Source organism: Anolis carolinensis, unplaced genomic scaffold (assembly GCF_035594765.1).
Source record: "Anolis carolinensis isolate JA03-04 unplaced genomic scaffold, rAnoCar3.1.pri scaffold_12, whole genome shotgun sequence".
NCBI lineage: Eukaryota > Metazoa > Chordata > Lepidosauria > Squamata > Dactyloidae > Anolis > Anolis carolinensis.
Window position 1 is genome coordinate 2,413,928 of NW_026943823.1, and position 137,500 is coordinate 2,551,427.

At 39.5% G+C, this 137,500-nt stretch overlaps 3 protein-coding genes across 8 annotated transcripts; 2 read left to right on the forward strand and 1 right to left on the reverse strand.

The window, feature by feature from the left end:
• Positions 1-18,387: 18,387 nt before the first annotated feature.
• Positions 18,388-58,004, reverse strand: thoc2 (THO complex subunit 2). Of its 4 annotated transcripts, none has more exons than XM_008119687.3 (39): positions 57,875-58,004; positions 53,291-53,334; positions 52,389-52,480; positions 51,380-51,431; positions 50,988-51,058; positions 50,691-50,812; positions 50,167-50,300; positions 49,830-49,996; positions 49,518-49,610; positions 48,313-48,468; positions 47,290-47,462; positions 46,250-46,445; positions 45,708-45,749; positions 43,362-43,492; positions 43,173-43,274; positions 42,635-42,719; positions 42,262-42,355; positions 41,874-41,954; positions 41,119-41,215; positions 40,374-40,491; positions 39,850-40,029; positions 38,510-38,674; positions 38,012-38,287; positions 36,457-36,598; positions 36,025-36,182; positions 34,991-35,119; positions 33,787-33,918; positions 33,512-33,696; positions 32,257-32,447; positions 30,537-30,639; positions 29,777-30,228; positions 27,308-27,366; positions 25,395-25,430; positions 23,304-23,441; positions 23,017-23,086; positions 22,761-22,918; positions 21,211-21,287; positions 20,037-20,084; positions 18,388-19,272 (listed from the first exon to the last, which is right to left on the reverse strand). In XM_008119687.3, the coding sequence occupies exons 1-38, from the start codon at positions 57,946-57,948 to the stop codon at positions 20,057-20,059; spliced, it is 4,803 nt and encodes a 1,600-aa protein (XP_008117894.2). In that variant the 5' UTR covers positions 57,949-58,004; the 3' UTR covers positions 18,388-19,272; positions 20,037-20,056. The 4 variants fall into 4 exon arrangements, with proteins under 4 accessions (XP_008117894.2, XP_008117893.2, XP_003226804.2 ...); XM_008119686.3 differs by having other exon boundaries at positions 25,395-25,511; XM_003226756.4 differs by having other exon boundaries at positions 29,777-30,231.
• Positions 58,005-59,025: 1,021 nt separating this feature from the next.
• xiap (X-linked inhibitor of apoptosis) lies at positions 59,026-68,754 on the forward strand. Of its 2 annotated transcripts, none has more exons than XM_003226752.4 (7): positions 59,026-59,164; positions 61,773-62,681; positions 63,073-63,172; positions 64,146-64,224; positions 64,706-64,739; positions 65,481-65,669; positions 66,498-68,754. In XM_003226752.4, the coding sequence occupies exons 2-7, from the start codon at positions 61,805-61,807 to the stop codon at positions 66,689-66,691; spliced, it is 1,473 nt and encodes a 490-aa protein (XP_003226800.4). In that variant the 5' UTR covers positions 59,026-59,164; positions 61,773-61,804; the 3' UTR covers positions 66,692-68,754. The 2 variants fall into 2 exon arrangements, with proteins under 2 accessions (XP_003226800.4, XP_062820110.1); XM_062964040.1 differs by lacking the exon at positions 59,026-59,164 and adding an exon at positions 59,196-60,062.
• A 2,525-nt stretch (positions 68,755-71,279) lies between these two features.
• On the forward strand, positions 71,280-112,342 carry stag2 (STAG2 cohesin complex component). Of its 2 annotated transcripts, none has more exons than XM_062963698.1 (34): positions 71,280-71,588; positions 87,999-88,151; positions 88,472-88,550; positions 89,037-89,198; positions 89,464-89,560; positions 89,676-89,752; positions 89,917-90,121; positions 90,599-90,750; positions 91,062-91,135; positions 91,236-91,359; positions 91,638-91,736; positions 91,835-91,914; positions 92,389-92,496; positions 92,874-92,985; positions 93,498-93,615; positions 93,996-94,099; positions 94,713-94,805; positions 95,143-95,232; positions 95,540-95,743; positions 95,968-96,038; positions 96,338-96,425; positions 96,551-96,631; positions 96,867-96,959; positions 97,884-98,058; positions 98,468-98,607; positions 98,912-99,013; positions 99,281-99,429; positions 100,223-100,351; positions 101,256-101,461; positions 101,915-102,104; positions 102,195-102,308; positions 103,643-103,769; positions 104,518-104,595; positions 107,268-112,342. In XM_062963698.1, the coding sequence occupies exons 2-34, from the start codon at positions 88,108-88,110 to the stop codon at positions 107,289-107,291; spliced, it is 3,789 nt and encodes a 1,262-aa protein (XP_062819768.1). In that variant the 5' UTR covers positions 71,280-71,588; positions 87,999-88,107; the 3' UTR covers positions 107,292-112,342. The 2 variants fall into 2 exon arrangements, with proteins under 2 accessions (XP_062819768.1, XP_062819769.1); XM_062963699.1 differs by lacking the exon at positions 71,280-71,588 and adding an exon at positions 86,392-86,410.
• The last annotated feature ends 25,158 nt before the right edge of the window (positions 112,343-137,500 follow it).

Below are 137,500 nucleotides of genomic sequence, written 5' to 3' on the forward strand. Positions count from 1 at the left end.
TGGTGTAATTTAAATCTAGTAATTGGTTATTTTTTGCTGATATCCAAATCCCTAAGTATTTTATTTTGGCTGGTGTTTCCATGCCTGAGATTTCTTGTAGCTCTTTTTGCTTCCTTTTGGACATATTTTTGGTAAGGATCATTGTTTTCTTTTTATTAATTTTAAGGCCTGCAACCCTTCCGAATTCTTCAATTTTTGCCGTCCACTTTTGAATATTTTGAATTGGGTTTTCTATGATACAGATAACATCATCGGCAAAGGCACGGTACTTGTAATCCTGTTTATCTAATCTAATACCTTGTAAGTTTGTGTCCTTTTGAATTGCTCTCAGCAGAATCTCTAATGCCATAATAAATATTAACGGGGATAGGGGACAGCCCTGTCTTGTTCCTTTATTGATTTTGATTTTACTCGTCTCTTGCCCGTTGATAAGTATTTTCGCCCATTGAACATCATAAATGCTATTTATGCCATTTTGAATTTGTGCGCCTAAATCTAATTCTTGAAACAGCAATTTAAAAAAAGTCCAATTCAAGTTATCAAAGGCTTTCTCTGCATCCACAGAGAGAAAACCCACTTCTCTTTGATTGTGTTGTTCATAAAATTCCAATGCGTCAATAATTGTTCTTACATTATCTTTGATAGATCTAGAGGGGAGGAAACCTGTTTGATCTTCTCCTATCCATCCCTCCAGGAATTCTTTCAGTCTATTAGCTAGGATTTTTGTAAAGATCTTGTAATCGGTATTTAAAAGCGATATGGGTCTATAATTCCTAACCTCGGATAGATCTACACCTTCTTTAGGAATCATTGTTATTGTGGCCTCCCTCCATGATTCTGGAATGACTTGAGTTTGTAGTGCCTGATTCATCAATTTTTTAAGGAATAAGATTACTTCTGATTGTTCTAATTTATAAAAGCCAGCTATAAAGCCGTCCGGACCCGGCGTTTTATTACTGTCAAGACTTCTTATTGCCATAAGAATTTCTTTTTCTGCTATCTCCCTGTTGAGGTCCAATCTTTGCTCGTCTGTTATTTTATCCAATTTCTGTTTCCCTAGGTATTCTGTTATATTCTCCGGGTTGATATTATCTTTGGAGTATAGGTACTCGTAATATTTTTGAAAAGCCTCACTTATTTCTTTATCTGAATTTACTATTTTTCCCTCCGTTTTAATTTTCATAATCTGTTGATTTTGTTTTTTCTTTCTTATTAACCTGGCTAGCCACTTCCCTGGTTTGTTTGCGTTTTCAAACGCTTGTTGCTTTACCCATTTTATTTTTTTGGCGACTTCTTCTAGGTCCCATCTTTCCTTCATTTTTACCAGGAGCGCTAAATTTCTTTTTATTTCTTGATTTTTGGGGTTAGCTTTTAATTCTTTTTCTTTTCCTTCAATTTCTTTATTTAACCTCACCCGCTCTAAATCTTTTTGCCTTCTTTTGCTCGAATTTAATTGTATAAGAAATCCTCTAGCTACTGCTTTATACGCATCCCACACAATTTGGGAGCTTGTTTCACCGTTATCATTTATACTAAAGTATTCCTTAGTCATCGCTTTAATTTTAATAATATCCTGCTCCTTTTTAAGTAAGTTTTCGTTTAGCCTCCATTTTTTTTGAATATACTTCTTATTTATTATCATTATTAATGGGCAGTGGTCTGATAAATCCCTAGCCAGTATATCTATCTTAGATATTGTTGTCGATAGTGATTTGGAGGTCCAGATCATGTCGATTCTGGACCATGCTTGGTGCCTGTTAGAGAAGTGTGTATAATCTTTTCTCTTGGGGTTTAATTCTCTCCATGGGTCTATTAAGTCATATTCTTCTTTTAGTGCTATAAGGTTTTTCGGCAGGGATGGTGTAACCTTCACTCTCTTGGTTCTATTTGTTTTGTCTAGTTCTACGTCTAATACTCCATTGAAATCACCAAGGAGTATTAAGTGATCAAATTCTGAATTCTTAATATTTTCTGTCAGAGTTTTAGTAAATTTTGATTTAGGACCATTAGGTGCATAAATGTTACATATTAAAAATTTTTCCTTTTCAAAGTCTATAGTTACTGCAACTACCCTACCCTCATTATCCTTAAATGTTTCTTTGGCTGGAAATTTATCATCTATATATAAGACAACTCCTCTTTTCTTTACATTATCTGCCGAAATGAAAGATTGGCCTAGATAGCCTTTATTCAATAACTTAACATGCTTAAGATCTATATGCGTTTCTTGAATTGCTATTATGTTATATTTTTCTTTTCTTAATTTATTAAATAATCTATTCCGTTTATTGGGTGCATTCAGCCCATTAACATTGTTGGAAAAGCATTTCAATTGACAACTAACTTTACTCATCTCTATGGGTCTCTTCATCTTCTTTTGGTCCTTCCACCTCTGAATCCTCTTGGTCAGTGTTCAAATCCAGTTCAGCCACTGTTGCATCCTTATGTTTCGGTGATTCAAACCTTCTTTTTTTGGTTTCTTTAGGGTTTTTGCCACTGCCTGATGATAATGATAACCTATTGATATTTACATCTTTCTTAAGCATTCTGAAAAAGTCTTTAGCCTCTTCTTCCGTGGTTACCCAGATTTTGTCTTCTTTATAAGTTGCCATTAGGCCTTCATATCTCTCCCATCTGTATTTAATTTGTCTCTTCTTAAGTTCATCTGTGAGGAAATAGTACTTCCTTCTTCTGTTTAATGTTGACTTTGGGTATTCTTTTAAGATAATCACTTTCCTCTCCTTGTACCAGATTGGGTTCCGCGCATTTCTTCTAAGGACTTCATCACGTGTAGTTTTTTTTTAGGAAATGTACAATAACATCCTTGACTACTTTGTTTTTCTTGGTATAGTTGGACTGCACTCTGTAGACTCTGTCGATCTGCCCACATGCTTCCTGCTCAGTACACTGCAAAAGCTGGGCTGTTAGTTGGGTTATCACCCACCCTATATCTTCCTTTTCTTCTTCTTGCACATTTCTGTATCTCAGTTGAAATTCCAGGGCCTGGTACTCTAATCTTTCTTGCATTTTTTCCAGTTTTGATCCCTTTTCTTCCATAATCTCAATCTTTTCTTGCAGTTTACTTTGCGTTTTATCATTCGTCCTGTTTGCTATTTTTAGGTCACTAATGTCATTAGAGTTTTTTATAATTTCTTTCTTCATTGCACCGATCTCCTCTCTCCATTCTTTCTTTAGACCTGCCATTTCTTCTTGAAATGATTTATATTGCAGGTCCTGTTTTTTGGCCATCGTTTGAACCTCATTTTGCAGAAGGTCCTGTTTCTCTGAGATTTTCCTAATCTCCATCAAGATATCTTTTAGACTTCCCTCCTCTGGGAGTGAGGACCTCCTTACGTTTAATCTGGAGTCCATTCTATCTTTCTCCACTTTCCATTTAGGGATTGCCATTGCTTCGAGTTATATAGCTCAATGAGTGCTATTTGCTAATTTTGGGGGATAGTCCGTGATGGTCACTTAGTATTTTAGCCTGTCACGTTTATACCAACCAGCATTTATAGCTATTAGTCATAGAGTCATACAAATATAGCAAGGATTTCTCCGTTCTCTTCCCCTTGTATATAGCTGGTGGTAAGTGGTAGTAAATGGTCCTCACCGTTGATTATAAGTGGTCTCCGCCGCTATTTTAGCCCTCAACATGCACTGCTGGTTCAGGACTGAGTTGAGGTCTCTTTGGTTCCTTTTCCCTTATCGCTCTCCCTTCTGATCAGACCTATCCGTTCAGCCTTTTATCAGCTCCCCTCTCTATTTCAAGCCACGATACCTTGCTCTGGGAGCGGCGCCTGAGTTAGTTTATTTTTGTTTCCCCTTTTTGGTCAGGACTGTATTGGTAACTGCACTGCGTTTCGTTAAGAAATGTCCTCCCGGAACACTTGCCCGTTCCTTAGGTTCCCTTCTGTCCCTTCTGTCCCTTCCGGTTCTTTAGCTATTGCATCAGGCACCACTTCCTGTAGTTTGTTTAAAGAAGGGAATCCCCTAGACACAACAACATGGCGCCAAGGACACCCACCTTCCCAAGGTAATACCCTTCCCTTGTGAGAGCTCTTCCTCTCGACCACCGTGACTTCTGCCTATGGGTTTCCTTCCCTTGGTTCTTTCCTCTCGTCTGGCGGGGGCAGCTGCTAGAAGTTATTTATTTGCTTATCTCTCTATTGTTAGTTTGTTAATCGGATAATTAGATAGCTGCTAGTCCGTTGCTCCGTTGCACGATAGATGTTTATAGCCGCCAACCCACCAAGTAGCCGTGGCCACTGACTATTAAATACCAATCGGTTTTCGAGTTGTTCAGCATAAGGTAGCCCTCGGCTTACCTTTTATTCTCGCTTCTACAAGTATGCCGCGGTTAGGCAGACAGATAATACGGGTTGATTTCCCCGCTTCCCGCTTGTCGACCCGCCGGTCTTGGACCTCCGGACCCACTAGACCCTTACCCTTGAGGGGCAAGGTTCGTTGGGGCCGTCGGAGGTGAGCCAAAGGTACCGGCGTCTCTTCCCAATTCGATCCCTGGGAGGAGAGGGAGCTGCCGCTCTACCTGGTCAGACTTGCGGTTGGTTCCCTCAGAGCACTGAAGGGACCCTGCCTGTCGCCATCACCACGCCACCGGAAGTCCCCACCTTAAACAACTTCTAAACAGGCTCAAAGGGGCAAAACGAACCCTGGACCACCCTAATGGGGCCTTAAACAACTTCTAAACAGGCCCAAAGGGGCAAAACGAACCCTGGACCACCCTCATGGGGCCTTAAACAACTTCTAAACAGGCTCAAAGGGGCAAAACGAACCCTGGACCACCCTAAAGGGGCCTTAAACAACTTCTAAACAGGCTCAAAGGGGCAAAACGAACCCTGGACCACCCTAAAGGGGCCTTAAACAACTTCTAAACAGGCTCAAAGGGGCAAAACGAACCCGGGACCACCCTCATGGGGCCTTAAACAACTTCTAAACAGGCTCAAAGGGGCAAAACGAACGCTGGACCACCCTAAAGGGGCCTTAAACAACTTCTAAACAGGCTCAAAAGGGCAAAACGAACCCTGGACCACCCTCATGGGGCCTTAAACAACTTCTAAACAGGCTCAAAAGGGCAAAACGAACCCTGGACCACCCTCATGGGGCCTTAAACAACTTCTAAACAGGCTCAAAGGGGCAAAACGAACCCTGGACCACCCTAAAGGGGCCTTAAACAACTTCTAAACAGGCCCAAAGGGGCAAAACGAACCCTGGACCACCCTAAAGGGGCCTTAAACAACTTCTAAACAGGCTCAAAGGGGAAAAACGAACCCTGGACCACCCAAAAGGGGCATTAAACAACTTCTAAACAGGCTCAAAGGGGCAAAACGAACCCTGGACCACCCTCATGGGGCCTTAAACAACTTCTAAACAGGCTCAAAGGGGCAAAACGAACCCTGGACCACCCTCATGGGGCCTTAAACAACTTCTAAACAGGCTCAAAGGGGCAAAACGAACGCTGGACCACCCTAAAGGGGCCTTAAACAACTTCTAAACAGGCTCAAAAGGGCAAAACGAACCCTGGACCACCCTCATGGGGCCTTAAACAACTTCTAAACAGGCTCAAAGGGGCAAAACGAACCCTGGACCACCCTAAAGGGGCCTTAAACAACTTCTAAACAGGCCCAAAGGGGCAAAACGAACCCTGGACCACCCTAAAGGGGCCTTAAACAACTTCTAAACAGGCTCAAAGGGGAAAAACGAACCCTGGACAACCCAAAAGGGGCATTAAACAACTTCTAAACAGGCTCAAAGGGGCAAAACGAACCCTGGACCACCCTAAAGGGGCCTTAAACAAATTCTAAACAGGCCCAAAGGGGCAAAACGAACCCTGGACCACCCTAAAGGGACCTTAAACAACTTCTAAACAGGCCCAAAGGGGCAAAACGAACCCTGGACCACCCTAAAGGGGCCTTAAACAACTTCTAAACAGGCTCAAAGGGGCAAAACGAACCCTGGACCACCCTAAAGGGGCCTTAAACAACTTCTAAACAGGCTCAAAGGGGCAAAACGAACCCTGGACCACCCTAAAGGGGCCTTAAACAACTTCTAAACAGGCCCAAAGGGGCAAAACGAACCCTGGACCACCCTCATGGGGCCTTAAACAACTTCTAAACAGGCTCAAAGGGGCAAAACGAACCCTGGACCACCCTCATGGGGCCTTAAACAACTTCTAAACAGGCTCAAAGGGGCAAAACGAACCCTGGACCACCCTAAAGGGGCCTTAAACAACTTCTAAACAGGCTCAAAGGGGCAAAACGAACCCTGGACCCCCCTAATGGGGCCTTAAACAACTTCTAAACAGGCCCAAAGGGGCAAAACGAACCCTGGACCACCCTCATGGGGCCTTAAACAACTTCTAAACAGGCTCAAAGGGGCAAAACGTACCCTGGACCACCCTCATGGGGTCTTAAACAACTTCTAAACAGGCTCAAAGGGGCAAAACGAACCCTGGACCACCCTCATGGGGCCTTAAACAACTTCTAAACAGGCTCAAAGGGGCAAAACGAACCCTGGACCACCCTAAAGGGGCCTTAAACAACTTCTAAACAGGCTCAAAAGGGCAAAACGAACCCTGGACCACCCTAAAGGGGCCTTAAACAACTTCTAAACAGGCTCAAAGGGGCAAAACGAACCCTGGACCACCCTCATGGGGCCTTAAACAACTTCTAAACAGGCTCAAAGGGGCAAAACGAACGCTGGACCACCCTAAAGGGGCCTTAAACAACTTCTAAACAGGCTCAAAAGGGCAAAACGAACCCTGGACCACCCTCATGGGGCCTTAAACAACTTCTAAACAGGCTCAAAGGGGCAAAACGAACCCTGGACCACCCTAAAGGGGCCTTAAACAACTTCTAAACAGGCCCAAAGGGGCAAAACGAACCCTGGACCACCCTAAAGGGGCCTTAAACAACTTCTAAACAGGCTCAAAGGGGCAAAACGAACCCTGGACCACCCTCATGGGGCCCCAAACAACTTCTAAACAGGCTCAAAGGGGCAAAATGAACCCTGGACCACCCTCATGGGGCCTTAAACAACTTCTAAACAGGCTCAAAGGGGCAAAACGAACCCTGGACCACCCTAAAGGGGCCTTAAACAACTTCTAAACAGGCTCAAAGGGGCAAAACGAACCCTGGACCACCCTAATGGGGCCTTAAACAACTTCTAAACAGGCCCAAAGGGGCAAAACGAACCCTGGACCACCCTCATGGGGCCTTAAACAACTTCTAAACAGGCTCAAAGGGGCAAAACGTACCCTGGACCACCCTCATGGGGTCTTAAACAACTTCTAAACAGGCTCAAAGGGGCAAAACGAACCCTGGACCACCCTAATGGGGCCTTAAACAACTTCTAAACAGGCTCAAAGGGGCAAAACGAACCCTGGACCACCCTAAAGGGGCCTTAAACAACTTCTAAACAGGCTCAAAAGGGCAAAACGAACCCTGGACCACCCTAAAGGGGCCTTAAACAACTTCTAAACAGGCTCAAAGGGGCAAAACGAACCCTGGACCACCCTCATGGGGCCTTAAACAACTTCTAAACAGGCTCAAAGGGGCAAAACGAACCCTGGACCACCCTAAAGGGGCCTTAAACAACTTCTAAACAGGCTCAAAGGGGCAAAACGAACCCTGGACCACCCTAAAGGGGCCTTAAACAACTTCTAAACAGGCTCAAAGGGGCAAAACGAACCCTGGACCACCCTAAAGGGGCCTTAAACAACTTCTAAACAGGCCCAAAGGGGCAAAACGAACCCTGGACCACCCTCATGGGGCCTTAAACAACTTCTAAACAGGCTCAAAGGGGCAAAACGAACCCTGGACCACCCTCATGGGGCCTTAAACAACTTCTAAACAGGCTCAAAGGGGCAAAACGAACCCTGGACCACCCTAAAGGGGCCTTAAACAACTTCTAAACAGGCTCAAAGGGGCAAAACGAACCCTGGACCCCCCTAATGGGGCCTTAAACAACTTCTAAACAGGCCCAAAGGGGCAAAACGAACCCTGGACCACCCTCATGGGGCCTTAAACAACTTCTAAACAGGCTCAAAGGGGCAAAAGGTACCCTGGACCACCCTCATGGGGTCTTAAACAACTTCTAAACAGGCTCAAAGGGGCAAAACGAACCCTGGACCACCCTCATGGGGCCCCAAACAACTTCTAAACAGGCTCAAAGGGGCAAAATGAACCCTGGACCACCCTCATGGGGCCTTAAACAACTTCTAAACAGGCTCAAAGGGGCAAAACGAACCCTGGACCACCCTAAAGGGGCCTTAAACAACTTCTAAACAGGCTCAAAGGGGCAAAACGAACCCTGGACCACCCTCATGGGGCCTTAAACAACTTCTAAACAGGCTCAAAGGGGCAAAACGAACCCTGGACCACCCTAAAGGGGCCTTAAACAACTTCTAAACAGGCTCAAAGGGGCAAAACGAACCCTGGACCACCCTAAAGGGGCCTTAAACAACTTCTAAACAGGCTCAAAGGGGCAAAACGAACCCTGGACCACCCTAAAGGGGCCTTAAACAACTTCTAAACAGGCCCAAAGGGGCAAAACGAACCCTGGACCACCCTCATGGGGCCTTAAACAACTTCTAAACAGGCTCAAAGGGGCAAAACGAACCCTGGACCACCCTCATGGGGCCTTAAACAACTTCTAAACAGGCTCAAAGGGGCAAAACGAACCCTGGACCACCCTAAAGGGGCCTTAAACAACTTCTAAACAGGCTCAAAGGGGCAAAACGAACCCTGGACCCCCCTAATGGGGCCTTAAACAACTTCTAAACAGGCCCAAAGGGGCAAAACGAACCCTGGACCACCCTCATGGGGCCTTAAACAACTTCTAAACAGGCTCAAAGGGGCAAAAGGTACCCTGGACCACCCTCATGGGGTCTTAAACAACTTCTAAACAGGCTCAAAGGGGCAAAACGAACCCTGGACCACCCTCATGGGGCCTTAAACAACTTCTAAACAGGCTCAAAGGGGCAAAACGAACCCTGGACCACCCTAAAGGGGCCTTAAACAACTTCTAAACAGGCTCAAAAGGGCAAAACGAACCCTGGACCACCCTAAAGGGGCCTTAAACAACTTCTAAACAGGCTCAAAGGGGCAAAACGAACCCTGGACCACCCTCATGGGGCCTTAAACAACTTCTAAACAGGCTCAAAGGGGCAAAACGAACGCTGGACCACCCTAAAGGGGCCTTAAACAACTTCTAAACAGGCTCAAAAGGGCAAAACGAACCCTGGACCACCCTCATGGGGCCTTAAACAACTTCTAAACAGGCTCAAAGGGGCAAAACGAACCCTGGACCACCCTAAAGGGGCCTTAAACAACTTCTAAACAGGCCCAAAGGGGCAAAACGAACCCTGGACCACCCTAAAGGGGCCTTAAACAACTTCTAAACAGGCTCAAAGGGGCAAAACGAACCCTGGACCACCCTCATGGGGCCCCAAACAACTTCTAAACAGGCTCAAAGGGGAAAAACGAACCCTGGACAACCCAAAAGGGGCATTAAACAACTTCTAAACAGGCTCAAAGGGGCAAAACGAACCCTGGACAACCCAAAAGGGGCCTTAAACAACTTCTAAACAGGCCCAAAGGGGCAAAACGAACCCTGGACCACCCTAAAGGGGCCTTAAACAACTTCTAAACAGGCTCAAAGGGGCAAAACGAACCCTGGACCACCCTCATGGGGCCCCAAACAACTTCTAAACGGGCTCAAAGGGGCAAAACGAACCCTGGACCACCCTAATGGGGCCTTAAACAACTTCTAAACAGGCTCAAAGGGGCAAAACGAACCCTGGACCACCCTAAAGGGGCCTTAAACAACTTCTAAACAGGCTCAAAGGGGCAAAACGAACACTGGACCACCCTAATGGGGCCTTAAACAACTTCTAAACAGGCCCAAAGGGGTAAAACGAACCCTGGACCACCCTCATGGGGCCTTAAACAACTTCTAAACAGGCTCAAAGGGGCAAAACGTACCCTGGACCACCCTCATGGGGTCTTAAACAACTTCTAAACAGGCTCAAAGGGGCAAAACGAACCCTGGACCACCCTAAAGGGGCCTTAAACAACTTCTAAACAGGCTCAAAGGGGCAAAACGAACCCTGGACCACCCTAAAGGGGCCTTAAACAACTTCTAAACAGGCCCAAAGGGGCAAAACGAACCCTGGACCACCCTCATGGTGCCTTAAACAACTTCTAAACAGGCTCAAAGGGGCAAAACGAACCCTGGACCACCCTCATGGGGCCTTAAACAACTTCTAAACAGGCTCAAAGGGGCAAAACGAACCCTGGAGCACCCTAAAGGGGCCTTAAACAACTTCTAAACAGGCTCAAAGGGGCAAAACGAACCCTGGACCACCCTCATGGGGCCTTAAACAACTTCTAAACAGGCCGAAAGGGGCAAAACGAACCCTGGACCACCCTCATGGGGCCTTAAACAACTTCTAAACAGGCTCAAAGGGGCAAAACGAACCCTGGACCACCCTCATGGGGCCTTAAACAACTTCTAAACAGGCCCAAAGGGGCAAAACCAACCCTGGACCACCCTAAAGGGGCCTTAAACAACTTCTAAACAGGCTCAAAGAGGCAAAACGAACCCTGGAACACCCTAATGGGGCCTTAAACAACTTCTAAACAGGCTCAAAGGGGCAAAACGAACCCTTGACCACCATAAAGGGGCCTTAAACAACTTCTAAACAGGCTCAAAAGGGCAAAACGAACCCTGGACCACCCTAAAGGGGCCTTAAACAACTTCTAAACAGGCTCAAAGGGGCAAAACAAACCCTGGACCACCCTAAAGGGGCCTTAAACAACTTCTAAACAGGCTCAAAGGGGCAAAACGAACCCTGGACCACCCTAATGGGGCCTTAAACAACTTCTAAACAGGCTCAAAGGGGAAAAACGAACCCTGGACCACCCTCATGGGGCCTTAAACAACTTCTAAACAGGCTCAAAGGGGCAAAACGAACCATGGACCACCCTAATGGGGCCTTAAACAACTTCTAAACAGGCTCAAAGGGGCAAAACGAACCCTGGACCACCCTAAAGGGGCCTTAATCAACTTCTAAACAGGCTCAAAGGGGCAAAACGAACCCTGGACCACCCTAAAGGGGCCTTAAACAAATTCTAAACAGGCCCAAAGGGGCAAAACGAACCCTGGACCACCCTAAAGGGGCCTTAAACAACTTCTAAACAGGCCCAAAGGGGCAAAACGAACCCTGGACCACCCTAAAGGGGCCTTAAACAACTTCTAAACAGGCTCAAAGGGGCAAAACGAACCCTGGACCACCCTAAAGGGGCCTTAAACAACTTCTAAACAGGCTCAAAGGGGCAAAACGAACCCTGGACCAACCTAAAGGGGCCTTAAACAACTTCTAAACAGGCCCAAAGGGGCAAAACGAACCCTGGACCACCCTCATGGGGCCTTAAACAACTTCTAAACAGGCTCAAAGGGGCAAAACGAACCCTGGACCACCCTCATGGGGCCTTAAACAACTTCTAAACAGGCCCAAAGGGGCAAAACGAACCCTGGACCACCCTCATGGGGCCTTAAACAACTTCTAAACAGGCTCAAAGGGGCAAAACGAACCCTGGACCACCCTCATGGGGTCTTAAACAACTTCTAAACAGGCTCAAAGGGGCAAAACGAACCCTGGACCACCCTCATGGGGCCTTAAACAACTTCTAAACAGGCCGAAAGGGGCAAAACGAACCCTGGACCACCATCATGGGGCCTTAAACAACTTCTAAACAGGCTAAAAGGGGCAAAACGAACCCTGGACCACCCTCATGGGGCCTTAAACAACTTCTAAACAGGCTCAAAGGGGCAAAACGAACCCTGGACCACCCTCATGGGGCCTTAAACAACTTCTAAACAGGCCCAAAGGGGCAAAACCAACCCTGGACCACCCTAAAGGGGCCTTAAACAACTTCTAAACAGGCTCAAAGAGGCAAAACGAACCCTGGAGCACCCTAACGGGGCCTTAAACAACTTCTAAACAGGCTCAAAGGGGCAAAACGAACCCTGGACCACCCTCATGGGGCCTTAAACAACTTCTAAACAGGCTCAAAGGGGCAAAACGAACCCTTGACCACCATAAAGGGGCCTTAAACAACTTCTAAACAGGCTCAAAAGGGCAAAACGAACCCTGGACCACCCTAAAGGGGCCTTAAACAACTTCTAAACAGGCTCAAAGGGGCAAAACAAACCCTGGACCACCCTAAAGGGGCCTTAAACAACTTCTAAACAGGCTCAAAGGGGCAAAACGAACCCTGGACCACCCTAATGGGGCCTTAAACAACTTCTAAACAGGCTCAAAGGGGAAAAACGAACCCTGGACCACCCTCATGGGGCCTTAAACAACTTCTAAACAGGCTCAAAGGGGCAAAACGAACCATGGACCACCCTAATGGGGCCTTAAACAACTTCTAAACAGGCTCAAAGGGGCAAAACGAACCCTGGACCACCCTAAAGGGGCCTTAATCAACTTCTAAACAGGCTCAAAGGGGCAAAACGAACCCTGGACCACCCTAAAGGGGCCTTAAACAAATTCTAAACAGGCCCAAAGGGGCAAAACGAACCCTGGACCACCCTAAAGGGTCCTTAAACAACTTCTAAACAGGCCCAAAGGGGCAAAACGAACCCTGGACCACCCTAAAGGGGCCTTAATCAACTTCTAAACAGGCTCAAAGGGGCAAAACGAACCCTGGACCACCCTAAAGGGTCCTTAAACAACTTCTAAACAGGCTCAAAGGGGCAAAACGAACCCTGGACCACCCTAAAGGGGCCTTAATCAACTTCTAAACAGGCTCAAAGGGGCAAAACGAACCCTGGACCACCCTAAAGGGGCCTTAAACAACTTCTAAACAGGCCCAAAGGGGCAAAACGAACCCTGGACCACCCTAAAGGGGCCTTAAACAACTTCTAAACAGGCTCAAAGGGGCAAAACGAACCCTGGACCACCCTAAAGGGGCCTTAAACAACTTCTAAACAGGCTCAAAGGGGCAAAACGAACCCTGGACCACCCTAAAGGGGCCTTAAACAACTTCTAAACAGGCCCAAAGGGGCAAAACGAACCCTGGACCACCCTAAAGGGGCCTTAAACAACTTCTAAACAGGCTCAAAGGGGCAAAACGAACCCTGGACCACCCTCATGGGGCCTTAAACAACTTCTAAACAGGCTCAAAGGGGCAAAACGAACCCTGGAGCACCCTAAAGGGGCCTTAAACAACTTCTAAACAGGCTCAAAGGGGCAAAACGAACCCTGGACCACCCTCATGGGGCCTTAAACAACTTCTAAACAGGCCGAAAGGGGCAAAACGAACCCTGGACCACCCTCATGGGGCCTTAAACAACTTCTAAACAGGCCCAAAGGGGCAAAACGAACCCTGGACCACCCTCATGGGGCCTTAAACAACTTCTAAACAGGCTCAAAGGGGCAAAACGAACCCTGGACCACCCTCATGGGGCCTTAAACAACTTCTAAACAGGCCCAAAGGGGCAAAACCAACCCTGGACCACCCTAAAGGGGCCTTAAACAACTTCTAAACAGGCTCAAAGAGGCAAAACGAACCCTGGAGCACCCTAATGGGGCCTTAAACAACTTCTAAACAGGCTCAAAGGGGCAAAACGAACCCTGGACCACCCTCATGGTGCCTTAAACAACTTCTAAACAGGCTCAAAGGGGCAAAACGAACCCTTGACCACCATAAAGGGGCCTTAAACAACTTCTAAACAGGCTCAAAAGGGCAAAACGAACCCTGGACCACCCTAAAGGGGCCTTAAACAACTTCTAAACAGGCTCAAAGGGGCAAAACAAACCCTGGACCACCCTCATGGGGCCCCAAACAACTTCTAAACAGGCCCAAAGGGGCAAAACGAACCCTGGACCACCCTAAAGGGGCCTTAAACAACTTCTAAACAGGCTCAAAGGGGCAAAACAAACCCTGGACCACCCTCATGGGGCCCCAAACAACTTCTAAACAGGCCCAAAGGGGCAAAACAAACCCTGGACCACCCTAAAGGGGCCTTAAACAACTTCTAAACAGGCTCAAAGGGGCAAAACGAACCCTGGACCACCCTAATGGGGCCTTAAACAACTTCTAAACAGGCTCAAAGGGGAAAAACGAACCCTGGACCACCCTCATGGGGCCTTAAACAACTTCTAAACAGGCTCAAAGGGGCAAAACGAACCATGGACCACCCTAATGGGGCCTTAAACAACTTCTAAACAGGCTCAAAGGGGCAAAATGAACCATGGACCACCCTAAAGGGGCCTTAAACAACTTCTAAACAGGCTCAAAGGCGCAAAACGAACCCTGGACCACCCTAATGGGGCCTTAAACAACTTCTAAACAGGCCCAAAGGGGCAAAACGAACCCTGGACCACCCTAAAGGGGCCTTAAACAACTTCTAAACAGGCTCAAAGGCGCAAAACGAACCCTGGACCACCCTAATGGGGCCTTAAACAACTTCTAAACAGGCTCAAAGGGGCAGATATACACCTCTGAGGATGCCTGCCATAGATGTGGGCGAAACGTCAGGAGAGAATGCTTCTGGAACATGGCCACACAGCCTGGAAAACACACAACCACCCTGTGATCCCGGCCATGAAAGCCTTCGACAACACATTGTTCTAGTCTTAGTTAATCGGTGACTTCATTTCCTGCTCAGAATGGAATCAGAGGTGGAAATGTTTCACAGACGCGCACACACAGCCTGTCACGCTAAGCCAAACATTTTTGCAGCACAACAAACACGGAGGAAGGTGACAAGCCGAACCAGCCTCATGCCGGTGATTGATATTCTAACCACCTGAAGCAAATGGCAAAATCTCTAGCATGCCACTGAGACCCGGGCTGTTAATTTGTTCGACTATTCAAACTGTGCAAGTGCGAAGGAGACTGTAATGACAGACTAATAAATAAAGCTCTCGCTGGGCACGGCGGCTCCAGATGCAAGCTGCCATGTGCCAGGAGCAAGAACGTGGTCGGCAGATTGATCTGACTCAACTCTGCCCCAAAGATCAGCAAGCCAGGCTCCACTGCGTTGGGTTGGGTTGCTGCTGAATTTGGAAAAGTTACTTTTCACGGCCAAGGGGTCCTCGGCGGTGACATTGCAAACAATTGATTTTTCCAAGCCTTAGGGTTCGATCACGTCACCATTGAGTTAAAACTATAACATGTATTTAAGTAAGCAACGTTTGGTTTCAAGGAATGCATCAAGAAATAATGTCGTTTGACACGACATTCAAGGCTTTGGTTCAAATGCTGTGGAATCGTGGAAGATGAAGTTCGGTGAGTCACACCAGCCCTTTTTGGCAAAGATCTTGCAAAACTACAGTGTTTGGTTTGTCCCCGGAGACAAATCAATAAAGAAATAGATCGATAGATGCTCGCAGATGCAACAGTCATAGTCCTCAGAGCAAAACCAACATTGTGCCACTGTGCTGATAACATGATGCACAACCAGTGTGACATACATACATACATACATATACATACACACACACACGTGCTTGGGTACCTGGCGATGACTGGGTTACGTAATTTGTAACACTATTTATGAGAAAAAGTCAGTCTTTTTTTATTAACACTCCCATTAGAAAATGCATTAGGATGTGGGTGAACTACAATTCAAGGTCCAAGGTCAAGCACCACCAAACCCCACCAGTGTTTAGAGTTGGCCATGTTGGATCTGCATGCCAAATTTGAGTCCGATCAATTGTCAATCGGGTTCAGTGATGTCTGGATGCAGGTGAACTACAACTCCCAAAATCTATCAAGCACCCCCAAACCATGCCAGTGTTCAGAGTTGGCCACATTGGGTCTCCGTGCCAAATTTGAGTCCGATCAATTGTCAATCGGGTTCAGCGATGTCTGGATGCAGGTGAACTACAACTCCCAAAATCTATCTAGCACCCCTAAACCAGTATTCAGAGTTGGCCATGTTGGATCTGAGTGACAAGTTTGGGTCCGATCCATTGTCAACTGGGTTCAGTGCTTTCTGTATGTGCGTAAACTACAACTCCCAGAATCTAAGGTTAATCCCCTCTTTAAAAACCCTTCAGCATTTCCTGTTGGCCCTAGGGATCCTGTGTGCCAAGCTTGGTCCAGGCCCATCATTGTTGGGGCTCAAACTGCGCTTTGGTTATAGGCAAACTATACATCCCAGCAACTACAACTCCCAAAAGTCAAGGTCAATTCCCCCCAAAACCTGACAGTACCCAAATTTGACTCTCGGCCAGAAATAATTCAGAATGAGAAAGATCTGCTGTTAACGTTGTCACCATTATAGCAGCAAAATCAGCCGTGCAGATTTTGGAGGAAATAAAAGGAAAAGCAAAGAAAGCTGAAGTCTAGATGCCAAACGGATTGGATTGCTTCTCATGGCACTCATTTGGAGCAACACTGACATTCAGTGGCCGTTTCGGTCTGACATAAAAACACCAACTCTTTTTCTTTCTACGGGGATTTTGCAAATGCATGAACGTGCAGCTGCTGAGATTGCAAAACAAAGGAAGTATCACGTCAATTGCAGTTAATTATCGCATTATAAAAGTGCTGCAAAGAGCGTCTGGACAGAAAAGAAGCACACAGGAGCTAAAACAGAGATATGTTTTTAGATATTTGAAAAACTGACATCTATATACAGTAGAATCTCACTTATCCAACACTCGCTCATCCAACGTTCTGGTTTATCCAAGCCATTTTTGTAGTCAATGTTTTCAATACATCGTGATATTTTGGTGCTAAATTCGTAAATACAATAATTACTACATAGCATTACTGTGTATTGAACTACTTTTTCTGTCAAGTTTGTTGTATAACATGTTTTGGTGCTTAATTTGTAAAATCATAACCTAATTTAATGTTTAATAGGCTTTTCCTTAATCTCTCCTTATTATCCAACATATTCGCTTATCCAATGTTCTGCCGGCCCGTTTACATTGGATAAGCGAGACTCTACTGTACCATATATACTCGAGTATAAGCCGACCCAAGAGAAAAAGAGGCTGAAGCAACTTTGTGAGATTGTAAACAACAGACGGACAGTATCAGTGAGATTGTAAACAACACAAATATAGTGTCCCTACTTTGCAGATTTTCACTTTTAGCGGGTGGTCCTGGAACGTAACCCCCGCAATAAGTGAGGAAACCCTGTACTCACATTTGTGTTGTGACTCAGCCGGAACCTCAGATTGACTCTGATGAGGATTTTTCAAATAAGTAGTCGTTTCAATAAAGTTTCATATTCAAAATCAGGTTCACAATGTCCCTGTTGTAGAAGATGAGGAACAGAGAGTTTTTCCTACAGCAGGGAATAATGTTGATGATACTGAAACTAACCAGGTGAAAATTGACTTAGAAAAGGAGGATAGTTCTCAGTCTGATAGCAAGCTGGCTGACACTAATGAGCAGGCTGGCCTTGATGAAACAGGCTCTTTGGATCGAGCTGACCATTTGGAATTCAGGGTTCGGAGGAGTGCAAACAAGAAGGAGGTCAGAGGCCAAAGAAATGCTTTCATGTTTTGTAAAGGTGTTTGGAGACAAACCTTTGTCAAAGCAACTTTCGTTCTACCAAGAAGCAAGCTCTCGTTTTCTTAGATTATCTAGCAGCCTATGTGTTCATGTTCTTGGTACTTTGTCATGCTCTATTGGGACTTGGTTTATTCCTTGTGATTTCTGGAATTATTCACAATGGGTTTATTTTGCAATTATCTTTTTGAACTTTACTTTTGCTTTCAAAGAACCTTTTTATCTATTTTCTAATAAACTAAAAAGACTTCAACCTGTGTGCAGTTTGGTGTATACAGCAAGGTGAAGCTAATCTGAGGTGCGACAATTTGCATGTTTTCGAACTGCTAGGTTAGCAGAAGCTGGGGCTAACAGCAGGTGCTCACTCCACTCTCCAGATTCGAACCTGCAACCTTTCACACACATCCGGGTGTCCCCTGGGCAACGTCTCTGTAGACGGCCAATTCTCTCACACCAGAAACTACTCACAGCATGTTCTGACATGATTTTAAAAAATCTATAATGGGTTGCTATGGACATCTTCACAATTTCTGCTTCTGACTCATACTAAAGAAGTGTTATTTCTTTTCATCTACAGAAAATGCTCAAAGAGAATTGGTTCAAAGAAGGGGAATAAAGTTGGGTCAATTCTGTTTGCTCTTTTGATCCAACTTTATTCCACTTCGGCAAGACTTCTTAGGCCTTTAGGACATCGATCCAAAAAGGCTTTGAGACACAAGAAATAGATGAAGTTGTAATAAAATCCTTCCAACAAGGAACGGACAATAACGCAAAACTCGAACTTCAGTACACAAACCGCCCGAATAAGCAACACACACAATGATTTACGACCCATTGAGAAAACTATTGTTTATTTAGAAAAAAGGTTACACTGGTAGAATTTATCAGATAAAAAAATTTGTTTTCCTTTTTTTAAAAATGTCATTGTGAAACTTTTTGTTTTCGACTAAACTTCGGCGATACAAAGCTCCTGCAGCTGTAATATTGAAACCTAATTTATTATTATTATTATTTTTGAAATTTTAGCTTGGAAGAAAGTTATTTTTCCCCAATTTCTCTAAAAACATTATGACAAAAAACGTAAGGTGTTAAGTGAGGAAAAGGACAAAGTGTAGGTAGGGTTGTTCGCTTCTGAAACACGGTCAATGCTGTGCACATAATATACAAATAATTCATACGCACCGCGTGACAGCAGCGCTCCCCGCTTCGCTTTTAGTTATCGATATTAAAAACAATAAATAAAAAAATGGGTTTTAAATGAGGTAAATTCCCAAGGTTCAATAACTGTTTTATTTGGAGGTTTTCAAAACACCTAAAATAACGCATTTTCCAACCGAAAAAGGATTTGACTAAACTCAGGCAGTATTTCGATCCCCGAATGTGGCCTTCTGTACACGTGGAAACCCCTCACTGATTTTGCACGATGGCAACGGTTTGCAGCACATTGTGCTCAAAATATGGAACATGTAACACTTTCAGCCAGGTACTGAAAATAAATGCTTAAGAAACTAAGAGACGAGTTAAAAATACAGTAATGTACAACTTAACAATCAAATCTTCCGTGCCGGGAGGGAAATAAAAGCAAGAGAACTGAATAATTTAAGGAGATGCAGATGGGTCCTCTTCGTAAGAATTTCTTGTGCAATCTAGAGTCCAGAAAGATCAGTTTCCCGGCCACAGCTCGATTTTTCCCCCATATCTTCTTGGCCTAAAAGGGAAAATCAAACAGATTTCCTAAACATCAGACACAATGTTTTTAAATCTACCATTGATTTCACAACACTTTAAATATATATATATATATATATATATATATATATATATATATATATATATATATTTATTTAATTCAGTCACTTTGATACTTAGCCAAGTCAGGCCACCATCAATAATAACAATAACAATAACAATAGGGTTGCAGTGGCGCTGCAGGTTAAACTGCTAAACTGCAGAACTTGCTAACTGGGACGGGATGAGCTCTCTCTGTTAGCCCCAGCTTCTGCCAACCTAGCAGTTCGAAAACTTGCAAATGTGAGTAGATCAATAGGTACCATTCCAGCGGGAAGGTTGTTGTTGTTGTTATTATTATTATTAAAGCATTGTACGCAAGTCTATAAACATACATATTAAAATGTAGTTCTATAAAAGATACATATTAAAGCATATTTCCATAAAATATGTATTAAAACACACAGGACAGAGATTAAACACAGGTTATGAGTTTAACACTCCTGCTCAAAACTGGTTGGGTAGTCCTGCCAGAAGAAGGTTTTTAAATTCCGACATTTGATCATGGTTAACTTCCACGAAAACCATTCAGGTCTTCTTAGTTTTCAGAACAAAAGCAACATGACTTGAAGTCAGACTTTGCTTTTAGTGAAAGACAACTGTTTCAAGGCAACGACAACTGACAACGTGAACCATTTTGGACAACGCTTCTCCCATAACAGAGCATCGAACTGCCCTCCTTACCTTGGTCAGAAGAGTGTTCATTATCTGTGTTTGTCTGAAGATTTATGAGTAGATTAACCATTAAGGAAAATAACTGTTTTAAAGAAGGCGGCCTTGGAAAATCATTTTTACAGTAACTACTGCATAGGTCTAGAAATGTTAGCCACAAAAACCAACCTAAAACAATTGCTCAGGTGATGTAAGTATCTTACTCTGAGCGGAAAAGGAAGAGCTTTGTTCATCCCAGGAAGAATCTGTGTCACTATAACAATATAATCATATTATGCTATACTAATAATATAATATTGCAATATAATAATGCAATATAATAATAATAATAATACACTATTATAATGGTATATTTATATTATATGTAAGATTACTAATAATATTACAATATAGTGTTATAGTATAATATTGTAATATATATTGCTTATATTGTGCTGTACGAATAATATAACATATTGTATGTATATATGGCTTGTAAGCCGCCCTGAGTCCTCTTTAAAGTAACTACTGCATAGGTCTAGAAATGTTAGCCACAAAAACCAACCTAAAACAATTGTTCAGGTGATGTAAGTATCTTACTCTGAGAGGAATAGGAAGAGCTTTGTTCATCCCAGGAGGAATCTGTGTCACTATAACAATATAATCATATTATGCTATACTAATAATATAATATTGCAATATAATAATGCAATATAATAATAATAATAATACACTATTATAATGGTATATTTATATTATATGTAAGATTACTAATAATATTACAATATAGTGTTATAGTACAATATTGTAATATATATTGCTTATATTGTGCTATACGAATAATATAATATATTGTATGTATATATGGCTTGTAAGCTGCCCTGAGTCCTCTTTAAAATAACTACTGCATAGGTCTAGAACTGTTAGCCACAAAGACCAACCTAAAACAATTGCTCAGGTGATGCAAATATCTTACTCTGAGCAGAATAGGAAAAGCTTTGTTCATCCCAGGAAGAATCTCTACTCTCTCGTATGCGCTGCTGCTTCTTGCCTTATTTTAATGCCTGGGTGGGGATATGGCAGCAGTGGCTCTTTTCCGTAACTCTCAACTTATCCACAAGTCATACAAAAATCCGTAATTTCAACCCCATAACCCGCCCTCCCCTTCTGCACAAACGTCTACGGCGGTCACACATGGAAGGGATATTGTTTCTTCTCTTCTTTGCCCCCCGTACTGTCCCGCTTCTCCTTCTTCTCGGATTTCTCCTTATCGTGTCTGGACTCCTAAAACAAAATTGGGTAAAAATAAGAGGAAACATTATTTTTATTTATATATAAATCTATATATATAAAAGAGTGATGGCATCAGGGCAGCGGACAAAACAACAAAACTACAGGCCCCCCAACCGCGAAATTTGACAACACAACCCATCATTCATGGCTCTAGGTTGATATAACAAAAAGAAAAGAAAAATAAAGTCCTAATTAGAGGGAGAGGAATAATTGTTTTTAGCCAATTGCTGCCAGTTTGAAGGCTAAGCTCCACCCACTTGGTCTCCTAGCAACCTACTCAGCCCAGGGGACAGGCACAGTTAGGCCTCACTTAGGCCTCTTTCACAGATTATCAGATTTTAACTGGATTATATGGCAGTGTAGACTGAAGGCCCTTCCAAACAGCTATATAACCCATTTAGAATCTTATATTATCTGCTTTGAACTTGGTTATCTTGACTCCACACTGCCATATAATCCACTTCAGTGTGCATACTAAACATAAAGACAACCATACAACAGACATTCAATACCACCACTACCTCAACAATTTCTCACCAACACCCCAGACAACGCCACAGCAACGCGTGGCCGGGCACAGCTAGTGTGTATGTGTGTGTGTGTGTGTGTATGTGTGTGTGTGTGTGTGTGTGTGTGTGTATGTATGTATGTATGTATGTATGTATGTATGTGTATATATATATATATATATATATATATATATATATATATATATATATATCAAAAGAACAGTGAAAGAATAAATAAGCTAAAAAGGAAAGGAAGGATTACTGGGTTGCTGTGAGTTTCTGGCCATGTTCCAGAAGCATTCTCTCCTGACGTTTTGCCTACATCTATGGCAGGCACCATAGAGGTTTCTAGTATCACATATGTTACATCCTCATATGGAGGAGATTCACATGCTTCCAAATGTGGTGTTTGCTTCCAAAAGGTACCAAATCCTTTTATTTTATTTTATCATAATAATAATAAGAATAATTTTATTTTTGTACTCCGCCACCATCTCCCCAGAGGGACTCGGGGCGGCTTACAGATACAAAACCAGCATACAGTAATATCAAATACAAAAACACACAAATAAATTTAAAAGGCATTAAAAAATCACAATAATTATAAAACACATGAAAAACACAACAATAAAAACATAAAATCATTACAATCATTTAAAAAAATAAAACTTTAATTATTTCAAGAATAGTAATAATAAAAATATGCTGAGAATATGCATTCTTTCTCTAAAAATCTCATTTTTTTCTAAGTTATTTGGACACATTTTGACAGTTTCTGATCTGTACATAATATTCTACTCCTGGCTAACAACCAGCTGCCATCTATAATTCATTTTTTTCCCAACTGGATTTGTTACCTTTTGGGAAACACTCTACAAATGTCCAATCAACATCTCGTTCAAGTATTTTGCTAGAAATACTAAAAAAAGCAATATAGATATGTATGTGGTCTTGCCTTTTTGCTACCAGATGAGCTTTTTTCCATCTTTTCGACTTTTATGGAATCTCCTTTCTCTTTGCTGGAAGATTTTGATTTGTTTTTCTCCTTTTCCTTTTCGTTGGAGCGAGGAGAATCGGAAGGGCTTACACTCTTACTATGCTTGGAAGAACCAGCTGAGAAGGAGACAAAAAACAACAACACACCAAGTTATAATTTCCTCATCTCAGGGAGACCAATGTTTACAAAGGGAAAACGGCGTAAGAAAACCTACTTGTTCCGTTCTCCTCTTTCCGACGCTTCATTGAATCCTGCGGCACTTCCCGGTCACTATTGGAATGATCCTAATTAGAGACAACATTAACAAATTGAACACAGGTGTATAAAACAAAGGAAAGTAATTTGTCAAAGTTGCTTTTCCCCTTTGAACTGCCTGTTTTGCGCTTGCCCCAGAGATCCTGGTAGCAGGCTGTTTACGTTTTTTCATCTTCACAAAAATGCAAAGGCTATTTTCATTAGACGCAATTGAAGAGATGACACGAGTGTATAAAGATCACCAACCCTTTTCCGATCTTTCCTTTCCTTTTCCTCTTTCTTTTCTCTCTCTCTGGATCTTTCCCTTGATTTGTCCAAATCTTTCTTGTCCACTTCTCTCTCCTTACTCTTGGACAGGGTTGGAACGGAGTGGTTAACATAATGCTGTTAAATCAAGGCAACAGTACCAGGGATTAATGCGTATTTTTAAGAGGCGGAACATCAGAATAATATGTCACTTTTACCAACATTCTGAAATATTATTATCATGTCAAGGTCTGGAGGTCCATCAGAGGTTCCTTAAATACTGAATACCATATATACTCGAAGATAAGCCGAGTTTTTCAGCTCATTCAAGCCGGCAGCGGAGCCTGGATGCCGTTGCTTGCAATAGATGATCTATTTATCTCTCATCTTACCCTCCCTTATCAGTGTGTTTACTTTTCCAAAGCCTCCCTCGCTCTTAACCAAAGAAATATTTTGAAATGGGAAAGAAGCCCTTGCAAGTCAGGAAGAAGAAATATATATACAGTAGAGTCTCACTTATCCAACATAAACGGGCCGGCAGAATGTTGGATAAGCGAATATGTTGGATAATAAGGAGGCATTAAGGAAAAACCTATTAAATTAGGTTATGATTTTACAAATGAAGCACCAAAACATCATGTTAGACAACAAATCCGGCAGAAAAAGTAGTTCAATGCGCAGTAATGCTATGTAGTAATTACTGTATTTATGAATTTAGCACCAAAATATCACGATATATTGAAAACATTGACTACAAAAATGCGTTGGATAATCCAGAACGTTGGATAAGCGAGTGTTGGATAAGTGAGACTCTACTGTGTATATATATATATATATATATATATACCCATTAAGCTTATAAAAGCATTTCCCCCCGAAATATTTGTTAATCTCTGCTACAGATAAATAGGCATTTCCCCCTGCAAGCCTTTGCAATCCCTATGTACCTTTCTTTATATTTGTATCTATCTATCTATATTAATTTTATATATGAATTTCCCCGTCATATTTTTGCAAATCCTATATACATATAGATAGCTAGAGATTTCCAAGTCTTTGCAAATCCTATATATATATAGATAGCTAGAGATTTCCATGTACCTGTATATCTGTATACATTATTTTATATATGAATTTTCACCACATGTTTGCAAGTCTTTGCAATTCCTATACAGATATAATTATCTATATATAGAGATGTCTAGATATATATATATATATATATATATATATATATATATATATATATATATATGAAAATAGGGCTTGCAAATATTGCAGGGGAAATGCCCATGCACACACGCACAGATTTCTAGATAGGTATAAACATAAATATATAGGGCTTGCAAATATTACTGGAGGTAAATGCACATATATAGAGATAAGATTTGCAAACGTTTCAGGGGAAATGCATATGTGATATTAGTATATATAATTATAGATCTATATCTAGCTCTGCATTGTTTATGTAGGCATTGAATGTTTGCCTGTTACTATGTTGGAAGCTGGCCTGAGTACTCATGGGGAGATAGGGCAGGGTACAAATGAAGTTGCTGTTGTTGTTGTTGTTATTATTATTATTTTATTGTTAATACCATATTGTTTTTGTTGACCCTACTTTTCCACTTACAGAGCTAGTTTACTGTTTTTCTTTGAAATACAGTAAATATTCAAAAACCTTTAACCTACTGATGTCTCAATGTAATTTCATTGGGCTCTATTTTCATTTTGAAATTGACCCGTAGCTGCTGCATCTCCCACCCTCGGCTTATACTCGAGTCAATAAGTTTCTCCAGTTTTTTGTGGTAAAATTAGGTGCCTCGGCTTATATTAGCGTCGGCTTATACTCGAGTATATATGGTATCTCAACACAGAATGATTATTTTCATTAATAAGAACGATATACAGTGATACTTAAGAGTTTAATTTGTTCCGTGACTCAAATTACTCTCACCCGAAAGTGAATTTTCCCACTGACCAATGCACCTCTTACAATGCCTCCTGTGGCCTTACTATACTCATTGTTATGACTATAAAAGCAACCCTTTGGCGGCATTTTCTGTATTCTCTGGGTGACTGAAAGAGTCAAACCTTTGCCGAAGATTCCTTGAGTTCGCTGAGGTTGTCCTGTTGGAAATGAATGGAGATGAGACGTGAGCTCGCACAGTTCTCAGAAACCACGGGGACTTGGGCAAGCAGGGCCAGACCCTTGAAACAAAGAAAACAGCTATTCCTTCCAGGAATAAGTCCAGAGTTAATAATTCTCAAAAACAGGCATGCAGGAATCTGTGCTAAGTGCAGAAAGGAAATCAGACACAAGGTAAATAATTCTTTGAAAGGCCCACCAAACCCACAAAGAAAAAAAAGCTATATTCCTAGTTAAATTACATAATTTTCCCAGCTAAATATTGACGGTAGCCATTTTAAAAAGCATAGCTACCTTAGTCTGTTAAAGTATAACAGAAAATCTTGTGCTAGCTTTTAAGAATAACATATTTAGTTTAGCATCACTTTTCATGTACTATCTGCTTCCTCTGATAAAGCATTTGAGCATCAAGTATATACACACCATTGCGGGTATGAGGTCAATATTATAATGGATGCATAACATGAAAAATATATTCATAATTGTGAGTCAATATTATGAAAAATTTATTCATAATTGTGTATAAACTTGAGGGTCAGATACGACATTTTGCACATCAGAGGACATGAAGTGCAATCCTTGCAAGCCCAAGTTTTTGGTCTTAAAACTCGCCTTGTTGTTGTAACAATAGATGTTGGGCACCACCGAATTATTTTTTTTATAGAAAGTTATACTAAAGTATAATTGAATATTTCAGTCGTTCCCACACACTTGCATAAAGCATAGGAAGGACTTCAACCCAATGACTGACTATGACTCGGGAATAACAAAGTCGTTTTATTTGTCTAGTAAATTGCTTTGTGCCTTCGTCCAACCTCTTCAAAAACAACAACAAAGGGGATTCTTTGAAAGGTTGGCAAGATGGCAACACCCCCACACAAACAATCCATTCCTCCCAGGGCTCTGAGGCGGTAGAGCGGTAACTTACAGTTTCAAAGCTTCAACGTACTGCAAACTCAAAGATTCCATATGAGCTTTGGAGATGGTTTAGAAATAATAATAATAATAAAAGATTTATAAAAAAAGAAAAAAAAAACACGGAGCAAGGAATTGCTACCCTGAGTCTTCCAAGAAGGCTACAGCCATGGTTTTGTGCTGCGCTCGGCTGCTGGGGTTTTTTCTCTTTGCTGGGCGGAAGGAAGGTTTTGGCCTCCACGTCTGGTTTAAGCGCAATGCGGAGCTCAACGGGGTGGGAGCCCACCGGAATATAAACAAACCTCGCAGGGAAGGTGCAACAGAAGCTGCCTGCTCATCACTCAACACACACAACTACAGGAGAACTGATCGCCAAGGAGGCTTTTTGGGGGGAAAAACGGGGCTCCTTGCCAAGGCTCCTCCTCCTCGGAAGGCACACATCGGTATTGACGCTCATCGAGAAGCCTGACGCATTCATTCAGAGGCATCGCGCATCCTGCCGTCCTCCGGAAACTCTCTCTTCGGCGCTACGCGTTCTTCCACGTGAATGCCCAAACGCACGCTCCGCTCTGCTTCCATCAGAGACTTGGTTTTGCTTGTAGCTACCACTGCACTCCACAAAAATATAGATCTGACTGTTTAAAAACAGCGAGGCACTTTCGGTTTTGTGTTTCAAAAAAAATCTTCCGAACTCTATTTACAACATTTCCGCTAGGTCCTTGAAGCTTTGTTTCTTTTTTCTAATAATTTTTTTTTCTCTCTCTCTCTCTTAATAAGGAAAAAAAGAGTCCATCAACCAAGAAAAGGAATGCATTTTTCTCTAATGCAAACATGAACGCTCCCAATGGCTCCAACTTGGCACAAAACTTGACGGAAGTCGGACAATGGCATTCCAAACACGACAGCCTAAAAATGGGCGCTGCCTTCCTCAGGCTATACTAACCTTTACTGTAGAGGAATGCGATGGAGAACAGTGGCTATCAACTTTGCGGCGTTTTTGTTCTGGGGAAGAGAGAGAGAAAGGAGACGCAATGTTACTCAGCCATTACATCGCACATCAATCAATCAAAATAATAATAATAATAATAAACTTTATTTATACCCCGCCACCATCTCCCCAACGGGGACTCGGGGCAGCTTACATGGGGCCATGCCCAGAACAATACAATATAACAAAATATAATAACAAAATATAATAACAATATATATATAATAAAACTTTTATTACAGTCCGAAGACCCAACTGGCTCAGCAGTAAATGGTGCACAACTACAAACATATTAATAAACTAGTTGTGTCCGGCCACGCGTTACTGTGGTGTATGGGAATCCTTTGTTGCCAGGTGACTACTTCCTTTGTAGGGGAATCCTTGTTTGGCCAGCTTGAATTGCACTGAATAGTCTTGCAGCTTAAAAGCCTAGCTACTTTCTATATAGGGGCATTTTTTTTTGGTTTTTTTAATGGTCACTCCTTGGAAAGCAATCAGTTTTGTGGCCAAATTTGGCGTGATTTGGCCCAGTGGTTTTGTTGTTAACTCGGTCCTAATTATGCACATTACATTATATATATATATATATATATATATATATATATATATATATATATATATATATAAAAAATAAATCACAAGGCCATAGGCACTTGGGAAGTGTTCGACTTGTGATTTTGTGATACGAAATCCAGCATATCTATCTTGTTTGCTGTGTCATAATAAAATAATAATAATAATAATAATAATAATAACAAAAATTTATTTTTGTATCCCGTCACCATCCCCCTGAAGGGACTCGGGGCGGCTAACACGGGGCCAAGCCCAAAATACAAAGTGTGAACAAGTTAAAATATAAAACAAGACAAAACAGGCAACAAGCAATATAAAAACACAAACTGTAGACTAATAGGATTAATTAAACACAGGTTCTTGGAGGCTCTCTTTTAGTTCTCCAGATGTGTGCCATTCTGTGTCTTGCTGCTAGAATCTGGGGAAAACCCCCTGTCAACAAGAGCTTGGTGGTGGGCTCTTAAATATTAGCTTAAGGTCAATGTTTTCAGGCTGGGCTCAGATCTGATTCACCATCTAGCCCAGGATGATTATACTAGCAACAACAACAACAACAACAATTTATTGATTAGCCAGTTGGCCTTATCAAGAACAAACAAGAATGTATGTATCACATCTTATTGTCCTGAAGTTTTACAAACACATATTACATATTATTAATCAACTCCTCAGAAACTTGCCCTGTAGATCAGGCAAATTCTATGTAATTTTTTTCCTAGGTGACCATTTCTCCCACGTGACCTTGGCTGTTGCCAAATTTCTCTCTGAGGGAGCCAGGACAAGACAACGAAACCTGTCCTGTATCTATTTGCAGTGTTTTTACTCTTGAATTCATTTTTGATTTTATACTGCTTGTTATTTTATTGTTTTGTTTGATATTTTAACTTGTCTACACTTTGTCTTTTCTGGGCTTGGCCCCATGTTAGCTGCCCCGAGTCCCTTCGGGGAGATGGTGACGGGATACAAAAATAAAGTATATTATTATTATTATTATTACTAGCTGTGCCCGGCCACGCATTGCTGTGGCGAAGTATGGTGGTATGGGAAATAAACTATTGAGGAACTGGTGGTAGTTAAGGTAAAGGGTAAAGGTTTTCCCCTGACATTAAGTCCATTATAAATGGGTTATATAGCTGTGTGGAAGGGCCTTGAGTCTACACTGCCATATAATTCAGTTAAAATCAGATAATCTGTGGAAGAGGCCTAAGTGAGGCCTAACTCTGCCTGTCCCCTGGGCTGAGTGGGTTGCCAGGAGACCAAGTGGGCGGAGCTTAGCCTACTAACTGGCAGCAATTGGATAAAAACAATTATTCCTCTCCCTCTAATTAGGACTTTATTTTTATTTTCTTTTTGTTGTATGAACGCAGAGGCATGGACGAGGGGTTGTGATGCCAAGTTTAGTGTTTCTGGGATGTGTAGTTTTGATGTTTTGTCCTAGGCCGAAATTTCATTACCCTTTTATATATATAGATGATGATGATGATGATGATGATGATTATTATTATGCATTGTATTGCACATCCCACATATAGGCAAATCATCAGTATTTAGAATCCCAGGTCCCACCTAAATGCTCAGCTGCCTTCTGAGGTATCTCACGAAAACAATAATAATAACTGTATAACTTTATTCTTATTCTTATACCCCGCCCCATCTCCCCAAAGGGACTCGGGGCGGCTTACATGGGGCCATGCCCAAACACAACAGTATAATAACAACAGTAAGACAATAAATGGCCTAAAATGAAAGCTGTACAGCTTCAACTGGGATTCCAGTATCAAAATGCCACCTGACAACCATCCGAGGCCCTTCTTAGGAAAACATGAAAGTGCAAATAGGTGTTAAACATACCCCTCTCACAATCAGAGGCATCTGAGCGGGGAACAGGGGACTTCAAGGACCCAGCAACTTGTGCCTTCTCTCCTCCTCCTCCTCCTCCTCCTCTAATGTTTTCCTTGGTCTTCATATCCTTCATTACATCTCGCTCTCGGGATGGTTCCTTCTCTCTTTCCTTTTCTATTGTTGTTTTCGACTCGGTGTTGGTCACGATAATCTTGGACTTCTCATCCTTCAACAACTTCTCGTCTCTCTTTGCTTTCTCCTTCTCTTTGTCCGACTTGGGCGTCTTCTCCTTGGTATCTCTTGCTTTATCTTCTTTGTTTGTCCGCTCTTCCTTTGGCTTTTCTTTCCCATCTTTTCCAAGCATTTTGGCCTCAGGCGTGGCAGTTGGCACCTTCTCCTTTTTCTCCTTCTCTTTTTCCTTCCCACATTTTTCTTTGTCCTCCTTTTCTTTTACAACTTTGCTGCTTCAAACAAAAAGAACCAAAATATTAGTAAAATATGGATAATTAACTCTTCCAGTCTTAAAAGTGTTTCTTGTAGATCATAAATGTCTTCTGAATCAAGAATCAGTGTAAAAAGAGGCCTTCCTTATTTGGATTTACAAACCATAAATTGTAATTACACTAAACCTATGTTTTACTTGGCACAGATTATCAAAAAGAGAGCAACCTGGGTTTTTATCCTTGAAATTTTGCTTCTTATATAAGTGACTAAATAAATATCCCAATATCATGATCACCGTAAAGAGAAAACTGTGGCAGGTACTCACCTATTTGAAGAACTGTTTCCATTGCTTGTGGTCACCTTTGGAGTTGTATTGGCAGCTTTATTAATCACTTTAACAGCACCCTGAGATTTCTCTTTTAATTTATCTGTTAAAGAAAGATGAACAATGGCTAAGTGGCAGATAAAGACTTTGTAAACAAGGACATGTCAATAAATACCCTACTTAATTAATTTTTGTTTTACTGAGAAATGGCACAGATCAAGATAATATCAGTGTTGGCACGAAGAATAATCTCAGCAAAGGTACAGCCAAAAGTAATACAATTATTTATATCACAATCCTATGTATGTCTATTCATAAGTGAGCCCTCCAGAGTTCAGCGGGACTCAAGAAGATATGGATAGGTTTGCAACTTCAATCCCATCTTGTGACTGTATAGAATATGAATTCATTTAGTAGATCTATGACCATTATAAGGTTGTCACACTCATCATACATGCAAAAAGATACCATTATCAGCTTTTCCTTTTGTGTATATGAGCATATACGTTAAAGACATACACATGTTTCTTGTTCATTGCACTAACAAAATTTGAAAAAAATCATATTCCTGATTTGAAAGTGTAATTTCCCATTTTGTTTGTGGCCCTTACTTTGAAAGTAATTGTTTTACTCCAGAATCTTCATTTTTGTGGCTGCCACAAACTAGGTTGAATTGGTTATCAAATTACGTTATCTCAAGTTATCAAACTAAGTCAGTCTTAGGTTTAAGAATTTAAGAATTATGACTAGGTTCGCATGGATGAAAGTGCTTTCCCTGAGGTCAGCTTTCATTATTTAACAACTAAGCCTATGCAGGGTTGTTGTATGTTTTCCGGGCGGTATGGCCATGTTCCAGAAGCATTCTCTCCTGACATTTCGCCCACATCTATGGTAGGCATCCTCAGAGGTTGTGAGGTATGGAGGAACTAAGCAAGGAAGGTTTATATATATTGGTGGAAAGTCCAGGGTGAGAGAAGAACTCTTTGTCAGTTGCAGGCCGGCGTGAATGTTGTAGTTAATTATATTAATTAGCATTGAATAGCTTCATCTCCTGGCTTTTTCTTGCTTTGTTCAGAGTCGTTAGCTGCCCCTGGTTGATTGATGTCTGGAACTCCTCTGTTTTCAGAGCGTTTCTCTATTATTATTATTATTATTATTATTATTATTATTATTATTATTATTATTTACTGTTCTGATTTTTGAGTTTTTTAATACTGGTAGCCAGATTTTGTTCATTTTCATAGCTTCCTCCTTTCTGTTGAAATTGTCTACCTGCTTCTTGTGGATTTCAATGGCTTCTCTGTGTAGTCTGACATGATAGTTGTTGGAGTGGTCGAGCATTTCTGTGTTCTCAAATAATATCCTGTGTCCAGATTGGTTCATCAAGTGCTCTGCTATGGCTGATTTCTCTGGTTGAGTTAGTCTGCTTAGTTTCTCCAATATACCTCACAACCTCTGAGGATGCCTGCCATAGATGTGGGTGAAACATCAAGAGAGAATACTTCTGGAACATAGCCATACAGCCCGGAAAACATACAACAACCCTGTGATCCTGGCCATGAAAGCCTTCGACAACACATTAAGCCTATTCAAATGTTTATTTACAAGCCTTAAGATTTATCAATCTGGAGAAATGCATGCATGCATCAGTGACTATGAAAAGAATAGCCTGGCCTTCCTTGATGTATACAAGGGATGCCCATACCCCCCGGTGCCATACCGGTCTCCTCAGCAGTGCTTTCTTCCAGTTTAGCTGCGTTAATCGTGAGCGAAGACGGGGGCAGCCCGGCTCCTCCTCCCGGCCCGTTTTGCACCGCTTTCGGCACTGCGTTCCCAGTGGGCGCGTCCTTGTGGTGGAAATCGTTTTCCGGGACCATGCAATGCTTTCTACTTTTCAGCTGCCCAGAATAGCTGAAAGTCGCAACAGGTGTTAAATAGGCACGGAACAAATAAAACAACAAGCAAAAGAGAGAAACTGGGGAGAGCTGCTTGGAGAGACAAGTGTGAAAACTATCGATGGATGACAACTTTCCCAACATGTGATATACAAGCACTGGATTTTGAAGAAGCAATAGTTTTATTATTATAGTATTATCCCATTCTTCAAACTGCTCATAAGACCTTTATCCTTATAAGGCAACGATCTCCCAAAATCTGACACCAAAAAGACCTTTGCCTCTATTCTGAAAAGAATTGGCAATAAGATTCAGTCGAATGAGATACATTACTGGCTTTACAAGACTTTCTGTAACATAGAAGGGAGATTAGCATGTTATGCACAAAGCAATAGAGATACGACATCAGGATGAAATGAAACAGAGACAAATGAAGACCACTATTAATTCAAATGAGAAGCCGATGAAATACCAGGCTCCTTCTTCCACTTGGCCGCAGTCTTTCTAATAGGCTAAAGTAGATAGAACTAAAAGACCAAGGTATTCCCATCAGCTCTGTTGGGACTATCTTACTCCTTTTCTTCTATCTACTTGGGCAGATCCTCTGTTGAACTGTTTGCATTCCAGTTGGCTGCTATAAAAAAATTCTCACTAAAAGCTAATGCCCAAGTTTATTTTTCATTCTTCCTTCCAATTCCTTTCCCTTTTGGGTCATGTCTGCAGACAGGGATCGTTTTAGCGATGATCGTTGCAAAATGCTTCAAATTAAATACTTCAAATATATGTAAGAACTTAATCAAAGTTAAAAAAATGGAAACTCTCTAACATTTTTGGTACTTCGATGGCTTAATACTGATCACATCAATTTAATTAAACGCACAGATGTACAATCTGAACCGATATAAGATTTTCCCCATAATCACCATGTCATCATCTACCTACAATAAAATCCCAAAGCATATACAACCTAACGTGACCACGGCCAAATACTGCCAGGAAAGGGACACATACTCTACCATGTAAGATTTTTGAATTTTCTGCGTATAATTTAGCCATGCTTGTAAAAGAAGTTGTTGTTACCCCATTGCTAAGGCATATAGATCAGGCCTCTTTTCTTTTTCTTCCTGGTAGATTTTGTGGACTCTTCTTTCCAACGCTTGGCCCAGATTCACCACTTTGGGATACCAGGGAAGGATTTTAGTCAACACGATCAGGATATTTCGGATGTGCGTATATTCACCCGTTTCCAGGCAGTGCACCGATGCCTAGCAACATCAAGGAAAACGTGTTATCAAAAGGCTTTCAACAGGACTGCAAAAAAAAGCCTCGGCCTCTTCTCAGTGTTTCTAGCTTACCTTTGTCAGTTTATAATGCCACTTGTGTACGACGTGCCGGAAATTCTCATAGTCCAATTGGTCAGCTTTGTTTCCGCCATCAAAACCAGTTGCCCGTAATATAGTGAGGAACCCTGGATAGTTGCCACATTCCTGGAGGTAGATGAAGATTTAAAAAAACCCTTAATACTTATTCAAGAAGCAGATTATTTATTTAGTTATTTATTTATTACATTTGCCATATATACTCAAGTATAAGCTGGGTTTTTCAGCCCTTTTTTAGGACTGAAAAAGCCCCCCTCGGCTTATACTCGGGTTAGGGTTCTGGTTGGCTTATATTTGGGTCGGCTTATACTCGAGTATATATGGTACATTTATTATTTTTCTCTATTATTATTGGTATTATTACATTTACTATTTTACTCTATTAATTATTGTTATTGTATTTATTATTGTACTCAATTATTATTGTAACTACTATATTTATTTTACTCTATTTATTGTTATTATTAATACAGTAGAGTCTCACTAATCCAAGCCTCGCTTATCCAAGCCTCTGGATTATCCAAGCCAATTTTGTAGTCAATGTTTTCAATATATCGTGATATTTTGGTGCTAAATTCATAAATACAGTAATTACAACATAACATTACAGTGTATTGAACTACTTTTTCTGTCAATTTTGTTGTCTAACATGATGTTTTGGTGCTTAATTTGTAAAATCATAACCTAATTTGATGTTTAATAGGCTTTTCCTTTAATCCCTCCTTATTATCCAAGATATTCGCTTATTCAAAGCTTCTGCCGGCCCGTTTAGCTTGGATAAGTGAGACTCTACTGTATTACATTTACTATTTTACTCTATTAATTATTGTTATTGTATTTATTATTGTACTCAATTATTATTGTAACTACATTTATTTTACTCTATTTATTGTTATTATTAATACAGTATATGTATTATTTCACTCTGACATTATTATTACATTTAATATTTTACCGTATTTATTAGTATTATTACCTTTATTATTTTATTCTATTATTATTAAAAGATTTCTGTATTACGACTAGAATTTCCACACTTTCTGACTCAGAGTACTCATCTTCAGTATGATCTTATCAAGTTGCTGCTATCACAATGGTTTATATAATAACCCAATATTATTTTCCTGTACCCCGCTTCTTTAACACTTTTTGTAGTTAAACTTCTGAATATCCCACCTACCTTTTCGTATATGGTCCTATCGCTATGCCATCGAGTTACCGTTTCCAGCATGCAGCATAGGAAGCGGCCGTAGCGACTGGCTTCGTTTTCCGTACAGCTCGCGACGGTATAGATTATATCAGAAAATACCTGCAAGACATTTTCAAAGGTTACATGAGCAGCAAAAATGCACTATTCTGGGATAAAGACCTGGGATAAAGTCATGCTTCTAAGGCTACATAGCAGTAGTATTCCATGAATATATTGGATAAATTAAAATATGTTATCCCATTTTTGTTCCTGGGTTATACATATAATTTACTAATTGGCTCAATCATAAAAACATGGAAAATATCTATTAAACTGCAAAAACTTTGTTATCACGGGACATCCCACAGCACATTTTTCTATTGTTTGTCAATGAATATCTCACAGAGTCTCCACCAATTGAACAGTTTGTGGCAGCCAGAAAAAACAAAGTTTCTGGAGGAGAACCATGACTTTCAAAGTAAGGACTGCACAATTAAACAGGAAATAACACTTTCAAACCAGGAACAGAAAACTTTTCAAATTTTTTACATGGTGTAATTGTCTGATCCAGAATATTTCTTGTTTTTTTTCCTTCTTAACTCAGTGGCAGCCTTTTAGTTTCTATAATAGCAATCCTCATAAGGCTTCAGATACTTAAATAAGAGTTGCAGTGGCAAATTGGGTTAAACCCTTGTGCCGGCTGAACTGCTGACCTGAAGGTTTGTGGTTTGAATCTGCAAGATAGGGTGAGCTCCTGTCTGTCAGCTCTAGCTTGCAGGGACATGAGAGAAGCCTCCCAGCAGGATGATAACATATCCTAGAATCTCCTGGGCAACGTCTCTGTAGACGGCCAATTCTTGCAGTATGTTCTCAAATCACTTCTGACACAATTTTTTTTAAAAAAATACTTAAATTATTTGTAGGTGTTTTCTCTAAGAAGTAATTATTTTTTGTAGCAGAAACATCCATCGTTGCCTCCAAAAGTGCCAGAACAAAACAACGCACCAAATCCAACAACTACTTACTCTGTCATAGCAAAGAAGGGTGGAAAAATTGGGCGTTTTCTGCTGGTGCACCAATTCCACAAAGCGGGCACAATAAACAGCATCGATGGCAGAAAAAATACACCGAGGAAATATACACAACTGCAGAAATTTGGTTATGGTCTCGTTTTTTGTAGACTCTAATAAATTTAAAACAAAAGAAAACAAGGAAAGATAAAACACTGTCTGAAACCAGATGCAAGTTTTTCAATCAATACCCTTCCCTATTGTAATGAAAGATAAGAACATTTTTCCTATGAGAGAAAAAAATTGCAGCTGTGGAAATAACTTCCACAGCTAAATGGAAGTAATTCACAGGTAACATTTTAGAAAGAACGTTGAAAGAGAGAAGACAAAGTGAGGCAAAGTTTCACTGAAGCACCAAGCAGCAGGGAAGAACTCCGCTGAACTTACTTGCAAGAAGCCAATTATCCTTTTCCAGTTTTAGCCTTTGCAGCACCCTTTGCACATGCTCTGACTGCTTCTTTTCTTCTTCAAGAAGTTTATCCTGAAGCGCCGTACAACGTTCTTTCTCCTTCTTCTTTTTATTCGGAGGCTACAATAAGAAATGTGTTTAGATTTTACATTGAGTATAGAAACCTACAGAGGAGAGATGAGGAACTATGCCAGCCCTGGGAATTTAATAGTAATGGCAAATGGGCATCATCATCATCATCATCATCATCATCATCATCATCATGATGTTGGGGTTATTTTTATTCAAATACTGCCCATTAATCCTCTTCTAAAAATAAACAATAACACCGATTTAAACTACCTTATTTTAAGTTCTATATCAAACTGTAACAATATCTTCCTCAGGAAGATACTGTTCTCAATGGACTACTGTGATGTGTTTTTATGTGATGTATTTTTTATTTTTCTGATGACTGTAATTACCCGGGCTTGGCCCCATGTAAGCCGCCCTGAGTCCCTTCGGGGAGATGGAGGCGGTGTTATTATTATTATTATTATTATTATTATTATTATTATTGACACAACGACATAGTATGACACAGCAATTATTATTATTATTATTGACACAACGACATAGTATGACACAGCAAACAAGATAGATATGCTGGATTTCATGATTGTTGTTATTTTTCTGTTGTTGATCTGTTGTTGTTATTATTACTGAGCCTGGTGAGATTTTAACAAACTTTGAACAACAGAGATTTTACCACACGGCAGCACTGGTAGTATCCCAGGATTTTCTTACTCTTAAGGATGTCTTAACACCCTGGAATTTGAAATACTTTTTCATCTTTCTCTTCAGCTCAATAAGGGGAAAAACCCCTCTGGGCTCATAATAGCCTATGTGATGTGAAAATTAGTCACGAATGAATACCTTTTCACAGTTTGATTCAGAAGTATGTTTGGAAAGCTACCTGGCAGAGGCAGCACGGTGTCATGGTTAAAGCGCTGAACTAAGACAAGACCATGATCTAAATTCCTTATAGGAATTTATGCAAACCTCATAGATATCCATGGGGTTGGACCTTGCGCAAGTCGCACATTCTCAGCCTTGGAAGAAGCCGATAACAAACCCCTTCTGAATCAATCTTGCCAACAAAACCTTATAATAGAGTCACCAGAAATCACAAATCCATATATTAGAAGCTGCAAGGTTTTTCAATGCTAATCAAGGTGATCAATTGTAACATTCACACTTGCCTCAAGCAGACAAGAGTTCTTTCTCTCACCTTGGATTATATATATAAACCTTCATTGCCTATTTTCCAATATACCTCACAACCTCTGAGGATGCCTGCCATAGATGTGGGCAAAACGCTAGGCAATAATGCTTCTGGAACATGGCCATATAAGCATGGAAAACTCACAGCAACCCATCATTATTTTGTCCTACTCAGGTGACTGTTTTTGCTTTATAAAGCAAACAAGCCAATGAAAAGAGAGTAAGTAAATATTGAAAACTCATGACATTTATTCGAAGAGTGAGACATACCATTTCCTGATTGTCGTCAATCGCTTTCATCTGGACTCTGAGTTTGTTGACTTCCCGTTCGTAGCTAGTGTGCGGCACGGCCAGATCATACATGGTGAGCGACCAGAAAGTCGCATAGAACTGTGGGCTGATGTCGTCCCAGACCTTTGGGAGGTGCAAGGAGATCACGGCATCGTGGACCGGAGCCATCACAAGCTCACAAGACGTAATATACTTGTGAACCTTTTGCTGCTGCTTGTTCCCCTTCTCGGCTTTTTTCAGTTCATCGTATTTTGACTGATGAAAAAAGAACACACGGAGTCATGTTATTATCCATTTCTCACACTAAAGAGCACATCTCTGTTCAATCTAATATGATGTATGGCCAAGTGAAAGAACATTGAACCACACTACATTAGAAACAAGCAGCTAGTATCTCAGCAAAGGATCTAGAGAGAAACAGATTTGATGTCCATAAAAACTGTCTGTACCGTATGTCTAGAATGCAATTCTACTCACTGAAATATGGTGCGCATACATGGGCCTTGAGAGGAAAAATGCAGCGTCGTGAGGCGTGTGGAACTCATTGCAGAGAACGTCAATAGAAGGCACTCGCTTAATATAATCCTCTGTGCTTAAATTGGAGGCTAAAAACCCACCGAACTGGACCAACGTGTCATGGCACTGAATCAAAAAATAAAATCACATTAGGAAGGGGAGAGGAGGCTTTACAGGCACAAGGGAATCAGTTTGACTTCATTTTAAAAAATACCATTTCAAATATATGCATATTATTATTAAAAATTAGGAAAAGGGATGACAGATCAATTACATTCATAACAGTCAAAATGACGGTGTTCTCTTCAGTGTGAAATTAATATTGACCTTTATGACAGCTTCAGAAATTACATTGTAACTACTATATGTATGGGCAACTTAGCAGGCTGTTGTCCCAACATTTGGAAGACAAGTATGTACATCCAAAATGAGACTGATGAAGTTGCACAAATTAGTAGAAATGAATCTTCAGGTGTAACAAACCACAATTTTATCCCCTGAATGTTTAGTTATTATTATTGTCCTGGTTTTAATTCTGTTGATGTGCTTTATTGTTTTATGTAGTTATAATGTTTTTAATTTTGTTCTGTGTTTTAACTTGTGTTGTTGGGCTTGGTCCCCATGTGTGCCGCTCATGTATTGTTGTTGTTGTTATTATTAACATTGAGGCTGGCTGGCCATCTGTCAGGGTGCTTTGATTATCTTTTGGTGCACAAAAGCAGAAGGGGGTTGGACTAGATGGCCCAAGGGGCCTCTTCCAACCCTCTTTATTATTATTATTATTATTATTATTATTATTATTATTATTATTATTATTATTATATGGGAGGGATAGACAATGTGGCTTTTTGGATATTGTTGTATGGCAGCCACCATTTTATCTCCTATTTTGTTAGATAGTACAGATGGGAATCTTATAAGACAATAACATTCGGAGGGTGAAAAATTCCTGACACTGGATATATGACAAGGGATTTTCATGTCTAATAATGGTAAAAGGCAGGCTGTTGTCTTGCAAATGGAAGAAAAAGCCAAACATGACACAATCAGCTAAGTTGAGTGGATTTCATAAATAGAGATACTGTATACAAATTCTGTGTATTGCTTTTTAAGATTTCCCATACACTGCAAAAAAGTTTTAGAGCAGAGATATTTGGGCCTTGACTTCCAGAAGCCCCTACTGACAGCTTGTCCAATGGCCAGGAATTCTGCGAGCGGAAGTCCAAAACACTTGGAGGGCCACAGGTTAGACACCACTGTTTGGTTCATAAAAAAATGTTAACCACGTCCTTTCTACGTGCCTGATCATAGAGCTTCCCCACCAGCTTCAAATGCTTCTCCCCTCCTTCTTGAAAGATGACTCCGTTTCGCTGCTGAGCCATGAGCAGACACAGCGGGAGGGCGAGATCGTGGTCCAAAAGGGCGTCTTTCAGCCTCTGGGAAGATTTCTTAGTGTTCCTGATCTGGCCAAAATATCCACCCTGGCAAAAAGAAAATAAGGGCAGCAGCTAAAACAAAAACCACGTCTGCAATTACAAGAACAAACTTCCAAGGAGATTCCAGCTTCCTTTCTCCTTATTTACCTAGCAGGCTTGGAAGTAAAACATTATTTTTGTGATTTTTTTAACACTGCTCTTTTATGGTCTGTAAGCCTTCCATGTCAACTGGGTATATGCACACAACAATATAGACTTTTAATTTTTTTATTTCAACAACTATTAATATTACCAGCATTTCACAGTTCACATACGAGTAGCTCTGCTGTTTAAAAACACACACCATGGGATCCCATCTATTTTCCTTTTCCATTCAGCAGCAAACATACCTCTGCTTTGAGTTGCTCTCCGCCAGTCATGGCTTCCAGCTGCTCCATTGTCATCTCTTCCGTGATTTCTATCCCAGCCATTTTCTGTACCACTTCTTTCAAAATAAGCAGGTCAAAACTACGGAGGGAAAGATTGACCCCAAAATTTATACAAACTGAATCATGTACATTGTAGAGAGTAATTTACAATGTATCATTCCTGCATTTTGTTGAAGGAGAGTAAAATTGTTCGGTTTATATCTATGAAGCATATAAAGCTGTTATGTAATACAGATTATTAGTATTATAATAACTCTTTACAGCACATCTTTTTGAAAGTACTGGAGTTGAAGGAACCAGAAAAGACATGGATAAAAACACTTAACAATAAAACTAAACTAAACAATGTAGAGAATAAAAAGCAATGTAAAACATATATAAAGGCAAGGAATAAACAGTATCGTATACCATTAAAAGCCCTCAAAAAGCTTCAAAAGGCTGTTGAAATAACAATTTTTTAAAAAAAAAACGGTATCACTTGCCAATGGAAAAGCATATAGAAATCATCTAATGCTCAAATCACTACATCATGCTGTCTGGTGCAATTATCTAGCCATATACATTCTAACACATTCTTAATCCTGACATATTTAAGAGCTATTGGGTATGGCAGATTATGCACCCCATGATTATTATGGTATTTAAAGCACCTCAGCACAAAACCGGCATCATTTGTAAATAAAAAGGTAACGTGTTATCTACTTGCCTTTTACCAGCCTTTAGTTGGTTTGCCACATACTGAAGCAGACCAGCCAGTTCAATAGGATATTTGCGAAAAACAGCACCGCAAAAACTAGCTAAACCTAAAGTGAACAGGGGAAAAGACACAGTTCATAATACCAGTGTTTCACTCGAGCATTTTAAAACAAACATTTCATTGGTCGTTAGGTATTATTTATAGAATTTATTTTATAAACTTCTCATTCAAATTGTTTTCTCGGATTTCTATCCATTTATTCCTTTATGGCCTTTTCTCAGAATGGGACTCAAGTCATCTTACAAAAGAGAAAACAAATTCTCCTTTGTTTTATTTATTTATTTATGTCATTTCTATCCCGCCTATCTCACCCAAGGGAACTCAAGGCGGCTTAAAGATCTGGCAAGATTCAATGCCAATAAAATAACAATACAGTAGAGTAAAAACATCAAGCAATAAAAACAATTAGGCATTAAAACACATGAAATAATATACAAAACTTAAGACATATAAAGTGCATAAATCCGTTCGTCTAAAAACCTTGCACATAATAATTACATGCTACCAGGAAAATATTATGTTGTTGTGTTTGTTGATTATGTTTATTTATATCCCGCTTTTTCACTCCACAAGGAGACTCAAAGTGGCTAAGGTCGGGTCCGTATGTTCTAACTGAAACATAACTTAAAATTCTTAACTGGTCCTATATACATTTGTACATACATATATACATGCATATGTAAATATTTATAGTCAATACTAACTTTGAAGCCAACTGGATATCGTAGTGTCATCATGTTTCATCCTCTCTTTCTCTGGATTAGCCAATGCTTCAATTATGCAATCTTTTCTGAAGTTAAGTAAGATTTCCTTCACACAATGGTCATTTTATACTTCTGCTTGACAAATATAACAGTATTTTCCATGTATTTCATAATAACAAGTTCTTTGTTAAAGTGTGCCAGAGTAAAAAAACTAAAAACGGTTTGAACCGTTTACTTATCAATACTGGGTGGTGAAAATGTCTATAAGATCAACTTGATTGCAGCACAACATAGATATCACAAATCCTAAATAGGGAAACTCTGGCAAATGAAGGATGAATCAAGTAAGTATACAACTAAACAAAAACCAAAGCCGGTGAAAGGATACAAGCCAAGACATCATAGTTCAGCGAAGTGAGGTATTTCAATGAATCCACAACTGGAGTTATTAAATTATCGTACTTCTGTATCTGAGACAAAATCTGAAAAGATCAAATGAAAAGGCGGTTTTCCAATTGTGTCACTTTGTCAAAAGTTCTTGCATTCTTCTGTAGTTTATATCATTTTAAAATAAGGAATAAGACCACATCTAAAGAGGAAACTGCATTGTATTCGTGAGAAACTGGTTTTCAAATGTCAGTATCACATGGTAAAAACATGCTGGGCACTCAACAAGACATTTTAAAACACGTAGCTTATTTTTTTGAACACAATAACACCTTTGTAATTACTGCAACATCGGTACTTATCTTGCCACGTACATAGTCAAATAAAATGGTTGGGTTGCTGTGGCTCAGTTTCCCAATTTGTCTCCCAGAAGGCTTCACATTTTCCTTGGTTAAACGCCTGGAAGAGAACATCATACATCAGTGATTCTTTTCTGCATCTTTATATCCATCTTACTCACAGCTTTAGAATATATTTTTTCTCTACATGGGAGTGCAAAACCGACCCTCCCTATATCCTGCACAAAAATTCATACAACGTAGAATATTTCAGTCATTATTTGTTAGCCACTTTGGAATGGAACAGGACCATTTAAAAATAAATCCTTTTAACAGCAGATGAATTTGAGAACATTTTGCAAGATAGCTGCTTAAATATAAAATATTACATTTTTAAAAGATTATTGAAGACACAACTTTTCTGTCAAATGTTTAAGCTACAACAGTATAAAAAATGCTTCTGAAAATAAACCTCACTGAGTACAGAAAAACTAATGTTCATGGAAGTGCCCAACTAATATGAATATTTCCTATTGCTCTGGCTACATTTCCAAAACAATAAAACTGAACTTACTTCATGATATATTTGGCTCTATCAATTGTCTGAGCCTTAACTTTCACGAGCAGCGGGTGGCTATTGTAAGTGTCATTCTTCCACTGGCCATACAAGCGGTACCTGTTGGAAGAAGGACAAAAAAGTTTGAAATTATTTTATCAACACCTATGAATTTTCTGCATAAAGTTTTTCCAGATTATTACTCACCTGTACTGGTATGGAAATGTTTTAAACATTCCCCAGAGTTCTTCGGACATGCACGCATTGCAGTCCATCAGAGAAAGAGAAGGAAGCAAAACCTGGTCGGTGATACTCAGCAAACAACTGAATAATAGCTCCTGATGGAGGAAAAAGAAGAGAATGCTGAAAAGAATCCATGGCTGGGTACATTGATTAACTATACAATTTTATAGTAGAATGCCAGTTATACAATAACTCTACAAGCTGTCCCTAAGTTACAATTATACTTACAAACGACTCCTAGATAAGAATGGGGGTGAGACAAGAGGAAATGAGAGGAATAAATAAAAAATAAATAAAATCTATCCCTCGGAAGGAATAACTCCTGGAAGAGTTATTGTCATGGGGGAAAAAAGGATCTCCATTGAAGCTTTATCTCACAGGGACAGAAAGTGAAATCTTCTGAAAAGAGGCACAGACAATAAAGGAAACTCCACAGGGGGTTCCTTCCCTATACTATCCAAAGATATAGATACCGTACATACTCGAATATAAGTTGAGTTTTTCAGCCCTTTTATGAGCCGAAAAAGCTTCCCCCGGCTTATAATCGGGTCAAGGTCAAGCCAGCCGTTGCTTTTAATATATGATACATTTCTCTCTCCTCTTACCCTCCCTTATCAGTGTTTACTTTTCCAAAGCCTCCCTCGCTCTTAACCAAGGGAATGTTTTAAAAAGGGAAAGAAGCCCTTGCAAGTCAGGAAGAAGAATATATATACACCCATTAATCTTACAAAAGTATTTTCCCCTGAAATATCTGTTAATCTCTGCTACAGATATATAGGCATTAACCCCCTGCATGCATTTGCAGTCCCTATGTACTTATATATCTGTATCTATCTATCTATATACATTAATATATATAGAAGAGTGATGGCATCAGGGCAGCGGACAAAACAACAAAACTACAGGCCCCCCAACCTCGACATTTGACAATACAACCCATCATCCATGGCTCTAGGTTGATATAACAAAAAGAAAAGAAAAATAAAGTCCTAATTAGAGGGAGAGGAATAATTGTTTTTATCCAATTGCTGCCAGTTAGACGGCTAAGTTCCGCCCACTTGGTCTCCTAGCAACCTACTCAGCCCAGGGGACAGGCACAAGAGTTTGGAGAGACCCCTAAGGGCCATCCAGCCCAACCCTTTCTACTATGCAGCAGGACACAATCCAAGCATTCACAACACATGGACAACGTATAAATACTATACAATACTACACAGGGACATAGACCCCCTCTACCCTCACCATGTTCACAGTACACAAACAACCAAATGCATACTAAACATAAAGACAACCATACAACAGACATTCAATACCACCACTACCTCAACCATTTCTCACCAACACCACCAGACAACGCCACAGCAACACGTGGCCGGGCATAGCTAGTTAATTTTATATATGAATTTTCTCCTCATATGTTTGCAAGTCTTTGCAAATCCTATATACATATAGATCCATGTACCTGTAAATCTATATATACATTATTTAACCTATTGATACCTCGATTAATGTAATTTTATTGGTATCTATTTTATTTTGAAATTGACCAGTAGCTGCTTCACTTCCCACCCTCAGCTTATACTCGGGTCAATAAGTTATCCCAGTTTTTTGTGGTAAAATTAGGTGCCTCAGCTTATAATCGGCTTGGCTTATGCTCGAGTATATACAGTAGATAGATAGATAGATGTCTGGGGTTACACTTAAACATTTATCTCACAATGACAGAAAGTGAAGTGAAATCTTCTGAACAGGAGCAGACAATAAAGGAAACTCCCTATACTAGCCAAAAAGATAGATAGATGGCTGGAGTTACACTTAAACATTTACCTGTTCCAATTAACATACACATTAATAATAATAACAACAACAACAACAACTTTATTTTTGTATCCCGCCCCATCTCCCCGAGGTGACTCGGGGCGGCTCACATGGGGACCAAGCCCAACAACATACAATAAAATACAGTGATATAAAATACAACAATATAAAATACATAACAATAGCAACAAATTAATATATCAGCTCTACAACACAGCTTCACAGAGCCATTGAACAAAGGCGATATCATGGCACTTCAGACCTCGATCTTGGAGAGGAATAAAATTATAATTGTGCAATGTATTAAGAGAACTAATCGCAAACGTCCATGATAAGGTGCAGAAGACTAGGATGTAGGGACAGGTTCATCTCAAATTCAACTTAAGAAGAAACCTACAGAACCTCTCTTATTCATAACTTGGAGACTGCCTGTATTCCTGTGTTATTCCACCACCATAAACAATTTAAAGAATAAGTTTTAAGACAACTCACCATTTTTTCTTTATCGTCCTGTTTGTTCCCATCAGATTGGTACTGGGGAAAAAGGATAGTAAAAAATGAATTATTTCCCACCAAGAATATGAACATTTGTTATATCTATTACACTATGTAACATGATTTTTGTTCCTGGGTTATAAATGTCCTTTCCTAATTGGGTCTATCATAAAAACATGGAAAAGGTGTATTAAACTGCAAAGGCTTTGTTTGTGTGGGACATTCTCCTATAGCATATTTTGCATAGTTTTTCAATGACTATCTCATCCTAGAGTCTCAACCAATCAACACAGTTTTGTGGCAGTGACAAAAATGGAGTTTTTAGAATATAACTACTTTCAAAGTACCACACAATTAAACAGGAAATAACTTTCAAACCAGGAACATATTTTTTTTCCAAATTTTGTTACATAATGTAATTTAGAACAAGCTATTATGTCAGTCATTCACATCCCAATTTGAGACCTCAAAGTGGCTCATGATGTATCGGATAAATGGGTAAAATAACAAAAACTTTTACAAATCTTTGCTTTACACACCTCTTTCATGAAAGCTTTTCCAAGGCGCACCACTTTTGCAAATAATATGGGGTCATGGGAGAGATGTGGTCCAAGATAACAAAGCATATTGAACACTTCTTTTCTTAAATCTTCAAAGTTTTCCACTTGCTTGAGCGCTCTCTTATTCTGCAAAGCAGGGACCGGGGTCCCTTTGGCCCCTTTGGGGACTCCAACTCTGTCAAGGGAAAAAATAAAGTTTTACAGTTATCATCATCTATATATCCAAGGACCATGTTCCACAGGTGCAGTTCATATGCAAATTACCGTATATACTTGAGTATAAGCTGACCCAAATATAAGCTGAGGCACCTAATTTTACCACAAAAAACTGGGAAAACATTGACTCCAGTATAAGCCGAGATACCAATAAAATTACATTAATTGAGGCCTCAGTAGTTTAAATGTTTTTGTATCTTTACATCAAACTGTAATTTAAGATATGACTGTTCAACTCTGATTAAATCATCATTTTCATCTTCTTCAATGTAAATGCGCTTGTGTATAATAATAATAAATTATACATTTTATTAATTATTAATAATAATAACTGCAGTAAAATACTAAATGTTATAATAGAGTAAAATAATAATTGTATTAATAATAAAAAGAGTAAAATAAATGTAAAAGTAACAATAGAGTAAAATAATAAATGTAATAATAATTAATAGAGTAAAATAATAAATGTAATAATACCAATAATAGAGAAAAACAATAAATATACCATATATACTTGAGTATAAGCCGAGCTGAATATAAGCCCACCAGGACCCTCACCCGAGTATAAGCCGAGGAAGTTTTTTTTTCAGTCCTAAAAAAGGGCTGAAAATCTAGGCTTATACTTGAGTATATACAGTACACTTTTCAAAATACATTAGTTGGCTGTGCATTCCAAATATTCATAAATATAAAAGCTAAAGAGGTCTCAAGCAATTGGAAGCATACTGGCGTACAGCAAGTACATACAAACATATGTACACACGTAATGTATTATATTTCCGAAACACATGGGCGACATTTACCTGCGATAAAGTGGTTCAATCATCACATGAAGAAGCTGGCAAAGGGCAACAGCGATAGATTTGTGTGAAGTGGCATAAAACGGAGGCATTTGGTCCATGATGCTTTGTGCATGCTGCCAATCGCCAATTTTTAGCATCGCTTCTAATAAACCCAGCTTTTGGTTATCAGGTGGCTGCAAAGATAAACAAACAAGGAAGACAAAAAGTGTCAAACAGGCAATCCTGGTGTCCACTCAATCTATATATATAAAAGAGTGATGGCATCACGGCGACCAACAAAACAACAAAACTACAGACCCCCCAACCTCGAAATTTTACAACACAACCCATCATCCACGCCTCTAGGTTGATACAACAAAAAGAAAAGAAAAATAAAGTCCTAATTAGAAGAAGAGGAATAATTGTTTTTATCCAATTGCTGCCAGTTAGAAGGCTAAGCTCCTCCAACTTGGTCTCCTAGCAACCCAATAAAAAATAATAAAAACCACTAAAAATAATTAAAAACACTAAAAAATTAATACAATAAAATACAGAAAATAACTAAAAATAATACAAGAAAATAATAAAATATAATAAATAAAAAGATAACTTACAATAAAAATAATTTAAAAATACAAATAACGTCAAATAAAAGTTACACAATTTTTAACCAATACCACCACCACTTTGCCACAGCAACGCGTGGCCGGGCATTGCTAGTATTATATAAGATTAAGGTTTAAAACTGATGTGTTTTTGAAGGCTGGGTTGCTTTGAGTTTTTCAGGCTGTATGGCCATGTTCCAGAAGCATTCTCTCCTGATGTTTCGCCTCTATTTATGGCAGGCATGCTCAGAGGTTGTGCATAATTTTGTCTCTCTTGTTTCCAACTATATTTTAAAGCCTGGAATTGTCTAAATGAAGAAAAATAACCACTAATGCCACCTAGAGATCAAGGAATGAATGAGCAAGTGTGAAGTTGCTCCACTCTATAGAGAGGAACCGCAGTTGTATCATCATCACTTAATAAAAGTTATAAAGATACCTTTTCTGTTTTTTCTTCCTCCTTTTCCTTTTCCTTCTCTTTCTCTTCCGTCTTTTCAGAAGATAACACCACCATGGTGAGCTTCCTCACAATCTGTTTAGCTTCTCCAATTTCTCGCTTGTGGTCTTCCAGGATAGCATTATCTCCTGGAAGAAGCTACAGAGACAATTTGGATATTCACTAACATTCATATGCAAAGGATATTACAAAAAAGCTAGTGATAAAGATGTCAAGTTTTTATTTCTGGATGGAAAAAACTTGCTACATAAACAGAGAATCAATTAATATTACATTTTTCTGAACCACCACTGATTCACAGACAATATGAAAGCTTTGTTTGGACATATGAATCTCACTATGATCAGACAAGATTTTATCAGATAAAGTCTTTAGTAGCCCTTGAACTTATAAACAGTTTCAAAAAATATGTAGATATCAGTTGAAGTTCAGTTTCCTAAGTATGTCAGAGCACATATTTTGAGAATAAAGTACTGCTCCCAATAAGGAACCGAACCTGGAGATAGCCATTTTTAAAACAACCACATTTTTAGTTATTGACTTTTTAATGTTTTACATAATTATTAATTTAGTTTGTTTATAATAAAACTAATAATAAAACTTTATTTATATCTCGCCCTATCTCCCTGAGAGGGCGGATCATTGTTTCAATGGGTTTTGTTTACTTTCAGCCTTACATATCGGCTGACATAATATTAAACCATATAGGTGTAGCACCTTCTCTTAAAAAGGACCTACTAATGCTCCTTTTTGCAAGTAAGATATATAACTATCTCAAGAAGAAGAACATTAGTAAAAAAAAGTTTGAAAAATGTTCTGTTCCAGGTTTGACTGTATTATAATAAAATGAAAATAATAAATATTATTTCCTGTTTAATTGTGTGGTAATTACTTTGAAAGGAGCTGTTCTACTCCAGAAACTTAATTTTTGTGGCTGTCACAAACTAGGTTGTATTGGCTGAGACTCTATGATGAAAGCTTCATTGAAAAACCATAGCAAAAACATGCTGTAGGATGTCCCTCCAGCAAAAACAAAGTTTGGGCAGTTTAATAAACTTTCCCCATGTTTTTATGATAGAACCAATTAGAAAATGACATTTTCTAATTGGTTCTACCATACCCAGTAACAAAATTTGTGTCACACAGAGTAATTACCGCAAGAAGTGAAAGGCAATGTGATAACTTACATGTACATAGAGATCCTCCAAGTCTATGAGATTGTGTTGCAAAAGCACTGCTGCTACTCTGTATAAAGAAACAGGTGTCTCTCCATTTGGCTCCTGAAAAGGAAAGTATGCTTTTATAAAGGCCAATAAAAATATCATAGGGCATTCAATCATTTTTCAGAGAGAAATAATCTCAAGATAATAGTACTACAGTGAATTCAATATAATACTATTGCTGCTTGCAAATCTATCTCAGTAAGGGTATGCAAAGCTTTAGACCTCAATTTTGTAGTTCGGAGATTCATATGATAATACTACAAATGGAAGTATTACCTGATAGAATTTGAATTTGAATCCAAGGATATGACAAAGAGTTTGAGGTTCACACATATACATGTAGGATTCTATCAAAGGTACGAAGAATTCATCGTATTCTGGCCTGCATTCGTAGACTTCTAAGATAATATCGAGCACTCTGTTAGGATCCAGGTTAAAACATCCTATTTAAGAACAGAATAAAGTCAAAACCGGAGGCATGGTTTATAATTCAATCAGACACAAATATTCCAAAGCATGAAATGCTACTTTTTTCAACAGTTATTTCAAATTAAAGCTAACAGTTGACAGGAAATTTGTTAAACAACATCTGCCCCAGAAAACAAAGTCTTACCTATTAAAGATTTGATATTTTCTAGGATTAGTTCACTGGTGATACTTCCAGATAAATCTTGTCCCAGTTCAGCAATCAGCTTTGCATAACCTTCATTTTCTTCTCTTAATAAATTGAATTTCTGCTGCTTATAACTATGATCAGACAAAATATGAAAAAGGTCAGACACACATATTCTACAACTATTGACAGAAAAAAAAACTTCCTTTTTTGGCCAAATTACAAAGAGTGCATTTTTTTCTGCTGCTGTGCATTACATTTGGCAGCAAAAAAAGTTTTTTGATTTCATGGTTTTCAAAACTGAGTTGTGCATTAGATTCGATGGTGCATGAGACTCGGGTAAATATGCATATTTTAATCAAGTGTTTTAAATTGTTAATAATTTAACAATATGTTAATGTTACCTTTCATTAGTTTTTAATATATTGCAATACTTATGTTTTTATGCTGCCTTGAATCCCAGTTGTACGGGGAAATGGAGTAAAAATAAAGTATAAATTAACTGTAATAGATTTTGTACTTACAAAAGTTTTGTCTTGATTTTCACAGATTTTTGATTAAACTGCTGAGACTGCTTGATAAGCCCTAATGATTCCAATGTATCTGGGTCCAGGCGCTCCTTTAGTATAGTATCTGAAACCAAGTACTGGGAGGAAAAGAAGAGCAGAGAAATTATTTTTGTACCAACACACTGGAGACAAATTCTCGTTTTTAAAGATTCAGCTTAAATGTGTACAATAACAAATGTTACAATAATGTAACAGCAACAATGTTTGTCATCTGGCCTTTGAAAATAAAAAATAAATGTAAACGTAACTTACCAAACACGCTAACACCAGCTGCATGAACTGGTCCCTCTTACTTTTTTCTTCTAAACAACTAGTTTCAATATCTATCAAAAATCCAAGAAAACAAAACAGATGGTGTTATTTGTCACTGAAATATCTGCCAGATTTATCATTCTTCATCCTGTGAAGCAAGCGGTTCTCTCACTTCGGGAAATATATGACACATTACTGCCTGAGCCCAATATATGAAACTTTCTTCCCCCTGAAGGTGTTTCACACTTCAAAGAACCTTAGTATTCTTCTAATGCTCTCCTCTATTATCCAAATGGGCCCAGAAGCTGAATTCACTATAAAATAAAAAACCTAAAGACACAGACATGGTAGGAGTAGCATTATTAATTAAAGTAAATGGAGGTGGGACTTACCTAATATGCAAAATACATCAGCTAGGATGGAAGGCATGTCGTCTCGATATTCCTATTAAAATAAAGGAGAGAAATGCTCTTGTCAATGTATGATTCTTGTCAAGTGCATTTCAATTACAGTACAGTTAAGACAAACCAATACCAGTAGGTCATACTAGGCTTTCACATAAATAAGTCACACAAAGCTTCTATAGGATAATTTGCAGTTATCATCTATAGGAGTGGTTCTCAATCTGTGGGTCCCCAGATGTTTTGCCCTTCAACTTCCAGGAATCCTAACAGCTGGTAAACTGGCTGGGATTTTTGGGAATTGTAGGGCAAAACATCTGGGGACCCACAGGTTGAGAACCACTGATGTATACAAAAAAATTCTCCCACATCTTTTTACAAGCACAAAAGGAAATATCTTTTAAATTCAAAATCAACACTATCCTGCAAAGAACATCTTAGGATGCAACAGTGGTTAAATGTGGCACTATGAAGCTGCAATGACTTCAGGGGGAAAGCTGAAGCACAAACATCATAATAGCTCTATCCTCCTTGTGGAGAGAAAAAGCAAATATAACAAAACATAATAATAATAATAATAATAATCAAAGGCGTTTCAAGAAGTGCCAACCTTTGACTCAATTCTACTTTTATTACTTTTCATTCTAGACTAAGAGCTGTGGCCCCTCAAGGACCAGAGCGGTTTTTCTGGTCTTCTGTACTAAAAAGTTATAATTATATCAAAACCTACATGAATCAAACAGGTTCTGGTTTAACAAGCTAAAACTAATAGTCAATCTAGCTACATTCCGACTTAGAGAACATTGTCTCAAAGTGCACCAAGAGTAGAACTATGACAAAACCGTGTTCTCTTCATGCATTTAGTTTCACTGCTTAAATTAAAAGCAACTTGTGAGCATTTGAAAGGACATATATTTTGATAGCTTCTCCCACCTGGCTGAGCAGGAAAATAGTATGGTAAGTACTTACTAACAGAGACACTATTACGGTATATACTTACTATAACGTAATTGAGAACATTACATGCTTGATCATGCTTTAGGTTTCCCTTCACAACGTGATAGGCAAGCTCATACAAAGCCTGCTGGATACCTGCAGCGCAATGGGAAAAATGCATTGTAACTTTTAACTATGGTTAAAATAAACTTTATATACATTTCATGACAATGAGCAGATATTTTGCGATTATGTCTACATTACAGATGATCATTACTGAAAAATAAAGAGTTACCTTTCAAAACCTAAAGACTAAATGTTTACAAAAGATGAAAATCTTCAACTCAGAGGTGACACAGTACTGTGCTTTTGCAGAGCTCCTATTCAATTAGGTTTACATGAGTGAACTTCCTGAAGAACTATGCTCTTTTATAATAGCTCTGATCCAACAATTAAAATGACAATAATAATAATAATGCTTTATTTTTCTATCCCGCCACCATCTCCCTAAAGGAACTCGGGGCGGCTAACATGGGGCCAAGCCCAAAACAGAAGCGAAATATAACAAATTAAAACCAATATCTATAACTGAGAAGCAATGATACAATAATCAAATAAAAACACACAATACAGTAAAAACACACAATGACCATACAAAATGAGGTAATGATACAAGCATCAACCACTATGGATAAAAAGGGGTCAGGCATATAAAAAGTACACAATTTCAAGGCCATTTAATAAAGTGCATGGACAACACTGTGCACCAGGAGAGCAATTCTGCACATATGTACTCAGAATAAAATGCCACTGGGTTCACTCGTGCTTTCAATAGAAATTTTAGAGGACAGATAGCTTAACTAAACAGACAGTTAAATTTGTATTTAAGTCAGAACAAGTACATGTTTTTAAACTCTTGTAGCAAAATGTAAGCGATTAAAGAAAATCTTGAACTCAATGACATACCTCTAACAGCAGTATCTTCACAGAGATTACGACATAACTGCAAGCTGAATGAAGCAGAAAAGAGAATTTAGCATTTCAGAATGTATGTGACTTCAAATTCTAAAAATTCCATTGTAATTCAGTTGTCTTCAGAAAGAGCATACAGCTGAAATAATTTAATTCCACTGAAGTTAGGAAAATAGCACTAGGCCCACGTCCTATAACAAGATGACATCAAAGAACTGCTTATGATCCTGTGGTTGCATGAGTTGTGAAATGAATACATTTTGTAACTCATTACAAAACATTCTTCTTTAAGAATATCTTCACACATGTGGTATTGCTTTAAAGCGGTAATTAAGGGTTTTGATTGGAGCTGTGAAGGCTGGGGTAGGGGAGTGGGAAAATGTAGGATAAATGTGTATCCCTCTTTGAAATGAAAATAAAGCCGCTCTTGGTTATTTATTTTTTTCCCCTAAATTGAGTGAAATGCTTTCTATGATACAGTTTAATCATGCCATGAAATGCAGAGTCTGAAAATAATAGCTAAAACAACCTATAGCATTGGATAACAACTCCTGTGCTTATATTCAAATCCAAGAGGCACTTAATGGGATCTAACTTTTTTTATGAGAGAAGTACACATATTGAGCAATCTCTCCCACGTTAAGCTCAATTTTATGTCTGAATATACAGCCAGCCTTGTACTTAGGAGTGACTGTCTCTGTCCTAATAATATACTTTTGAGTATACAATGGAGAATGAATGCAGGTCGACAATACTTTAACTGTCCTGGGTCAATGCTATGGAATTATGGGAGCTGTAGTTTGCTGAGGCACCAGCACTCTTTGGAAGAAAAAGCTTAAGAGCATGTAAAACTACAACTCCCACAATTCCATATCATTGAGCCAGTGGTGTCAAACTGCTATTCGTTCTACAGTGTAGGGGCATCCTTTATTGTGGTTATTATAAATGCAATATTTAAAATCCCCAGTTTTTTTTAGCAGAGGATTAATTGTCGATGTGTGCCTTCAGGTCATTTCTGACTTCCAGTTCTGCAGAGGCAAACTTCTCATGCTTTGCTTGTATAGCTGTGATTTTGCTCAAGCTACATTATGCCCTGCAAACTGAGCAAAACATAAAACTAGCATCTGTTTGCACTCGTGTCAACAGCGATGACAAACATTACTGTTTAAGTCTACAGAGAAATACTAAAACTGATCGATGGTAATTCTGTGATAATAATTTCACATAACAATCATCCCGAATCACTACTTATACCACAATATGCAATTTCCATCTAACACAAACATAACATCTGTTATACTAATTCACATCCAATTTAGAAAACAGGCTGGGTCGAATAATTGTAGAATATGAATTCCAAATATGGATATAACTAATCTGTTCAAGGCTAAGACAAATGGAACTAGGGAATAGCTATATCTGTACTTGACTATATACAACAATAAGAAAAAGGAAAAAATATTGTCTCTAACATCTGTTTCTTTATGTTCTTCTGTGTAGGTTAATACCTTGCACTGTTCAGATAAACCCTTCACCTGTACAATATGTAGCCTAAGGCACATTAACAACACAAACATATCTAATGAGCATTGCATCTTGTACAAGCAGAAAAGGGTAAAGTCTGGAGGTTTTTCAGGTATTTAAGGTCAAATAGTGGATTGGTAGAGTAAAGGTGATGGAATACTTTGACCAGATTAAAATATTTCCATGACTCTATGCTCGAAACCTTATTTTCTCACAAATGCACAAGTCATAAGACTTATATTAAAACAAAGACAGCTTTTTGTAGTTGTAATTAAGGTTGAGGATTTCTTTATCAAATAAAACTTAATAAAATAGAGGAATGCAAAAAAGTAGTATTACAGAGGGAAGACTCAACAAGAGAAATTCATAAACCATCAAAGTACATTCAATCACATTTTATGTTCATTCATTTGATAACACTAAGTAAAAAAAATTGAAAAAAAAGTCCCTGGTTTGAAAGTGTTTTTTCCTATTTAATTGCGTGGTAATTACTTTGACAGTAGTTGTTCTACTGTAGAAACTTGGTTTTTGTGGCTGCCATAAACTACATTGAATTGGTTGAAACTCTGTGAAGTTTTTGCAGTTTAATAAACCTTTTCCATGTTTTTATGATAGAACCAATTAGGAAATGACATTTTTAACCCAGGAACAAAAATTGTGTTACAAAGTGTAATTTGTTTTATCTTGTTTATGGCTGAAAAACGTAACAGGCAACAAGGTACTTAGGTAGAGTCAAAACAGAAGGAGAAGACAATGAAATTCCCTTGTCAGATTCCAAATTAATTCCCTGGTTAGCTCTATTCAAGGATTCCAAAAACCACATGGAAATGATATGCTAAGAGGACCCATGCATGCCTGCATCCTTGTCGACTCCACTCCTGGCTTTAATATCAACTGTGCAAAGGTTAGGAATGCTGCAAGAAGGTCTGGTGAATGGCAGACAAAGGATAGGGTCCACATTTGATTTCTGCATAAATTGGAGTGCACATGTTGGGTAATGAGCCTGGTACTATTAAGGTTACAAATCCTATGATTTCCACCAAGCCCCTCCTATTCCCACAAAAAACTTCACTTATTCCACTCCCAGTCCCACCAAGAATGAAAGAAACAAAAACAGAAAAGAAATTGCCCAAGCAGTATTCAACTCAACTTTGCAACCAATTTATTAAGGGCACAGGAAGAAGATCATATCAAGGATCCATCTAATTCAATAGCCTCAGCCAGAGATCTCCTAGAGCCTGCAAGAAGGCACCAAGGATGGAAGGACAAGGACACTGGAGACCTAGGTTCAAACCCTTCTCAATCACAGAAATGTACTGGATAAGTCACACTCTCCCGTCTTTAGAAAGTCAAACTGCCTCTGAACAAATCTTGCCAAGAAAATCCTTAGGCTCACCTTTAGAAACAGTTTGAAGGCACAAACCACCAGCAACAACAAGGACAGAAAGGCAACCACTTCTCTAATCATTTGTTCCCCATTCCAATGATCTGGGAGTCCATTATACACACCTCCAAACATGGATGCTCCACTTAAAAGTTATGGGTAATAGCTTATTAGTCTTATGCTCTGTCAACATGCTCTTCAAACAGAAACTACAGAGTAAGTCACTGTGCGCTTCATGATCTCCTCTACTGATACATAATAATAATAATTTTATTTTTATATCCCGCTCCCATCTCCCCAGAGGGGACTCAGGGCGGCTCACATGGGGACAAGCCCAGTTTCAACATACAATAAAATACAGCATAATTAATACATGAAGTTAGGAACCTTTCACTTATATTTTCAATTAACATCAGCTTGCCATTTCTACTGGAGGCTAGAGGGTTGCGGATGATATGAGTCTAAACTGTCACTGAATCAAAGTTTCTGAATCCAGATTATCTGTTTTGAAACAAATGATATGAATCTAAACTGTCATAGAAGCCAGATAATCTGTTTTGAAGCGGACGATATGAGTCTAAACTGTCATAGAAGCCAGATAAATCTGGATTCTATGACAGTTTAGACTCATATCATCCACTTCAAAGCAGATAATCTGGATTCAGAAACCTGGATTCTATGGCAGTTTACACTCATATTGTCTGCTTCAAAACAGATTCTAAACTGTCATAGAATCCAGATAATCTGTTTTGAAGTGGACAATATGAGTCTAAACTGTCGCGGAATCCAGGTTTCTAAACTGCCATAGAATCCAGATTATCTGTTTTGAAGCTGACGATATGAGTCTAAACTGCCATAGGTTTCTGAATTCAGATTATCTGTTTTGAAGCGGATATGAGTGTAAACTGCCACAGAATCCAGGTTTCTGAATCCAGATTATCTGTTTTGAAGCGGATGATATGAGTCTAAGCTGTCATAGAATCTAGATAAACCTGGATTCTATGACAGTTTAGACTCATATCATCCACTTCAAAACAGATAATCTGGATTCAGAAACCTGGATTCTGTGGCAGTTTATACTCATATTGTCCACTTCAATGCAGATTCTAAACTGTCACAAAATCCAGATAATTGTTTTGAAGCAGGCGATATGAGTCTAAACTCATATCCAGGTTTCTGAATCCAGATTATCTGTTTTGAAGCAGATGATATGATATCTGCTTTGAAGTGGATATGAGTCTCAACTGTCATAGAATCCAGATTTTTGGATCTAGATTTCAGCTTTGTGGATAATGTGAGTCTAAACCAGGCCTGGCGGTTGTTAGGAATTGTGGGAGTTGGAGTCCAAAACACCTGGAGGGCCGAAGTTGGCCCAGGCCTGGCCTAAAATGTCACAGACCAGGTTTCTGACTCCACATAATTTGCTTTGGCCTGGATGGTAGGAGTCTACACTGCCGGATAATCTAGATCGAAGCAGACAAGCTGGATGCGGGGACTTGCGGGGCAGACGGGGCTGAGGCCTGCCCAGAGAGAGAAGCCCGACCCACGGCGTGCCTCGCCAGGTAGCTGCCCCGCCAGAGACGGGCCCAACGGCGGAGGAAAGACCGGCCATCCGGCCCCTTCCCTCCCTCCCCTCTCCCCGCTCCCCGCAGGCCCAGCCCCGCACTCACAACTCGCCCTTGCCGGATTTCTCCCAAGTCTTTATCCACTCGGCAGGGAGCGCCATCCCCGTTGCCGCCGCCATCTTCCCCGTCTGGCGCTGGAAGTGCCCGGATGGACGAGCGGCAGGCAGTCAAGCGAGCAAGAAGGGGGCCGCCGCGCGGGGCATGACGGGAAAGCGAGTCTTTCACACCTTGAGCTCTTGGGTTTGTGTTCAGGCCTGTGTGTGTGTGAGTGTGTATATATGTATGTATGTGTGTGTGTGTGTGTGTATGTATATATGTGTGTGTGTGTGTGTGTGTGTGTGTATATATATATATATATATATATATACACATACACACATACATACACACATACATACACACACACACACATATACATTTATGGATGGAACACATTGAGGAGCCCATCTCTTGGGGTTAGGTTCATTCCTCTGTGTGTGTATGTGTGTGTATATACAGTAGAGTCTCACTAATCCAAGCCTCGCTTATCCAAGCCTCTGGATAATCCAAGCCATTTTTGTAGTCAATGTTTTCAATATATCATGATATTTTGGTGCTAAATTCGTAAATACAGTAATTACAACATAACATTACTGAGTATTGAACTGCTTTTTCTGTCATATTTGTTGTCTAACATGAAGTTTTGGTGCTTAATTTGTAAAATCATAACCTAATTTGATGTTTAATAGGCTTTTCCTTAATCCCTCCTTATTATCCAAGTTATTCGCTTATCCAAGCTTCTGCCGGCCCGTTTAGCTTGGATTAGTGAGACTCTACTGTATATATATATATATATATAGAGAGAGAGAGAGAGAGAGAGTCTCACTTAGTGGCCTTTTTGATTTATGGCACCCCTACGTATTGAATAGAGTTTTTTTCCCTGAGGGGGCGTCTACACTGTACACTTAATGCGGTTTTACACCGCTTCAGCTCCCACGACTCAGTGCTATGGGACCTTGGGAATTTGTCATTTTAGGAGTTCTTCCGCCTTCAGGACGCCTCATTTTCCTCTGTCAAGGACTGTGGGCGTGGCCAAGGCAGACCAATGGAAAACCTTTTCCCCTTTTCGACTACGATTCCCGTCATGTATTACTATGGCCCGTAATAGCGGAGCCTTCTGGGAAATGGAGTCTTTCTGCCCAAAAGGAGGGCTTGCTGCACTTGCTTCCCAGAGCCGCTTGGGGTCGCGCTTCCTTTATCGGCCGGATGCTGCTGCTGAGGAAGAGGGAAGCTCCGCCATTTTCTCATCCTTCTCCTTGAAGTGGCGTCGTCTTGTGGCGAAGGGACCGGGCCGGGGTGAGTTTGAGGGGCCTTGAGTCTCCCAGAATGGCGAAGAGCCTGGAAGTGTTGAAGCACGGCCATCTGTCGGGGGTGCTTTGACTGTGCCTCCCTGCCTGGCTGAAGGGGATGGACTAGATGCCCTTTGGGGGTCTCCTCCTCTGGAGGTTTTTGAACTGAGGCTGGATGGCAATCTGTTGGGAGGGCTTTGACTGTCTTCTTTTGTGGCTGAAAGGGGTTGGACTAGATGTCCTTTATGGATCTCTTCAAATGGAGTCTCCTCAGAGGTTTTGAAGCAGAGGCTGGATGGTCATCTGTTGGGAAGGCTTTCACTGTGACTTCCTGCCTGACTGAAGGGGCTTGGACTAGATGTCCTTTATGGATCTCTTCAAATGGAGTCTCCTCAGGAGGTTTTGAAGCAGAGGCTGGATGGTCATCTGTTGGGAAGGCTTTCACTGTGACTTCCTGCCTGACTGAAGGGGCTTGGACTAGATGCCCTTTGGAGATCCTTTCCAGCTCTAGTAAAGTATAAACTGCCTTGGGTCCAGTGGATTTTGCTTCCCTGGAGATTTTAAAACAGAGTCTGGATGGTCATCTGTTGGGAAGGCTTTCACTGTGACTTCCTGCCTGACTGAAGGGGCTTGGACTAGATGCCCTTTGGAGATCCTTTCCAGCTCTAGTAAAGTATAAACTGCCTTGGGTCCAGTGGATTTTGCTTCCCTGGAGATTTTAAAACAGAGTCTGGATGGTCATCTGTTGGGAAGGCTTTCACTGTGACTTCCTGCCTGACTGAAGGGGCTTGGACTAGATGCCCTTTGGAGATCCTTTCCAGCTCTAGTAAAGTATAAACTGCCTTGGGTCCAGTGGATTTTATCTCCAGTGGTTGATGCTGTATTATTACTCATTTGTTCTGATTGTATGTGTTGGATTGTATTTTTAAAATGTTTAAATTGTTTATTTTATTTTATTTATGTTATTACTGTTTTGTTTTGGTATTCATTTGCTTTATTTTGTTTTGTTTTGGGTATCGCCCCATGTTAGCCGCCCCAAGTCCCTTCGGGAAGATGGTGGCGGGATAGAAAAATAAAGTATTATTATTATTATTATTATTATTATTATTATTATTATTTTCCTTCTCCTGAGATTTCAAAACAGAGTCTGGATGGACATCTGTTGGGAAGGCTTTCACTGTGACTTCCTGCTTGACTGACTGAAGAGGGTTGGACTAGATGTCCTCTTCCAATGGAGCCTCCTTCTCTGGAGCAGTCTCTCCCAACTTTATGCTTCGGTGACATGGCAATGACTTGGGTGTGCAAAGGGCAGGGCAGGTTATGACACTAATACACCTTCAGGATTCCTTTCCTGCCATCGCCCTTTCTGTTAATCCTTCACTGTGTGTAAGCACAGTTTTCTGCCTGTCACGGCTCTTCCAGCCATGTTTTGGGGTGGAGCAGTGCGTTTTTGTGCCTGGAGCGAGGCAGAGGATGAAAGTAAAAGTGAAATGGCTTCTGTTTCCTGAAATGCGTATCATGCACGCCTTTGAAAGAGCAAGAGTTAGTAGCCCTAATCTCTTGGCCCATGTGTCGCATGGCTCGAGTCTCATGCTCTCATCAAATCTCATGCACGCTTCAATTTTCAAAACCCTGAAACCAAAAAAAGTAATAATATTTGCTGCGGAATGTACTGCACAGCTGCAAAAAGTGCACTCTTTGTAACGTTGCCATTACAGTGGCTGCCTCCTTACGATTCCCTTTTTTAACATTTGCTAGAGTATATGTCTATGTATTGCATAATATCTGTGATGGAAATTCATGGGGAATTATTGTCCATAACCAGAAGGTCTACCTTTTTTCCAGCCTTGCTTTAGGTAAAACTACTTTCTTCCAGTTTTTCATTTGCAGGTTACAATATGGTGTATAATAATATTGTTTGACCGCTATAAAGTAAGAATTATAGCTGTACAATCTATATGAAGTTTTCAGTAATTGAATTAAGTTGGCCTCTAGATTCACAAGGTCTCAGTTCCAAGAAAGCTTCCCTCTATCAGGTCCAGCTCCATGGGGGGACATGAGAGAAGCCTCCCAAAAGGATGGTAAAAACATCAAAAAAACAAAAAAACATCCGGGCCTCTCTTGGGCAACGTACTTGCAGACGGCCAATTCTCTCACTCCAGAAGCGACTCAAGTTGCTCCTGACACGAAAAAAAGAAAGCTTGGCAACTGCTTCCCCACAAAACTCTGCTGCTTGTGTCCTAAACCAGCCGGTCACCCCTTCACGCAGCTGCGTATCGTTGCCACAACACTTCGTTGAGGACGCAAGCAGCAGACTTTTGTAGGGAAGGAGTTGCCAAGCTCATTCATTGCTATGATAAGTGCCTAGATGTGAATGGCGATTAAATTGAGAAGTGGTATTGGGGTGTGGCTTTCAACTGCATATGGTAAATGTTTTCTCCTATACTTTGTTCATTTTTAATTCCAAAATATAATCTACTTTCTGGATAACCCTTGTATTGCGGGTAGGATATGTCAGTCCATGATTGATAGAATGAGAGATCTGTGGGAGGTCCAATGTATAACTTGTTCATTGTCTTTCTATGTCTAATCCTAATATATTCATTCGTATTTAGGGAAGTTGTGGGAACCTATCGCTTCAGGAGGGATGACATGTAACGGACCAGAAAACTCTGGGGCTGGTGCAACTCTGGAGGAGGACCCTGAGCCAGAGTTGGCACGCGAACTCTCCAGGCAGCAAACCTTTGCCAGTTTTCCAAGTGACTGCCCTGTTTCCTCTGCAGCTTTAGCTCAAGCTGGCTTTTTCTACACCGGAGAACGAGACCAAGTCAAGTGCTTTAGTTGCCACACAATGGTGGAAGGATGGCAAGAGGGAGACTCTGCAATAGAAAGACACCGAACCATCTTTCCAGAGTGCAGGTTTATCAATGACATTGACATTGGGAGGAACAATACATACTCTCTTCTCAATTGTCAGCACGCTTCAGAAAATGGTTCAGCAAGTACTTCTCAACAACAGCCTTCTCTTGATGAGTCTTCGGATTTTGATGCGGATTATCTGCTGAGAACTGGGCAAGTGGTGGATCTCTCTGGTTCCCTGTACCCTAGAAACCCTGCCATGTGTAGTGAGGAAGCCAGGCTGAGGACTTTCCACAACTGGCCACCCTATGCTCCTGTCACTCCACAGGACCTGGCCCACGCAGGACTCTATTACACCGGCATTGGTGATCAGGTCGAGTGCTTTTGTTGTGGGGGAAAACTGAAAAACTGGGAACCGAGCGATCAAGCGTGGTCGGAGCACAGGCGCCATTTCCCAAGGTGTTTCTTTGTCCTTGGTCATGATGTTGGGAACCTTGAAAGTGTTGCAAATCATGCGGGTGACACGGAGCTCAATAGAAGCAATAATGTTGTCCTCCCTCAAAATCCATGTATGGCAGATTATGAAACCCGGCTCAAGACTTTTGTGGCATGGCATTATTTGGTCAGTAAGGAACAGCTTGCTCGAGCAGGTTTTTATAGCATAGGTAAGCTGGAAGCAAAACCCCATTGTTTGATCTTTTTATACTAGTGGATTGGTTTGAATTGGGGCCTTTACCTTTTGACTATCCAGATGCTTTAGATTTCAGGGATCACAATTTGGGAATTGCTGGTCCAGATCAATACAGGTATAAACTTGATCAAATGGGAAAACTGAGTTAAAAGTAATAACCTTTTCATGTTAGTTCATAAGCACTTATTTTGGTTCAAATCTTTAAAAGTTATGCAGGGTGATATATTATGATATGATGTAGATCATTGCAGACATTGTACAGCACAAAACTAGAAGTATTTTTTAACTGGGCTATACATAAATGTATGTGTTTATAAAAGCCATTTTCATATACCAGATGAAAACAAATCTTTGTTTGTGCATAGGTAATGGTGATAGTGTGGCTTGCTTTCACTGTGGTGGAGGACTGCAAGAATGGAAGGCATATGAAGATGCTTGGGAGCAGCATGCAAAGTGGTTTCCTGGGTAAGGGTTTTCCTTTTATTACTTCATTTATTTTGAAGCGTTTGCACCATATGCTTTGCATCCTAGTGATTTTTAGCTGGTAGCGGTGATTTTTTTTTTTTTTTTGCTGCCTTTAAGTTGCAGTTTCATTGTATCTTTGTGACAAGGGGATAGGGCAAGGGAAAAAAATGCAAAAACAGATGTTGAGTCTTTATAACTGGTTCTTATAACAACCAGCTAGAGTGGGAACAGTTCAGGGAGAGGAGAAAAGGCCAAAGATAGCCATTCACTGAGCATAGCTGATATGGTGGCAATTTCCCATCTGTCTTTCTCATGTGGCCCTGATAGAACAGTGGCTGTCAAGTGACAATTGGCAGAGGCAGGGACATGTTTTATCTGCCAAACTAATGCATTGGCTCTGCCGTACCTCTTATTTTATCTATTTAAGCAGAGTTATCTGTGGGCAGAGGGTATCTACACATCCACATATACTGTATCCATGGCATTTTGTATTGTCCTTGCAACTGGATCCCATGTACTTCAAATATTTTTAGAAGCATCAGCTTTGAAGAATTAAAATGCATTTCATTTTCAGAAGTTTCAATGTTTGATAAAATAAGGCTAAGTTGGAATTGTGTCAGATGTCATGGCCACTTCTGGATTCACCCAAAAGCCTTGATCTCTGTGATTGCTGTCAGGAACTGCCTATATGTTCCTTGACTTATGGCGCAGAATCATGTTCTGGGCATCATAGAATCATAGAGTTGGAAGAGACTTGTGGGCCATCTAGTCTGTTTCACATTACATTCAGCAGCATTATTATTATTTTTTTGGTTTTGTGGTTTAGAAAATTCAGTAGCACATAAGACTCAAGTCAAAATGGTAGTTCTATTTCATTTGCTGCAGTTTTATTCCAGATCCTATGTGTTCTGAAGCATTCTTTTAAAAAGTAATTACAACTCTAACTTATTTAATTGATCTATTTTATGCCTAGGTGCAAATACGTGCTAGAAGAAAAGGGGCAAGACTTTGTAAACAGAGTTCATTTAACTCATTCATTGCAGGATTCTACAGTAAGTGTTCCTAACACATCCTAATGCTTCACCCTCACCCATTAACCAGGAATTTGGGATAGTTCCACAGTGGAGATATTTACAAATATATTGTTTTAAACTATGAATTCATAAAACTCTTTAAAAAGCAGGACTGCGGTTGCTGTGTGGGATATTTAACTGGATGTATCTCCTTTTCATGTAGGCTACAGAAGTTAAAGCCTAATACTCATATCTGTATGTGCCTCAAGGATAGGAATTGGTGCAAATATTATTTTGCACTTTATAAATAAAGAAGTAGGATAACTGCTGAGCTCTTGACATTGCAGATAAATGCTGAGCTTTTACTTTTAAATATCTGCCTTGTAGTGTCAGGAGTTGTGGTTGGTTCATGCCAAGGCACAAATAAAAAACTCAAATTGAAATATCAGTACAGCTGTTAAATCTATACGTCTATTCATCTCTAAACTAATCTGGATCCCATTTCTAATTTTCTTTGTAGATAGAGGAGATTGAGAAGACGTCACCTATTAAAGGTTTGTGTAGCATTGTTTATAACTGACATGCTTAATTTGTAATCTGGCAAGCTTAACACAGACCAATATATTGCAGGTATCAACCAACTATAAACTGAAACTAACATGTAAAACATTAAATCAATATTTCTCCATCGATAAATCCAATAATGTATTACAAAAAGTCACTTAGATTATTGAAAGAGATCTGTAGAATGAGGAGACTTTGGACAGTGTGAGAGAGACCGTTTAGTAGCTTTAAAGAAGACCTACATGTATGTACAGTGTGTATGTGTATATATATATATATATATATATATGCCACCAACAGACTACTTACTTATCTAGGTCAACACTGTTTGTTACAGGTGGTCTGTGGAATAGCTTTTTTTCTCATTTCCTGCTATCTCCTGCTTTTAACTTGAAATGGAAGAGATTGAAATGAAACATCCTGTGAGCGGGAGCTATGGCACTCCATGCAAGGCTTTGTCATTATATAATTCAGCATGGATCAGATCAAGGATAACTTATTGAAGAAAGGGTATTCTTTTACATCAAATAAACACATGTGGATGGATCAGGCTGCACAGACATATTTTACCTTTACTTCATGCAGGTGGAACAGTTAGTTGCACTTTTGTGTATCCAGCTTGAAAAACTAAAATTTGCAATTATTTGGTGTCTCAGATCACACATTGCATTTTTAACATCAAATTTTCTTGGTTTGGTTATTTATTTATTGATCTCTTGCTGCCTCTGCAGATGAGGAGCTATTACAGAGCCAAGTGGTACAGAATGCAATGCAAATGGGTTTCACCTTGGACGAAATTAGGAAAACAATAGAAGGAAAGCGACACCTGTCTGCAGAGAGCTACAAGTCTGTGGAGGCTCTGGTGGCAGATTTAATAAATGCCCAGAAAGAGAAAATACTGAATGAATCCTGGGAAAAAGGTGAGCGCATTAAGATGTTGCCGCACATCTCCCAAGTTGAAGAAAAATAGTTACTATGGGATTGCAACTGATGTATATCGGTTTGTTCCTATATACACGTATGGGCTTCTGCAGAACTTTGGAAAGTTATTTCTTTCTTATTTCTTCAGCTCTCAGAATTTCCTAATCTGTATGGCATTGATGTTTTAGTCTGAAAAATAACTTTTTTTAAGATCTAGGTTTTTCTGGGCAGAGGTTGAAACACTTTACTCCAGGTTATTGTATTATTTGAATGCTTTCTGTTAGGTATCTGTTGCTTTACCTGTGCCTCAGCATTAAAAAGTTAAGGTTTTCCTGGCTTTTCCTGGTGCTTAGCCAGTTCATTCATTGTCATGCTTTGCTACCTTAAAGCAAATTTCTATATATTTTTTAAAACATACACATAAATATTTGTATGAGATGTAACTTAATACTCAAAGCCCCTGAAAGCAAAGATGAGAAAAATAGAATAACCAGTTTAAAAGAAGAGATATGCAAAACTGTGTACAGTCTGCAGCAACAAAACAAAACAACACAGAGAACTGGTATAAACTGGTACCTATGATTCAACAGAAAAGCCTCTTTGGTGAGCATTTTTTCTAGAACTGGGATAGAACTGGTTTAACTGCTATAGTTAAATGCTCTATCCCAAATTGCCACCCTCCTAGTCTCTGAGGTAGGACTGGAGCCAGTATTGATGGGCAGTAGGGAGTCTCCTGCGAAAGCTTGGAAATATCTGCTTTTGTCTGCTTTACAGTTGTTACTTGGTGATATATCTTGTTGGGATATTTTTCCCCTTCCTCCCTTTAGAACTCGGCACCGAAGAGAAGTTGAGACGTTTGCAGGAAGAAAAGCTCTGCAAAATCTGTATGGATAAAACCATCTCGGTGGTCCTCCTTCCGTGCGGACACCTGGTTGCTTGCAAGGACTGTGCGGAGGCGGTGGAGAAGTGCCCTCTGTGTTGCGCAGCGATTGTGAAAAGGCAGAAGATATATATGTCTTAGTCAGAAGCACTGCGCAAGTGGGGAAGCTTGTCTTCCTTTTCAGAGATCGACTATATATGCAATGTTAGCACAGAAATGGACTCAAGGGGAAGACACTGCGATTGAATGCATGGGTTTATTGTAGAGATCACAAAGTTGCAGAGTTCAATATATAGCCTCAATGCCCTGTTGTTAAGTAACACGTGGTCCTCAGGCTCCTGTGGGACTACAAATCCCATTATTACATGTTATTTGGCTTTGTGACAAGAGCTGATGGTAGTTGCAGCCAATCCTTGCTCTAGTCTGCCATGAATTGTGCTTAGTTGCACATCAGAGTTTCTCATAGATGAAATTCTCTGCCGTTTAAAGTATTTGGCATTTCCCAACTATTTCTGAAGTTCTCATAATTCACGTATAATTAAGCTGCTATTATTGTGTCTCAGATAAGCTACCAAAATAATGTTGCAACAGTTGAGCTGCTCAGTGTCAATGCAGGTAGCCGTGAGGTCTTGTCACTGTTTAAAAGGACACCAAATGTGTATATGCAATAACTAATGAGTCCATTGCTTTAATGTAATGTGAAGGTGGGTTAGAATTAGAGGCTTTGGTCGCCTTTTGCACATCCCAATCCATTAGCAGAAAAAGGAAGTGGGCTAGAAAGATAAGCAAATGGTATCGCTTAACGGAATCCTTCTGCAAGCTTTTTCACATCAAAATAGCAGTGGCATAGATCATATTTTTGTGAATTACAATGATGCATTTTGTGTTAAATTCCAGTCTAGTAAATTTTTAGTCTACCATCTGGGCTCCAGTTCACAATACTGACGTTTTCTCTTCAACTGACATATTGGACAGTAAAATGCATTCCTGTTTGAGATGCAAGCATTGCCTTGCCTCCCAAGACATAGCTCCAAAAGTTTCAGTAGGTCAGGGTGCTCACTTGTTGTGTTTGATCAATTAGGTTTTACTTCTTAATGTCGCGAATAGATCCTTCAAGATCTCATACGCTGTTTTCATTCATTGAATTATGTCTTTATACACTTTTGCACAGTTTCTGTGGCTCTTGCATAGCAGTACAAATTACATTATTTTCCATCATCATTGCAGCAAAATCTACAAATATATCCTCACGCTACTACTTATTGCTCACCCTAGAAACACTATATGAGCACTTATGTTTAACACGCGTCTCAGTAGAAAGCCAACCACTGTAATGTTGCTCTAGACATACATTTGTAATTTCTTTGGGGTTTATGCATGAATTATCTAGGAACAGAATTGCACATGTTAAAAGTGCTTCCAGGAAAGGCTTCCTATAGATTTTTGTAAGGCGCAGTGTAATCATCTCAAAAAGAAACCGAGTCCCAGGGATTTTATAATTAAGATTGACAAAGTAGACTTTGTGTATCTCTGCGTCCATTGATCGGGCGTCAAGTGGCTTTTCGAAAACTGACACACATTTAAATTGAAACAATTTTTTCCAAAATGAATAAATCATCCATGATCAAACTTACACACTAGAGTTCTCTTTTATCTCCTGTTGATATGATAGTAATCTAAAAGCCACATGTATTGAGTCAAATCCATATAATGCTGCTATTTAACCTTAGCTGATTTCAGCGAGGTTAGTGGAAGAGCACAATATAAAGGAAATTAAGAGCATGAACGAATTGCACTCTTTGTTGGTCGTTGGCCGTCCTATATAAATCTTCCATTTTGTGTTGGCAATACAACCAAATGTTATATGGGAAGGCACTTCACAGCGTTGGTTCACAGGTATTTTTCCCCCATCGTGTTTAAAAAAAAAATCATTTTAATTTCCTTGGTTTTTATGATCTGTGTATGTTTTGTATATGTGACATGATTATTTATAAAAACAGATTTGGAATCAAACTATGTAATGAGTTCGGTTGTAAAGGTTGTTGATTAAACAAATACTATCCCCCAATCACAAACTTGGAGTTATATAAATATGGATGTACAAATTATATTTTAGAATCCTGTAATAATGCAGTATCAGAACTGTTTTGCAAACTCAGTTTGATCATTTTTAATAAAGTGATGTTTCTTACAGTTTTCTACCACTAACTGTCTTTAAATTGGTGTGTTTTTCCCCTCACTTCAAGCTCCCCCCTTCTTTCAGTGTATTAGAATGGAAAATATTGTAAGATTAATGGCTTGGTAGTTTCCCAATGTGTTGTTTTTTTCCACTGAAATCCTGTATCTCCTGCAATCACTTCCTTAGGAGTCAACCTGTGTGAACTACCATATATACTCATGCATAGAGCTATGCATATTAAGTAGAATCAGCTTGTGGGTAGATTTGCAAAGAATTGCACTGTTTGTTTTTATGATACACATGAACCTACATTATAAAATTAGAATTGGGTTGCTGTGAGTTTTCCACGCTGTCTGGCCATGTTCCAGAAGCATTCTCTCCTGATGTTTTGCCCACATCTATGGCAGGAATCCTCAGAGGTTGTGAGGTCTGTTGGAAATTAAGCAAGTGGGATTTATATATCTGGAATGTTCAGGGTGGGTCTGTTTAAAGGTTCGTAAATACAGTCATTACAACATAACATCCCTGCGTATTGAACTACTTTTTCTGTCAAATTTGTTGTATAACATGATGTTTTGGTGCTTAATTTGTAAAACCATAACCTAATTTGATGTTTAATAGGCTTTTCCTTAATCCCTCCTTATTATCCAAGATGTTCACTTATCCAAGCTTCTGCCGGCCCATTTAGCTTGGATAAGTGAGACTCTACTGTATTACTATATTGCAATATTATGAGTAATATCACATGTAATATAAATATACAATTATAATAGTATATAATTATTATATTGCTATATTGCTATAAATATACCATTCTAATAGTTATAATTATTATGATATTGTATTACATTACAATATTATTAATATTATATACATATACTGTACAATATATTATATTATTAGTATAGCATACTGTGATTATTATATGCTTCTGGAACGCGGCCAGGCAGCCCGGAAAAGTCTCAGCAATCCAGATCTTGAAAACCTCCTCCTTTAAAAATTATTTGATGATATCCAAGTCTATATATTTTGTAATACAGTAGAGTCTCACTTATCCAAGCTAAACGGGCCAGCAGAAGCTTGGATAAGTGAATATCTTGGATAATAAGGAGGGATTAAGGAAAAGCTCATTAAACATCAAATTAGGTTATGATTTTACAAATTAAGCACCAAAACAACATGTTATACAACAAATTTGACAGAAAAAGTAGTTCAATACGCAGTAATGTTATGTTGTAATTACTGTATATACGAATTTAGCACCAAAATATCACAATATATTGAAAAACATTGACTACAAAAATGGCTTGGATAATCCAGAGGCTTGGATAAGTGAGACTCTACTGTAATTATTATATTACTATATTACAATATTATTAGTAATATTACATGTAATATAAATATACCATTCTAATAGTGTATAATTATTATTATTATATTGTATTACATTATAATATTAATATTATATACATATACTGTACAATATATTATTTGTATAGCATACTATGATTATTATATGCTTCTGGAACGTGGCCAGGCAGCCCGGAAAACTCACAGCAACCCAGATCTTGGAAAATTTCCTCCTTTAAAAATTATTTGATGATATTCAAGTCTATATATATATCTTCTATATATATAAAAGAGTGATGGCATCACGGCGACCCACAAAACAACTAAACTACAAGCCCCCCAACCTCGAAATTTGACAACACAACCCATCATCCACGCCTCTAGGTTGATACAACAAAAAGCAAAGAAAAATAAAGTCCTAATTAGAGGGAGAGAAATGTTTTTATCCAATTGCTGCCACTTAGAAAGCTCTAAGCTCTGCCCACTTGGTCTCCTAGCAACCCACTCAGCCCAGTGTTAATAAAAGAATAAAAAATAAAATAAATACAAATACTGTAATACAATAAAAATAATTAAAACACTAAAAAAATTAATACAATAAAATACTATAACAAAATAACTAAAAATAATACAGCAAAATAATAAAATATAATAAATAAAAAAGATAAGTTACAATAAAATTAATTAAAAAAATACAAATAACGTCAAATAAAAATTTCACAACAACTTTTAACCAATAGCACCACCACTTTGCCACAGTAACGCGTGGCCGGGCACAGCTAGTTTTGTAATATTTTGGCATGAAACACAAAGAAGGGCCTTAGAAAGAGAGCTTCTCTCAGCATCGCTGTTCGGACAACTTCGGAATCTTTCGTGCTTTTCCGCCCTGCGCTCGCTCTCTCCCCCCGCCCCGCCCCTTTCGCTACGTGCCTCCTCGAGCCTCCCCCGCGCGCGCAGAAAGAACAGAACAGTGACGTAAGCAGGTGGGCGTGGCGACGGGGGAGAGGAGAGGAAGGTGGAGTCGGGGCTGGGGCGTGCGCATGCGCCGCACCTTGTTTACCCCAGTTCTGCGCTGCGGGCCCGGATGGAGCCGGGTCCGCTCGTGTCGTTGCGGGCCGTGGCCGGCAGGGGCCGCTGTCGGCTCGTGGGACGGGGCCGCGCGCGGGGCCCGCCAGGTGGCGCCTGCGCCCTCCATTCCTCCGCCAGCCGCCGAGCCGCGAACAGCCCAACAAACAATCCCCGGCGCCGCCGCCAAACCGAGCCCCTCCGCCCGCCCGCCCGCCCCGGACCGGGACCCCCGCCGTTCTCCCCCTTCCTTCCCCCCTTCGGCCTCCCTTCGCGCCTTCTCTTCGGCTCGGATTTTTAAAAAGCCCTTGCGGTGAGGCAAATCGAGGAGGCGCTTGGCGGAGTTGTGTAGGCCGCGGAAGTGAGGAAAAAAGGGCGCGCGGGCTTGTTTGGGGCCTTGTGAGGCCTACTCCACAGGCAGAGACAGACCGCCTTCAGGCTGAGGTAAGTTTAGATAGAATTTTTTTGAGGGGTGGAAACAAAACAAAATGGGGCCTCGAAGGTTGAGGAAGCGAAGGCCGAGGCCTAGCAAAGGAAGAGGAAAGGGAAAGGCGGCGCAAGCAAGATGGAGGACGCCGAGGAGGAGAGGCAGAGAGGGGAAAGGCAGGCCCGGAAGCGAGGCCTCCTGCAAAATGGAGCCCGGCGCTTTGCTCTCGGCCTACGGGGAGGCCTCGCTTGCCACTCTTGTTTCCGCCGACAAGATGGAGGCCTCGCTGGGCCTACTCGCCTCCCCTCCGCTCTGGAGGAAGAGGGGAAGGCCAGCTTTGTGAGTGTTGTTAAGTGTTGGTGTTGTTGTTGTTGCGGGGAAAGGACTTTGTAGTGTTTCGGAGCCCCTCCTTCGCCCCAGAGAGGGGAACAACAGCAAGAAACGGCCTCTTTCTTCCTCCCAAGTTGAAACAGCAGGCAAAAGTGGCTTCGTGTTGGGCGGATCAGGAGGCAAGCAGGCCCCTTTGGCCTCTTCTTGAGACTTTATTATCATCATCATATTTTTTATATCCTGCTTTATTTCCTCCGAAAGGGTCTCAAGGCAATAAGGAACCAAGCAGGCCTCTTTGGCCTCTTTTTGAGACTTTTATCGTCATCATATTTATTTATATCCCACTTTATTTCCCCTGAAAGGGTCTCAAGGTGATAAGGAAGTAAGCAGGCCCCTTTGGCCTCTTCTTGAGACTTTATTATCATAATATTTTTTTATATCCCGCTTTATCTCCCCCGAAAAGGTCTCAAGGCGATAAGGAGGCAAGCAGGCCCTTTTGGCCTCTTCTTGAGACATTATTATTGTTATCATATTTATTTGTGCCGTGCTTTATCTTCCTCTTTTTGGGAGGCTGTTGTTGCGAGGAACTTCCCCCCAAACCCTGCTCAGGAATGTGAGTGAGAAACTTGAGGCCACATTCTTTACTCCGCAGGAAGTGACATGCAGCTTGAAACTTGTCCATGGGGCCTTTCGAGCAAGGCTGACACTCCACTCTGAGCTCTGTGCATCTTAAACTTAGAGCAGAGTTTCTCAAGATGTTTGAGATACACTGGCTTCAGCCCCTTCCACACAGTTGTATAAAATCCACATGAACTGGATTATATGACAGTGTGGACAAAGGGCCCTTCCAGACTAGCCCTATATCCCAGGATCTGATTCCAAGTTTTTCTTTATCCTAGATTATCTGGCAGTGCAGACTAATCTAATCTGGTTTAAAGCAGAAAACCGGCGATCAGATCCTGGGATACAGGCCTGTCTGGAAGGGCCTTCAGATAACCCAGTTCAAAGCAGATATTGTAGTTTAATGCCTTGACATTATGTGTTCTATAGTTGTGTGAAGGGCCCTCAGAGAAAAGGAGGCTTAGGAATAGCCATGTCTTAAGGATTTGAAAAGAAGCCACTGTAAGGTGGAGGGAGCAGGCTTGTTTTCAGTAGCTCTGGAGACTAGGGAGTCGTGGATGTCCAGGAAAGGATTCCATCAAAACATTAGGAAGAACTTCCTGTCAGTCAGGTCAGAGCTGTTCGGAGTTTCCTCTGGAGGCTGGATGGGCATCTGCCAGGAGGGCTTTGATTGTGTGTCCCTGTCTGACAGAAAGTTGTTGATCTGTATAACCCTTGGGGGTTTCTTCTAATTCTGTGAAGTCCTCGGAAGTAAGTTGCCCTGAATTGAATGCCGTTCCCCTTATTCCATTGCCCCTTTGCTGTCATTATGTTTATGGTGCTCAGTTCGCATTCCTTGTCAGAGGGAGAAACCCCCACATCTGGGGGCTTTGATGTGCATGGAACTGCCGGCAACCCTGCTGTGTGGGCCGCAAAGGCAGAAGGAGCCCACTTAATGGCTTGAGCATGTCCCTCCCCCACTTTGGCGCCACTTTTTTTGTTTTAAGACACTTGCTTCTCACCCCTCTCTCGTCTTCCCATTGCTTAGAAACTTAGCCCTTGTGCAGGTAGAAGGTGTGCCTGGTTTTCTGGAAGTGTTTGATCTCTTTTTAAGTTGGGGAGCTGCTGGTTTCATTGTGGGTTATACGATCAAGTGTCCCCTGCTCTCCCTCCCCCATTTGATCCGGAGGCAAATTGCTTGCTGAGGTTCCTAGGCTGTACTTCCTTTCTGAAGGCATCTATCCCAGCTGCTTTTACTCCTTTTGGTCCATAGATCATAGTGTTATGATCCAGTCCAACCTCATTCTGCCAGGCAGGAAGACACATTAATATTTTTATTATTATTTATACCCCGCTTTATCTCCCTGAAGGGGCCTCAAAGTGGCTTAACATAAAAACATCAGTATAGCCATTTAAAATATACAAATATAGAAACATTAAAACAGGATTAAATATAAATAGTATTAAAATCACCACTTAAAAATCATTAAAACAAATTCAAAGTTAACACAATCAAAGCACACTCTTTTTAAAAACCCCAATAGAAGGAAGGGCACATATCCCACTGTCAAACAGTTCAGGAGGTTCTGTCTAATATTTAGGTCGAGCCCCTTTTCCTGCCATTTGGATCCATTGTTCCATGTCCTAGTCTTTAGAGCTACAGAAAATAAGCTTGCCCCCTCCTCAGTGTGAAAACCTGTCAGATATTTAAACGTGGCTCTCACATGTCCCCTCTCATCCTTCTTTCCTCCAGGCTGAACATATCCAGCTACCTATGCCGCTCCTTAACTTGGCAACTAACCTCCTATCATGGGTTCTTAACCTTTTTTTTGTTCCAGGAATCCTTTGCCAGTCAGATGAAAACCACAGACACCCCCCACCCACCCCAGAATGTAGTGACAGATAGGCACCCCTATACTTCAGCCAGAGGTCAGAGAAATTAAAGATAAGATTTTTTTTTCAATTCAAGCTCATGAAGCCTTGAAATCTTTCTGTGGACCCCAAGGGGTCGATGGACCCATGATTAAGAATCCCTTTAAGCTCTTGTGGGGCTCCACAAACACCGCCTGACCTCCAATTTTTCCCCACTCCTGCTGCAGCCCTTATTCGGCAGTTCACTGGGCCCAGGAAGGGGAGGGAGGCAAGGAGGAGGAGGCGGCGCATCACTTGCCACTCCCCGGGTTTGTTAAATTCCAGCCGAGGCTCAGGCAGGCCTTCTCCCAAGAGAGGCTAGCCAGGTTTCCCTCCCCTTCCGAAGCTCTGTTTGCGGAGGTGACCTGCCGGGCCGAGTCTTGTGTTGTCATCTTGAGGAAAGGAGGTCTCTTTTGCCAGCCCTGCGGGAGGGGGGGAGTCGGGTTCCCAAAGTGCGTCATAGGCAGCCCTGGATAATAATGGGGCCTGCTCCACAGTGGCCTGCTTTTCCATCTCCGCAAAAATAATCCCCTCCCCCTGCTCTCGCGGATTGGTCAGATTTGCTGGCAGAAAGCTCCAACTCTCCTTTTTCCAGGCAAGAGTACAGCGGGCTTTCAGTACACTTGAGAAAGGGCCTGAGATTCATCAACATGAGTGGGTGTGCAGAGAGGATCGTGGTGTTGCACATTCTATTTGTTGCCTCTTGGAGACCTTGTTTTGAGGAGCGACATTTAAATCCAAATCTTGGACTCATGAACAACAACAACAAATATCTGATTGGGGGCTTATAAATCTAGCATCTTTTGTGTCTTTGGCCTGAAAATCAAAGTTCCTAGTAATACAGGTTAATTTTTGTGGCATGTGTAGCTTTAGAGTTTTGATCTCCACAAATTAACAGCCCTAAAGTGGTAATAAATTCCAGCAGTATTTTTCTCAGGTCTTGTTTTCATGCACATAAAGATGATTTTAGATTATTTTAGTCTCAGCTGGGGACCAGTGATTCCAAAGTTAGGTCCATGTACATCACCCTTTTCAGAAGGTCAACACAGCCATTTTATTAACACAGTATGCTGCCTATAGTTTTGCTAATGTGTGATTATTCTGATTTGTAATTTCTGCTCCACCTCCCATCTTTCTGTCCCCGCCCCCATTCCCTAGTATATACGTTAGTTATGATGGGAGCTGGTGGTTAATAGCGTCAGATTGTGCATTTCGTCAGGACTTGCAGGGACAGATTCCGTAATATTAACTCCATGTTTGACATGTGATGTGGAAGGTTTATTTCCCATACAGGAGCTTGCATATTTGGATGGTTGGCTAGGTTAAGCCAGTTACCTCATTTTTCTGTTCTTGGCTATCTATTTCAAAAGAGATTGTTTACAATTTCTCTCTTCCTTTTTATTCTGAGATTACTTGGGAAAAGGGGATTTGTAGTCAGCTCCCTACTACAGTCTCCATCTAGCCTTTTATTAGCTGTTGAGTTCCGATGGATGGGTGGAAGTTGGCTTGGTAATGTCATTCCCACAGAGTAGGCTGGCTCAGGGTTTGCAGGACAGCTGTCAGGTGGAAACGGGAGTAAACATGACACACATATCCCATTTGTATTTCCAGAGTTGCCTCATCATATTGTTGTGCTTTCCATACATATACTGTAACTGTACCAGGCCCAGAATTAGAAGACAGGCATGATTTCTTTTCAAAAATGACTGTAAAGCAGTATTGACATTAAAACATACATTTAACTTGTGGACTGTTTTTATCAAGAGAACAGCAGAATACAGTACTTGCCACACTTTCCCCCTGTATTAATGCTTTAGTATTGTGATGATTGAGAGATGCTTAGCATTACAGTTGTCTAAAACTGTCTTTTTAAGAACTGTTGCTGTATATTTGTTATCTTCAGTTCTCTTCAAGCCCTTTATTGACTTCAGTTGTTTAGAGACAAAGCAGATTTAAGAATGTCTGGATCACATTAAAAAAAACACTGAAGGCTTTCAGGCCATTCATACCTTTCTACAAGACTTGTTTCCTGGTTGCACATACTGTTATGATGACTCCCCCTTCCTAGTTATATAACCATGTCTTCTCTAGCTCAGGAAAATGTCTTATCAGTGTTTCAGTAATGTTTCTGTACCTGTTTTGTATGCTAGCTAGATAATTCATGTCACCCCAGTTTGTTAATGATGGTTTCCCTGGTTATAAGTAGGGGGCAATCATTTCCTCCAGGAAGGAGTTACAGGAGAATAAATAGTTAATAGCTTAGTCATCAATGACCAGTAGATAGATAACTTTTAAGCAACATAAGCTTATTATTTAAATTTGTTTTCTTAGATGACAATGTATGTATCACAATATGATAACTGAAAGTTGACTGAGCAGCTAAGATTCATTTGGCACTTTTTCTTAACTTTGATGATGTATTTGTTACTTTGTCTTGGATTGTGTTAGCCTTTTGATGTTTTGTATTAACTCAGTATTAAATACATGTTGGATTCATTCATGTTAGTTTGGGGTTCACAATCATTGTCTGGTGTCTCTCTCTCTCTCTCTCTCTCTCTCTCTCCCCCCCCCCCCCCATTCCAACTGCTTTCATATATGAGAGCCATGCGTGAGTTAGGGCCTTTTACCCTAGCACTCAAGACCTGGCTCTTTACTAGTGCTTTTAATCTATGTTAATTTTATCAATATTTGTATGTATGTATTTTTATCCTTTACAATTTTATCTTGTAAATCTCCTAGAGCATCGTGGATGGAGGGCGATTAATAAGTAATTAAATGATGATGATGATGATATTCTTCTACTCAGAAAATTCACTTTCATTGTATCTTTCATTTGTAGATAAAAATTTAACATTACTCCTGTTTATACAGTCATTTTGCAGTATAATTCTACTGTATAAGGAGTAGGTCACCTGCCAAAGTGATAAGAGTGTGCTCTATTCATGTATCTGCTTCATTAAATATAATCTTGAGTAGAAGCTGTGCCTACAAAATATTATTAATTTGTTCTCTCAACATGCCTGCCCCATTCACAATTTGACAAACAGATGCTTATATATTTCTATAATCCCCTCAAACATTTCAGCAGCTTGCTTACAGGAATTGATTATGAAGCTGTTAGAATTCCTGTTGGCAAGACGTATTTTTCAAAACAATTTCTTTAGTAATTTATTTTTTCATGTTTGTAATACTTCCCCCAGCTTGGTCAGTTTTATTCTTGTTTGACCCTTTTTCTCAGGTCTCTGAAGTCTCTCTGTTAATTTTACACAGGATTTCTCTAGTTTGTGCTAGTTTTGTGGCCATCTGTCTGGGGTGCTTTGAATGTGAATTTCCTGTTTCTTGGCAGGGGCTTGGACTGTGGTCTCTTCCAACTCTATGATTCTATGATGTGAAAGATTTTGTGTTCCTTGGTAATGAAGGCGAGCAATACTCTTTCTCCTTATTTTGTTGTTCTTAGAAATTCCTGACAGTAAGAGCTGAGATGTTTGATAGTGGTGAAGTCTGCTCTTGAGGGTTTTAGGCAGAAACTGACCATCTGCTGAAAGTGCTTTTATTGTATTTTCCTGCATGGCAGGGGGTTGGACTGTTTCACCCTTCTGATCCCTTCCTACTCTATGATTCTGTAATTATTGCTTCCCTGGTGCAAATACATTGGCTGGCTAGCTGTTTCCTGCTTCAAAATATCATTTATGATGAAATGCAAAAGATATGTGGACAGTGTGGATAACTCTCTAATGAGTGCATTGTCTCTGCCACTTCAGAAGGTCACTGAAGGCTATTAGTTGGATTTCGTTGTTGCTGTTTTTCTTGATTTAGAGTTTTGCTTTGTTATATTTGAATTCTTATATCCTAATCCATAGAAGCCTGATGCTCTCTGTGATTGTCAAGCTGTATACCTCTGTCCACTTGCATTTATTTTCAAGGTTCTAGATCAGTGGTTCTCAACCTGTGGGTCTCCAGATGTTTTGGCCTTCAACTCCCAGAAATCCTAACAGCTGGTAAACTGGCTGGGATTTCTGAGAGTTGTAGGCCACAACATCTTGGGACCTGCAGGTTGAGAACCACTATTCTAGATCAATAAACGCTGTGGCTTACTCTTCTGAACAGAATAAAGAAGTGGAGCATCAAGACTGTATGTAGTACTTTGTAGAAGAAGATGGTTAACCTGTGATGGTCATTGTCATTTTATCTGCCCTGTATAGGATAGTGTTTTTTTAAGGGGATCATGTTCATAGCTTGGAGGTAACTGAAGATTCATCTTTGCTATTAAGTAGTCAAGTATTCCCAGGAACACGTAGCTCCTTTACCAGCTTATTAGACATAGTTACATGCGATTCAGTGATCCATGCCCTGATAACTTGTTAAGATTAATGTAATGTGCTGGGTGTAGATTTGCACTGAAGATGGTCAGGAAATTTCATGAAACACACATTTTGATAGGTAGATACTGACTGGAATTGGAGGTTAAGGCCAGTTCTGCATCAAGGTCAGCCATCCCTGATGGTTGCTGCTGCTGCCATTTTCCTATCCAGGCACGGGACATCTGGGAACCTTTTGGGGCACACAAATGTGATGTGTCAAGGGCTTGTAACATCATTTTAGAAGATGATGAACAACACTGAGACAAGGACAGAATTCTGAGTGTCCTAGCTAGTCATTTCCATCCAGGATGAAGAGTAGCCATTGTTTGATTCATCAACCACTTGCAAATCCATCTAATGCTAGTATCATTTTATCTCCAGTTCATCTGCGTGCTTGAGAGACTATGAGAGCACACTTTCAAAACATGCAATCTATCCCCAAACCCGCCTGATCTATCAAGTTTGTAACTCTATCAAAAACTGAACAACCTATATGGATAGCATTTCTCTAATCAATTTAAACAAAGTGATTAAAGATTGCTTAATTATTTGTTCTAGAATCTGTTCTGGTTTTGATATAAACTGAATGATTGATAGTCTTTCAGTGGTGAACAATATTTTCCCTCCTCCAGTCTTTTGGGAATTCCCCTGTTACACAAAAATTCTCGAAAATGACCAGTGGTAGTTCTGAGACTATACTTGCAAGTTTTTAAAGTACTTTTGGGTGCAGGTCATTTGAATATGCCTTTACTTTACATTTATCTATTTTGGGCTCTAATCCACTTACTGCATCATTTGTTCTGTTTTAACCAGCCAGGGCACTATTTTTTTACTTGCAAGAAAACTATTGTAAAGAAGATATTGTACTATTCAAGCTTCTCTTTGTCCTATTAGCATATTACTATTCAGTGGTTGTATTGTTGCCTTGCTCTTTCGTTTACTCATTTTTCTGATCAGTCTTTAAGATTAAGTTGTGGAGGATGATTTACCGATGGGTTATTAACCATGATAGATGTGACCACAATCTCCATTGCATTGACTAATAAATTCTTCAGGCTCAGTAGGTGGGCATTACGACCATATTTTCTGTAGGTTGCCTATAGAATCTGGTTAGCTGATGTATGAATGAAAAGCCATGTTTTTTTCTGTTTTTATCAAGTTGTTCTCTGAATTTTGTTTTGGAGAATCTTGTTAATTTCATAGTTGAAATGTTAAATTTGTTCACAATCTTAAAGAGAAAGTAATATGAATTGGCAAGATGTCATATTCATTATTACTATTTCATCTACAAACTGAACACACAAGCATTTTTTAAAATCTTTCTGTGTAAGATATGGTATACATGATAGAAAACAATGCATTCATTTATATGATTAATCAAATCTTTGCCTTAGTAGCCAGCTTTTGGCCGCTACCCAGTGCTACCTGCCTATCAATATTAAAGCTGAGAAGTTCTTTGGTTTGCCTTTTTTTTAATGGTGAAGGTAAGCGTGAGTAGGATTTGCTCCTACTGCTGTTAACAGCTTCTAATTGAGGTTTGCTGTGGGAATCTGGAATGCTTTTGTGTAGAGAGCTTGGGGAAATTGTGCATGATGGCAGTTTACTGTAGTTTTGGATGCTTATTCAAGCATGAGGCTTGTGGACTATTCATGATACATAAGGGAATAGAATGTGGTGATTGAAAACAGTAGACTGAACATATTCCTTTAATTTTTGCTGGTATCTTTACAATTGTAAACAAAATTGTTATAATTTGAAATGAACATCCTTTTTGCAGTTCTTCCTTTAAAAATTTGGAATGATTCCAAACATAGTATGTGCAGTCCTTTCTAATTGTCACATTGATCTTGAATATTCATTAAGTCTGCAAGGATAACTCTGCATAAGATTTGAGATAATGTGTCTATTTTTGTAAACTTGGCACTAAATGTAAAGATGTAAAGGACTAAATGTGAGAAACTTAAGGATAAAATAACTAGCAGTTGTTTACTGGATACTTGAAGTAATTTTCAGTCTTAAGTAATCATATGTATGAAAGTTTAAGGTTCCCTAGAGATTTGGTTTTATCATTTAGCAGAGGAGAATGTTGTGTCATTTTAGAATGAGGAGCAATGTAAGATGCATTTTTATTCACTTCATCAGTTGACATGACATGTTGCATTTTCTACATAGGCAAGCAATACATTGCTTACCAAAACATTGTACACGGCACTGTGTTGAAACTATAGCATATAGAAAGAAACTGGAGCTTAAGCCATGAAAAGATATTAAAAAGCCAATCTCTGTTTTAGATGTATGTTTTACAATTGTAATTGTATGCGTTATTGTATTTAAAGGCTATGTTTTATTTTAAAATACCAGTGAACGTTATGGGTTTTTGGTACTGGAGCAAAAGTTGATGGTGGGAATTGTGGAGAAGTCATATAAGTTCAAAGGGGTTTTCATCTTTTTTTCTTCTCCCCACCCCAAATTGGAGAAGGTCAGGAAGAGGAGGTGCAGGGAAGCATAAACCTTGCCTACAGCTTCAGCAGTACACAGTGCAGCCAGAATTTGGGGGAAAGATATATTTTCCTTTACTTGGCAGGGCAGGATATTTTTGTTTCTCCAATTTAATTAGTGTAGGCATACATCTGAAGCATTGATTCCACCTGTGAAGGTAGTGCAGGTTCCTAAATCTGTATCTGTATCATCTCAGCTATTAGTACACTAGTTGGTGTAGTTGTGCTGAAATCATCCTTGGGTGAAAATTCTTCCTCAATAAATGACCGTATCAAAATCAAGACTATTGATAAAGAGCTGAGAAAAGATACATTCAGACTTATCTGAAATCACAGTTGGCTTCTTCACATTGTGATTTAGATTTTTTAAAAAAATAGTTTTTAGAACAAAGTGTACATTATAAAATACATTTATCAGGGGAAAATGAATTCTTTTTACATCTTCCTTTGGGCACAAAAGAATGAGCCATTCTAAATGAATGGTTGCATTTTTCAGACAACACTACTATGTTCTGGATTGGATCCAATTTACATTAATAATATTTTTTGACCTGCTGACTGCATGATTGATTTAATTGCTCCATAGCACTAAAGTTTAACCACCTTAGTGTACATTGAACATTATGCCAGACTAGAGCAGGCAATTCTTGTCGTTGTGGTTATTTATATAGTTGAGTCAAATGTACATGATGCTTTACAACTAAACCAGCAAAAACAATTATTCCTGTCAAAGGCATACAATCTAAAATATACAGGGTGTTAGAAAATGAACTCCCTGTACATCATTTAAATTAAATGGTGAATAGGGAGTTCTTTTTCAAACACCCTGTATTTGTATACAAATATACACAAAGAACAATAACAAATCACAAAGTATATAATACAAATGCAAAACAAATTATGCTGATAAAATGCAAATAAAAACAATGTGATACAAGGCAACTGATTTAATTAAAATATACAAGACTGCACAACAATATAACACTAACGTTCCCAAAGCTTAAAAAAAATTAAAGTATCCAGTTGAAATTTAAAAAACAGCAAGGGAAGGACCATTCCACAAATGCTCAGAGAAGCAATTGTAAGAGTGTGTTTTTGTGTCAGGATGGTGTAAGCATCACGATTCCATGAGGCAGAGACATGGTTTAGCAAGTAACATCAGCAAGGTGTGAAAGGTATCAGCAGTTGATAACTTGTTTTTACAGGCTCAGTTCCTGCTCAGGGAACTTACTCCTGACTGAAACTGTGGAAATCTTGGCAGTCAGTATACACAACAATGGGCTAACTGGAGCAATGGTTTGATTTTGCAGGAGGTGGATATAAATATAGTAGGCAAAATGTAGCTTCTAAACCACATGTGGCTCCCTATTCCCTAAGGAAGTCATAACAATAATATGCTGACAAAATTCATTGGTACAGTCTGCTGCCAAAAATCAGTGATGTGGCAAATCATAAAAGTGCTCACTTCCAGCAGATTTTGGATCCTGCTATTGAGGCCTGCAGGCACTTCCTTGCAAGTAGTGTTACCTGAAGTCTGGAGTCAAAGCAACCCCCCCCCCCCAGTACATTTCTTGCTTAGAGATCTACTCCTGCACAGTGATATTGTATGCCTGTGCATTTTGTTTTCCACTGTCACTGTTTCCACTTCCTACATTGTGAAAATTGTATTGCTCTTCGCTTGCAATTACCTCCCAATTCCACTTCTATTTATCATCATGATTACAATTGAGATTCCCTGTAGGAAATTGACCTTGATAATGCTATCAGAACATCAGTTGGAATTATGCACAGTAAGCTCACCAAGATCTCTGCACTGTTTTTGAATGCCATGTTCATATATTTTCCTGGTGGTTGTCCTACTTTAGAGTTCATTTGAATGACTGTGTAAGATTTGTCTTTCCGACTGTGGCCATTACTAGTTGAGGTTTAGAAACGTCAAGCAGGAACTATTGGCAGGTGAGAATCCATAGTTATCGCTCTCGTGTTTTTTTTAAAAACAGCAGAGATTTCTTCTTTTGAAAAAGATTAAGCTACAACTTGTTACTGTCGTGCAATTGCTATAGCCAATTTATTGTAGCCGATTTGCACAGCTTCCCCCTTCCCCCACTACTTTTAGCTAATGGGCAGCAAACAAATTTATGATCTTTGCCGCTAAAAAAGTGAGTTGGAACAGATGGCTTCCTGATGCACTAGAAATTCAGCCGCTAGAAGGCAAAAGATATACAGTAGAGTCTCACTTATCCAACACTCACTTATCCAACGTTCTGGATTATCCAACATATTTTTGTAGTCAATGTTTTCAATACATCGTGATATTTTGGTGTTAAATTCGTAAATACAGTAATTACTACATAGCATTACTGTGTATTGAACTACTTTTTCTTTAAAAAATTGTTGTATAACATGATGTTTTGGTGCTTAATTTGTAAAATCATAGCCTAATTTGAGTCCCCTTGGGGAGAATGGCAGGATAGAAATATTGGAAATAAATAATTTGATGTTTAATAGGCTTTTCCTTAATCCCTCCTTATTATCCAACATATTCGCTTATCCAACGTTCTGCTGGCCCGTTTATGTTGGATAAGTGAGACTCTACTGTACATGCTGAACTAACAGATTATAGAGCGCACATGGAGCACTGAAGGCTGGGTGTACAGATGCCTTTCAGACTAACTAAATTTTTTGTGATGAAGAGTTTGAGAGATGGTTAGCAGGAATAGAGACTGAATACTCTATTTCCCTACCGTATAGCTGATAGATTACAGAAGGAATACCTGTGTGCAGTTTCTCTAGAGATAACAGTTGTGTAAAATTGCTTCTGTTTCAGTAACCTAGTTGGGTTGGGTTGAATGTTTTATGACAGAAATGTTTTTTGAAGTAAGAGACCAGTGTTTTAGTTTAGCTCAAAGTAGTGTTATCGCTTTATAAAAATAATATCTGGGAATTAGAACTCCAAATATTGTCTGTTGACATGTTTGATGTCATCAGTTGTTAAAGAAGTAAACAAACCTAATAAATTCATAAAATGCCTATATAGGCAGTCTCCAAGTTACGAACACGATAGGTTCTGTAGGTTTGTTTGTTTGTTTATAAATTGGAACATGTACATTTTTAAAGTCTTGGAAGGTAGGTTAGACCTAGAGATCATGATTGCACAAGATCACTTAAGGGAGCTATGAAAAGTTAGCTTCAGAGGGCAAATATTTCTGGAAGTATCTTTAGAGAGGTTGAAGGAGAAATACAATGGAAGAAGGAACAGCAACAATTACCCCTGTCTACTGGCCCTGATAGAGTTAATTTCTTGTATTCCTTCAAATTGTTTCTGATTTAATGACATTCCCAAGTTGTCGGTGTTTTCGGTGTTTTTTTTGGGGGGGGGGGTGTTTGGTAGTTGCATTTTAGTAGATGGTAATTCATTTCTTGAACATTGTATCAAATGGGTAAGTTTGTTTGTTTGTTTGTTTCAGAAATGTAACAATATATCGTGCTTATTAGTGCAAAATTCTTAATAATCTAAATCTTAGTTCTCTAATGTGCCTTCAGTTGACTTTGACTTGTGGCAACCATGTACTAGGGCTTTTGTTTTTATTTATTTGAAAGAGGTTCACTAGTGTCTTCCTCCACTCATAGTTGAGTGGGGATTTGAATCTCCATCTCCCTGAGTCTTAGTCCAGCACTCAAACCTAGACACAGGGCAAGAGGTTACCATCAAGATAAATGATGGGAAATGAAATGGTTTTCAATATGTCAGTGGGATCAGACAAGTCTGCATTTTATCATTGTATTTTATATGCTGAATATATTCTGTATAAAACAGGATTAGAATCAGAGGAGTGAAGCATGAAAATTGGAGGAAGGAACACCACAATTTAAGATACGCAAATGACAACGTACTGCTGGTAGAAAATAGTGTAGACTTGGAAGGATTACTGAAGAAATAAAGGAATAAACTGGCAAGGGAGATTTACAATTGAACAACAAGAAAACAATGACTACAGATTGAAGGAACTAGACAAGATCCTAAGAATACTAAATTTAGGACTGTGCATTCCTTCATATTTCTAGTTCTTACATACAGCTGTGGAAACTGGACAGTGAAGGAAGATGATAGGAAGGCAGTTAGCTCACCTCAGATTTGATGCTGGGAGATCTGTGAACACTATGGATATGGATTGCCAGATAGATAAACCTAGCTTGACCTCTTCTCTTAGAAGCCCAAGACTGAGATGGTTGTACTTCAGATATATCATGAGAAGACATGACTCACCAGAAAAAGCAATAATCTTGGCAAGGTAGAGATCAGTAAGATAAAAGACCACATTTCAGATGGAGGAACTCCATTAAGAAAACTAGGGCGGTTGATGATGGTGGACTTGGAGATCTCTCATTCATAGTGTTGCCATAGGTTGAATTCATAAAAATTGTAATGGCTTCATTTCAATATTTAAGCAAGTTCCAGTTATTTCATTTTGTGAAAGTACAGTTCCCCTCCCCTGTTTTCAAACATTAACCTGAGGGATAGGATACTTACATTCTTGATAAACTCAGTCTAATTTAAATGAAATTCTCCTCTTTGGTAATTTGTTTGCAAGGTTTCAGAATTCAGTTACTGTTCTGTGCAATTACATGAAACTTTCTGTCAAGAAATAGCTATGTCTTGGTGACCTGTCTTCTTTAGCTTTGGGCTAGAGCTCCACCAAGTGATCTTTCAGCATGATACATTTTCTTTCAACAAAAACTAAGCTGATTATGTTTTAGCATCACTTAGTGGCAATCTGGATTTTAGCTGCTTCTCCCTGCCAGGGAATTTTCGTTCGTGTTTCAGCACCCTGGCGTTTAGTTTCATTTACAGTGCTCCAGGTTGATGATTTGGATTGCAGCGTTAGACAACCCCCTGACATTTGTGTATCATCTTCAGTTTGGGAATTGTTTCAGAACTTGCAGCATATTGTGAGTCACCAGTAGTTGCCATGGCGTTATTTTACACAGAAATTGGAGGTTAATATCATCATCTTGTTGGCACTGTTCATTTCTACATTTCAGTTTGCTTTGTGTTTTCAGTCATTAGAGAAGAAACATCTTAATTTAAACTGAATAGCTTATTCCAGTAAGAAGATAACTATTGAATCAATTTTACCAGTGAGTCTTGTATGGCTGGGATTAGGAATTTATTTTGGATCTTATTTTATACAGGGCAGGAACATAGTAAATCCTAATTTGATTTTGGCATGTGTGAAATGTCTGCTTTTCCCTTCTGGGCAGAGGTTACAGTCCTTTTAAAATCTATTTTACTGGTGGCGAGATTCACACAGGATGTAACTAACTGGCTAAAGTATTTTGTTAGCTTTCAAAGTGCTAGCAAATTACTTTGTAAACTAGAAAAAGCTTTCTTTTCTGTATTGTAAAAAGCAATGAGCTTATCTATAGAAGTAACATTATTTTTAAAATAACATCCTATCTCTTTACTGAAAATTAAAGACTAAGTAGCCAATTTTAAAACATACAGCAAAAGAATAGGAGAACTGAGGGAAAAGATAGTGGGTAAATTCAGAAAAGGAAATCTCATTAATATATGCAAGTGTATCAGTATATACACTTGCCACTTTGTTGGTTGTGGCCACATGTGTGGCTACATGAATAAGGTTTGAAATACAGTTTCTAAATTTGCTAAAAGCTTACCTCTACAGAACATTGTAGCTGGGGCTGGGAATGGAAAAACTGGGAAATCACAATATTAGGACATGTTACAAAAAGAAAGTAACTTTGTTACCTCAGGAAGCAAAAGATACACACACTTTGCAAAATAAACATGTTTTTTTAAGGCTGAGCAAGATTACCATCCTGCTAAAAACCTTAAAACAAAATAAGGTGATTTAATTATTAGATGACATATTCAAAACAATGTAGGAAGAGATTTGGGGGTGGGGGTGAAGAAACACAGGATTGGTACCTGTGTCTAAATACCCTAAAAACCCAAATTATGTCTGTTGTTGGAAGCTACATTAGATCAATGGCAGGTGTTGTTGGCTGTATTTCAGAGTGATGAACTGGCAAAACCAGTTCTGAATATTTCTTGCATATGAAATTAATGAGGTTGCTTAAGTTGACAGCTGGCTTAAAGCCATTTTGTTTTCTATTAGATTGAATAAAGTTGCAAAAAGTATTAAATCAAATAGTTAAATTTGAAAGTGGGCAGCTCAGGGAGAGCTTAAAAGTATACACCTAATTACACACAAATAATTCAAATGTGAAATACTGACTTGTACTTAAAAATAAATGACTTGCGATTAAAATTGGTTCTTTGATGAGGTGTTTGTAAAAATAGAACTACCGTAGTAGGTCTTGGTGTCTATTTCTCTAAGCATAATATATCATTCTCCTATTAGGTCGTGCTTTTGATTGCATGGTTTAGCACAATTGAAAATATTGGTTATTTACTATAAATATTTCATCACCTTCATCCCAATTGTTGTTGGGAAAAATTGTAAACAAGGCTTTTGTTAGCATCTGTTCTAGATTCTGAGGATGCATCTACACTGTAAATAGGAGAAAATATCTAGAGATCTGCAATTTTTGCTTCTTCATTTATGATGACTTAGCTGCATTTCTTGGTAAAGAAATTTTAAGCGATACTACTTTTTTAAAAGCAGCAAGAAATACTTGGTCAAAGCAACCCAGATCAGAAGATACATTTTACATAGAGTCAACCATTGTTTTGTTTTAACAGGTGTGGGCTGCTGCATAAATAGAAGAAAGTGAAAAGTAAGCACACTCATCACCTACATCTACTTTTTGAATGTATTTCTAACATCTGTGCTCCAGAAGATGATAAAGAAATGATAGCAGCTCAAGAAGCAACAACCAATTTTGCCCTACTTCAGTAAGTAACAGAAATTATAAAACTGCAACAAAATTATATTTCTTTCTTTGCTAGTATTAATGGTGGGAAACAACATTACATAGCAGATTTAGTTTGTAATCTGAATTAACTTGGAAATCAAGGCATATTTTCTTTATCAACAAATTTATAGTATTGGATTCCACTTCCTGCAAGTGATCTGGGAGTGACTTCCCAAGTGTTTCAGGAATTTAATTTTGCTCCAGATTGCATTATTATGCATCAATAATAGTGCAAATATTTTAGATAAAATAGTTTTGAAATTGCGAGATTCTGACCAAAAATCTAAACTATGTTTTCAGGGAGTCTGAAACACATTTTTCTTCTGATACTGACTTTGAGGATATTGAAGGAAAAACTCCGAAACAGGGAAAAGGAAAGGTATGTATTTCTGACATTCTGATAACTTTATATAAAGTTAGTTGTATTGAAGTGTTATATTATTGAACTAAAAAGTATCTATTTGCAATACTCCTGTGTGCATGCATGGGTTCTGAAGAGGTTTCATGTAGTATGGTGGTCAGTAATGTAAAGTTGATGTTTTTTTAAATGTACTTCAGATGGTCCTAAGGCCTTTGGAGACAGCTTCCTTAGGAAGACGCCTATGAAAGGGAACCCAAAAGTCACTTAAACATGTAAAAATATTCTGTCTTGGCTTTTGTGATTAAATTTTGTTTTGGTGAATATGAACTTAACACATATTCTAATAAGCTACACATTTTATGTTTTATTTTTCTACTGTATTGTGAGCCGCCCTGAGTCCCTTCGGGTGAGAAGGGCAGCATATAAATGATGGAAATAAATAAATAAATAAATTATTGTGTAATATTGTGCTAACAAATATATTGGTTTTTAATTCTTGTATAGACTTGCAAGAAGGGGAAGAAGCCTGCAGGAGAGAAGGGGAAAGTTGGAAACGGAGGAGGGAAGCCCAGTGGTCCAAATCGAATGAATGGGCATCACCAGCAGAATGGTGTGGAAAACATGATGCTCTTTGAAGTTGTTAAAATGGGCAAGAGTGCTATGCAGGTAAGTTTTAGCGGTCTTAAATTTAAATGTTGAAAGATATTAAATGAGCGGAGTCAAAGATAACATCTATAAAACTGAAATGGTCCAAAAGCTGTCTATCTTAAGGATATTATTGATTACTAAATTTATAAAATAAATATGACTTGCCGTGAGTTTTTCTTCTTCCTCACTTTTTGCAATTTAGAGTACATTGTTTTAAAAGTATGTACGAAATGTTTGAGGTAGATGTTCTTGTTACTAATGGTGGCTTTTTTCCCCTCCCTAGTCTGTGGTGGATGACTGGATAGAATCCTACAAACATGATAGGGATATAGCACTTCTTGATCTCATCAACTTTTTTATTCAGTGTTCAGGCTGCAAAGGTAAGGTTGCAGTTTGGAACTGCTATTTCCTTTGGGATTCTGTGGGCATGTAAGCCCTCCCCCCAATATGATGAGTCTTAATTTACTAAAATTTCTACTATCTTTTAACTTGTAGGGGTTGTAACAGCAGAGATGTTTCGGCATATGCAAAATTCTGAAATAATTCGAAAAATGACTGAAGAATTTGATGAGGTAAAATTGCTCAGATACATTTAAAAACAGAAGTTATTTGTGACATACATTGGTATTTTAATATAAATGTTTGTGATGAGAAGGGTGCACATGGCCCCAGGCAGGTGCAAAGTAATATAAAAGAATTATAATGTTACTCACAATATACATGTTCTGTGTTTTAGGATAGTGGGGATTACCCACTTACCATGGCTGGTCCCCAGTGGAAGAAATTTAAGTCGAGTTTTTGTGAGTTCATTGGGGTCTTGGTCCGGCAGTGTCAATACAGCATCATCTACGATGAGTATATGATGGACACCGTCATTTCGCTACTTACAGGATTATCCGATTCTCAAGTCAGGGCATTTCGACATACTAGTACACTGGCAGGTATGTCCTGGTCACGTCTGTCATTGCGGTTTCATTTCACGTGTAATTAGTTTTAAAACTTTGTTGTGTTTTCCAAATATTGCTGAATTTGGATTAATTATGTTTGAAAGGCTGAGATGAGTGTTGCTATGGGCAGGTGAAATTTGGGCATATTAGGTGCTTTGCTTGATCTGCAAAGACCCATGGCATTTTATTTTCCTGGAGACCATTGTTTTGTGTTAAAATAGGGTGCATGCTTCTTCAGTGCCAAAAAAGCACCAGGAAAAAAAAGACCCAAAAATCAATATTTTGGTATATTTTCTGGGTGCGAACAGTATCCCTGTCTCATAAATAAAACATTCAGAATCTTCAAAGTAGTTCAATTTCAGGAGATTTTGGATATTGGTTTCTTCATGACTTCCTTGTTGCTTGTTGGCTTTTGTCAATTTTTTGTCACCAAACGTAACTGTATCTCTTCCTTGTTCCTTGTACTTCTAGCAATGAAGCTGATGACTGCATTAGTAAATGTGGCACTGAATCTGAGCATTAATATGGATAATACGCAAAGGCAGTACGAAGCAGAACGAAATAAAATAATCGGAAAACGGGCTAATGATAGATTGGAGCTTTTGCTACAGAAACGGAAAGAGGTGAGGATCTTTGCTATTTAATTACACATATGAGTGGATTAGGAGAGTCCTGTTTGTTAAAAAGTAGTTTTGAAAAAGCTTCTGTGGCATGAAAAAAGTACATGGGAACTTTACCCATTTGCATATTTCCTTGATAGGTGCAAAGAAATGCCTTCTGTAGCTCTCTCTTAACTGCTTGTCTAGAAATGTTTTCATTTAGCTTATGAGTATTTGGATTACTGTAACCCATCATCTAACCTTTCTTGAAAAAACTCTTGAGAATTATGCTGGCTTTATTATATTGATCTATTTCTTCATCTTGTCTTTTTCAGCTTCAAGAAAATCAAGATGAAATTGAAAACATGATGAATGCAATTTTTAAAGGTGTATTTGTACATAGATATCGGTAAGTCCAATTGGGCAGGACAACTGTCAGAGCTTTGCTTGTTGCATACATACGTTTTCTTAATAAACTTCTGCTTTTCTTCATATTTCTCTCATTCCAGGGATGCAATAGCTGAAATAAGGGCCATTTGTATTGAAGAAATTGGGATTTGGATGAAAATGTATAGTGATGCCTTTCTCAATGACAGCTATTTAAAATATGTGGGATGGACAATGCATGATAAGGTGAGGTTAAGAGTATGCAGATTTACTAACTGAGCAAAGAGCAAGACCAGTTAAACTATATATATTTTGTTTTATTTTGTATTTTTAAAAGCAATTCTTCAGATTCCCCACAATCTTTCTTCGTGTGTGTGAATGATTATACTCTTTTGTTTTTGTAGAAAAAGTGGGGTAGAATTGTGAAAAACACAATTTCAGATGCTCAGTTAAATGTCATATGTGAGGCTGAAAAAAAAAGTTTTATATGTATTAAGTCTTTTTTTTATTTTATTTATTTTTAGCAAGGAGAGGTAAGACTGAAATGTCTCACAGCTTTGCAAGGACTTTACTATAATAAAGAGCTTAATTCCAAATTGGAACTCTTCACCAGTCGGTTCAAGGTGAGTCTTTGTTTTCTTGCAAAGGACTTGCTTGCCATTTTTTGACTTTCCATTTGTAACATTTTCCATTTTTTCAAATTGCTTTTTTCCTCCAACAGGATAGAATTGTATCTATGACTCTCGACAAAGAATATGATGTTGCAGTACAAGCAATAAAACTACTTACTCTTGTTTTACAGTAAGTTTTTCAGCTGTAAACTAAATGCACAGAATTAACTTGTACGAGTTGTCCATCTCCAAATGTAATGGTATTGTGTCTTTTTTTGGCGGTGCTGCTTTTCAGCATCATGACAAGTACATACAGGAAAGGGGCCCTGCTTCTAGTATTAAAGTGCTGAGTGCTTTTGGTATCATCATTATCACCTTGAATTTAGATCAGGAGTATATTAACTCTGGGCGCACCTCCTTTAAGAGTAGTTTTAACTTGTTTTCTGCGTGACATTCTACTCAACAATCCAACCTTATGTTTTCCACTAGCAATTTAAAGGTGTGCATTTATTTGCATGTATGCACACACAATAATTAAGGTCTATCCTTTATTCAACTGTCACATTTTAAAAATGCCATTCATTGATATTTTTAAAGGGTATCTTGAATACCCTCATTTCTTCCTTAGTATTCTGATTGCATTTTCATCCGTTTGCATTCCCAGGAGTAGTGAAGAAGTACTGACTGCAGAAGACTGTGAAAATGTCTATCATCTAGTGTACTCAGCTCATCGACCAGTGGCTGTAGCCGCAGGAGAATTCCTTTATAAAAAGTAAGGAGAAGCCTTTGCATTCTTCTATAAAGGCATAGGTTCAGAAGTTTGCTGTATTCGGTTTACTGACATTCTGCTGGTGGTGTGAAATCAACAATTTCTGATCCAGTATAAGCCTCTCCTACTCAAATTGCTTTTTTATTTTCCCTTAGCAAGAAATCTAAAGGTCTTGTAGCCTTGTAGTGCCTTTTCCACCTGTTCATGTATTCCAGTGCTATATTGCACTTTCAAAATGCGTTCTCCCTCCTCCCCAAAATTTAATCTCATTGAATACCTGATCTTTGGTTTTGAAAGTTTATCTAAACATGAACAAAAGTACACATAAAAATTGAGGTCTTAAAAGAAAATAAAGTTGCTGTTTTTTCTTGTTTGGAAAGGCTTTTCAGTCGAAGAGAGCCTGAAGAAGAAGGAATCCTTAAAAGAAGAGGAAGGCAAAGTCCAAACGCTAATCTTGTTAAGACGTTAGTTTTCTTCTTTTTAGAAAGTGAGGTAAGCTTGAACATCTTGTCTGTTTTATCGAGATAGTTAAGGGAAACATTTTAATTACTCCTTCTCTTTTAACTTGTACTCAGCTTAGGAAGAAAGGCCTCCAAGTATTAGTGATGTAATGCAGCAGATAGAAGTGTTTTTCAACATATCTGTGTGATATATTCTTTAATTATTGCTTACTGTGTACATTAGTTATTAAACCAGCCATTTCCTGTTTTGGAGGAATTGAGTTTCCTGATTGGGCATCTTTGACAAATTTGATGCTTTAAGAACTTTCAGATGCTGTGCCAAAGTACTTAAATAATACCTTTCAAAGTTTTGAGTCTTTGTTATAAGTTTGAGCAATATATGAAACAATTTCTTGGCTATTGCCCATCGCTTTGTTTTTCCTAATTTAAAATGTTAAACCATAGGAACAAGGACTGTTTGCCTTGGTCCTTTTTTGGTGCTTAAGGGCTTTGTGCATATTAACTCACTTGACAAAATGTAAAACACAGCTCCATCTTTTTTAGTTACACGAGCACGCAGCGTACTTGGTTGACAGCATGTGGGATTGTGCAACGGATCTCTTGAAAGACTGGGAATGTATGAATAGTCTTCTGTTGGAGGAGCCACTCAATGGAGAAGAACGTAAGATTTCATTATGTTTTTGGAAACATATTCCCCTCTGTACATGCAGCCATTTCTTTTCTTTCTAAAGCATATGAAATAGTATTCATGAAAATCGATAGTTTGAATCAAATAGACACTTCTTTGGTTTTGCTGCCACAAATAATCTTCCCATACGTAAACAAGAACTTTTGGTGCATCATTTTCTCAATCTTTAATGTAAAGATAGCCTGGATTATAGAAAAATGTTTTCTGAGTAAATGTTAGATATCGATGGCAGCAAATGAGCAGGCAGCAGCTTTTAAAAGTCTTGCAAACGGCATGCTGTGTTTTGAGTTTTTGTAAATACGTATGCTGTTAGGAACATGCACTGAAATCTTTTTTCCTTCTAATAATTACAGCTTTGACAGACAAACAGGAAAGTGCACTAATTGAAATAATGCTCTGTACAATTAGACAAGCAGCTGAATGTCATCCCCCAGTAGGAAGAGGTACAGGAAAACGGGTAAGTCCCTTCCTTTCTTTCTAGAGTAGCATGGAAATATTTGTATTTGAGATAATAATTTTTCTTCTGGTCATAATTTTAATGAGACTTTTTGGTTGTGGCGAACATCCTCTATATGGTTAAGTTGCACCATTCAATTTAATATGTCCCTGATATTATAATGTTAAATCAAAAGTAAATGTAAGACATGTGGTCATTTTAAGCTGGATGAGAGTCACAATCATTGGAGGCTTTATAGAATGGGATGAAAGGTTGTTATTTTTACTAAAACATTTATCTCGGGGACAAGTACCAAGATGCAGTGTTATAGTCTGGAATTGTGAAATGTTTAGCACTAGGCAATCACGTTTGCATCTATGCATTGTTCTACGTGAGAGCAGTATTTTTGTTTCGTATTACTTATTTGTTTATAAGAATGTATACAGATTCGTAGTATGCCTAATGCCTGTTGGAAATATGATTCTGTTCCATTGCTAAATTTTGAGAGCATTTTTAAACACTACTTTTTTACCTCTTTGAATCTTACAGTTGTATTGCTTGCTAAAACATGTTTTGCTAAATATATGTAAATCCCAGTTGTGATTACAACTACCCTTTTGCTCTCACAATCTAGGTGCTTACAGCAAAGGAGAAGAAAGCACAATTGGATGACAGAACAAGGATCACAGAACTTTTTGCTATAGCACTCCCTCAGCTATTAGCAAAAGTGAGCATGATTTTTATTGTTAATTGTGCCTCACAATAAATCTTGATCAGTCTTGCTTAATGACTGACAGTGATACTGTAGCATATTATTCCAGCTTTAGCTGTAATTTTGTTAAACTGCAGGAGTGCAGGATATTGATGGCGAAAGAAAGCTTTAGGACATAGCCCTCCTAGGTTCCCACTCCACATTGAAAGTAAATAGACTGTTAATGCCATTGACTGTGTTACCTAATCCCAAACATAGTTTGCTTTGTTATCAATGGTGTATTACTTGGGAGAGGGGTTGACTTCATTGAAAAATCTTTAGACTTCAATTTTATAATACTCTATTTCCACAGTATTCTGTAGATGCAGAGAAAGTCACCAACTTGTTACAGCTGCCACAATATTTTGATTTGGAGATCTACACAACAGGGAGATTAGAAAAGGTAAGCAAATGTACTAATCTCTCAAAATATTGAGGTGGAAGACAACTGGACAAAAAATCTTCCAGTATTTAGGCCTCAAATTGTATAGCCATGACAAGCATCAATTTTAGGTTTAGCTGTGGGATAAATGGTTCCAAAAGTGTGTGCCAATGTTGTAGCAATTAGATATTATTAATGTTTTAACTTTTAAAAATATTTTAAAAGAAAGTTGGGATGGTGGGTGTGGTGTTCATCTGTTTGATCAAACATACCAGAATGCTTTTTCCTTGACTTGCGTATTAACCTGTTTGCAACTTGTCTTTCATAGCATTTGGATGCCTTATTGCGACAGATCCGAGATATTGTGGAAAAGCACACAGACACTGATGTTTTGGAAGCTTGCTCTAAGACATACCATGCGCTCTGCAATGAGGAATTCACCATCTTTAACCGAGTGGATATTGCAAGAAGTCAGCTAATAGATGAACTAGCGGACAAATTCAACAGACTTCTTGAAGATTTTCTGCAAGAGGCATGGTTTTTTTTAACTATTCTTCTACATTTTTGTTTTGCAAGGATTTAACCAAAATAACATTTATTTGTAAAAATCCACTAAGATTTGTTCTGTTTCCAAGAATCAATAGAATATTTGTTTCTCCTTGGCCATAGCCTGAAATAAAAAGCATCTCTAGTTGTCATTTTTTGTGAATGCATTACTTTCCTGAATTTTTGAAACGTTCATCTTTTTAAAAATAGGGTGAAGAGCCTGATGAAGATGATGCTTATCAAGTCTTATCAACATTAAAACGAATCACTGCTTTCCATAAGTAAGTGGAATGCATACTCTAGCTGTTTCTTAACTTTATATTCAGTGTAATTTTTAATTTTTGCAGTTTAATAAACCTTTTATATGTTTTTTTATGATTGAACCAATTAGGAAATGACATTGATAACCCAGGAACAAAAATCATGTCACATAGTGTAATAATAGTAGTAATAATTTTATTTTTACCCGCCTCTTTTCATTGCTGAAGGCAGGAACAAAAAACATGTTTCATAGTGTAATTGAAAAATGCATGCATTTTTTAGAGCCTTTAAAAAAGTGTTTACTTTTTTCTGTTTTCAGTGCTCATGATCTCTCAAAATGGGACTTGTTCAGTTGTAATTACAAGCTACTAAAAACAGGCATCGAGAATGGAGACATGCCTGAACAGGTTTGTGTTTTTGTATGTCTCTCCTCCCCCCCAAATGAAATATATATATCTGTGTATACTTCATAAAATAAAAAGTAATTCCTCTTTTTAAAACAAACCATTTTCTTTGTTTTCTTTAAATACAGATTGTTATTCATGCACTGCAGTGTACTCATTATGTTATCCTTTGGCAGCTAGCAAAAGTCAGTGAGAGCAGTTCTACGAAGGTAAGAAAGACTCTTTGTGGCAATCAGGGGCCTTTAAGACACATCCACACACAATGATAGTAGTTTAACCTCTGAATATCTCTCCCTATCAAATCCATGTGAGATGCAAATATTCTGTTTTTGTTTAGTTTTTCTTGCTACAGTTATGTTTAGTAGTTCATTTTACAGGTTCTTTTTAAAAAGTATGATTTGTAATCAGCTTGGTTGATGTCTAATAGCATTGTTTATTTTAAAGGAGAACCTTCTACGCTTAAAGAAGGAGATGAGAGTATTCTGTCAAATCTGCCAGCACTACCTGACTAATGTAAATACTGCTGTTAAAGAACAGGTTAGTCAGCAAATACTTACATCAATCTCAGCATGTGATGTAGTTCTAGAGAAGAGACTGAGACATTTTATTTTGTTCCTGTCATTTATGTCCTGTCTTCCCACAGTAAAATGACTCAAAAGTGGACCTAATGATGATGATTACTATTACTAATATTATTATTATTAATGATAATAATTATTAACGATTATTATAATCATTATAAAAGAAGATGGGTAAATTCTCTGGTGAGATAGAAAGGCTGAAGACAGGTATCCACCAGCATGAAAACTAACACTTTGAACATATATATCTTTTACTCCCAAATTTGTAATTCTCTTTCTCTTTTCAAGGTAGATTCTACCCTTCTTAAATGGACATTATGCAGAGACTGTACCCCAGATCCATAACTGCATATTATGTCTTGGGTTTTGCAATGTAAATCACCTCTGTTTTGTTGTCGAAGGCTTTTATGGCCGGAAAACACCTATGTTTTCACCATTTGTAGTGCTCACCATAGTTAATACTGTCTAATGTTTTTTGTTTTGTTTTTAATGGGGGCAGTGAAGACAATACACATTCTGCCAGGTTTTCAGTGTGGTTTCTTTGTTGATTTTGTTATGATCTTTTGTTTGTATTTTGTGTTATTGTTATAAACCACTTTGAGGGCACTTAGGGAGGAGGTTAGGCTTAAAGGCAGCATGTAAATATCTTTATAAATAAATACTTAAATAAATTATAAAAAGAGTACCTAGGCGTCATAAAATAGAACCTCAGAAGTGAAGCTCTACAATAAACCAATACATGTGCACTTAAAACAACTGGATATCAGTTAAGACAATGCTTGTAGTGATGTTTTTTTTATTTATGATAAAAGTTCTATTTCTTGTTTAAAATCAATATGATACATTTCTTTCCTTTGCCCTGTTTCTCCTTTTTTTGCAGGCCTTCACTATTTTGTGCGACGTATTAATGATCTTCAGCCATCAGATTATGTCAGGAGGACGTGACATGTTAGAGCCACTAGTTTACACTCCCGATTCTTCGTTGCAGTCCGAACTGTTGAGTTTTATCCTTGACCACGTCTTCATTGACCAGGATGATGACAACAACAGTACAGGTAGGAGAGTACAAAATTACCTTCTCGTCATTTCGACAGCTACAGATACATTACTCACTGTAGTACTAGTTTGGGATATAGTGTCCACTCTCATAGTACTGAAGGGTAAAAATTAGCCATAGTAAGCTGAAAGGTAAGTTCCAGGCTTAAAGAATATTATAGTTAACTTTCTAAAGAAGTTGTTTGCCTGGAGGAAAAACTATCCTTAGCATTAGAATTTGGTGTCAGACCAGTTTGTATAGCAGCTTGTTCTGCCCCTATCTTGTAAAACATGTGATTCTTGCTCTTATTTCTACTAAAACAACATTTATAACAGCATGTGGGAAAAACAGTTTGCGTGATTTGAGGTGATAAAGAGGTTAATGTACAAATTCAGATTGCTCACACCATTAATCTTCTTATTTTTTAGATGGACAGCAAGATGACGAAGCTAGCAAGATCGAAGCTTTGCATAAAAGAAGAAATTTGCTTGCAGCTTTTTGTAAACTTATTGTCTACACTGTGGTGGAAATGAATACTGCTGCGGATATTTTTAAGCAATACATGAAGGTACCAGATTCTTGGAGGGTCAAGGGGAGAAATCAATTTTAATTGTTAGCAGTAAAGTAATGTGTTTCTGTTTTTCCTCATATAATAATATTGTGTGGACTATGCTTGTACTATAATCAAGAAGACTTAATTCTATCGTGAACTGATTTTCTGCAAGCAAGAAGTAAAGGTTGTTAATTATCTATGTTTTCAATTAGCCTTTTAGTATTTTGAAATGCTACTTTTGACACTGTTTTGGTACACTTTTTTTCTTCTATAAACTAAAATCAGATTTTACTTCCCTTGTGTTTTTCCCCCTGGTTAGTATTACAACGACTATGGTGACATCATCAAAGAAACCATGAGTAAAACAAGGCAGATAGACAAAATCCAATGTGCAAAGACACTGATTCTCAGTTTACAACAGGTGGGTGTTAACAGAAAATAAGGTATCTGCTGTGGGCATTTGTCTCTTTTAAGTGAGGCCAAAGTATTATTCATAGAACTACTTAAGTGATGTCAACACTGGCCACATGTTACTCTTAAATCTCTCTAAACGGTTTTCATATTGTTAGAAGAGTTGTTTTTCAATAGCAATGAAAGTAACAGTATACTCAGCTTGCACTAATTCTCTGAAGTACTGTTATTAACCACAAACAATTTACTAAGAATGAAAAAAATTATGTCCTTTCAGCTTTTCAATGAAATGATTCAAGAAAATGGGTACAATTTTGATCGGTCGTCACCGACGTTCAGCGGCATTAAGGAATTGGCCCGGCGCTTTGCTTTAACATTTGGACTCGATCAGCTGAAAACAAGAGAAGCCATTGCTATGTTGCACAAGTAATTGCTCACCTTTCTGATTTGTACTCATATGTGTAGCCTGCTGTAGAGTCACTGATGTCATTGATTTCCTCTTTTCGCAATTTCCAAAATTGGGAAGGGAGTTCCAAAATAAATAGCTTGGTTAAGATATTTTTATATGTATGTACATGTGCATACAATTAGCTGGAAAAGCTGTAACGCATGGAGGAAGCACATGTTTTGATCTCTGATTTGAATCCCTCGTGTCAACTACTTAATTCTGCTGGATTTCACAGCAAGAGATTGGCTCTTTGCTTGGCACAGAGCCATTTAATAAAATGCCATGTGACTTGATGACTCACCCAAGTCCATTTGATTTCATTCAGCCTGCTTTAAAAATGACTTGCCCTCCAACGCAACCGGACTTTAATTTCACACTTAGAAAGTCATTGGGACGTGCAGCCCATTAAAATGAAAACAAACTGAATCAAATAGCACTAGTTACTTTATGGAAATACTCATTTTGCAAAAGTAGTTGGCACTGATGTTGGCTTTGTTTTGGTACATAGCTTTGAAGAATTAAAGTCTATAGGATTTTTAGGCATATAAATGTGGTTTTTGACTTGTTTTAATTATTAAATTATAATTTATTTTGTAAGAAGTTAGGATTGATTTAACCATATGCACCTTCAGACTGCTAAGTCGGGATATATGTGTTAAGAATAATAAAATGAAGTATAATATAATACAAGAAGCAATTGCTTCCATTAGCTATATTAAGTCTATTAAGATTTCATTGAAAATGCTGACTTAGATTCCTGATTGTTTTCAGAGATGGAATTGAGTTTGCTTTTAAAGAGCCGAATCCACAGGGTGAAAGCCATCCACCTTTATATTTGGCATTCCTTGATATATTGAGCGAGTTCTCTTCCAAACTTCTCAGGCAAGACAAAAAAACAGTGTAAGTATTTTGGGCACATTCTTGGTAATGGGTTTTATTCCAAGTCGTATTTCTATGTGCTGTGATTTAATGTGGAAATAAAGTTGTGTAAAATATATTCTATAACACTTTGGATACCTTGAGGTTGCTTTAAAAATAAATTCTTGTATGTGATTTCCCTAAATTAGCTGTTTAACTTTTGTAATGATCAGGCATTGGAAAAGCATTGGCTTCAAATTGAATGGCATAAGGTCATTATCCAAGATGTTTCATTCCTGTCATAGGAATTTGGTTGTGCCTTAGTTTAGGATCAACACAGCAGCTGCTGTTGCTGCTGTTTTGTTTATTTATTTACTACATTTATATCCCGCTCATCTCACCCCGGAGGGTATTCAGAGCGGCTTACAAATCAAATGTACATACAATATATTATTAGCATAGCACAATATAAGCATTAAATTACTATATTGTACTATATCATTATATGGTAATATTATTAGTAATATTACATTTACTATATAATATATAATTAATATTATTATATTATATTATTATTAGTATAATATTGTATTACATTATAATATTATTATCAAATAATTTGTATTACTATCAGTTTGCATTACTAATTATCAATTTGTATTAATATCTGTAATTTTACTGGTCAGGTAGAGAAGATAAAGGCTAGGATTGATTGACACAATTGCACATTATAGACATTTGTGTTGACAAATGAAATATGAAGACATTGAAGACTACCAGCAATGTTCATTTCTTGTTTGCGTCCCACATAATAATAATCTCTTTTTATATAATTTTGAAATCAAAGGCTAAAATAAATATACAGTAGTTGTAACAGTGCATTTCTGTGCTTGAACTACACCCAGTATGTTAGTAATCATGGCTTTTTCTTTTTTCCTTTTGAAAGGTATGCTTACCTGGAGAAGTTTATGACCTTCCAGATGTCTCTCCGGAGGGAAGATGTGTGGCTCCCACTCATGTCTTACAGGAACTCTTTGCTCGCCGGCGGTGATGACGACACCATGTCCGTCCTCAGCGGGATGAGCAACCGAGGGTCGACAGTTCGGAGCAAAAAAACCAAGCCGGCCACAGGGAAACGGAAACTACCTGAAGGTGGGGTTGTGTTGCTTCATTTTTTACATTATTGTGTTTACATTATTGTCTATTTAAAATAGGTCAGGTAAAAAGGGGGAAAGGAAAGGAGGTGGAAGTAGTGGATTAACTCTTAAATTAAATATCTAGGATATCTTCAGAGAAGAAGAGTGTTACAGTTATTTCGTCTAATTCTTTATCGCTACTACAAATTCCATACATCTCTATAACAAAAGAGGAACAATATTGTCATCTAATTTTAAACCTCACAGTCATATCTTCTTATATTTTCTGTATCATTCCATGTTCATCTTGTCTTCGGCTCCAGCTCTTCGGTCATTAAAAGTTCATCTTGATTATTCTTATTTGTTTCTTTTAAGTCTTTTGACTGTTTCAAATTTAATTATTGTCTGAATTATTGTCTAATATAATCAAGGTTTGTGATGTGATCTGGTGCGGTTTTTCTCCTTCCAGCTGAGGAAAGCAGCAGCAGCGACAGCATGTGGATGAGCAGGGAGCAGACGATGCACACGCCGGTCATGATGCAGACTCCTCAACTCACGTCCACCATCATGCGGGAACCCAAAAGGTTGCGGCCCGAAGAGAGCTACATGGGCGTCTATCCCATGCAAGCCGAACACCACCAACCGCCCATTGATTACAAGTATATACACTTTTTTAAAAAAAAACTGTTTTTGTCACTGTTCAAATACTTGGTCCGTACCTCTTTTACATGAAGATATTTCTCTTCAAGTACGCAGGTCACATGGATGTTGGCTCAAAGGCAGCAGGAAGAAGCAGCCCGGCAGCAGCAGGAGAGAGCGGCCATGAACTACGTGAAGCTGAGAACCAATTTGCAGCACGCCATGTAAGTGCAAGCGCCAGTTGCTCCTCTCAAAGAAGAGAGAAAGGCCTTGCTCAAATTCGTTTTCTCCTTTTACTTTTGTCCATATTCTTCGCCGCTAATTGCCAAGTCCCTTGATGCAGCGATCCCGGATAATGCTCCAGCATGGAATTTAGATGCATTCTTTGAAATGAAAATCTCCACCAATTACGGCAGTTTTTGAGGAAAACTAAGGGGATTTTGAAAGTATTTTATGGCATGATGCAGTTGCAGACATCAGTTCAAATATCTGGAAAAAAGTAAACTACAGTAGAGTCTCACTAATCCAAGCCTCGCTTATCCAAACCTCTGGATTATCCAAGCCATTTTTGTAGTCAATGTTTTCAATATATCGTGATATTTTGGTGCTAAATTCGTAAATACAGTAATTACAACATAACATTACTGCGTATTGAACTACTTTTTCTGTCAAATTTGTTGTTTAACATGATGTTTTGGTGCTTAATTCGTAAAATCATAACCTAATTTGATGTTTAATAGGCTTTTCCTTAATCCCACCTTATTATCCAAGATATTCGCTTATCCAAGGTTCTGCTGGCCCGTTTAGCTTGGATAAGTGAGACTCTACTGTATTCTATGCCTGATACCAAAACAGCTCTTTGCTGTCTAAATCTTTGTACCTATAGTGGGTTTATCTCTCATACCTGCCACATTGACGCAAGGAACACAATGTCACTGGACTAGTGTGTGGGTTTCCCTGTATTTTTTCTGCAACTTTTGATATTAACCATAACATTGTTTATTGTTATAATTGTATTATTTTACTTTGTTTAATAATGTGTTATTATGTTGTTATGTAATGTTTGTGTTGCTTTTATGACTGTAAACCGCCCTGAGTCCCATCCGGGAGATAGGGCGGTATATAAATAAAGTTTTATTATTATTATTATTGATTGCCCATGTGTTTGAGATGGGGCTTCAAAGCACTAAGCTTCATTCTTTTTTTGTAGGAGAGATCCAACATGGTGTTTTTAGGGAATTCCTGTACACTTTAGGCATTGGCATTCTGGAGTCCTTTAGTCTTTCCCCTGCTAGTTAACTTTTCCATAAACTGCTGGGATAATTTTCTGGAGTTTGGGATCAGATAGCTGCTTCTTGCCTTCTCCTTTCTGCTTAATTGTCATGGAAGCCATTTCCAAGCTAAAGATTAATTCAGCCAAGACAGAGGTGCTTTTGTGCAATTGAATGGAAAGTTTGTCTTTAAAACTTCAGGCTGACTAGGGATGCATTTGCATGGATATGTCAGGTGTCTGTATTGTATAACTAAGCGGGATTCAGTATTAACATTTTTCCTTCAGTCGACGTGGCTCAAGCCTAATGGAAGACGACGAGGAGCCAATTGTCGAAGATGTTATGATGTCATCAGAAGGGCGCATTGAGGATCTCAACGAAGGCATGGATTTCGACACCATGGACATAGATCTAGTAAGGAAAATAAGTTGCTTCAGGCTTACCTCAGTGCCAAAATGTGTCTTCAAGAGATGTGCTGTATTACTAAACAGCACAATTATTATTACACTATGTAACAAATTTTGAAAAGTGTTTTGAGAGTGTTATTTCCTGTTTAATTGTGCGATCCTTTGAAAGATGTTATTCTACTCCAGAAACTTTGTTTTTGTGGCAGCCACAAACTAGGTTGAATTGGTTGAAATTCTATGATGAGATATTAATTGCAAAACTGTGGCCTAATGTGCTATAGCAGGATGTCCCTGCCACAAAAACAAAGTTTAATAAACTTTTTATATGTTTTTATAATAGAACCATTGAGGAAATGACATGTATAAACCAGGAACAAAAATTGTGTTACATAGTTTATTATTATTATTATTATTATTATTATTATTATTATTATTATTATTACTACTATTACTACTACTACTATAAATACTGGTTTTGAATTGGGTGGAAAAATGGGTAGGCAATTTATTCTTGAACTAGCTAAATGGATAGTTCTCAAACATATTGTTTTGTTTAAATACAGAACTGTTTTATATGTTATTTTTGGGTCTTGGCCACACATAAAACATGTTGTTCTGATATGCAATTCCCAATAAATTTTGCATTTGATATATGGACCAAGGTACAAGCTTCTCATCTTCTGATATAATTTACAATCAATTAATATGTGTGCTAAATCAGAATGTAATGTGAACATATTTGGTTCCTCTTCTAGCCACCTTCAAAGAACAGGAGAGAAAGAACAGAACTAAAGCCGGATTTCTTTGATCCTGCATCAATCATGGACGAATCTGTAAGTCTGGTGATCTAAAATATTGGATTAGAATAGTAGATGGTCACAGCTTTAGTGTCTAGGTCAGGTGTTCTTTTGGCAAGTGTCAAAAAGTCTGCGTTCGGTGGTTCGTGAGTGAAACCACATGGAGGCAGCAGTGAGTCAGTTGTTCTACCAAAGTCTCATATGCTGGCTTTGCCTTTTGGTTTCAGTAAAAAAAACTAACCTTATATATAGTACAGACATGGGAAAACTTCGCCCTTCCCTCAAAATGTTTTGGATTTCAACTCTCACAATTCCTAACAGCCTCAGGCCCTTTTCGTTTTCCCCCTCAGCCGCTTAAGCTATTATAAATTTTGTATTCATAACAAGAAAAAGTACTTTTAGCTATCAATCTTTGGCACTGTTAACTGCTGTGGTCCCATATTATCAGTATTTATTTATCTATCGTGTCAGAAGCAAATTGAGAATACAGTTACTATGTATTTAAAAAACTAAACACAGTTTAAAACTTGGCATTGTGCTAAATTTCCTTTGACCAGAAGTTGGCCACTTGGAGTGCCTCTGTTGTTGCTGTGAGAAGATCCTCCACTGTGTCCATTTGTACATATGGCAGGGCTTAGGCTGCATTGTAGTCATAGAATCATAGAATCATAGAATAGTAGAGTTGGAAGAGACCTCAAGGGCCATCTAGTCCAACCCCCCGCTAAGAAGCAGGAAATCGCATTCAAAGCACCCCCGACAGATGGCCATCCAGCCTCTGCTTAAAAGCCTCCAAAGAAGGAGCCTCCACCACGGCCCGGGGGAGAGAGTTCCACTGCCGAACAGCCCTCACAGTGAGGAAGTTCTTCCTGATGTTCAGGTGGAATCTCCTTTCCTGTAGTTTGAAGCCATTGTTCCGTGTCCTAGTCTGCAGGGCAGCAGAAAATAAGCTTGCTCCCTCTTCCCTATGACTTCCCGTCAGTGGTCTGTGGTTTGCTCTTCTCCACAGTCGCATGTCGTGGACTCTGCTTTGTAGCCCAATTTTTTAAGGTTAGCTCTGCATCTCGTGGTACCAGAGCACATTCTGTTCAGCGCCTTCCAAGTTTTCTGTGTGCCCAGGAGGGAGTTTCCCATCCGGTCTCAGCCACTGATTGAGGTTCCTGGTTTTAGCCTGCCACTTTTGGACTCTCGCTTGCTGGGATGTTCCTGCAAGTATGTCTGTGGATCTTAGGAAGCTGTTTCTTGTTTTAAGTCATTGGCATGTTGGCTGATATCCAAACAGAGGATGAGCCAGAGATGTCATTGCCCTGGTCCTTTCATAACTGGCTGCTACCTCTCTGCAGATGTCAGGAGGTGCATCACCAGCTAAACAGTATAATTTCTCCAGCGCAGTAGGGTGTAGGCATCTTGTGGCAATGCAACATGTCTCATTAAAAGCCACATCCAGTGTTTTAATGTGGTGAGATGAGTTTCATACTGGGCTCTGGGCATGCATACTCAGCAGCAATCAAAGGAAATCTAGCATAATGCCAAGTTTATCTTAATGCATTATAACTGTATTGTGGTGAGATGTGTTTCATACACATAAGTTTCATTGGCTTTGACTCGGTCTGGATTAAGGTTTATGTACAAGGTTTTGTGGATGAATGGCTCAAGTATTTTGTATTATTTTAAATCTGTTTTTAATTGCTTATGTTTTATTCTTTTGTATTGTTGTATATTGGCATCGAATTCTGCCAGTTTTGTAATCCGCCCTGAGTCCCTTCAGGTGAGAAGGGCGGTATAGAAATGACGAAATAAATAATAATAAATACTGGGCATGTGTACTCAGCAGCAGTCCAAGGAAATTTAGCATAATGCCAGTTTTTAACTTTGTGATTTTTAAAATACATTATACAGTAGAGTCTCAGTTATCCAACTTCGCTTATCCAACAATCCGTATTATCCAACGCAGTTTGCCTTTTAGTATTCAATGTTTTTGTAGTCAATTTTTCAAGACATTGCAAAGTTTGGGTGCTAAATTCGTAAAGACGGTAATTATTACATAATGTTACTTTGTATTGAACTGCTTTTTCTGTCCATTTGTTGTAAAACATATTTTGGTGCTTAATTTGTAAAATCATTTAATTTGATGTTTAATAGGCTTTTCATTAATCCCTCCTTATTATCCAACATTTTCACTTATCCAACATTCTGCCGGCTCGTTTATGTTGGATAAGTGAGACTCTACTGTAGCTGTATTCTCAATTTGCTTCTGACACAATAAATAATTTCATCTTCGGCACTGTTAACTGCTGTGGTTCTGTATTATCAGTTATATAAGTCTGATAATACAGTAGAGTCTCACTTTTTCAACACTCACTTATCCAACGTTCTGGATTATCCAACACATTTTTGTAGTCGATGTTTTCAATAAATCGTGATATTTTGGTGCTAAATTCGTAAATACAGTAATTACTACATAGCATTAATGTGTAATGAACTACTTTTTCTGTGAAATGTGTTGTATAACATGATGTTTTGGTGCTTAATTTGTAAAATCATAACCTAATTTGATGTTTAATAGGCTTTTCCTTAATCCCTCCTTATTATCCAACATATCTGCCGGCCCGTTTATGTTGGATAAGTGAGACTCTACTGTATTTGTAAAGCTTATGAAAAAACATGTCACTGTTTCCTTAAATCTTTATACTTTTCCCTTTCTGTTCTAGGTTCTTGGAGTCTCGATGTTTTAATACCAGTCCGGCATATAACAACTCCGTGGTGAAGTCATTTTGGAAGAAGAGATTTTTAAAAAATAAAATTTGGGTAGATACAGTCAATATTCTGAACAGGACTTTTTTTCTCTAAGGAGAAGGTGTGCGTAAAAAATAAATAAAAGATCCAGTACATTGGTTGAAGGGGCAGTTTTGTTTGCCTAAAAACATATATAAAGGACAAGTAAACAACTTGAGGATAAGCTATAGTTTCTGTTGGGAAAACCAGTATTTTATTTATGTAATATTACTTTTCTTTTCCAAATCATAGTCAGTGCCGCCATTTTTTGGGATTCATAGCTGTTAGGGGGAGAGGCTTGAAGACCGTTTTCAAGCCCCGTCCTTTTTAATAATTATAATCCGTTGGATGTATTCGAATAACGACTTCTTCTTTAGACGATTGTGGAAATAACGAAACGGCTTAAATAACGTCATTTGTAGAATTAGGAGAGAAAACAAAAACCGAAAAGCATTTTTTTTTTTTTGGTGCGATACTGGTCAATCGCAATGTCGTTCCAGTTCTGATAATCACGGAAATTAATTACTTGCAAGCTGATTAGTTGACGTCTATTTTTAGGATCGTAAAAATAATAACGACGACACAAAACGTACCCATATTTACTTACTATGTATTCATACAGATATCCAGGAACCATGAACTGTTGTCAGAAAGCACTGAGGTCAGTCTCGCTTTTACCCATTTAACAACCCTGAGAGTTTGCTTGTCCTTTAAGATAAAAAACAAAAACAAAATGTAATGTTGTGAAATTCCTTCCAGTAGTGCCACTGTATTTTGTCTCCAAATAAAAGAAGCTTATTGTAGTATGTTTGCAGAAAAAAAAATCTCTAAACATAAAAAAAAACAAATAAATATACAGCTTATTAGAGTGTGGGAATAGGGGGTCTAAATTTTAAATAAAAAAGTATATATATATATAAATTGGTGCTGATTTTATAATTGCGCAGTTTGTTTAGTTTTTTCTTACTTTTAAAAAATTCCAACTTAAGAAAAAAAATTATGAGGTTTCAGAAATATATTGAAAGTTTAACAATGTTTAAAAAAAAATAATAGATTTGAGCGTGAGGATATTCATGCTTTAAACAAATGATTTTTAAATTTGTATTTTATATTGTTTTATCTATCTATCTGTCTTTGCAAGCAGTCTTCAGGTTAACGATGATAACTTCTAACAGGTTATACAGTACATTTTCCTCCTGTATGTAAATTAAATCGGATCATAGAAAAAAAAAAAACCCTTCCACGTCCCCCTCTCAAATGAAAGCTAAAGCTTTAAAACATCGCATTTTGTGACCTTTTTTTTGGGTTTGTTTTTCATGATTTAATCATTGTGAAACCAGGCGTGGGCGGACTTGGGCTGTTTTAAGTGTTTTGGACTGCAACTCCCATCATTCCTAACAGCCTCAGGCCCTTTCCTTTTGCCCCTCAGCCGCTTAAGCGGCTGAGGGGCAAAAGGAAAGGGCCTGAGGCTGTTAGGAATGATGGGAGTTGCAGTCCAAAACACTTAAAAAGAGCCCAACTTTGCAAAAACCTGTTCTAAACACACACGCATTTATTTCGACATCCACTCTGCAAGGCTTAGGCAGCTAGACATCACTTTTTTAAAAAAGGAAGCGTTAACTTATAATGTATATTTCTCTCTTTTTTTGTCAGTTGTCTCTTCGGTTCTCAAAGGTATTATATTATTATTTCTAATCATTCCATGCGCCTTAAAAAATACGCTTGCAATAGAAAGTTCCTCAAATGAACAAAACGTTTTTTTTTAAAAGCCTCTTCCTTCAACAATGAAAGAGTTGCTGTGAGTTTTCTGGGCGGTCTGGCTCTGTTCCAGAAGCATTCTCTCCTGACGTTTCGCCCACATCTACAGTAGGCATACTCGGAGGTTGTGAGGTGTTGGGAACTAGACAAGTGGGATTTATATAGCTGTGGAATGATGTCTTGTTTGTTGCAATTGGCCAGCTTGATCAGCATTGAATAGCCTTGCAGCTTCAAAGCCTGGCTGCTACCTGCCCAGGGGAATCCTTTGTCTGTTGGAAACTAGGCAAGTGGGGTTTATATACTTTTGGAATTATGTCCAGGGTGGGAGAAAGGAGTTTTGTCTGTTTGTTGTAATTGGCCAGTTTGATCAGCATTGAATAGCCTTGCAGCCTCAAAGCCTGGCTGCTTCCTGCCTGGGGGGGAATCCTTTGTCTGTTGGAAACTAGGCAAGTGGGGTTTATATATCTGTGGAATTAATGTCCAGTGTGGGATAAAGAAGTCTTGTCTGTTGGAGGCAAGTGTGAATGTTGCCATTGGCCAGCTTGATCAACATTGAATAGCCTTGCAGCTTCAAAGCATGGCTGCTTCCTGCCTGGGGGAATCCTTTGCTGGAAACTAAATAATAATAATAATAATAATAATAATAATAATAATAATAATAATAATAAATGTTAACCAATGTTGTTGTTGGGCTTGTCCCTTATGTGAGCCGCCCCGAGTCCCTTTGGGGAGATGGTGGCGAGATACAAAAACAAAGTTGTTGTTGTTATTGACACAACGACGTTGTATGACACAGCAAACAAGATAGATATGCTGGATTATTATTATCATTATTATTATTATTATTATTAATATTAATATAATAAAACTTTATTTATATTCTGCCCTATCTCCCCAAAGGGGACTCAGGGCAGATTCCAACATACAATGGTAAACATTTACTGCCTCCATAAAACAAACAAATACTAACATAAAATCCCAGGAAAAAAACCCATATATAAAAATAACATTAAGACCTAACATCAAATTGAGGACTAAACATCAGTATTTTAAACCTAAGCTCAATAACTTAAACTGCACGTAGTCAGGCAAAATTATATAATGACACAAAACGATGTGGTTTGGTCGTGTATTCTCAAATGATCATTGGTAACTGAGGTTTATATATCTGTGGAATAACATCCAGGTTGGGAGACAGAACTTTTGTTGGTTGGAAGCAAATGTGAATGTTGGAATTGGCCACCTTGATTAGCATTGAATGGCCTTGCAGCCATTGCTGTCCAAAATCAGGACAGTAAAAGAACAACACTCAAAAATGGGAATTCCGGAAAAGAAATGATGAGGGACAGCTAACACCTCCCAACAAAGGATTCCCCTAGGCAGGAAGCAGCCAGGCTTTGAAGCTGCAAGGCTATTCGATGCTAATCAAGGCGGCGAATTGCAACATTCAAGAGTTCTTTCTCCCACCCTGGGCATTATTCCACAGATATATAAACCCCACTTGCCAATGATCATCATTTGACTACACAACAAACCTACATTGTTTTGTGAATGATACTTGGCTGTTGTAAATTAATGTGAGTGTGCATTCGAGTGGGAGAAACAACTCTTGTCCAACATACAAGAGTTCTTTCTCCCACCCTGGACGTTATTCCACAGATATATAAACCCCACTGTGGAAGGTCCAGGGTGGGAAACAATCATGGCTAGCTAACACCTCCCAACAAAGGATTCCCCAGGGCAGGAAGCAGCCAGGCTTTGAAGCTGCAAGGCTATTCGATGCTAATCAAGGTAGTGAATTGCAACATTCACACTTGTCTCCAACAGACAAGAGTCCTTTCTCCCACCCTGGACATAATTCCACAGATATATAAACCCCACTTGCCAATGATCATCATTTGACTACATAACAAACCCACATCGTTTTGTGAATGATACTTGGCTGTTCTAAATTAATGTGAGTATGCATTCGAGTGGGAGAAACAACTCTTGTCCAACATACAAGAGTTCTTTCTCCCACCCTGGGCATTATTCCACAGATATATAAACCCCACTTGCCAATGATCATCATTTGACTACATAACAAACCCACATCGTTTTGTGAACGATACTTGGCTGTTGTAAATTAATGTGAATATGCATTCGAGTGGGAGAAAGAACTCTTGTCCAACATACAAGAGTTCTTTCTCCCACCCTGGACCTTATTCCACAGATATATAAACCCCACTATGGAAGGTCCAGGGTGGGAAACTATCATGGCTAGCTAACACCTCCTAACAAAGGATTCCCCCAGGCAGGAAGCAGCCAGGCTTTGAAGTCAAGAGTTTTCATTCCACAGACATATATAAACCCACTTTCCTAGTTTCCAACAGACCTCACAACCTCTGAGGATGCCTGCCATTGGTGTGGGCGAAGTGTCAGGAGAGAATGCTTCTGGAACATGGCCAGACAGACCAGAAAACTCACAGCAACCCAGTGATTCCGGCCATGAAAGCCTTCAACAAAGCCAACAAACCTTGGGCTGTGGTAGCCATAAACCACGCGTTCTCTATAGAATCATGAAAACAACAAAATTATATTTTGGGGGGAAAAAACCGTGGGTTTGCCCAACAAGAGAGCCTGATCTGCCTCTAAGCTCCGTTTTGCATTGAGAGTCATGTCTGAAAATACTGCCTATTCTCTATCATTTCCCTCCTTCCTTTGACGCCACTGCATTTAAATAGAACTGCTGAGAGGACTGTATATATGATTTTAAACTTAAGTTGATCTCCCCGCTCCCCTTTTGACTCTTTGAAAGGAGTGTTTTCTTTGTGGAAAAGCAGTTCTTACAGCCTTTATGTTTTCAGACTAAAAACAAACAAACAAACAAACAACGACGTTTTATATATTTACCTTTAACCTGTCGTCCTCCACATTCTATTTGTCCTAATTGTACTGTTTTCTGATTTGTATTTATGTCTTGAGACAAGTAACTTTTTGAATAAAAATAAACCTACAGTATGTTGTAAGTTTGATCTTTTTGAATCAAAAGGGTAGAGGAAGAAAAAAAAATCTTAAAAAAAAGAGTGTGAATGGTGCAAAATGTTATGTTTATAAGAAGAAGAAAAATTAAAAAAAGCTTTTTCCATGTCTCTTTTAAGTGTTTGTCTCAGACTTGGGATAATGTATGGAAAACTGCACTGTTTTATATTTGTAATAAATTGTACAAGTTTTTAAAATGTGAATAAAGCACTAATTGGGTTAATAATTTAAAGTAGAGATGTGATGCGATCATGATTGGTCTTAAGTATTTCTTCAGTCGGGGATGATGTGTTTGCCACTTTCCTTCCGCTGAAATGATCTATGCGTTTTATCAGCAAAAAATATCTGAAAATCAGTCTCCAAAATGTGCACAGTTCGCTTGCTGATTTGTGGGAAGTCCAAACAAGCACCATAAAGGTATACAAACAATATATTATTATTGGGTTGCTGTGAGTTTTCCAGGGTGTATAGCCATGTTCCAGAAGCATTCTCTCCTGACATTTCATCCACATCTATGGCAGGCATCCTCGGGTTGTGAGGACTGTTGGAAACTTGGCAATTGGGGTTATATACTTGTGGAAGATTCTTGTCTGTTGGAGGCAAGTGTGAATGTTGCCGTTGGTCAGCTTGATTAGCACTGAATAGCCTTCCAGCGTCAAAGCCTGGCTGCTTCCTGCCTAGGGGAATCCTTTGTTGGGAGGTTTTAGCTGGCTCTCATTGTTTCCTGTCTGGAATTCCCCTGTTTTCTGAGTGTTGCTCTTTGTTTACTGTCCTGATTTTAGAGTTTTTTAATACTGGTAGTCAGATTTTTTCATTTTCATGGTTTCCTCCTTTCTGTAGAAACTGCCATTAAAATCCACAAACATGTGAATATATGTACAGTAGAATCTCACTTATCCAACATCTGTTTATCCACCATTCTGGATTATCCAATGCAGTTTGCCTCCCACCCCGATCCACAGCTGTTTCTCTAGACAGCAAGGATTGAACTTTTTATGGTTTTAATTTCCAACAATGTTGCTACTGTAAATTCATTTTATGCAATTCTATCTTTATTTGTAGTCAATTTGTTAGCAGCCAATGTTTTTGTAGTCAGTGTTTTCAATATACAGTAGAGTCCCACTTACCCAACCTTCGCTTATCCAATGTTCTGTATTATCTAATGCAGTTTGCCTTCTAGTAATCAGTTTTTGTAGTCAATATTTTCAATACATTGCAATGTTTTGTTGCTAAATTCATGAATACAATAATTACTACATAACGTTACCGTGTATTGAACTGCTTTTTCTGTGTATTTGTAAAACATGATGTTTTGGTGCTTAATTTGTAAAATCATAATGTAATTTGACGTTTAAAAGGCTTTTCCTTAATCCCTCCTTATTATCCAACATTGCCGGATAAGTGAGACTCTACTGTATATGGATATATGTATCATGTCAGAAGCGAATTGAGAATATACTGCTTCTGGTGTGAGGGAATTGGTCGTCTACAGAGATGTTGCCCAGGGGATGCCCAGATATGATACCATCCTCTGGGAGACTTCTCTCCTTTCTCTGCATGGAAGCTGGGGCTGACAGATGGGTGCTCACCCTGTCTCTTGGATTCAAATCGCCAACGTTCAGGTCAGCAGTTAAGCCAGCACAAGGGTTTAACCCAGGGGTCCCCAAACTAAGGCCCGGGGGCCGGATGCAGCCCATCGAAGCCATTATCCGGCCCCCATGGCACAAAGGCAGAAGGGAGTTGGGCTAAATGACCCAAGGGGTCTCTTCTTCTCTTCCAGCCCTTATTATTATTATTATTATTATTATTATTATTATTATTATTATTATTATTATTAACATTGAGGCTGGGTGGCCATCTGTCAGGGGTGCTTTGCTTGTGCTTTTGGTGCCAGAAGCAGAAGGGGGTTGGACTCAATGGCCCTAGGGGTCTCTTCCAACCCTCTTTATTATTATTATTATTATTATTATTATTATTATTATTATTATTATTATTATTGTATGACACAGCAAACAAGATAGACATGCTGGATTTCGTATCACAAAATCACAAGTCGAACACTTCCCAAGTGTCTAGGACTGTGTGATGTATTTTCAGATGATGTGCGCAGATCCCAGTCGGGTGGCCTTTTGCAGTTGGCAGATCGTGATTTTGTCCATGTCTATTGTTTCCAAATGCCGGCTGAAATCTTTTGGCACGGCACCCAATGTGCCCATCACCACCGGGACCACCTGCTCTGGTTTCTGCCAGAGTCTTTGAAGTTCAGTCTTGAGGTCCTGAGAGCGGCTGAGTTTTTCCTGTTGTTTTTCATCAATGCGACTGTCACCTGGGATGGCAACATCAATGATCCAAACCTTTCTTCTTCTTCTTCTTCTTCTTCTTCTTCTTCTTCTTCTTCTTCTTCTTCTTCTTCTTCTTCTTCTTCTTCTTCTTCTTCTTCCTCTTCCTCTTCCTCTTCCTCTTTTTCCTCTTCTTCCTCCTCTTCTTCCTCCTCTTCCTCCTCTTCTTCCTCCTCTTCTTCCTTCCTCTTCTTCCTCTTCTTCTTCCTCTTCTTCTTCCTTCTTCTTCTTCTGGGTAGCCATCTGTCAGGGGTGCTTTGCTTGTGCTTTCGGTGCACAAAGGCAGAAGGGGATTGGACTCAATGGCCCAAAGGGTCTCTTTCAACACTCTTTTTTGTTGTTGTTGTTGTTGTTGTTGCTGCTTGGTGGCCAACTATAGTCCGGCCCTCCAACGGTCCGAAGGATCGTGAACTGGCCCCCTGTTTAAAAAGTTTGGGGACCCCTGGTTTAACCCATTGCACCACTGTGGTTCCTGATACTTATATGAAAGTCTTGAAATCCCAGTGGAAGGATAGGGCTTTTGAGAGTCGGAACTCCGAAAAGTCCATTATATTTCTCATGCACAATGCCTTACGTATTACTCATCACTGCGTGTAATTTTTTTCCGTTCTGTATATAAACAGTAATTTGAAACTCTTTCTGATAAAAGCCACCAGATGGCATCCTTGCGAGGAAAAACTCAACGCGTGGGACACATCCGTGGCTTCTTTCTATATACAAAAGTGAGATATTTGAAAACAAGATTTTGTAGGAAAGGGAATATGAAAGCCTGTGCCACCCACCAGATATTGTTGTACCCGTGGGTGCCTCTATTTTGTAGAATTAATGCAGTTTGACACTAGAGTCATAGAATCAGAGTTGGAAGAGACCTTGTGGGCTATCCAGTCCAACCCCAAGTCCTGCCAAGAAGCAGGAAAATTACATTCAAAGCACTCTCGACTGATGGCCATCCAGCCTCTGTTTCAAAGCCTCCACTTGGACAGAGAGTTCCACTGCTGAACAGCTTGATTGCGTAAGTTCCTCCATGGAAGTGCTTACATATTTTTCTGCAGTGCCATTTCCACATTCAGTTCAAGGGTTGTTTTTTTTTGTGTGCATATAGATAAGCTCTTTTGCCCAAAGAGTATCCATCTGCCTTTGTGGAAATTTCAGGTTTTTGCAATTCCCTTTGGCTGTGCCTTCGTTTCTACTTTGGTTACATAATGTTGCCGGTCTACTCAAAGGACATATAGCACAATGTGTGTGTGTAATGTGCATTTTTCCCATAGAGTAAACAACAAAACCACCGAACCAAATCACACCAAATTTGGCCACAAAAGACATAGTCATCCAATCTATGTCTTTCAATTAAAAAACCTAGAAAAATAAAGTCCAAATTATAGAGGACGAGGAAGAGCCGTTCTCCCCCTGGCTGCCAGTCAGAAGGGTCCTAGCAACCCCTCAGTTGTGTTCCTCAATACTTTATTTCCCATATCAACACACTTTGTCACAGCAATGTGTGACTGAGCAGTATGTATGTGTGTGTATATATATATATATATATATATATATATATATATATATATATATATATATTCTCTAGATGTGGCATTGATGGTAGACAATATAGGTCTTAAAGTGCTGGACCCCATCATCCACAGTTTGCTGTAGCCAAGCCGTTCTCCTTTGGGAGGGAGTCTCCATCGCTTGATGCATTTTAGCTCACAGACTAAATCATACTTACGAAGAAGACACTTGTGGCGATCAATAAAACACTGCAGAGCACCTGCCAAATATATATTTTTTCATTTTCGATCTCAAGTCATTCATTGTAAAGGACTGTTTAGTCGATATGAGATTGAACGGCCACGCAGTAGTTTTTTATTGCTTTCTTAAACACCGCCTTCGGTCATTGATTGGTGTGTGTGTTGTGCTACTGTTATCTTCCAATCTAACGGCAAAACGCAAGATTTAAAAGTGAGAATGGCATGCCTGTTCTCATTGATTGTAGACATTGATTTCTAGATGCGCAGGCGTACCTCGGTTAACAAAGCCTCTGAGAAAAAAATCTCACTTAATAAAGTCTTTTTAATGCATCCCCAGCCTCCCTTTTCCTTCTTTTCTTCTGTCTAGTTAGAGTTTTTAACAACAACAGCAGGAGGAGAGTGCAGAGAGAGGGTTGAAGATATACGAGGGTTGAATGAAAAGTAATGCCTCCACCTTCGTAAATCCTCAACAGATGGCAGTCCTATGCGGCAGGTCCTGGCTTGTTCAGTAGACTCTCCTCTACAGTTCCATTTGGCAGGAAGCCTTAGCATTGAACGGTTGTGTTGTTAAAGTGCGAAGTGTGGAACCCTGCGCAGATGGGGAAGCCTTAGCATTGAACAGTTGTGTTGTTAAAGTGCGAAGTATGGAATCCTGCGCAGACGGGGAAGCCTTAGCATTGAACGGTTGTGTTGTTAAAGTGCAAAGTATGGAACCCTGCGCAGACGGGGAAGCCTTAGCATTGAACGGTTGTGTTGTTAAAGTGCGAAGTATGGAACCTTGCACAGATGGTTGGTCAGTGCAACTTAAGCAACATTCAGTCATTGAATTCTTGACAGCAGAAGGTGTCGCCCCAAAGGAGATTCATCCGAGAATGCAAGCTGTTTATGGTGATTGTGTTGATGTGAGTCCTGTGCATCATTGGGCGAGTAAATTTAAAGATGTTGAGGTGGGAATATCTGACTTGCGTGACAAACAAAGAGTTGGACATCCTGTGACAGCAAGCACCGAGTTTCACAAGAAAAAGGTTGACAGATTGATTCAGGATGATCGTCGTATCACTCAGAGAGAAATTTCAAGCGTAATCGGCATTTCACAAGAACGTGTGGGTCTCATTATTGCTTTGCTTGGCTATTAGAAGTTCTGAGCACGTTGGGTCCTGTGAGACGTTGGTTGTGTAAACAGAGTGTCGACTTCTTCCGTGACAGCTTCAGAAAACTTGTTCATCGTTGGCAGAAATGTATCCAATTGTCTGGTGATGATGTGGAAAAGTGAAGAGTGGTCGTTAAAGAGCACATTCTAAGGATTATTTCTGTGCTTGATTTATTAAAATATTCCCATCCAAACCCAAGTCACGAAGGTGGAGGCATTACTTTTCATTCAACCCTCGTGTTTGGTGTTCGGTTGCAGAAGGCAAAAGTTTTCCCCTGACATGAAGTCCAGTCGTGCCTGACTCTGGGGGTTGGTGCTCATCTCGATTACTGTGCCTTTTTCAAAATATGACACTATCTCTTGCTAGGATTACACAATCTCTATTCTGGGAATGCAAAGATGTGTGACTCCTTCTGCTGGGATTTGAAAGCAACACGTTGCTGATAAGCGAGTGGCTCTCCTCGCGCGGCTGCGTGACAGATTGGACTAGTCCTTCCTCTCGCCGGCTTCCTGTTTCCTTTGCTGGGAGTGTGCTGCTGAGTAATATTTGCATTTTTCCCTAAAACAACAACCCATCTTCCTCTCGGGGTGGACATTCCTTTTGAACTTCCTTTCCAATCTACATTAAACAATCGTTTCCCGAGGGATTCTTTTTTCCTTCCTTCCTTTCCTTCTTTTTTAGCAACAGTGGCGCAGCGTGTTAAAGCGCTGAGCTGCCGAACTTGCAGACCGAAAGGTCGCAGGTTCGAATCCAGGGAGCGGAATGAGCTCCCACTGTTAGCTCCAGCTTCTGCCAAATTAGCAGTTCGAAAACATGCAAATGTGAGTAGATTGATAGGTACGTCTCCGGCGGGAAGGTAACGGCGCTCCATGCAGTCATGCCAGTGGCCACATGACTTTGGAGGTATCTATGGGCATGGCAATGTGAGTAGATCAATACATACTGCTCCGGTGGGAAGGTAACGGCGCTCCATGCAGTCATGCCAGTGGCCACATGACCTTGGAGGTATCTATGGGCATGGGAATGTGAGTAGATCAATAGGTACTGCTCCGGTGGGAATGTAACGGCACTCCATGCAGTCATGCCAGTGGCCACATGACCTTGGACGTGTCTACGGACAACGCCGGCTCTTCGGCTTAGAAATGGAGATGAGCACCAGCCCCTAGAGTGCAAGTAGATCAATAGGTACTGCTCCGGTGGGAAGGTAACGGCACTCCATGCAGTCATGCCTATGGCCACATGACCTTGGAGGTGTCTATGGGCATGGGAATGTGAGTAGATCAATAGGTACTGCTCCGGTGGGAAGGAAACGGCGCTCTATGCAGTCATGCCAGTGGCCACATGACTTTGGAGGTGTCTGCGGACAACGCCGGCTCTTGGGCTTAGAAATTGAGATGAGCACCAATGCTCAGAGTTGGACACGACTGGACTTAACGTCAGGGGAAACCTTTACCTCTATCCTAATTCAGGCATACTTACTTTCTTCATTTCAGGATCAAAACATTTACAGTAGAGTCCCACTTATCCAACGATCTGGATTATCCAACGCATTTTTGTAGTCAATGTTTTCAATACATGGTGATATTTTGGTGCTAAATTCGTAAATACAGTAATGACTACATAGCATTACTGTATATTGAACTACTTTTTCTTACTTTTACAAATTTGTTGTATAACATGATGTTTTGGTGCTTCATTTGTAAAATCATAACCTAATTTGATGTTTAATAGGCTTCTCCTTAATCTCTCGTTATTATCCAACATATTCGCTTATCCAATGTTCTGCCAGCCCGTTTATGTTGGATAAGTGAGACTCTACTGTAATTATTTGACTTCTGTTAGTTGCTTTTATATCTGTTTGCCCGTCTTCTATTGTCCGGGGTTCGTAAGATGCTGCCCGTCCATATTGTTTCCTGCAAACAAGTTTCGGTCAATCCTGGGCTAAAGGCATTAATGAACCATACTGTAAAAAATCCCAGGAACGACGTCTTGAAAGCATACGAGAAACCCATGTTATTCTCCCCGCTGCTCGGTACAAGATTGTCAATATAAATTGAGAACTCCCCGAGGGTTGCAAGCTCTTTCCATTTTGCTTTCCTCCCACTCACCGAAAGACAACCTTGATTTTAAAAATACTGCTTTGGGCTTTACACGCCGCTAAGTTTTATGCGAATCCAAACGTTGGTTTTAGGTGAAGCTACATTTCTGGCAACAGATGGAAAGGGCTCGAGAAGAACAGAGGCAAAAATTAATTTTCTGTGTCAGAGGAGTGTCATAAAACAACTGAAAACATAAGCGGACTCGCTTATTTGTCCCTTCGCTTGGTCCAGTGCAATGGGAAGGCTTTGGTAGGTTGTACAGTAGAGTCTCACTTATCCAACATAAACGGGCCGGCAGAACGTTCGATAAGCAAATATGTTGGATAATAAGGAGAGATTAAGGAGAAGCCTATTAAACATCAAATTAAGTTATGATTTTACAAATTAAGCACCAAAACATCATGTTATACAACCAATCTGGCAGAAAAAGTAGTTCAATACGCAGTAATGCTATGTAGTAATTACTGTATTTACGAATTTTGCACCAAAATATCACGATATATTGAAAACATTGACTACAAAAATGCGTTGGATAATCCAGAACGTTGGATAAGTGAGACTCTACTGTATATCTGGATCTCAGACTATTTGTTACAACTGCAGGAAGGAACTATTTCATATCATTTTTATTTAATGATATAAACTTTTTGTTTTTCTTCTTCTAACTTTAGGCATGCATGAAGGGGAGCAAGGTGCGGTTGGGAAGAATGACATGAGCCAACAATGTGTTGCTGCAGCTAAAAAAGCCAATGGGATTTTGGCCTGCATCAAAATAGGAGTCAAATGCATAGATCCAGGGAAGTCTTGCTACCCCTTGGTCAAATCACACCTGGAATCATACTATGTACATGTGGCATGCAGGCCCAGAAAGTGCACATGCCTTTCTGTAGCCGAGCGCCTCCTCTAGAGTAAACTTGCCTTGGAAAAGGCATGTGACGTGCAGGCCTGCAGCCGAGCTCCTCCTCTGGAGCAAACTTGCCTTGGAAAACGCACGTGGTGTGCAGGTCTGCAGCCGAGCGCCTTCTCTGGAGTAAACTTGCCTTGGAAAACGCACGTGGTGTGCAGGCCTGCAGCCGAGCGCCTTCTCTGGAGTAAACTTGCCTTGGAAAACGCACGTGGCGTGCAGTGCAGGCCTGCAGCCGAGCGCCTTCTCTGGAGTAAACTTGCCTTGGAAAACGCACGTGGTGTGCAGGCCTGCAGCCGAGCGCCTTCTCTGGAGCAAACCTGCTCAGTTTAATGTTTTATCTGATTTGTGCTGTCGTGTCTGGGCATGGCCCCATGTAAGCCGCCCCGAGTCCCTCCGGGGAGATGGGGCGGGATATAAGAATAAAATTATTATTATTATTATTATTATTATTATTATTATTATTATTATTATTATTATTATTATTGGAAAACGCATGTGATGTGCAGGCCTGCAGCCGAGCGCCTCTTCTGGAGTAAATTTGCCTTGGAAATTGACGTCACCAAGGGCATCACCACTGTAACATCATAAGATTTTATGATGTCACAAGGACCCAACGTTGGAGGCCACAGCTTTTCAAACTAGGTTGAGATTAGACATTTGCTTTTTTAAAGTTGTCGCTCTTCTGACTTGGCTTCAGTGCGGAACAAATTGCAAAAATCCCGACCAGGCCGTAAAGGGTCGTCGGTTTGGGAACACCTCCTTGATTCCCGTCTCCCTGAAATAACACAAGCAAACAATGGGAGCTGGTCATCTTTGTTGACAATGGAAACAGAACTGTGCGGGCAAAAAAATTTTCCAGGAGATAACAACATTTTGAAAATTACCATCCCTTTCTCATCCCAGGCCTGAAAACACCACTTTAGAAAATAAACTGTATTTGATGGCATTGCGGCCGAAAACAATAGGAGAGCTGCTTCGCCATGCATTGGGAGCAATCAAAGAAAAAAAAATGTGAATCAACACACTTTTGAAAGTATTTATTTTGATATGTTGTCGAAAGCTTTCATGGCCAGAATCACTGGGTTGCTGTGAGTTTTCTGGGCTGTATCACCATGCTCCAGAAGCATTCCCTCCTGAAGTTTCGCCCACATCTTTGTCAGGCATCCTCAGTGTATGGCCATGTTCCAGCAGCATTCTCTCCTGATGTTTCACCCACATCTATGGCACGCATTTTCAGAGGTTGTGAGGTCTGTTGGAAACTAGGGAAGTGGGGTTTATATATCTGTGGAATGTTCGAAGTGGGAGAAAGAGCAAGTTGGAGGCAAGCGTGAATGTTGCAATTGGCCAGCTTGATTAGCACTGAATGGGCTTGCTGCTTCAAAGCCTGGCTGCTTCCTGCCTGGGGGAATCCTTTGTTGGGAGGTGTTAGCTGGCCCTGATTGTTTCCTGCCTGGAATTCCCCTGTTTTCTGAGTGTTGATTTTGGAGTTTTTTTAAATATACTGGTGGTCAGATTATAGGCTTCAGGTTGGCCTATCATAAAAATGGTTTAGTAAAGTAAAGGTAAAGGTTTCCCCCAAACCTTAAATCTAGTTGTGTCTGACTCTGACTCCATTTCTAAGCCGAAGAGCCGGCATTGTCCATAGACACCTCCAAGGTCATGTGGCCAGCATGACTGTATGGAGCGCCAGAGCAGTACCTATTGATATACTCACATTTGCATGTTTTTGATCTTCTCGGTTGGCAGAAGCTAGGGCTAATAGCAGGAGCTCACGTACTAGCAAAAAATAACAACAATCCTAATACTGTGCCTCTATAAGGGTGGTTCTATGTGTGCTAAAATGCCTGCTAAGACCCTCTTTATTCACCACCCTTGAGCTACTTTAGCACAATGTGTTGTCGAAGGCTTTCATGGCTGGAATCACTTGGTTGCTGTGAGTTTTTTGGTCTGTATGGCCAGCTTCCATGTCCTGTAACATGGCCATGCAGCCCGAAAAAAATCACAGCAACCCACTGCTTTATTACAGCCCAATTGCCCCTGCAGTTTTCTGGACTGTTGCCTGGTCATAGTAGGAATTTTTTCAGAAAACATGATCTCATTGTAGCCTTTTGATTCGAGAAACAAAAAAGGTGAGCGACTATTATTTTCCCCCCTCGGAAGGGAAAAATAAACCCTGGCACATTACAAGAAACGTCAGCAACTAATTCCTCGATAACAGGGAATTGTGCTTGTTTGTACAGTCGAATGACAATGCGAATGTGCTTGGGCCGGGTGAAACCACATTGTGTTTCCATGATCGCCCAAACAAAATAGTTCTGGTAAGGTCCTGAGAAAAGGAGTTGGAGGAAGCAGGGGAAAATGCCGAAAACAAGCTGCCAGGAAGTCCTTGGACAGCTTTCGAGAGACTGCACTTTGGATCAACAGAGATACTCAGATATTATTTTGGTTTGGAATTCCAAATAAATGACCATAGGGTGATCTCCGACTTCAAGGAGAGGCGTAAAGATGGAAGGACATTTAATGCTAATCAAGGTGATTAACTACAACATTCACACTGGCCTCCAACAGACAAGAGTTCTTCCTCCAACCCTGGACTTTCCACAGAGATATAAACCTTCCTTGCTTGCTACCTAGGGCACTCTTTAGTTGGCCAACTTCAAGAGTACAGAGTAGTATCGCTGCTTCAAAGCCTGGCCGCCTTCTACCATGGTTAATCCTTTGTTGGTCTGGTTAAATTGCACTGAGTAGCCTTGCAGCTTCAATGCCTGGCTGTGTTATACCTAGGCTAATCTGGTTTTTTTTGGGGGGGGGGTGTGAGTGAAGAACATATATGCCGTCACACCCAGGCACCTTTTAAAGCTTTGTGATGTGCTTCTTCCTTTGCCCAGGTGAACTGCGGGGCCTTACTTAGAAGCTCTGGAAATCCCAGTAACCAAAGGCACTTCTAAGTTGAACAATCAAACAAAATTTTATTTTCACAAAGTCTATGACAGACTTGGCACATGTAGTTAAGGTTGCAAATATAAACAATCAACTTATAAAACCTTGCAGATGTTCCTTTCTTGCTTTTCCCCTTTAGTTGCTGGTTAACTTCCTCCAAAGGCGAAGAGATCCTGAGATCCTCTTTACCCTAGCCCTGAACTATCAGAGAGAGCAGGTCTATCACTATCTAAGCTCAAGGCTAGTTTTTGAGGAGAAGTAGGTAGAACTTCTTCCAGTGGTAGAGAAATCCTGAGATATTCTTTGCCCCAGTACTAAGCTACTATTTTTAGAAAGAGCAGATCTTTCCCTATTTATGCTCAGCACTGCTTTTAAAGGCAGGTCAGTGCTTAAGATGGCTTTGTCAGAGTTGGCCTGGCTTGGCCACACAAGCACATCTAAGTTGTTTCTTCTTCAGTCTAGAAGGCAAGAGACTTCTCAAAATGGAGCCTTCTTTCCCCAGGAAAAGGGGTGGTCTCCAGAACAAAATGATACTTTTGCAAGCTGCAAGCAGCAAAGACTTTGCTGAGCTGGCTACAAACTCTTCTAATAGCTAACTATCAGAGTGCTGCAGAATCTGCAGCAACCCTAGAGCAAATGCAAACAGGTGCTATTTTCTGCAACTATGAAAAAATGCAAACCAAACCTCTGGGGATGGAACAACATACCTTGGATATGTTGGTGTATTGTGGCCAAATTTGGTGTGATTTGGTTCAGTGGTTTTGTTGTTTACTCAGTCCTACAAATGTACATTACATTTTTATATATATATATATTATTTAACAGGGGTGGCCTTTTTGTTTTTCTATAATGTCCTGGAACAATACTATTTCAAGGGCATCACATCCATCATTGGTAATTTTCCATATTTTCTGTGAACGACGTGTCTCAAAAAATGTGCCGGACCCTTTTCACTCCGGCATCAATTTCAAACAAAAGAATCTTCTCATCCGGTTTGACCCGAATCCTTGATCTTTGGAGCAATGGGAAAATCACAGAAAGTTTCTCAAACAGGACATCTGAGAAACCACGGAGAGAGGAGAGGCCTTGTAGTTCTGATCGCAAGGCAAAAAGGAACGGAGCCGGAGACCCGCGCCAACCCGAACCTTCACATCGTTTCTAAGCGGAATATATTTTTATCCGACGCCGTAACATCTCCAATGGTTTTGCAACTATTGTTCGGGCTTCAAAACCCTGTTCTCGTTCTCAGCTCCTTGGTGACTAATCTCGGAACTTCAAATATTAAAACATTTTCGGTACATGGTGTTCTTTTCCCAGACATTTCCAGCCTTTGCTAAAGAGAGACGGGGACATCTGGGCCAACGCTACGCAAGCGAGAAAGGGAGAGAAAAACGTAATAGAAATGAAGACGACGGAGAAAGGAAAAGGAAAGATAACACCTGCCTTTAGGAAACATGCAACCACCTCAAAAGCTTTCCCATCAAGCCAATTACAACAAAATTAACCAAAACCAAAATGGATGTGTATCTCTAGAGGGGGAAACGTATCATGTTAGACACGTCTAATGCCGGATGACAGCAAGAAGCTCATTTCCAAACACAGGTGTCTCCTGGGAACTGATCCTCCAACCTCTTGTAAACAAATACAATTTAACAAAGTTCCAAGAGGGAGACGAAACAGGGCCAGTTTTTTTCAGTAAGAGGTGGAAGAAAGCAAAATACGCTTGTGAGTAAGTGTGCGGGAGAGTCGGCAGAATAATACAAACTTAGTAGTATCGACTGCCTTATTGAAGTCAACATTGCATCTACTCTTAGAAAAGGGACTAAGTGACTCATTAATGGCCTCCATTGAATTCATTAGGGTTGAGATTTTGCATAGGTTTGGAGGGAGATTTTTTTCAAATGTATAAGCATTGAGCAGGATTCTCAATGCTTACTTGGAGAGACCTGTTCAATATGAATCAAATAATTTGCAGTCATAATATTGCAGGGACAGAAAAGGCTTCCTTCTCCTTGCTAATTGTTTTGTTGTTGTTTATTTGTTCAGTTGTGTCCAACTTTTGGTGACCTCCTGGACCATCTCAGGTCAGAGCTCCCTGTCGGCCATGGTCACCTGCAACTCCTTCAAGGTCAAGCCAGTTGCTTCAAGGCTCCCATGATAATAATAATAATAATAATAATAATAATAATAATAATAATAATAATAATGATGGCAGGAAACCAGTGCAGGTGGTCCCGGTGGTGATGGGCACATTGGGTGCTGTGCCAAAAGATCTCAGCCGGCATTTGGAAACAATGGACATTGACAAAATCACGATCTGCCAACTGCAAAAGGCCACCCTGCTGGGATCTGCACGCATCATCCGAAAATACATCACACAGTGCTAGACACTTGGGAAGTGTTCGACTTGTGATTTTGTGATACGAAATCCAGCATATCTATCTTGTTTGCTGTGTCATACAATAAAATAATAATAATAATAATAATAATAATAATAATAATAATAATAATAATAATACATCACACAGTCCTAGACACTTGGGAAGTATTCGACTTGTGATTTTTTGATATGAAATCCAGCATGACTATCTTGTTTGCTGTGTCATAATAAAATAATAATAATAATAATAATAATAATAATAATAATAATAATAATAATAATAATTTGCAGCCGGCATTTGCAAACAATAGACATTGACAAAATCACAATCTGCCAACTGCAAAAGGCCACCCTGCTGGGATCTGCGCGCATCATCCGAAAATACATCACGCAGTCCTAGACACTTGGGAAGTGTTCGACTTGTGATTTTGTGATACGAAATCCAGCATGTCTATCTTGTTTGCTGTGTCATAATAAAATAATAATAATAAAGTCGACCACAGATCCCAAATGTAGACTCTGCAAGGAAGCAGATGAAACAATAGATCCCATCCTCAGCTGCTGCAAGAAAATCGCACAGACAGACTACAAGCAGAGGCATAACACCGTTGCTCAGATGATTCATTGGAACTTGTGCCACAAATACCATCCGCCTGTGACAAAGAACTGGTGGGATCACAAGCTGGAAAAAGTGACAGAGAATTAACACGTCAAGGTACTCTGGGACTTTCAGACAGACAGGGTTTTGGAGCACAAGACTCCTGACCTCATGATCGGGGGACGGGCTGTGGCGCAGCTGGCTAGTAACCAGCTGCTATAAATCACTACTGACCGAGAGGTCATGAGTTCGAAGCCCGGGTCGGGTTAAGCCTCCGACCATTAGTAGCCCTGGCTTGCTGTTGACGTATGCAGCCCCGAAAGACAGTTGCACCTGTCAATTAGGGAAATTTAGGGACGCTTTATGCGGGAGGCTAATTTACAACACCATAAAACTGCCAGCAAAACACGAGGAAAGGAATGAGGAAGTACAGCCACTACTGGACGGTGAAGCAACAGCTCCCCCTGTGGCCGGAATCATGAAGCTGAAAAAATGTTAAAAATGCCTCTGCGTCTGTCTAATGTATGTTGTTTGTCTGTTGGCATTGAATGTTTGCCATATATGTGTTCATTGTAATCCGCCCTGAGTGCCCTTCGGGGTGAGAAAGAAAGGCGGAATATAAATACTGCAAATAAATAAAAAAATAAATAAATGATCGTATTAAAAAACAAAAGTATGGATTGTCGATGTTGCAATCCCAGGTGACGGCAGGATTGAAGAGAAACAACTGGAAAAGTTGACACGATATGAGGATTTAAAGATCGAACTGCAAAGACTCTGGCACAAGCCAGTCAAGGTGGTCCCAGTGGTGATGGGCACACTGGGTGCAGGGCCTAAAGACCTTGGCCTGCACTTGAACACAATCAGCGCTGACAAAATCCCCACCTGCCAGCTGCAGAAGGCCACCTTGCTGGGATCTGCAGGCATTATTCGCCGATACATCTCACAGTCCTAGACACTTGGAAGATTCCCCATACCACCAAGAACGTGCCACAATTTATTATGATCCACGCAGTCCAAGGCAATGAAACTATTGCTAATTGTGGATTGATCAAAAAGCAACACTAAACCTTACTCGCTGTGGAATTAATGCTTTTATACTGTCATGTTCCCCAAATCAGCAGCGCTTCCGCTCTCTAACAGAGAATTAAACACTCTGATCGCCGACGGCTCCTGTCTCCGCATTGGATCACTACGGAATCAGCCGTTGCCCGAAGATGTTCTCTCTCTTGTGTCGGTTCTCATTTCTGTCCATCTCAATCTGCCGTTTTTCCCCTCACTTGTATTTACATCACATCATTCTTGGCTGAGGTTGAAAAAGAGACAAGGGGGAGAAAATTGTCAAAGGCTTCCATGGCCAGAATCACTGGGCTGCTGTGAGTTTTCCGGACTGTATGTCCATGTTCCAGAATCATTGTCTCCTGATGTTTTGCCCACATCTAGGGCAGACCTCACAACCTCTGGAACATTTAAAATCACATTCCTAGCCTTGAATAAGCAAGTAAAGGTGGTTGTACACTATCAAATTAATGCAGCTCCACACCATTTTCATCGTCACGGCTCAATATAACAACAACAACAACAACAACAACACCTTTAGTTTGTATCCTGCCCCATCTTCCCTAGGGGACTTGGGGTGGCTCACATGAGGACCAAGCCCAACAACATACAATGCTATGGAAGAAAAGAAGTTGTAATTTGGTGAGGCACCAGAATTGTTTGCTAGTAAAAATAAAGGTTCTTCCCCTGACGTTAAGTCCAGTCGTGTCCGATTCTGGAGGTTGGTGCTCATCTCCATTTCTAAGCCGAAGAGCCGGTGTTATCCATAGACATCTCCATGGTCATGTGGCCAGCATGACTGTATGGAGCACTGTTACCTTCCTGCCGGAGCAGTACCTATTGAGCTACTCACATTTGCATGTTTTCAAACTGCTAGGTTGGCAGAAGCTGGGGCTAACAGCGGGAGCTCACTCTGCTTGGAGCATTGTTATCTTCCCGCTGGAGCGGTACCTATTGATCTGCTCACATTTGCATGTTTTCTAAAAGCTAGGTTGGCAGAAGCTGGGGCTAACAGCGGGAGCTCACTCTGCTTGAAGCGCCATTATCTTCCCACTGAAGCAGTACCTATTGATCTACTCACACTTGCATGTTTTCAAATTGCAAGGTTGGCAGAAGATGGGGCTAACAGCAGGAGCTCACTCTGCTTGGAGCGCCATTATGTTCCCACTGAAGCAGTACCTATTGATCTACTCACATTTGCATGTTTTCGAACTGCAAGGTTGGCAGAAGCTGGGGCTAACAGTGGGAGCTCACTCTGCTTGGAGCGCCGTTATCTTCCCAATGAAGCAGTACCTATTGATCTACTCACATTTGCATATTTTCTAAAAGCTAGGTTGGCAGAAGCTGGGGCTAAGAGCGGGAGCTCACTCCGCTTGGAGCGCCGTTATCTTCCCACTGAAGCAGTACCTATTGATCTACTCACACTTGCATGTTTTTGAATTGCAAGGTTGGCAGAAGCTGGGACTAACAGTGAGAGCTCAGTCTGCTTGGAGCACTGTTACCTTCCTGCTGGAGCGGTACCTATTGATCTACTCACATTTACATGTTTTCGAACTGCTAGGTTGGGAGAAGCTGGGGCTAACAGCGGGAGCTCACTCTACTCCTCAGATTCGAACCGCTCACCTTTCGGTCAGCAAGTTTAGCACACAAACTACCATATTCACAACTGCTTACCATTGTGCCATGGCAATGAATGTAGTGTCAAACTGCATTAATTCAACAATGGAGACGCACCCTAAGATGACTCATTTGGATAAAAGATGTTCAAAAACCTTGTTATGCAAAGCTTTTCTTTGCCGTCACAAGTACAAAGAAAACACCTGAAATACTTGAAAGGATACTTTCCACAGGGTAGAAATGCACTTGTCTAAAAACTACCGTCTTATTGTTAAACATTTCTCTGAAATTTTGTGGGCCGTTCTCGAAGAAAGCGTACAATTACCTCTGTAGGGGATGCAAACCTCAGAAGATGTCATTTCTTACAAAAACACATAGCTTAGACATCATGTTCCGAAAGCGACTTGTTTATTTTCCAGCTAATGGGTTGCACTTACGTTGTGGTTGTGTCATTTGCTTAAATAAGTGCCGCCATGAATAACCTCCTCCGTCAATAAACAAGCTCCACGATATTTATGTGCTTGTCAGAGTCCATCAGGTTGCATCCATTAGCAACAAGGAGATATTCACATTTCCTCTTCTTTAACCTTCGGTTTGCTATCTAAATAAATACATGAGGGCCCCACAAGATGACTGTGCCTCAAATTCCCATCTCTGCCACATCTCGTCCTCGGAGATGTTGTCCAAGGTGGTAGATCAATGAATCAGGAGACGTGACAAGATCTCCATGGCAACACTGCAAAAAGCTGAGAAATCGCCACGGTCCCAATTTAAGAGTATTCTTGGCTGCTACTTTCTTATTTAGGAGGGAAAAAGAGCGTCAAAAGTCTATAAAATAAGAATCAAGAACAACAAAGGGTATGTCTACGCTGCAGAATGGATGGAGTTTGGCAACACTTGAACTGCCATGGTTCAATGCTATAGACCAGGGGTCCCCAAACTAAGGCCCGGGGGCCGGATGCGGCCCTCCAAGGTCATTGACCTGGCCCCTGTCCTAAACTTTAGACTTTGGGTTGACCTAAGTCTAGCTGGTTTTTGGAGGTCCCTTTCCTTACCGATGGTCTTATGAGACCATCTAGATGGTCTTTGAGGTCCCTTTCCTTACCTATGGTCTTATGAAACCATCTAGGTGGTCTTTGAGGTCCCTTTCCTTACCTATGGTCTTATGAAACCATCTAGATGGTCTTTGAGGTCCCTTTCCTTACCTATGGTCTTATGAAACCATCTAGATGGTCTGAGGTCCCTTTCCTTACCTATGGTCTTATGAAACCATCTAGGTGGTCTTTGAGGTCCCTTTCCTTACCTATGGTCTTATGAAACCATCTAGGTGGTCTTTGAGGTCCCTTTCCTTACCTATGGTCTTATGAAACCATCTAGATGGTCTTTGAGGTCCCTTTCCTTACCTATGGTCTTATGAAACCATCTACCGTGTTTCCCCGAAAATAAGACAGTGTCTTATATTAATTTTTGCTCCCAAAGATGCTCTAGGTCTTATTTTCAGGGGATGTCTTATTTTTCCATGAAGAAGAATTCACATTTATTGTTGAACAAAAAATGAACATTTATTATAAGCTGGACAGTAGTTGTCATCACAAACCAGCATAACCAGACAAACTGTGAATCCTATCAAGAATTTCTTGTTATTACCATTATTTCCATGTATAACACTCTATGGTACGTACATTTACCGATCTGCTCTGGTGTTCTGTTCGGCGAGCATGCTTCCAAACAAAAACTTTGCTAGGTCTTACTTTCGGGGGAGGCCTTATATTTAGCAATTCAGCAAAACCTCTACTAGGTCTTATTTTCTGGGGATGTCTTATTTTAGGGGAAACAGGGTAGGTGGTCTTTGAGGTCCCTTTCCTTACCTATGGTCTTATGAAACCATCTAGGTGGTCTTTGAGGTCCCTTTCCTTACCTATGGTCTTATGAAACCATCTAGGTGGTCTTTGAGGTCCCTTTCCTTACCTATGGTCTTCTGATGGCCTGATGAGATCATTTAGATGGCCTTTGAGGGCCCCTTTCCTTACCAATGGTCTTATGAAATCATCTAGATGGCCTTTGAAGGTCTCTTTGCTTAGCTATGGCCTTGTTAGACCATCTAGATGGGTTTTGGGGGTCACTTTTCTTACCGATGGTCCTATGAGACCATCTAGATGGCCTTTGAGGATCCCTTTCCTTACCTATGGTTTTATGAGATTATCTAGATGGCTTTTGAGGGTCCCTTTCCTTACTGATGGTCTTATGAGACCATCTAGATGGTCTTTGGAGGTCTCTTTGCTTACCTATGGTCTTATGTTAGGGTTGACCAAAGTCTGAAATGACTTGAAGGCACACAACAACAATCCTAATTTTTTACTATTTCATCCTAGTCCGGCCCCCCAACACTCTGAGGGACTGTGAATTGGCCCTCCACTTAAGAAGTTTGAGGATCCCTGCTATAGACCGTAGTTGTAGCTTTACATATTCGTTAGCTTTCTCTACTAAAGAGTCCTGGAAGCTCACTAAACTACAACTCCCAGACTTCCATCAATCTATATTCATTCTATAGTCTAGAACAGTGGTTCTCAACATGTGGGTCCTGTTGCACCCCAAGGCTGCGAGAGCACTCTGAAAACCACACTAAAGTCAGAATCATAAGCGAAGCAGTTTATTAAAGGATATATATATATTTAGGCATGTCCGATCGATGAAAAAAGTTTCAATTCTCGTTTCTAAAGTAGGGGGCGCTGGCGCTTCGATATAGAAAGTATTTCCGATTTTTTCACCCAAAAATTTCAGATATTTCTGAAAATTTGTAATGATTCTAAATGTTTCTAAAATGGCGGACGCACATGCGCAATTGCTACACACTGGCATTGTATGGCAATCTTCCATGTGGACACAGAGGACATTAGCTCCCACCTTTGCGTCCATCGTGGAAGCTTCTGATTGGCCGAGGAGCAGCAGCCATGTTAGGCTGCGCTAAGCTCCCATTCAAGGTAGGTTGCAGAAACAATTTTAAAAAAAATATTTTTAAAAATATTTTTTTTTAAAAAAATTTTTGGGGGGAATTAACTAAACATTAAGAGACAATTAATGGTTCGAATTACATTGCTGGCCAACAATGGTTCGAATTACATTGCTGGTTGCGTTGTGAGACAATGTCTCGGAATGCGTATCAAAAAGTGAGAACAATCCGAAATAATTCCGATATACGATTCAAAATGATTTTTTGGACATGTCATATATATATATATATATGCAAGCAAATAGCATAAAAAGTCAGTAGAGTGAATAGTCCATAATACAAAGTCCTCAACTGTTCAATAGTTAGTCCAACAAAGTCTTTCAAAGTTGTAATCCACAAACAGAACTCGACAGTTCCACCACAAAGTCTAAGTCAGTAAACAGCCAGAAGTTGCAGGGATCAGGAACAAGGCGCGGTAAATCCACCAACTGTAATCCACATGGAAAACATCCACTAAGGAGAAGCGGAAAGAGGTTAACAAGGCAAGGTATACTCAAGAGTCACAAGGCACAAACTCCACCTGGAATTCCTGGAACTGGCACGGAAACGAAGCAAGGAGCAAGAGACTGGAATAGAGATTCTTCTCCCAAGGATGACAATGTTGACACCACAACGAGAACAGGGAACAAGGCACCTTTAAGGAGTTCTCAAAACTACAAGGCAGTGAGAGTCAGGACACTTACAACTTCACATGGGAAATTTACTCATTAGTGCGCTTGAGAGCCAAGCGCTGGCTTCGTCTCACACCCTCCCTTCGACTCCTATCCTCAGCAAAAGATTGTCTCCGATCAAAAGACACATCCTCCTCTGCAACCACACCATCAGGCGAACCCAACCATGACTGAACATCGGAATGTTCCCCAATTAGCGGTTCTTCTGGAAGCACAACTTCGGGCACCTGCAAAGCCATTGGGCTTTGATCCAAGTACTGGAGAGGCCCAAAATCTGAATCAGAATCTGAGTCAAACTCCGTCTCCTGTGGATGGCCAGATCCTGATGGCTGAGCTACAATAGGTACCCAGATGTTTTGGCCTAAAACTCCCAGAAATCCCAGCCAGTTTACTAGCTGTTTCTGGGAGTTGACGGCCAAAACATCTGTGGACCCATAGGTTGAGAACCACTGGTCTAGATGCACCCTAAGAGCTGTTATTACTACTTCTTCAAAGGCAGACAGATTTCATAGCATAGTTAACACCAGACAACGGTCTCTATAGCCAAGGTGCAATGCATCAGTTCTGGGGTCTAGTGTGAACTTTGAAGACGTTATTTAAGGTGCTGAATCCCATCTCAGAAATAGGTTTGGGATCTCAGATAGCTCCTTCAGAATCTGGAATAAAACACAAAGTGGATTCACCAAAACATCATAATGGGTGATCATTCATGGTTAAGTATTATTGTCTTCCAGAGGCAGAGTCTTGATGGTGGATCCATAAATGATCCTATTCTGGATCCACATGACCTTTCACATTGAGGACCTCGATTTTCAGATGGAAGGCAGTCATGACAAGGGTTTGCTCGGTCAAGGAAAACATGGACCTGAGTTTGCAAGATAGTGAAGACTGGGCCTTTCACAATAAGCCTTCGCTGTCTTGCTGTGAGTCTTTATAGTTATGAATATCTTGAGGACCGATTGCATTTGCATCTTGCTTCATCTTGATTCAAAATACTATTGACTGATCTATTTATGAAACAGTGTTGAAGCCTCTGAGGACACTGGGAATCATTGCCAGGTTCCTTCAAATGCAGAGTTGCAAGCGGTCACTTTTTGCCTCCTAGACACTTCTGTCCTCTCTTTTTTACAGCATGACTCATGCGGGAGGTACTCATGATAAAAGCAAATCAGAAAAGGGAACAAGACTATTCGTACCAGTGTAACATATTGGCATGAGCAGCCTTCTCCAGTCTGGGGACTGTTGGGAGTCATCCTGGACTACTCAAGTCTAGATGTAGTCAGATAGATGATAGAGTTTGATTGAGGGAATCTGTTCGCTGTTTCCAAAGCATGCCTAGACAGGCTTTACTGTGTTTCACTCTCTCCTGTTTACGTCACGTCCCTTACTTTGAAGTTAGTAGAAATGTGAATCTTTAGGGACACTAACTTCTCATTGGTCAGAATGTCTTTTATGGCCCCAATAAACTGGACCATGAGGTTGGAACCATTTTGGTTCACTCTTCTCCTTTTGTTCTTCTAGCTAACAAGAAGCATCTCGCCATCTCTCCTGGCAAAATATAACTATTTAGATGTTTGTTATTTTTCCTTAGAAACCAGTCTAGAGTAGACTAGACAGCTCCCAAGCCTTTCTATCTACAATGGAGTTCTTTTTACCTGAATAAATACTTTTTGAACTTTTACTGAGACTCTGCAATCGATTGCCATCCTAAATGGTCAAAGGCTTCTCTTGCTCACCCTGTGTAAGTAACTGCTGCATTTGAAAGCTTTGCTTTTGCTGATTTTTGGTGGAATCTTCCCCAGAGAGGGTTAAATTGGGTCTAACGCTCAGAGATTACCACAACAGGGACCTCCTCAGGTTTTAGACTACAACTTTTATCCCAGCGATGCTAACCAAGAATGAGATGCCAAAATATGAAATCACAAGGAAATATGACAGGGATGGCGGATTCTATTCTCAGGCGCATCTCGTCAGATGTCCTCCTTCTCACAAACACATTACTCATCCTGTCCAAACACTGGTAATAATTCATAGTGGCAGTGCATTCCAGTCTGTGCTTTTGGAAGCCATTGCCCGATGCTACACATGCACCTACTGCTTACATTCATTGATGATGGTCCAGTCTTATTACATGGATGATATCATGAGCGTGGTCCAAACATTCTGCAACCATGTCAAGAAATATGTCATGATCCTCCAGGACAAATGATGATGGGACTGAGAGAGTTGCTTCATATCAGATTAGACCACTGGCACACGCTTCTCAGTATTATCTGTGATGGCTGGAAATGGATCTTTGGGATTCTGAGAGAGGAGTTTTTGGAGATGCTGGTGATTTAATGACCAATTCAGATCAATTATCTGTACAAAGGTTGCTCCTGATGGAAATGAAGGAATGTTTCGTTGATATAGATCAATGGTTCTCAACCTTTTTTTCACCAGGGACCACTCTCCCACATTAGTACCAAAAGGGTTACGAATCAGTTTTTGGTCAACTTTAGATTTGGTTTGGTTATTTGGGGGTGCTGATTCAGAAAATTGCATTGGATATACTACATCAGCTCTAGTTTCTGATACAGAACATATGCCACCCAGTAGTTCCCATCTGCTCACCCATATTTACTAATCTAGAGCTGATGTGGTTTATCCAATGCAATTTTCTGAATCAGCACCCCAAATAACCCCAGGAACAGGCCTAAAAACAAAGACACTAAAGCACCCCCGCTTCCAGACGCCACATGGAACGGGAGGGAGGAGGAGGAGAAGCAGCAGTCAGGAGGCTTGTTGTCGCACCTTTTGTGGATAGTCAGCCTCTCTGTTGCGACTCAGCTGGAACCTCAGAGTGACTCTGATGGGGATTATGGGATTCAGGTTCAAGATGATGGGATTCAGGTTCAAGATGACTCTGATGGGGATTATGGGATTCAGGTTCAGAGTGTCCCTGTTGTAGAAGATGAGGAACAGGGAGGCTTTCCCACACCAGGAAATGGTGTTGATGATACTGAAACTAGCCAGGTGCAAATTGACTCAGAAAAGGAGGACAGTTCTCAGTCTGATGGCAAGCAGGCAGACGCTAATGAGCAGGTTGACCTTGATGAAACAGAATCTCTAGATCGAGCTGACCGTTTGCAATTCAGGGTTCGAAGGAGTGTGAGAATAGCAAACAAGAAGGAGGTCAAAGGCCAAATAAATGCCTTCATGCTTTGCAAAGGGTATTAAAACAGTGTGTTGGGAGACAAACCTTTGTCAAAGCAACTTCTCGCTCAAGTCAAGAAGCAGGTTCTCATTTCCTGGATTATCTTGCATTCTTGGTGTATTCATGTTCATGCTCTCTTGGGACTTTGTGTAATTCTTATGATTTCTTGGATTATCCTTTGAAGCCTTGTTTTGAAACTTTACTTTTGCTTTTAAAGAACTATTTTATTCTCTATTTCCTAATAAACTACAAAAGACTTCAACCTGTGTGCAGCCTGGTGTATATAGCAAGGTGGAACTAACCTGAAGTGCAACACTCTCCCCACCTGACATCCCCGTTGCTTCAGTACTATAAGAGGATTTCATGAGACCAGTCACTCTTGTTGCAATGGTATAGTAACAGTAACATCAGTGACAATATTTTAGTTCTTAGGAATCAATGGTGGTCCGCGGATCACAGATTGGGAACCACTGGTGTAAATCAATGTAGCTGTCTGTGTTTGGTGATTTCCTATAAAGGTGTGGCTGCCACAATCAACCACTTCAAAATGTAAACCATAGTACTGTTGTTATCGATGTATAGATAACATCTAAAATAGTGATAGATACGCTGTATATGTATGGAAAGTATATACAGTAGAGTTTCACTTATCCAAGACTCGCTTATCCAACGTTCTGGATTATCCAATGCATTTTTGTAGTTGATGTTTTCAATACATCGTGATATTTTGGTGCTAAATTTGTAAATACACTAATTACTACATAGCATTATTTTGTATTGAACTACTTTTTCTGTCAAGTTTGTTGTATAAAATGATGTTTTGGTGCTTAATTTGTAAAATCATAACCTAATTTGATGTGTAATAGGCTTTTCCTTAATCTCTCCTTATTATCCAACATATTCGCTTATCCAACATTCTACCGGCCCATCTATGTTGGATAAGTGAGACTCTACTGTATCTAGTTTGTGTGAAATTGGACTCATGTACAATCATGTGTTTTAGATATCAAACGTTTCTCCCAGCCCCTTCATGTATATAACGGAGAGACATTGTAATAGGAAACAAATACTGCCGTAGAACAAAACTAGACCCACTCAGGGAGAAAAAAACAACAACATGAATGTATAAGAGGTCCCCATTTAGTTTGCTTTTAGGGTGGATCATATGTTGAGATCAGCAGGAAAGGATGCAATTCAAGCATTTCCTCCTATTATTCTACTGGACTGTCTGTCTGCAGTGAAAATAATAAAATTAGGCTACTTTGTTCTAGGAGGAGGAAAAAGACATATAGATAAACAAACATTCAAATTTTTGTCTCCAGAAATAACATGTGTCAAGGATGCTCCTAGGTTTAGGCTGTCCTGCATCAAGTAGTAAGCTAATATGGATTTGGAGAAACAAAATCTAGAAAAGTTGCGTTCTGTGTAAGCTTTCTTTCAAGTATATGATATTATAATAATAAATCACTACAGTAGAGTCTCACTTATCCAACATTCACTTATCCAACATTCTGGATTATCCAACGCATTTTTGTAGTCAATGTTTTCAATACATCGTGATATTTTGGTGCAAAATTCGTAAATACAGTAATTACTACATAGCATTACTGCGTATTGAACTACTTTTTCTGTCAAATTTGTTGTCTAACATGATGTTTTGGTGCTTCATTTGTAAAAT

What these genes read in the sequence shown, in the direction of transcription:
- thoc2 (XM_008119685.3), bottom strand. Translation starts at nt 57,948, where the DNA reads ATGGCGGCGGCAACGGGGATGGCGCTCCCTGCCGAGTGGATAAAGACT. An exon ending in ATGTTCTCAATTACGTTATA is followed by an intron (nt 51,432 to 52,388) that starts GTAAGTATATAC and finishes TTATTTTAATAG; the next exon opens with GAATATCGAGACGACATGCC. An exon ending in AAAATCAAGACAAAACTTTT is followed by an intron (nt 50,301 to 50,690) that starts GTAAGTACAAAA and finishes GTCTGATCATAG; the next exon opens with TTATAAGCAGCAGAAATTCA.
- xiap (XM_003226752.4), top strand. Translation starts at nt 61,805, where the DNA reads ATGACATGTAACGGACCAGAAAACTCTGGGGCTGGTGCAACTCTGGAG. An exon ending in AGCAGGTTTTTATAGCATAG is followed by an intron (nt 62,682 to 63,072) that starts GTAAGCTGGAAG and finishes GTTTGTGCATAG; the next exon opens with GTAATGGTGATAGTGTGGCT. An exon ending in GAAGACGTCACCTATTAAAG is followed by an intron (nt 64,740 to 65,480) that starts GTTTGTGTAGCA and finishes CTGCCTCTGCAG; the next exon opens with ATGAGGAGCTATTACAGAGC.
- stag2 (XM_062963698.1), top strand. Translation starts at nt 88,108, where the DNA reads ATGATAGCAGCTCAAGAAGCAACAACCAATTTTGCCCTACTTCA. An exon ending in GTGAGAGCAGTTCTACGAAG is followed by an intron (nt 96,632 to 96,866) that starts GTAAGAAAGACT and finishes TTTATTTTAAAG; the next exon opens with GAGAACCTTCTACGCTTAAA. An exon ending in TGATGACAACAACAGTACAG is followed by an intron (nt 98,059 to 98,467) that starts GTAGGAGAGTAC and finishes CTTATTTTTTAG; the next exon opens with ATGGACAGCAAGATGACGAA.